The sequence below is a fragment of the Strix uralensis genome, chromosome 21 (assembly GCF_047716275.1).
Source record: "Strix uralensis isolate ZFMK-TIS-50842 chromosome 21, bStrUra1, whole genome shotgun sequence".
Taxonomy (NCBI): Eukaryota; Metazoa; Chordata; class Aves; order Strigiformes; family Strigidae; genus Strix; species Strix uralensis.
Window position 1 is genome coordinate 11,937,424 of NC_133992.1, and position 142,938 is coordinate 12,080,361.

The window sequence follows — 142,938 nt, forward strand, 5'->3', positions numbered from 1 at the left end:
TTATTTCAGCTCAGCTGGGCCAGTGAGTTGAATTTATTTTCCTGGTTGCAGTTCCTGAGTTTCTGAATTTAGAAAGCAATAGGTTGGATGAGCCCTGCACAGGACCTAGCTCCACTGTGATGAAAAAATAAGGATTATCTGAGAAAGCACATAGACTGCATCCAGGCTACCAGGTGGAGCAGGGGACCCACCCTCAGCCTTCTCTGTCGTGCTGGGGAGGGTGGGAGAACAGCTTTGAACCACCCTGAGTAGGTCCTACTTTTAGGTGTTTATCAGAAGAGCCGAGGGGCCGGATCAAGCTCCACAAGGAAACAAACTTCCCATCTCTCCACAGCGTGGCAGAACGCTGCAAGTGGGAAGGGAACTCCTCTGGGTGACACTCCTGGGGTGCCAGTGATTACTGGGTGGTGGGCTTTTCCCTCTCCTCAAACTGTGCTGCAGAATCAGACAGTGAATTCAAGTGCCTTTACCAGAAATAGAGGAAATTAGGATTTGCCAGTCCTGTAGAAACATTTACAGTTGTACTGGGGCTGTCAAGGACAGCAGCTGCTCACCCCTCCACAGCCATGGCATGGATGCTGCTGACTTTCCCCTCAGCGCTCCAGCTGTTTAACTGGTGTTGCTGGGGGTGCCAGGAGCTGCCAAGTCTAGAGACAGGGTGAGAGCTGAGTCTCCGAGTCCAACAGATAATCACACAGTATCATTGCATTATCGTATTTCTTTCATCTGCAGATCTCGGCATGCTTCAAATGTACTAATGAAGACTAACACCATCCTGGGAAGGGGTGAGATAGTATTAACCAAGCTTAGAAATGGGGAAAGTAAGACTCTGAGAGAAGGAATGCATTTAGACACTGGCTCCTGTCTCTGTCAGGTGCCTGCGAGAAGCTGGGCCAAAAAGGATTTGCTTAAAGCCCCAGAGCAAATCGCTGGAGCAGATCTAGGACTCTGTGCCCCAGCCTTTGGCTGCCTTAGCTGCGAAATAGCTCCATCCCCCAGACTGGGAGAGGAGACACTGGGCAAAGAATATCGTCTCCTGAATCACAGGGCTTCTCCAGATTTTGGGGGGGTTTGTAAGGAACAAACCTTTGAAGTACTTTCTTGTAAGTCTTGGCACAGCCCCAGCAGCTGTGGCACAAGCCTCACTCCTGGTACTGTGACAGTCTCTAGCCTGGTCTGAATTTATGTTGGTGCCCGTTGCCTTGATGCTACGCAGAGCCAGGCAGCTCCTGCTGTGCGACTCCGCTCTTCCCCCGGCCTGGCAGAGAAAGGTCTGAGCTGTTCAGTCATCCTTTCTCGAAGCCACTGGCCTAAACCTGAGGAAGCAGACTGGATCCAAAGGGACCACTGAAGAGCAGTAGACAGGATCCTGTGGGATCTGTGCAGACATATTGCCTGAGCAGCTTGTGCAGCTCCCCCCGCTCTGCAGCTAACTGTGTAACAGAAGAATCGAGTGTGAAACAGCTTCCCTGCAGACCCCATTAGCCTGAGCTGGCAATTGCCAACATAAGGCCGGGCCACGCAGCCCTGGAGAGATGCTTGAGCTAGTACAGTGCGTCTTGTCAGAGCTTCCCAAAGCAGGAGGGAGCGGAGAGGCAATGAGCGGACGACTGTCCCTTTTTTGCTTCTTAGGCACAGGGCCACCACTTGCCCATCGCTTGCAAGCAAAGCCCTGCTCCCTGGCCCATGCCAGCGGAGGGGCAGGCTGCACCGAGGGGGTCCTTCTGCCTCTGCTGGGGTGGGGCTTCTCTCTGCCCTAATTTTCTCCCAGATGAATTTCTCGTGTGCCTCTAATTAAGCTTCCCCTTTGGCTTAGGAGTGTGGACAGTCTGAGCATTTGTAAATTACCCCATCCAGCAGACAGGCTTTGTCCAGCTCTCAGACCTCTAATTATTCTGTTCAGCCCCTAGAGACGAGAGATCTGCTGGAGACAGACTGAGCAAAGAATATCAGGTGCGATAGACCCTGCTTGGACAGCAGCCCTGGAAAACATGGCTGCTGCTGCCCAGCACAAAGAGCTGTGGAGATGTAGTCTGAGCCTGACCAAGCAGAGCTCTTCCCTGCTTGCATGGCTGGGCCGGGCTGTGGCCAGCGTCCCTCCCGCCGTGTGTGTCACAGGCTGGTGCCCTCCCAAGGCAAGCGCTGGGTGCAATTTCCTGCCCAAGTGCAGAGTTTATGGCAGGGCTGTGCACAGCCAGCTCTGGGCTGAGGCTCTTCCTCCTTGCCACATGCAGCCCTGTGTTGCTCAGACCCCAGGGAAAGGGGCTGACTGTCCCCACCTGAGGAGGGGCAGCAGCTGGGAGCAGCGAATGGATGGCTCCTGATCACTGTCTCCGTGGCTCCCCAGCAAGTCCTTCAAGGAGCTCTTTGGGTGGGCAGGACAGCACCTTGAATGCAGTGCAGTAGGCCGCTTTGGGCGAATTTAGACATTTATCTAACACGGGGTACCAGATTCAGGTCATCACTTGAAAGAGACCCGTTGCAAGCTCTTCTCTGGAGCTCCTTCCCCAGTGCAGCCCGAGCAGCCTTTGCGTGTGCATGAGTATTTGGATTTGTTTACAGGAAGCATTTGGAGAATGTGGCCATTCTGGGGTTTCTGCTTTCTTATAAACAAACATGCAGGCAAAAGAGTTGGTTTCATCCACTGGGCTGTGCAGGACAAGGAGGAAAGAAACTTGCCCAGCTGGGCTGGACAGGGAATGCCGAGCCCAGTGACCCCTGCTCTGGGAAAGAGCGGTCCAGGCAGGACGCAGGCACAGCATGGGAAGGGTGCAGCTTTGGGGGAAGACGACGCAAGCAGTGTGTTTGCCCTCTCCCCTCCAGGGCAGGGCAGCTGCTGCAAGATCATCCTTTATGCAAAGATTAAAAGAAAAAAATACACCTCTCTGAGCTAGATGCTTTATCTAAGTCTTGAATGATTTTCTGTCACTAGGTATCAAACTGTAGTTGAAAGGATTTCCCGTTGACATTTAGCAGTATTAAATTACAAAATAACCACAAGTCAGCCACTCAGTATGATATAAACAGTGGGATTTGACAGAGCTTTTTCTGGCCTTGGGGACCAATTTACTCATTTTTACAGTCCCAACTCCAGTCATCCGCTGGTAATGCACAGCGCCTTTTGGACATCATCTATTTGGAATTAGAGACACATATGGCAGAGTGTAATTACCTATTTATTCTGCTGCTGAATCAGCAAACTGAGGCTAGTTAACATTACAGCTCATAAGCCCCTTTCATAAACATGGGTCAGTGCTGGAACTGGGCAAAATTAATGCAAAAGAAAGAAAGAATTCCTAATCGAAAGGGGAGCCAAAAAAATCAGATGATTTAACAGGGAAAAAATGGACTCTCAATGCTTTCTGCGAGGAAGAAATCTGAGGAACCACAGCCAGGCTTCTGGGAGGAGGGGCCTGGACCATCGCTTATTCCCACTGGTGTAAATCGGGAGTAGCTGTGGAAATGTCTTGCTGAAAGTCTAGAATAAATGAGAGGGAAATCAGGCACATTGGCCAGAGCTCTGGCTTAGCTCCCCAAGGAAACAGGCAGCTGGTCTCAGCTCAGAGCTCTGCATACTGCCACCCCACGGGGTCCAGCTCAGGCCTGGTTTTATGCTGGCTTTTGGGCTTGGACTGCGAGTCACACTTGTTTGCGCCGAGAATGGATTTAGCCCCTTGTCACCAGCTGCGACGCTGTGGCTGGATGCACACAGGACCGCCTGAACTGGGGCTAAACACACCCCCGGCTTCCTGTCCTATTTTCTGCCACCCCTTGCAGCCCTGCTTGCAGGTTAATAACCAGAGGCAGAAAGTGCTTTGCAACTCTCGACAAAGCTGAAACATTTCCCGGTGAGTAAAGGGCAAAGCAGCCAAGGTGGGGAAAGCTGCTGAGGGAGGAACGCTGCAGAGACGCGTCGCTTGGCTGACACACGGCAGGGGCTTCCCCAGCCAGGCGGAGAGCCCCAGCCCGCGGCACTCGCTGCCCGGGCAGCTGCAGTGCGACAGGAGCTGCCATGCAGGTGAAAGGGTTAACCTCCACCAGCTAACTAACTCCCAGCAAGAAGCAAGGAGCAGTGTCCTGTGCTCTGGGCAGACCAGCTGAGGGGAATCTGTCCAGTGGGCAACTGGATTTCCCAACCCCCAGGGCTGTTACAGCCGAGTTTCTGGGGAACAGGACAGGATTGAGGGTCCCGCCTCGTGCTCCCACCCCTCATCACCTGCCATGGCAGAGCCTGATTCCAGCACATTTCCCTCCACGCAGCCTGCTGTGGGACCATGTACTTCAAATAAATCAGGGTTTTGTGAAAGAAAAAAACCACCACAGAGGAAGGAAACTCTCCACCAGCGAATACAGGATGGGAGGAGGCAGGAGAGGGATTTATGGAAGAGGAGAAGGGTCCGAGTCTCTCCCCCCAGCACCCCAGGCTGGGTGCTGCCATCAGTTGGGGCACCGTGGGCTTCTCCTCAGGAGCTGCCAGGAGCATGGTGCAGACCCAGGCGTGATGCAGAGCGGCCCAGAACTCCAGGGAGGCTTTCCACTGGCCCTGGCTCTGCACATGTGGGGAGCTCTGGGGAATGTCAGCGCCCGCTCTTGACTGCAGGATTTAATGGCTTCTGTCTCAGTCCAGGCACTGGCATGTGGGTGTGGGTGTTGCGTCCTCATTCCCGGGGTTTGCACTTTTACAGTCTCTGGATGTGAAGCACCGTAACAGCACAGCTCTGTGGTGCTGCCCATGAGCAGGCAGGCTTGTGGCCGTGACTGTCACGTAGGAAAAGGCTGTGTGCCCACCAGCCTGGGGTACAGGGGAGGTGTGCTGGGATTAAGTCAAGTTTGCCATGTTGCAGTGTGACACGCATAGGGCTGGTGGCTGGAGAGTGGAGAGGAGGGTGAGACAAGGCTTGTCAAACAGGGCACGGAGTCAGGATCTGCCGCGGGGTCCAGGGCTGGAACGCAGCGCAGGGAAGGGCCGACGGCTCCCAGCACTGCCTGGCAGAGCAGAGGCAATGCTGGGCTGAGGCAGCAGGAAGGGCAGAGCCTTGGGAGGGCAGGGAGGACAGCGGAACGCCACAGACGTGGAGCTGGGGCTCTGCAAGGGCAGGGCTGAAGCCTCGCTTGTTTTTCTGGTTAGTGCAGGGATGTGTGGGGCAGGGCAAGCAGTGCAGTGCTGCAGGCCTGGAGGGGGCTTGCTCTGTGGCAAGGGCTCCACAGCAGCTTGGCTGGTGGAGGCCAGGGGAAGGAGGCAGCTTCCCTTTCTCTCCATATGTAGCAAAGAGGCAAAATAATAGCAGGAACCTAAGCTGCCAGCAGAAAAGCAAGAGACTATTCTGGAAAGCACCAGCTAAAGCTGTAGCAACACGTTTCTCCTCCCACTGACTTTGAAAGCTTTGCAGCGATTAAGCCACACATCCCTGCCAGGACTCCGCAGTAAAGCTGCTATTAGGTGGTTTCCCTGTGGGACAGGGTGAGGTACAGGACTTCACAATGATTTGAAGTGAGACAGAAGAGGTGTTGGTCCCTGTCCCTATCCCCCGTTGGTCCTCACTTGGGTTTCTCCCTTGCGGGGAGGTTTGTGGGCCCTGGTTTGGAAAGCACCTGTGAGCTGTGCTGTACACAGGCCAGGGGGTGGCACATGGCTGAGCCTGCCCTAGTTTGGAGTCTCACCTGGCTCCTGCTAGTCCAGCATGGAAAGGCGGAGTTTTCGTTTCCTCCCTCTATGTAAAATTTGGCACGGTGGCCAGTCACTGCCACAGGCAGGAGGGACCAAGTTTCTTGGCTGAGCTCTGAGAGCTCAAGGGCCGCAGCTGGTGGGGAGGGGGCTGGCACACCAGGGTGGGCACAGCCACCCTGTGTCTTTGCCCTGACAAACCACATGAGCTGGACAAACGAGTTCCCTGCTCCACCCAACACCTCGGCTTCTACACTTATAAAATCGGGATAATAATGATCAGCTTCACTGCAGTGCCACAAAGGCTGAGATTTAAGTCGTGCTTTTAAGCTCTTCAGGAAAGGCATTACTCTGAAGTGAGCATGGCATCCTGGAGCGGGGTCCTGTCCGCCTGCACCGCGGCCGGAGGAGGGAGCAGCCCGCTGTCTCCTACAGGTGCACACACTTGTGCTTGTTCTCTTTTCGTTTTTACTCTTCAAAGGGCTGGGCATCTTGTATGAGGGTGTGCGGGGAGCTGGGATTTGAACTCATTAGCTTTGTGCAGCCTGCACCTGCATCTCACTTATGTCTGCAGCCTGTGGGGAAACAGTTTTGTTTTCTTTTTTTCCTTTTTTTTTTTTTTTTGTTTAAGAGCAGAGGAGAGGGAAGAGAGAAAATGACAAGCGCTCAGGAGGACCAGCTTGGTTTTGGGCCAGGTGCTGCACAGTAGGAGCAACAAAAAATGCCTTAGAGGTAGCTGGTGAAACTGTTCCAGGGAACGTGACTGAAATACCTGTGGCCTCTCGCTGTGCTGAGGCCTCATTTGCCTTGGGACCACATGCAAGAAGGGATCGTGCTGGGGGAGCTTCTCTGTGGCTGACGGCTGGATGACTCCTGCCTAATGTGTCCGCAAGACCAACCCAATTTTAAATCTCCAGTTGTGGATGCGCCTTGTTTGGTACAAGCAGAAAATAACACAAAATTTCTGCCTTTTCACCCCATCCTCCCCGCAGAGGGAATGTGTGGAGCAGGAGGAGGGTTAGACCATAAACCTGGATGGCAGGACTTTTCGGTCCTTATTCTTCCCTCTGCTATTATTCACTCTGCTAGCATGGATTTTTTTACTTGAAGCATTAGTTTCCCCATCCCTAAAACAGAGATGGAAACTAGGAGCCTCACAGGAATATTCTGCTCCCTTCAGATGGAGTTGTCTCATCTGAACTCACATCTACCTGCCTCTTCCCCCCAGCCCTGTATCTTTTTCTTTCTCTGTGATTTCAGATAGACTCCCATAAATCTTGTTCCAGGCCTAAATTAAATGACTGCTTAGAAGTCAAATCCCATCTGTGGCATGCCCTGTGACCTGGCAGTCTTCCTTTCCATCGCTTAAAGCTGGCAATGTCCCAGGGTCTCAGGGAAGTTCTGCAGAAGGATTGTCAGGCTCCTGGGATTTAGATCAGTATTTCCATCCCCAAAACCTGTTTTCGGGGGAAGGGAGAAAAGAAGGCGGTTTGATGCAGAGTTTTAAATTGGCCATGTAAAGTCCATACACTTAAAAGTTAAAATATGAAGCAATCTGTTTTATATCTGAATTTGTTGGATCCTCTTAAAGGCTATGGAAACTTAAATACAAGAAGTCCTGTTTTTCCCACACTTGCTGTTACTTGGTTATGTGCTTTTTCTACTAACCATCTTGCCCCCGAGGGTGCAGCAGTTGGTACCTGCTCTGCTGGCAGAGGCTGGTGAGGGGCTGCCGTTTGCAAATCTTTTGTGGAAAGATTTTTATCTCAAGTGAGCATTTTCGCTTAATTTAATACCAGCACTTTGCAGTGTCTGAGCACTGCACAAAATGTACCTAATGAATGCAGAGGAACAAAAATAATAACAGGAAGCTGTTACAAAAGCAGCAGAAGATGTGATCTGCACCACGGCAGGATCAGGCTCTGGCCCGTCGCGCACGCAGGAAGCGAGCCGCAGACACAGACGGGGTGCCAGCAGCGTCCCCGGGGAGGAGACGGAGTTGGGACCCCCTCCAGAACTTTTCCATGGGAATTCAGCAAGACCTATTTTCTGATGAAGTCGAAGTTGGCAGGACATGTAGCCGAGCCAAGGAGTTCACTCCAGAACATGGAGATTTTTAATAAAGTCACAATTGCTGCTCTGTGCTAAATGAGTCATTTTAAAGTCAGCCCCTCATAAAACAATCCCTTCTCAGATACTGCTTCCTTCCATACATGTTTCACCAGCACAGCATACTTTTATGGCGTAAACACTACCTTAACTTATATTGCTGCTGAACAGTTACTGCTTGTTCTCACAGATTTCTCAACGGCGAAACCCAGGGCCGCGCACAATGCCAGTGAACAACGTGCTTGTAGAAAGGGGCGGCAGAATTTTACATCCAAAGCTGGGTGGCGTGAGCTGCAGTTACGGTGACAAGTGCATTGACGTGTGCATGTGACACAGCCCCTGCTGGGGCGCAACCAGCCCCCCCCTTGTTCGCTGGCTGGACGGGGTAAGGGACCGTGCGGCCCTGGCTGCGCAGGGGCTGGGCAGCGGGACAGGCAGACGTAGCTGTCAGGCTTCTCTCCTCAGCAAGGACGCTCATTTGATCACTTTCTAGTCCACTGGTTTTTCACAAACTTTGTCAAACTGAAATCTGTGTTGGAGCCTCCTTCGACCGCCTGCCAAATTACATAGAATTATTTAAAATTGGCCAGTGAGTTAAAAAGATAGGGGGTGGAGGAGGTGGGAGAAGATGACAGATGGACGGTGTGAATGCAGACGTCTTGCGTCCTTAGGAAACCAGGCTTAAAACAGTCAGAAAACTGAAGAGGTCTCTGATCCATAAACCCCTTTGTTCCAAAGCACTAATCTACCCAAACCAACCAAGCTGTTGACGTGCAGGATGATTCAGTTTACTTGGTTTTGTTTATTTGCTTTTTGAGGACGTGTGGGCCAAAATCATGTCTGAGAATATGGCATGTCTCGCATTATTTGTCTGTGGATCACAACCTTGTAAACCAGCTTTATTCTAAAATATAGTGTGAGTATTTGTAACCTGAATGCAAACTGCCAAACAAACGTTCACAGAACTCTGGTATTTTTGTTTAATATGTATATATTTTCTTTTACAATTTGGACCTAATGAAAAACATGTGGTTTGTGCTGAGTAAAAGGAATAATAGAACTTTGTGACGGCTGTGTCAGTTCCTGACGGGCATTACCGACCGCTTGTACTCTCTTGCTGGCTTGTGACTCCAGATACTGCAGAATAACTTGAACATGTTCCTCATCCCCACCCAAACCTGAACGTTGCGGTTTTCAGAACGCTGTTGTCTTGGCAACCTTCCAGATCCTTTCTGGGCATTTAAAACTCGGCTGAAACTAGTGGAGCAGAAGCCTGTTTCAAGTGTTTTCCCAGGCCTCTAGCACCACACCTGACTGCGACCCTGCTTTCTTCCCGATGCTTGGTCGCTTCACTTGTCTTTGCTCTTATTTCTGACAACAATGGCACCACTGTGGTACCTCCCTGTTTCCTTCCTGTTTAAAAGAAAGCCCCGTATCAGCCCAGCATTTGAACCCAGGGGCACCAAAAGATTTTTGTTCTGTGGTTATTCACAACTGAAAACTGCAAACAGTGAGGACAGAGACGCTTCATGGGCTCTCCAGTGAGCTGAGTCAGCACTTTCAACTTCCTGAGTGGTACAGACGCAAGAAGGCATGAAACTGGGGCTGCTGCTTTAGAAATGGCACCAAAACCCAACAAATGCAGAAAACTGCTCACAGAAATGTAAATTTGAATGAGTGCCATTGAAAACATATAGGAAAATCCTTCATTGTGAATGTAAATTTAAACAAAATCATCTACCTCCTGCCTTCCCACACAAAGGAAACCTGCTGCCTCTTCCCTAGGAGACTGTTTTACCAAGCTCATATGAAACTCTTTTTACAACATCCCTTTGTCTCTCTTGGAATCTGACCAAGAATTATAAGCCTTTAAAGAGAGCTTTTTGCTTGTTCAGGCCCAAAGGGAGTAGCTGGGTATAAATAATAGATTGGCCTCTACTGTTCCCAGTGTTTCTGTTTCACTGCTCCTCGCAGGCACAACCTAGGAAAGGTGTGGCGGCGCCTGTAGCAACAAGAGAGCAGTTATCTGGCCTCCCTCGAAGGAACATGATGATAAAGTGAGGAACAGCTGACAGGACCAGAGCTGGTATGTGCAGCCCAGCGGACGTGACGTTCCAATTTTAGAAAACTACAACTGGGGAGACTGGCTCACTTGCTGGACCTTGCCGCTGTTTTCCATACAGGGAGTCCTGGGAGAGCAACGTCTTATCTGTCCAGCCTACTCAGCAGTAACAGCCCCTTGGCCAGGCAGCTGATGGTGAACAATTAATGCCTTTGGAGCATACACCTAGCTAAGGAAAAATGTTAGGGATTTGCACTATGCAGCCAGGCAACATGAACTCCTTGTTTTTCCAAGGTGAACAGCTCGGCCCTGTCAGCCTGGAAAGCCAGAGTTATCCTTTGTTTATAATTTGCCCATTTTGCATCTTCCATCTCTCACTCACATGAGTATCAGTGTTGCAATCCCAGTGGTCCAAGCAGTCCTGCTTCCCGCCCACCCCGCTCCCAGCCATCCCTGCGCTTCTCCTTTCACCTTGTGCCTTCTAAGCTATTAAAAACCATCTCCCCACCTTTTCTAAAAGATATCCTTAACTGTTCTCTCTTCTCCCCCAGTGTCAAATTCTGCCTTGAATTGTCAAATTTGACACTGGCAATTTGGCAGAATCCCAGTTCCCACCCACCTCTTTCTCCATCGCTGTGGTTTGTAAGGGAGGGAGCTCGGGGCTGCTGCATATTCCGAAAAGGAAAGTCTTGTACTTATCTCTTGGCAAGCAGAATTAGGAACCTGAGCGAGAGCATACAGGCTTTCACTCTCTTCCACTCCTCAGTTACCTTCTTGGTCTCTCTGGGCAGATTAAGGCTTTTGTGCTGTTTTTACCAAGGTCAGCGATCTATTCTTTTGTATTCACTGTACTCCACTCAATTAGTTGAGGGCATTTAACATGGATTTTTCATATTTGCATCACAAATTCTAAATGATCCATGAGAAGCAGCTGTTCAGAAACTTCTGAATTCATTATCCCCAGTGTCTTGGAGTAAAGAAACTTTGCCAGCCATTTGATTGGGGCCCTGTGTAGACAGTATGATGGGAAACTGTCAGTCATTTTTAGTATGCATTGCAGAAATAATGTGATGCTGTGGCATCTGGTTTCCATTTTACATTCCCTACAACCTCTTCTTTACCTCACTTGCTATTTACTAATAGCTGTGTCAACAGATCAGTAGCTGAAGGCCTGCGCAGCAGCATCCCCAAGGACTCCCAGTGTTGGCACGGTCATATGCAGTGGTGTGATGTGCCACAAAACCATTTCAATCTCATTCCTTCTCTCTTCTTTCCTCTAAAGAGAACACACTTTAGATTTGAGCTGGAATTTTTTACTTTGCACACAGCATTCCTTGGTCTTGTTTGCCGGCTCTTTTAGAAAGAGCTAGGACTTTGACAAAACAACATGATGATGTGAATAGAGGACTAAACCAATAAAACCCCTGTGTTTCACAACAGACCTTGATGCCATGGCCCGGAATAATAGGGGTTAGCTTAAACTTGGGGAAGTTTCAGCACAAGGTTTTAAGGATTGCTTTCCAAATCAGAAAGGAACTACAAGAACAGCAGGGGCAATGCAGAACATGGAGAACACAGGTTCCTCTTCCCTAAATAAGCAACAGTGGGCCCTCCAGTGAGTGCTCTGGCCTTTAACTGATTTGGAGCTCAGCTTTCTTCTGGTTTGGAGGTCCAGTAGTTAGCAAAAGGAAAATTCATAATCTTCCAACCTGAGCTGTATTTGTGGTATTAGCTCCCCTAGCGTCGCTTAATCATTGACAAGCTCAGATAGAGGCTATGGAGAAGGACTCCATCACACTGCAGTGAGCCATGGCCAACTTTTTTGCATTGTCACTTTATTTTCTACATCCTTTACTTTGTGTCAATGATTTTTTTTTCCTACAGGCCTTAGCACAACAGGCTCCTGAGATTATTTCTCAGCAGCAGCCTTAATGCTTTCCTGGCCAGGCGTTGCACAGTACACATTTGAGCTCACTAGTCATGCCTGTTCCCTGAACTTGAGCTCCTGCTTCTGCAGCCCTTCTACATCTTACTGCTGGGCATCCACTTGTCCAGCTTAGAGCAGGAGGCAACTCAGGGGGCAGGGGCAGCCCAGCCCACGCCCTCCCCTCAGCTGCCCAGCGCTCCCAGATGCAGGTTTGGACCCTGAGCATAGGATACAGCTCAAGACAACTTTTATGCACTGTGTGATTCTTCTGTTTTACACACACGCGTGCAAACACACCAGCAATCACACACACAGAGCTCTCATCGGCCCTTCTGCATTTTCCAGGCAGTTTCTCAGCGGCCGTTGCATCGTTTGTACAGGAGCAGCGTGGCTCAGAGCCAGAGGCTGGTCTTGCTTTCTCCTCTTGCTTTCCTCAGCTCGCTGGGTGTGACAGTCTGAACGCAGTTGTTTATTGCTTTTGTTTCCCCATATAATCAGATCTCTTTCCCTGACATTATGCAGCTCAGCACAAGCACTCCAGGAGGGATGAATCCAGTTCAGTGCCCTCCTCCCACCCTAGGCTGCTCCTATCGCTAATGAACTGCAAACAACCATGTTCCCCATGTTCAACCTTCACCCTGCCCGATGCATCCATAATCTAAATATAGGCCATAATTATTCCACTGGCGTCTGTAGACCCATTGACAGAACTGACAGTGGCAGAGGTCGGGAGACCCTTTGCACCTTTAATATATTCTCTTAACCATTTCTCTGCCACCGATGGTTACAGTCTCCCTAACATCCAATAAATGTCTGGGATTTGTCCTTTGACTGTTCCAAATCTGTTTGTTCCTTAGTCCGCTCAGTTCCTGCACCACCAAACCGCAGGCTGATTATTTTCTTCCCTCTAATTGGGACACTTCGTTTGTTTATCTGGTTGTGCAATCAAAATGTGAACTCAGAATGCTCTTTTCAAGCCAATGACCTGCATCTCCCTCAGATGCTAATCCCAGTTCCCAAGAAAATGAGTGCAGAAATCGATCTCCTGGCTGTTTCCATGTTGGAATACCCTGGAAGCAGAGGCACTGACTTTCCATATTATTATTTTTATGGCCCTATGGAACAAACAGTTGAATATGGTGCTGTGAGAGTGAATAGTGGAGGGAGAAGCTAATCTGTCCTGTAAGTAATTTGATCGCAAATCATTTAGAGAATGTAAATTGTAGGGGAGAGATGTCACTCCTGGCAGGAGGTCGCCTGTGTCACCTGTCAGACAGTCCCCAGTGGCGATCATGAAAATTTCTTTGCGGGATTATTAATAAATAAACATAATGCTCTGCATTTCTGCAGCACCTTTCACTGGAGGGACAGAAAGCACTTTAACATTAAAAACTATGCTATGCAATTATTTTAACTTCCTTTCAAAATATTATTTTAAAGGTTAAATTTGTCATTTGTTTCTTGGGATCATAAAATGGTATTAAATTTAAACTTCATGATTTCCACCTCCACCTCTGCTCATTTTGAGGTAAGGTATAATCTCCATTTGACATCTTGATAAATTAAATGAAGTGACAAGTCATTAGTTCTGAGATGTATGTTAAGTAATTGCAGTGCTGTAGCTCTTAGAGAGCGTAACAGTGGTCAGGAATCCCTTGTGCTGCCACAACAGACAAAGTTTTTGTCCCACAGAATTTATAGTTTAGTTCAAAACTAAGAAAAGAGAGTAGAAGAGAAAGGAGTAGGTTGGATAAGACCAATCGTGACTGTTTAGACCTCCCGTAAGCGTGCATCACACAGGACATGAAGTTATAATCATAAAATTGTAGTGCTGTCACTCAGCGTGCAGTGATATATTGCTGCACTTCTAAAGAATTGGATCCTGGCTGTGCATCTCGGTATATGCATCGCCGTAACTGTTAATAAGCTAGAGGAATATATGGAAAAGACAAAGAAAAGATGGAAGAAGAGCTGTTGATATTGTACGATCCCTCTGTGTTATGCTAACCAATATTGCCTCATTTTTCATTTGCATTCTTGTGTCTCTCTGTATCCACACTGTTAGTCTGAAACATAAAACTTACCTGCAGGCTTTTTCTGGGCAGGACTCTTCTTTTGTCCTGTACTTTTTGCACACCACCAAGCACGCTTTGGGTCCTGACTCATGAGTAGGACCCAAAAATCCTACAATGTTACTAATCTGTCCTGCTCCCATTGAAATTTATGGCAAAATTCATCCCACGTTCCCTAGCTGAGAAATTACATAGCATTGGTGCTATGAACAGATCTTAGAAGTGAAGAAGAAAGCAAATCGCAAAAGCAAAGTATTACCCAGAATCGATTCTTCAGAAACTATCCCCCGTGCAAGGGGGCTGAGAATGGGAAGGTGCATGCATGCAGCTTCTGGCAGGGTCACACTTGTAACATCTGGCTGTGAAAGCTGGGAAGCTCTGCCAACTCCTCTAGAGTAACAGGCCGTGCTCACGGAGACTGAGCCTAACTGCGCATTCCTGCGAAACTCGCCCAGAACACTTGGAAGGGGTCACGAGGAGGAATGTCAGGGAAAATAGGGGAAGGGCCTAGGACTGTTAAAGCCAGAGCTGCTCAATCTGGCTTCAATTGCTTTTCTCCTTTTCTTCTCTTTTCCTTTTTTTTTTTTTCCTTTTCTTTTCTATTTTCTTTTTTTTCCTTTTTTTCTCTTTTATTCTCTTTTCTCTCTTTACCCTTTCCTTTTCCTTTTTTTCCTTTTCCTTTCCCTTTCACTTTTCCTTTTCCTTTTCCCTTTCTTTTCTTCCTTTTAATCTTCTTTTTTTTTTTTTTTCTTTTCAAGAAATTCACTCATAGAACTGTAAGAAAGCAAATCTATGCCAAAAAAAGAGAGAACTACAGCATGGCTGAGTAAGGGAAGGCATCTGAGTCTCGCTAACGACCAGAGACACTATATAAACAGAGGCCAACTGAAGACAGTTCATTAAGAAAATAGGGGAGACAGAGCAGTAAAAGTTGTGCCTTTGCTAACACAATATGAAGCCATTAGAATGGTGTATCTTTAGCACCAGTTTAACATATGGTTTGAGTTCACACCTGAGCCCAAGCTCTGCACTTGTCCACGCTGCCCGTGTGTCAGGGCGCTCCATGGCTCCAGCCCAGGGAGCCACATCCAAACCCTACCCGGAGAAGCAAGAGGGAGGCAACTAGTTTGAATTAAGGGGCTTCAAACTCCAGTACAAATGGCAGTGGAAGCTGTAACACAAGTAGCATGGCATGCAGCTTAGAGCTCAAACAGCAAGAGAACAGCTCTGCTTCTGATTTTTATTGCTCCATATGTGGTGTGGCCAGTCTTGCTTCTCAGAGCAAGCCTCAGATACCTGCTGACTTAGTACAGACACTTCTGCCAACAAGATGGTTAAGAGAAGAAAACTGGTGCAACAGACAGCACACACCATGGGATGTATCAGAGAACGTACCAAAGCGACACATCTCTGTCGCCCCGAGCTCTGTGCTACACAGCCTGTTTCAGATTTGTGACCCTCTGATCACAGGAGGTTGGATAATTTTCCAATTCCACAAGGCCTCCTACCAACCCTCCAAGTTACTCCTCACCAGACATTTCCTCACTGAGATGTCTGTGGGGCTCCTTCTCCCCATTGCACAGACCCACTCTGGGTCTAGCCACAGCCGGCAGCGGTGGCACAGGACACAGTTTGGGGCTGCTCTCTGGGTTCCTTCCCACCACTGTCCTTCCTTCTCTCTGCCCGGTTGTTGAGTCTCTCAGGGTGGTGGCAGCAACGGCGACCAGCTTCTGCTTTGACCCCTCCTGCATTGCCCTTACACCGACACACAGCCAGCTCCTCCTAGCGCAGCGTGGCTCCCGGGTGTTCAGCCTGGTGCTGAGGTCCCGTCGTACCGGCAAAGGCAGCGTTTCACCAGCAGCTACAACCTTCCAGTGGTGATGAAGGACTTCCGAGGACCAGGCGCTGCAGCTGGGGATGACCTTTCTGTGTGACTTTCTCTTTGAAATCTAACTCAAGGAAACCTTTTACTGCTTGGCATTATTCGTCCTATCTGCTTTCTCCTTCCATATTCTGAAGTTCCCAAAAGGACCGTGGGAGACGCTGGCTGCAGGGGAGATCACAGTGACCACATGCTGTCAGGAGCCGAGCTGCCAGAAAAGCCGGAGAGTTGTGAGCGGGCTGAGGGTGGTGCAGAGTCTGCAGAGACACCAAAAGGGAGGATGTGCTGGCTTTGGAGCAGAGGGGAAGTTACATGAATGGAGCTGCAGAAAGGAAAATGCATGAGTCAATATTCATCCATATATTCATGATCTGTAGGCTTGAGTGCTGTGATGCTCATTATCTAGGCATGACCTTAAAAACTGCAGTTGATTGAGAACACGGCAGCCCATCTGCTTGGCAACACAGGCTGCTGGGGGCCTCGCCCCAGCACTCTGCTCCCTGCACTACTTCTCTGTTCTTTCTTTGAATACAAATCCAAGGGCACAGGCTTCATCTCCAAATCCTTTGCTAGGGGCTGAGACAAGGCATCCACAACTCCTTCTCTCTCAAGTGCACAGTGAGTGAAATCTGTGTGGGCAGGACACACAGCTTACTCTGTGTCCCAGCTCTATACTTCCTCCTCCTCCCTCTCTCCCCAAAATAGTGACCACAAGCCTGTGTGCCTGAAAAACTCCATCTTCCACTTGCCCTTCCACAAAAGCAACAGAACCTGCCGTCCCCCAGCCCCTGCTAGGCCGCACGGAGCTCATGCCGTGAGCTCTCTTTGCAGTCCAGGCGGTGGTAGGTACCACCACGACGGTTACAGTGGGACGGCCCTACTGCCAGCCTGGATGGAACAAGGACAGTGCTATGGCCAATGCTGAGGCACTCCCTCTGCCCCTTAGCTACGTGGAGGGGCTCTGCTGGGGAGGAACAACTCTCCGCGCAGGAGCATGAGCAAATTCATGAATGAAAACTCACAATTTTCTGCCCTACTAGCAGGGGACAACAGGCCTCTTCTATTTTTTCTGTACTGCCTGCCCTGTTTTCAACTGACCAAAGAAATGAATGAGAACTGTCTGCTGCCACTTCATCATTTAAAATACACAATCACCAGAAAAGAGGAAGCAATGTTAAATTTTCTCTCCATGTGAAAAATCCTTCTGCTCCTTCTTCCAGACACCTTCCTGAGCCTGCTTTCTAGCATCCCTTCTTCTTTAAAAGAAAACGTGTCTTTCTTCTAAGCAATTAAACTCCATAAAAAAAGGACATTTTCTCCATCATACTTTCCCATCTCCCCTTTCCTGGATGGCAATCACATACTCCAGATCTCACGCTGTGAAGGATATTCTGCCACTGGTCACATCTGGTTCCCTGATGAGATCCGCAGGCGGCTGAGCTGGAGCGTTTGCTGGGTCACGTGGTGGCTCTAGGTTGCCTTATCTTCCTGAAGACCAGTGCTTTTTAATCTCCTTTGATTCTATTTCTCTCTTTTTGCAGCACTCTTATCAGTTTGAGACTAAACTGCTGCACAAATGCTCATGAGATCAATCTACAGATCTTAAATATGGTAAAAAAGAGGTGTTTCTCTGAGCAATCTGTTGGAGAGATTTTGTACTGACTTTTAGACTAGTTCCACGCTGGTATGCATTCCTTTAGCATTAATGCTTCCTCTGGGACTCGAACCTTACAGAAATATGAGAACCGAGCGTGCAGGCTGCAGACACACTATGAAAGTCAGCCTGCATGTAGTGTGTGTGTGGAGAAGACACGCTGCAGCCATGGCTGTGGAAAGGGACATTCACAGCCTGTCTTCTCTAGCTACTGCTGGAAAACTGACTCTCCTTAAACTCTGTAATTTTCATTTGAGGAAGAAGGGTTTTGTTGTTTTGTTGGGTTTTTTTTCCTGAAAATAACTTCTAGCAGAGTCTCCTCAGTGTATGCTATTAAGAATGGAAAATAACAACTAAGTCAATAGGCATATATTAAGTCAGTAAGGCCAGGATTTTATTGATAATGGACTGAGGATGAAGGATACAGTGACAGTTGCATTTAGTGCTCAGAATAAAGTAAATCAATCAAATTGACTGTATGTTGATTTAAAATCCTTCAAGATTTGGGTCAAGATCATTCTAGTTGTTCTGAAACAGACTTGTTGCCGGGAATCTTCATACTCGCAAGTAATATAGAAATTTTCCTGTTTAATTTTCTCAGCCTCCGCTGATATCAGGTGCTTACTGGCTGTGCTTGGTTCTGCTTGAACAATTAAAGTGGCCTCACTAGCTGTGGGTCAGTCCTAAAACATTTGGGCTGTAAATAACGAGGTGGTGCTTGCTCTACAACCATGCAAGTATTAGCCATAAAAGCTTTAGACACATAAAAGACTATTTCCTCATATTTTAGGTTAAAAATTAAGTTATTTAAAATACTTTTATTTATGTAGATCTCCGTTCCTTACAGTCTGGTCTTCAAGCTTACACTAGCTACTAAGAGTTCCTTCTGACAGTTATCAGTGGGATTTTAAATATTGTAGATTAAAATGTACATCAACCCATCCTTGGACTGTATAAAATAATTAAACTGATTAAATGAAAACGGTTAGCTGAGATCTGTGGATGGTGGAGCCCTCATCTAGATGGATGTGTGTAAAATGCACTTCTTCCACTGCAGGAGAGGCGATCCAGAGCCATACAGCCTCATCTTGCTGTCCTGGGGCACCGAGCGCTGTGTTCGAAGGGAGGTGTCACTGCGCCAGGGATGCGATCGGGCCTGGCCTTACGCACGCCAGGGCGAGCCCGGCCGCAGGATCAATTCCTGGCTCTTCTTACCCAGATCGAAACAAGGAAGAAGTAAAGTAAAAAAACCGTCTTCTGCAAGTTCTCACTTTGGGGGTTGTTTAAAAGAGAATTTCACACAGAACCATAGCATAGACTATGAAAGAGAGTCTATTTCTGTCAAGACTTAATTGAGGAAATTTAATTTTCTTTCCTAACCGAATTGCTGTTGATAATCTAAAGTAATTCTGTCCGGTCTGTCTAATTTCACAATGAAAAACGTGGATCTTGAAGCTGTGCACAAGAATGTAGCAGATTTTTAAAAACAGCTTTTCTGAATAGAAAGACGTTAACTTATGGCAGCGTAACAAAAGATCCTTTTTTGGTCATTGTTTTGATGTAAAACACTGAAGTTCTTGTACCTCAATCCACTGACACTCTCTTTTTAAGAGGAAGAAATGCATTTTTGCAAATGGTATATCGACAGACCTTGGGAAAATTGAGTTTGGGGAAAAAAATTGAATTCATTTTGTTTCTCTAAGCACTTTCCCATGTTTCAGATTTTGTACTGATAGATTGATGATATGATTTGCTTTAAAACCAGGTGGCCTCTTAGTTTCCATCTGTTGTGTCTATTGCTCTGTCTCTAGTGAGAAGCATTGCATAGCTGTGCAGGCATCTGTACCCTTGAGAGAAAACTCTTTACGCTATCAGAAATGCTCAGGGAGAATCTAGTTTTACAGTATCTTAAATGTGAGACGTATCAGAAACTTGAGCCCCTGGAAGGCTCATGTTTATATTCACCCAGACTGAATGCACTGAATTTATATTAGCTTTGTGTAAACAACTTTACAACAAAACCAAAACCTAGTGACGTTTCTGGAAGAAACAGTTCAAATCTTGCAAAACCACCTGAATATCCCATAAACATTTGCTGCGGTTTCTTGTCTCTCTGGATGCCAGAGGTGGCACTGCTTTAGCAAGAATGTTTTCCTAAAAGTAGGAGTTTTGATGGATAAACAGCGCCATTTGAGCAAAGACCTGCCATGATTTTTCAGGTTCTGCAAAACAGAGACTTCCTCTGGAGCTTAAACTGTGTGAGTGGAGTCTGCTGGAAAAAGTGACTTATTTGAACCAAAATGTGTTTGGTAGCAGGTTCCGCACCGCGCTGGTGTAGGTGTAGGTGATGCAATCAGCAGAGAGAGAGGAGAGGCAGCAGGCGAGCGTTACCCTCCACATGGGCTGGACGTTGGTGAACGGACCGCAGAGCCTGCGGATGGGGCCTTGCCCCGCTGCTCCCAGGGAATGCAAACCACAAACCCTCGGGACTGTCGGGACGGGCGTCCCCAGACAGCTCCGAGCAGCACCAGGACACCCGAGGAGTCTGGAAACGCGCCAAGGCCGAGGCACAGGACGAACGGGATGAAACCGCCAGTCGTGTCCCAAAGAATGGGGCTCCCCGCCTGCGGCAGTTTGGTTTGGGTGCCTGAACCCCTCTCCCGGACCTGCCTTCCCATCCCAGCTGCTGCGGGGCTGCGACCGGCTCCGCTCTAACTGCCTACAGTGATTAACTGGGCTTGCTTAGAGGGTTGATTTAAAAATACTAAAAAAAAAAAAAAAAAAAAAAAAAAAAGTATTATTTTTAACTGGCAAAGGGCTGAGTAGAAATGAAGTTAGAGTGGCAAAACGTGCTTTTGCTCGCAGACCTCGTTTCATTTCCTGAACTGCTCGAAGTCGTGCTGGCACAAGCGCTTTCTGCTACGACGACTCTAGGAGTTTCCCAGTTGCACCAGCAAGCACTCTCTGATGGAGCTCAGCCCTGGGTACCAAAGTTGACAAAATACAAGCACTCGCACTTCTCTCACCAGATACGCTGCCACCGCGCACCGTTCGCCCCGCTCAGGCGACGAGATGAGCCGTGCTAGTTTCGTTTTTATTTATTGTGAAGTTTACTTTCAGGTTTTTGTTCATTTGTTGAAAACCCTGTTGAATTTCAAGTTGAAATTTGAAACTTGGATTTCAAGTTGAAATTCAGCTGAGACTAACGTTTTGTCTTCATCCGCACCCCACGGCAGTTTGGGAATTCAGGATTTTCCAGCTGAAATGCTGAATTTGTTTCAGAGCCGGACCCGTCCGGGCCCCCGTTCCTGCGCACACACCAACGCGCTTCCCTTGACGCGTATGGCCGCGGCGGCGAAGCGAACCGCGCGTCCCCCAGATCCCCGCTGGGGAGCGGCGGCAGCTCCGCCGCCGCGCAACCTCCGCGGTCCGCGCAACCGCCGGCGGAAGCGGCTCAGCCCGGGACCGCCCGTCTGCTGCTAAAAACGGGAAACCCCGCGAGCGGGCGCCGGGTCGGTTTGCAGGGTGGTGGTGGGGGGAGCCGCGGGCATTTCTCTCCCCCCCCGCCCTTCCCCCGCGGGGCGCGGGGAACCCGTCGTTTTGCGGGGGGAGGGCTCTGATCACGCGCCGTTCCGCACCGAAACGTGGAAAAAAAACCCCAACCCCCCCCCCAAAACCCCTCACTCCAAGCCCACGGTTCCCGCCCCGCGCGGAGCGGGAGCGGCCCAGGCGCCGCCGGTGCTGGCGGCCCCGCAGGTGGGCCGAGCGCCGCGCGGCCCCGCCCACCCCGCGCGCGCCCCAGGCCCTCCCGGCCTGCGTGGCAGCCGGCGGGGCGCGCGCCCGAGCGGCGGGCGGCGGCGCGTGCGCGGGGCGGTGCGGGGCACGAGCAAGCGAGCGCGCGCGCGCGGGGCGAAGTTGTCTGTGGGACGCGGCGCCGCTTCGCTCGGGTGTGGGGGCCGAGGCCGCCTGAACGCGCCCCCCCCCCTCCCTCACCACACCCCTCCCCTTCTCCCTTCAACCTCCCCCCGTCACACCGCTCCGGGACTGGGGTACCGGCGCTTCTCCGCCGCCTCGCCGGCCGCAGGTGAGCACCACAGGGCCCCGAGGGCCGCGGGCGGGCCGCGCCGCGCTCCGCCGTGCCGGGGGTGTGCCCGCCGCGGGGCCCTGCGCCGCGCGGCCCCTCAGCTGAGGACGCCGCGTTTCCGCCGGCTCCTCGCCCCGGTCCCGCCGGGCCGGGCCGCAGGTCGAGCGAGGGCCCGGGGTGGGGGGGAGCGGGCGGCCGCGATGCCGGGGCCGGCGGGCGGGCCGGCGGCAATCCCGGCGCGGGGTCCGGGCCGCGGCGCCTCGTGTCCTTCCGCCTTACCGGAGCTGCCGTGCCGCCGGCCCCGGGGCCGGCACGTGCCCGGGCGGGAACGGGAAGGGAACGGGAATGGCCCCAAAACTGCGAGGGCTGGCGGGTCGTCACCGGCTGCTGGCGGGGAGGGGCTGTCTGGCAGCGTGAAGGTTTGAGCAAAGTTAAAACTATTACCAGAACACGAGCATTTGTGTGGCTTGGTGTCGGTGCGGAGTTGCTTGGGTTTGGGAGTTTTTTTTGAGGGTTTTCTTGGGGATTTTGCCCACGTTAAAGGCAGCGGTGCTGCCCAGCGCACATGCCCTGCGGAGCGGGTCCCATGCGAGCGCCCCGCGCGTCGCGCTCCCAGTGCCGCCGCCCCCCCGGCGAGCCCGGGCTGTGCTTCTCCCTCCGTCGTCTCCTCTCGGGGAGAGTCCGGGAGGTGGTGGGGAGAGCCCCGGGGCTGCCGGGGGTCCCCGGGCGCCGGGCTGGAGCCTTCGAGCTGCTCCTCCCTCCTGGCCATCCCCTCGCCCCCCCGCAGAGGAGCGTGCTGCTCTGGGGGTGCTCTCTTCAGGGCTATCTCAGAAGAGAGGAACTCTGAGATAAAACCAGCGCTTTAGGGATTACCACGTTGCTTTTGAGAGAGCACATGTTAGAGCTGAACTATGAAATACCATTTTTTTTTTCCCCCAACATGTTATTCCCTCCGAAGTGCGATTTATGCTTTTTTAGAATAATGGTGGATTTCTGAGCTCCATCTGTTTGTCTGTCTGTTCGCACACACGGAATATTTCTGCCAATGGTGATTGCCTATGGCGTTATTGCAGGATAAGTAGTTTGATAGGAAATATTGTAGCAATTAGAAGTCCAGTGATGCAAGTTCCTGACACATTATGACTGCCTTGCTGTCATTTCTGTGTCTCTTTAAAAGTTCCTTTCTGTGAATCATTGTAAGCAACAGTTTAACTTCTGCAACATTTCTACAGTTTTTACATTTTGAGACATCTCTTGACATTGAGTCAAACTCTTTCCACTGTTATTTTTTTCCTGTCGACATTCTTTGTGACAGTCATATTCTTTTAAGCAACAACAGAAAAAAAAAAAAAAGAAAAAAAAAAAGGAACTTCTTTTAGATAAGAGTGTTGCTGCCCCTGTTTCCTATGGCTCTGTGCCTTAGAGACCTAAAAAAAATGGGAACTGGGAGGAACTTTTATTATGGTGGAAAAAGAGCATCTTCTGTGGGAAGTGAGATTTCTAGACGGAGTGTGAGTGACTGCTGTCACCCCAAAGGAATTGTCAGAACAGAATCAACCTTTTGGTTTCTTAACACCTGCGACATATAAAACACTTCTGCTTGTTTCCTTTTCCCTCCTTCCACTGGAATGCTGTTTCTTGACAAATGAATGTTTTATGAGAGAGGGCGGACACATAATTTGAATACGAGTTTTAATATAACTTTTCAAATTCTTCAGTATTCATTTTGTTGTGAGACAAAGCAGGTGGAGATTAATAGCTTGGGCTCCAAGCCCACACTGGGAAACAGATTTTTTTTGAAAGTACTTGCTTTCTGTGATCCTACACAAAAAGTTTTATGTCAGTAATGTACATTGAAAACACTGAGCCTACACTGGCTTTTCTCCTTTCTCTTAATAATTGAGGCTGTACTGGAGAAAATAGTGGGAGATTCTGAGTTTTATGGGGCAGCATGCTTTTTGGCTTTATTCAGAGCTACCTGTTGGTCTCAAGGCCTCTTTCGATGGCTTTAAAGAGTTTTTTGTGTACTGAATGATCTATTAATGATTGTTTACTCAGAGTAAAATGAAGTGAGTTTTTTTGTATGGGGAGAGGAGCCAGAAACACCTGTGTGGGTTTTTCTCCTACTCTACCTCTGCTTTCTTAGCTGTAAAATGGGGGTAGTTACCAACAAATCCACCTCTTGCGCACCTTCACCACACACTTTCTAGATGCGTAGAAGGTGAATTAGTGGACGTACTTGAACATCTTTTCCTACTCTATGTAGTGCCAAATATATTTAAACTCAAGGCTATGAAAAGTGTATACTCAGCAAACAACATGGCAGTACTGAGTAGACCGTGTGAACTGGAGCAGCCAACAAGTGGGGCGGGCAGTAGAAATCAAATGTATTCATTCTGAATTTAAAGCAAGAACATTGACCATATGTTGCTGGAGAAGCAGAGGAAGCAGTAGAGGAAGATTTCAAAAGCAGGATTATGAAAGTGGGCGTCAGTATGGCCTCTGGGACTCTTGCTCTGTCTTCAATGAAAGCCTCGTTGGGATACAGTCCTTACAGAAAATGAGTTTAAAAGCCCAACTTCTGTTTTAGTTCTTGTTACAGAAGAGGTTGTTCGTGGTGATCTCCAACAAATGAGAAAAATAAGTACATGCAACCTCATTTTAGAAGTTGGGCTCATTACCATTGAATGAGCGTGTTGTTAATTGCAACTTCCTCAGTATTGCTACAATTCAACACTCATCAGAGGGTCAGTGGCCATGATGCTCCATATGGTTTGAGCAAAGGATTATGATTAAGGAAGTCATGAATAGCCATTCTACCTGTGACACACGCTCCTGCATTTGTCTTGTAAGCTCACTTAACCAGTCTGTTTTACCTTTTATGGGAATGATGGTGACTAATTCAGTGTACACCTATCCAGGTGCTTGACCGGGTTGTTTGTAGGAAGTTGTGGTATATGTCTTTGTATCCAGTATAAATGCAAGATGCAAGAAAAACATTCTTGCAATGTTGAAAGCAAACACTAAATACTCATGCAGTTGAAAGAGTTCACAATTGCCTTGATACCACTCATCACTGAAGACCCTGAAAACATGGCTTCTGGCAAGAAAATGGTGACAGGCGTGGCGGCAGAGGAAGCTCACGGGTGTCCATGCCACGCTCTGTGGACTGGTCAAAATGGCCTTTCCCAGTATAGAATCATGTGGAAGTTAAAGGTTATCTAAAGTGGACAGAATTAACACTTTGTCCTCTTAAAGGCAGAGGCCTTGAAAATAATTTCATCTGTTACTAAGTCCTGTTAATGCTGTGTTTATTATACTCACCCTTCCCTTTGTAAAGCTTTTAGTACAAGCACATGCATGTACTCAGCAAGTTCCTTGTGCTTTTTCATCAGTAGATCTCTAAGTGCCCTAGAAGATAAGTATGGTTTATCTGAAAGCTGAGGATAACAGAATCAGGAAGATTCAGTGTGTCTCAGTGTCACGCAGAGTCCTTAGATGGCTGAGCTTACACCAGCCAGCTTGGTGCTACGGAAGGGGATGGTTTCCCTTGTGTTCTCTCTTCCCTTGTGCCAGGGCTGGTGTTCTGAATATTGGTGAGTAGGACTGCTGAGTAAATCGGTGTAAAACTAAGGAACCCACAAAGGAGGGGAAAAAAACCCCTAAAAAATGTTTGATTAAATAAGGGAGTTGAACCACGTTACTCTTTGTGGCTGCTGACAGGGCAGTTTGTGTTTTCCATAGCTGTGTCTTTGCCTTTTCCCAGAGGGGAACTGACCCACCAAGGGATCAGCAGAGGGACTGGGCTGAAAGCTGGGGAAAGTGGGCTGGACCCTTCTGGCCTGATGCTTTTAAGGGAGCATTAGCCCGTGGGCTGCAGAGTATGTTGGCCATGATGTGGTGTAACAGGTCTCTTCCATGTTTCCATGTTTCACTGTAGAGCTGTGTCTCTGAAGTTAAAAGGAGGAAAAAAAAAAATAGTATGTGGGAGATAGGAGAAGAATGTGTTCCAACTGAGAGGTAGTGTTGGCCCAGACAATATTTTTCTTTTTGAAGAAAAAAACAGAAGCCAAAAAATTTGCATGCAGAATCTAGATTTAAAACGGACTTTAAAATCATAGTGGTTTTTTTTCCAGCAGGTTGAAATTGCTGCAGAGTGTCTAAATTACATAGAAAATGAAGCTGTATAAAATACTTGTTTAAAAATTTCTTGCACGTTTTGGAGGTGTGTGTGGAGGTGTGTGCATTTGCCAGTTGGAAGCTGCTGTCTTTAGTTGGCTGAGATGTAGGACAGGGAGAACCGAGGTTCTGTGTAAGTGTGTGACAAGGTGGGCAGTTCTGGACATGTAAACTAAGTTTTGTTTAAAAACAGAAAACCACAGGCAGTTATTTTTAATAGTGGCTCAAATGCAGAAGTCTGTAAAGCTGTCAAAACTTTTTATGGGTAGATAGGTCTTTTTCTATCTTGGCTTATTTTTTATACGCATATTGGATTGGATCAAGATTACTTCAAGTTCTAACCTGTGTTAAGTATTTAAACATCTGGACTTGCTGTAAGCGCCATTGCTGTACATGCGTGAGAAGTCTCCGGGATTGTTTTTTAAGATTTTAAAATATTTCAGAAAAAAAAAAAAATTAAATTCAATTAATACAGTATATTTAGCTTCTAGTGTTTAGTCATATGATACAGCTTATTGCATAGCACGATGCAATAAATTGCAAATATTTTTATGGTGTCAGTACAATTAAAGAAATTAAATTTCTAAAGTGTTTACTTCAGCTTGGTGCTACTTTAAGTGTCTGCTATCATAGATTCCAGGCAGTGAACAGCTGTCTGTCACAGATGGGAGAGGAAAAAAAACTTCCCCTTAGCTTCTTACTTCTAAAAAGGTTTCCATATAAAACCAGTAGTAATGTAATACAACCTTTTAGTCAAATTTGAGTTTCCTGTTACATGTTTAAGTGAACCGACAGCAGACTATTTGAAACCAAATGGTGTAAGTGAATGAGACTCTAGGAATTTCATACTCCAAAGCATTCTTGAAACCTCACAAATGCTGTTTAGCAGTCAGAATGCATTATTTATTACACCTCAAAAAAAAAAAAAAGGAAGAAAAAAAAAAAAGACTTGCAGGTAGTTTATTAATTCTTTAGAGTCTGCTGTGTTTCAGTAGGGTAAGGTGGTATTGTCTGTCCTGTTCTTGCATGGTGTTTTACACAACAAAATCGGGTAGATTAGAAACTGTCAAGGGAGTGTGTAGCAAATCCGTATTTTTAATAGAGTCCAAGTGCAGTGAAGTCTGAAAAAGAGCAGGTGTGAAAGGTGTAATGGTTTTTGTTAGAGTGTTTTCTGCTAAGATTTCAAGATGGTAGAAATGGAGTTTGTGCACAGAACTGCATGAATTTAGTTTTAGATTCTAAATTAGATATGCTGTTTTATTGTTCTATGAGCTAGTGCACCATGGCAATTATAAAACTTATTAAAATAGTTACAGCATGTCTGATCACAAAATGCAAAAGATGGTAAGATTGTTCTTATTAAATGAAAAAAAATGCTGCTGCTGCTGGCAAAAAGCTTTTTCCCTTAATGGTTGTTTCCTCACTATTTTTTTTTTTTTTTCCCTCTCTGGACTATTAACAGGTATATTACAATCCCAAGGCACTTCTTAAAGTTTTTGTGTTTATTTGCAGTGAGTACCTTAGGTCTCGGTTCTGGACTGCAGCCTTTGTATGTGCTCCACATGATGAACCAAAGTAGGTGCCAAACGATCCTCTGCCTTTGGACAGACCTTGGGCACCCACCCTGACAGATCAATGCATTTGCTTTTTAGGAAGGCAGTTTATTTTGTCATTTTGACTGGTTTTAGTCATAATTTTCAGGTAGTTCTCATTCTGATTTCCCGTCAGGAGCTGGCAGGTGCAGTGGTCTGTGCATGGTTCAGTTCTCCCTATCTTTAAAATGTGGCTGCACCTCTGGACTGATTTGTCTCAATATAATGTGTAATATGCCTTTTTTAAAAGAAGTTCAGTGCATGGATTGTTTGTGTAACATCATTTGGAAATTGTGTTGAAATGTTGTTTTTCCAAGCATGGAGACGCTGCTGAGACTGTTCCAGAACCCCCTTTTGGAAACGAACCTTCTGGTTAGGGGGAAGAGATGGCTCCAATCTTGTGTTGCCGGTGGCAGAATGATGTGTGGGAGTGCTCCCTGGCACACATTTCGGGCAATGCTAGTTTGGTGAGCTTAAACCTCTTCTAAATCACCCTAACTGAGAAATCGAGGGTAATAAACCCGAGTGTGACAACACTAGAGAAAAGGGCAGAGATTCCCCTTTGAGGAGGGGGGTGATAATGTCTTGCTGCCGCGGCTGTTTACAAAATGAATGGCTGTCAGCAGCCTGGCTGGTGTGTCCCCAGAAATGCATTTCAGCATTACCAGGAGACAGCTGAGGGACCTTCCTGAGGAGGCCACAGTGTCTCGTTTCAACGCAGCATCCCACCTTTTGGGCCCAAAATGTCTTCCGGTCTTTGATCTGGGTGGGATTCCCCCGGACTGGTCACACTGTCCGTTCGGGGGACGCTTTCGCCATCCTGCTCCTCCACGCGCTGTAGCCAAGTGAATCACAGTCACCTCACCTACTGCGCTAGTATTTCAGGGGTCAAAAACCAAACTGATAAGGGCTGTGACCCCGCGCCCAGCCCAGCCTGCTGACGGAGCAGGTGTTCCTCCACACCCTGGGGAGGATTTGCAAGTCTTTCATTTTGCAGAGCTCTGTGACAGATACTGTTCTCCAGTTACTTTTGTCGTTCGGTCTTTGAGAAGGCCACTTGCTACGAGGTGGGAAATATCCACCAGCCCGTTGAAAACTCACGGCGTGCACGAAGTGGAGCTTTAAGTCCATGCTGACAGGAAAAAGGGGTGCCGGATAGTTGGGATTGCTCCCTCTGAGAGCCCGTGTGCTGGGAGGTAGCACAGCCCCGGCTGTTTTGTCCGTACGTGGTGCTCGCTTCCAGGGCAGCCACTGTCTCCTGGCTCAAGTGGTGCAAGTTAATATAAATTCCAATTTTTCTTCTTTCCTTGGAGCCAACTGTCCTCTTTCACTTGGGAGAGTTAACTTTTTTCTTAACCTAGAGATTTTTAAACTGTGGAGTTGGAGATCAAAATTGCTGCAGATGGTGCAATAATTGGGGAATGTTGACCTACAGGATGGATTGTAACTTCACAGTACATTCAATATGATTCCTTTCAGGAATTTCAGTTTAAGTATCTGTTGTGTTCTTGACCTTGTGGACATTTGTCTCTGCTGTCCTGAGAAGGAATGGGGTTTTCTCCTTGTTGGGACATTTTGTTTCTTGCACAGGAACACCCTGAATGTCAAGCCTGTCTTGGAGAGTTTGTGGTGGGTTCTGGTTCTTGGGGCTTATGTGTGTCATTATGGTGAGGAGATGGAGGGAAAAGCCATAGATGTTTTAAGGTTCCTTTCCTCCAAGAGCAGGGACTCAGAGTAGAATAGGTATCAGCAAACATGGACACAAAAATTCCCTCTTTCATTCATGGAAGTTCTGCTTTCATTCTTTCGTGCTGTCAGTATTTCATTAGCTCTTCTGTCAGAGCTGTGCAAAATGGAAGTATCAAAAATGTTAAACTGGAACAAAAAAACCTCCAAGCAACCTTGAAAAGGTTTTTAAAAATATATGAATGTATTCCAAGAAGCAAATAAGTCACAACTGTGTGTGTCTGTATGCTACCCTTTAATCAGTTGAGAAACCTAAGTGGTGACTTTCAGCTGTCACTATATTAAGAACCAGTGCTGCCTTTTGTGGCAGTCTGTATATACTGAACTCAGTACTATGTGGTAAATATTCTTGCTGTGTTTTCATAATCATTCTACTTAGAGTAAGCGCTTCTTGGGTGGGTATTACAAAACTGTTAATCTTTATGGTATTTATAGGGTAATTTTTAACTCTCTTGAGCTCCTTACTTCCTTGCGGGTCAATTACTCAATTTATAACATGATGTCAGTTGTAAGAACTTTACCATCCAAGAGTAAACAGTGTTGGGTACGGTTCTTTACCTGTGTTTGCTCTTAGTTCTTTGTATATTAAGGTATGCAATAACTTACTCTGACTTACTCAGTGGGATTTCTTTTAGTCTCCCTGGGTTGTACTTTAAAGTGACTGTGATGACTTATTTTAGCTTTTGTGCTCATCACTAATGCAGGGAGAGGGGAAACTTGCAGCCGTTCTCTGTGAAGAAAAGACTGTTCATCAAGTTGCAGATACTTAAGGCAAAATTGCTGCAAATAGTGTTAAAATATATTTGATTATTGATGAAACTGCTGTAAGTCAAAGATTTTGTGTTGTGAGCACACGGCACTCTAGGGGAGGATTTGGTTCTGTAGTAGGGAGGGATGGCTGACTTGATTTTATGTTCTCACTGTAGTTGTCCATGTTACAGTGAAAATCTGCTCTGACTCTGGGCCTTCAGTTGGCCTATGGAAAGAGAGAATAGAGTCATCTCCCGGCTCTGGAGTTTTTCTTCTCGAGATTGCCTTTCCCCTTGCTTCTTTTGCTGTCATCAGCACCACCACAGTGGTGCGACCTGATGGTGGTGATCCTGGTGTAGCACAGGGACATGCCCTCTTTCTGTAGCATTCTACCTGTTGAGAACAAGTTTGGAGCTGCAGGGTGGGAGAGAGGTGTGTGTAGTCAAGAAAATTGCTGGTGACTTGGAAATCCTGGATTTGGGGAGCATCTCTCAGTGTTCACGTGGCCACTAAGCTCTTGGAAACAGTAGAATGGTAGGAAATTTTCTGGAAAGCCTAAGGTAGATAAGGCCAGAGTTGCTAAACAGTCTAGTGCTGTAGTCTCTTCCTTTTGTTACCTGTGAATGCTGAAGCGAGATCTACCGGCTTTTCTTCACTTAGGCTTTTCTCTTGTATGTTTTCAAGATGAAGTTTCTGCTGCAAAAGCAGGTTTGAGCATCTACGATGGCTTTTCGAGAATCTAATAAGTCCCCAGAGGAGCCCGTGTTCTAGATGTACTTTTCTTTTTTTCCCAGGGGTAAACCATGATTCATTCTCATGGACAAACAGACCTTGTAGGTTTTTTGGTATAATGTGCTGTAGGTTGTCGCCCTCGGTGAAGTGCGTGTTGTTTTCAAGGATTCAGACAGGGGTTTTTTGGTGTTGGTTGTTTTGTAAGCACATCACACTACGGTGTTCCCAGGTTTTTTTGTGTGGGGTGTTTTTTCCCCATAAAACCCTTCAATATTCTGTTTACTTATGGATTAGAAAAATGTCAAAGGGGTGATGAAGGAAATAAGAACTTTATTTTCAGAATTGGAAGGTCAAATGTTTACTGCCTCAGCATCATTCATTCCGTCAATAACAAGGCAATGAAAAAGAATATTTCAGCACTGCTCAGACCATCCTCTCCTAGTCATCTTATTCACATCTTTTGGAGTATTTGGTTTTAGATTTTCCTAAAGGCAGCTGTGTGGGGGAGCTTTGTGCTGGTATCTTCTCTCCCGCACAGCGTGGCCGTGGCATGGGTCTCTGAGGTGCCCTCCTGCCTTTTGTCAGCTTTATTTCAGAGTTTGTGGACTGGCAGGAGAACCTGGCAGTGTCTTTCCTCTGGCTGGTGTGTTGGTCAGCTAGAAAAGCTTAAGTGAAAGTGAAGCCTGGGTTGGCAGATGAGCATTGTGTGTGTTTTTTAATAATCTGTTTGCATGTGGTGCTCCAGAGGAAGTAAAGTTGGAAATGAATCATTCATCACGAGTCTTATCAGACTTTGCTGAAGTCGCATGTTATCTTTCCTATTGTTCCTCTGAAATTGGGGACAGCTGAGTGCCAGCTTGCTCATTTTTTTTGGTGACATAGATGGCAGTAATGAGTTTGATAAAAGCAGCTAGATGATGTGGGGAATATAGTTTCCCTTTGGAGACTGTCTCTAATTTGTTATACAGGGCCATATTTAAATTTACATCTACTCTTAGGTCATCAGGCAGCAGTAATAACCAGGGTAGTTTCTGTTCATGCATCCAATAAGTGGCATTAATTCCCCTCTGGACTCAGTTGCTGTTGTCCATAGTTTTTCCTTCCTGCTGTTACCGTAGCATGAAACACTGGTGCTTGCAAGTACGTGGCTCTACATTTTGCTGAGAGCACATGGCAGTTATGTTCTTCCAGCGACTAAATACCATTTTACTAGTAGCCTTTTGGCTTGGTTTAGACAGTAAACTCTTCAGGGAGTGAGTTGTCATGCAGTGGAGCCAGGGTCACTACCTGCTGTGCTGAAGCAGCTCTCTTTCCCACCTCCCATGTTTTAAAGATTGGGTTTGACCTCTCAAACTGGATGGGGCAGTCCTGCCTCTGCCTCCCTACGCTGAGGGTTCGCGTTTCTGGGACTTTGGATTCACCTCTCTCTTGCCTTGGTTTGATCTGGAATAGTCCATGTCTGTCAACCACCTGGTCAATGTTGCAAATTCATTAATAACTATTTTCTATTTATTTAAGTGGTTTTCTTCCATGTGTTCCCCTTTTCCACACATTTACTCTTTTAAAACAAGTTGTTATGCAGCTCTTGGTTGTTGTGTAGGAACTCTGTCCACTCACAGGAATGCGTGCTACTGAAATGGCTTTGTTGTTTTTATGGAAACCTTGCCCACACACTCCTTTTGCTTTCCAAATACCTATAAATCCCTGCAGGATCCTGCTGACATCACTGTGGTGGTCCATGCTGATTCTGTGATACTGTCTAGAGGTTAGAGCAAAGTGGAGTGTGGAATCAGGACAGGCATATTTTGGCCTCAGCTTTGACTCCAGTCAAGTCTGGACACTTAATACACTAATTCATGTTATTTCAAAATAAATTGCTACATCACTATTCATTTAGATTTTTCTACTAGCTCTTTAAGCTGGTTTGTTCTACATTAGCTCAGTTTGATCCTTTGCTGTCACTGCTCTTTAATTTTTATTTTTCTGCTTTTGTACTTGCTTTGCTCAGTTGGTTGCTGCTTCACTGGCTGTGTGTGGATTTTGCTGGACTTGAAAAATTTTTGATGAGTAGTAGGGTGTTATTTACAGGTATTAATCAGGTGTCAACATAATGTGCGTTGATATTACTAAACCATATTATAGTTTATTTTGAAATACTGTAAATATTTGTGTTTCTTTTCTGAAACAAACCTTTGCATTTGTGTAAGTATCTGATGGTAAACAGTTGTCTTTGAATGTTGATGAACTGGTCTATTTTAGATATTTTCAGCTGTGTTCTGCATAATTACTCCTAAAAACTGGTTATTTGAGATGGTTGGAAAATTACATTTTACTTAGTGCGTGGATTGCTGAAAGCTGAATTGCATTCTGTGCCTCAGCTGGACTTTTTTGTTTCTTTCTTTTAATTGCATTAGCATTTTAACCTGAAGTACTTCTCGTCATGGCTGTGGCTCATAGGTATCTGGAGGTAGATAGAACAGATGCTGCATTTTGAGAACATAAGGTAAAGGCCTTTGCAAACGTCTGTTAATTCTTTGGTTTCATGCTCTCCGACACAAGTGGGTTTTTTACTATTATCTGAAGGACTGTGTAGTATCTGCAAACCAGCTGTGAGATGAACCTCAGTTTTAGGGGGAAGGAAAGACCAGGGCAGGGCAAGTCTTCGCCACTCTGCCAGTTTCTTGTACCTGTATGGGGAGAAACTGCTCCATCTCTGATCAATATATTACTGTAGAGCTGGGAGTGTCTGGAAGGCACCTTGTGGTATATAGCTGAGATTTTTCAGACAAGAAACTGGAAGGGAAACTGTGGAGCTGTTGTCTTGGTAAGTAAAGCATAGTTTTTCTAGCTCCTCAAATAGGTGAAGGTTCTAACAGCACAGTATTAACCCGAGATCAGTGCGGTGTCTGGGCAGTCAGGGAGGTTGGGAAAGAAATGCAGGGTGGGCAGGATAGAAGATTTTTGTTTGCATGAGTAAGCTTATGGTTTTTAATAATCTGATACTACTGAGTTTATGCTTCAACATTGAAGCTTATTAGAATAATAGAAAATTGTTACAGAGAGGGCAGAATATAGTGTGAAATGTGATTTGTCTCTTATACAGAGCTTGCACGTTTAGTTATAATTTTCTTGAAAGGTTAATTCCCAGTTTCTCTTCAGAACATTCTGTGCAGGCCTTTCTGTAGGAAAAAAAAAAAATCGGACCCAATTTAAATAGACAAGTCTTGTGAATCCTGAAAGAATTTGGGCATTTAGCCCAGGAAAGGGAGAGTTCTCTGCAAGAACTTCATTAACCCTGTCTGTCGTCAAAATAAGTAATAAAAGTAACTACGCAGACATTATAAAGAACAGATCTTTTTTGTTTTACCCCGTAGCATTGATCTGCAAGGCTCTGGTGAATGCATCTCGTTCTTTAAGGAAAACTGTGCTCATGTGGGAATGGAGATGGAGGTGTGTTCTGTACAGTGAAATAGAAGTATGGATATGAACTAAAGAGCTGCATTAATTTTTGAAAAAACTGGTGCCATTAGGTCCAGATACTCAGGAACGTGTAGGGAAGCTGACTGTTTAGAACAGATAAGACAGCTTGTAGCGATATTGATAATACAGTCTTATTTAGAATATTTTGAGGTGGAAAAAATACAAACATATTTCTGACATAGCTATTTTTGTAAGTGGAAAAATGTTAAATCTTTTTATACGGGGAAGAGTTTCTGCTTCCGTTTGGCTGTTGCTTGCAAGATCCAGATGCTGTGAAAGCTCTTCCTGCAATGCTAGCATCTGGCTGCTTGGAAGTTTGCGCAGGGTTTTATGAGGTGGCTTTGAAGTTGCCTTTGGATTTGAATCATATGAATCTTTAGATTGGCTGGGCTGCATAATTCTCGACATCATTTCCTCTTAATTCTGATAATGAGAAATGTAAATACTTCAAGCTGTTGTTCTGATGTTTTAAAGTTGGGTGAGCCTATATCTGTATCTGTCTGTATCTTCCTCCATTCCTTTTCCCTGTATTTGAGGCAGATATGTTGGCTATTAAAGACTCAAATTAATGGCTCTAGAGATAAACTGCATGAACAGTGGTTACAGCAGGTTTCAGGAATTTTTAGCCCATCTGACATGGGCTTACTCTTGTACTTTGGTCTGCCTAAGATTTCCTTAAACATTTGAGAAATTACAGCAATATTTCAGAAGTATTTCTGTGAGGTTTGCTTAATACTTGTCAAGTGCTTGGAAGTGTGCTAATTAAAAGGTATTTATCAGTGCTAAGTGGTGGTGTTTCTAATCACATATGTATATATGTATTTATAGAAGACTGTTAGGATTTAAGGTCATATGTTTGTTAAGCTTTCTGAGAACAGACCATGCTGAACAGTTCCCACATTTGGGTTTTGGGGCTGTAGCAGCAGAGCTTATTTAAAATTTTTGTTGTACTTTGGATGTTTTTGTCTTACTGGCTTAAGATGATCCGTTTGCTTGTGCTCTTGTTTGAGATGGCTAGTTGCTAAGGGTGTCTTGATAGGGACAAGCTGTGTGAGTAGTTTGGATTCTTAGTTGTGTGTGGTAGAAGCTTATTTTAGGGATCGGCTTAAATTGGGTGTTTCTGCCATAGGTTGGGAACAGTTGGTCTTCCCTACTACTTGATTTTTGGCTCTTCTTTTTTACAAGGGCTCTTCAGGTGTTGATCGAGAGTGGAAACTGTTTGCATTTCACAGGTAGATTGTCAACTGGCTGGTAGTACAGTGAGTTTGCTTACTTATGTGCAAATAGCTGATTGTTCCCTTGATGCAGAAGAGAGCCAGTACAGCCAGCATGATAATGAAGTTGACATTACTGGTACAGACAGCGCACGTTTCGTAGCTGTATGTGATGTTAGTTACTTCAGTTATGATTTAATGATGTGAAAATGTCTGGCAGTTTCTGTGAACATATACGTTATGAATATATTTCCAGCCTATATTTAATCTTTCCTTCATCAGAAATGAATGAATTCTGAGAAGGATAACAGAAATGTTCTTAAATAATTTGGCTTCAGGCTTGAAAGCTTTATTGCATTATAAATTAAAAGGTGAGCATGTTGTTGCATGCTTAGTAAGCAATAGAGTAAAATTCCAGGTAGATTTAGTATGTGTTTATTTTTAACATGCGTTTTGTTAGCAGCAGTAGTGGCCTGAGAGGTCTATCTCTAATGTTGCAAAGGTTGTAAAAATGAATATAGTGAATACTTTTGGAAGGCTCAAAATTGCATCTAGAAGAATATAAATTAAGGTATGTTGGTTTCTTTATCAGAAACATGCATAAGTGAAAACTAGTTGGGGGGAAAAATGCAACCTACTATTGCTCTACTGTGTTCACAGTATTACCTCTCTTCAGAGGAACTGTTGTCACTTTAAATGCCATGGACTGCTATCCATCCTCAATTTTGGATGTGAATGTGTATTTGATATTTATCTACATCTTACACAAACGTTGTACATAAATATTTGCATGTGGTGTTGCTCTAGGAAATTCCATGCAGTGAAATAAGGAATACTCCAATGAGGCTGCTGAAAAGGAACATTTACCTTATCACATTGATTAGTTAGTCATAACTATAAATCACCAAGCCTCTTGGCACTGATCCTGGGAATGTTTCATAGGAGCTGTGTGAAACCACCCCTTGTAATGGATGGATTGAGCTACTTAACATCGAAAGTGTATTCAGAAGACTTTTACAAACAATTAAGTCTTTTGATTTGGGACAAAGTTCTAGGGAGCAAATACTGCAATATAGGAAAAAAACAAAACCTAACTCTTAGCTCAGATTAAACCTTTTTAAACCAAAACTAGAAGTAAGATAACTACTTTACTGGTTGGTGGTGAGAACTGATGATAGTAATGGGCATATGAAACTTTCTATCAGAAGTATTGTATAAACTCAAGTAGCATTTTGAAGCATAGTAATACAGCTGAAGATGGGAGAATACTGTGTCAGACCTTGGTATTTTCAAGTCATTTTACTAGATTTGTCCCCAAACTAGAATAGAGAGTATTTGAAATTATAATCTTGCTTGTTTAAAATGAGAATATGGACCTGAGCTGGATGTAGAGAGTGGTTTGAAAGAGAGTGGGGAGTTTGACACAGATACTTAATTATTGGCAGGAAGCATTTGTTTTATTGACATCTACAGCGAGATGGCTCTGAATAGCTTTAAATAGTTGACTTAATGTCATTTTGCTTCTAGGTATGGAACAGTGAATTACAGTGTCTGTCACAGCATTTGTTTAATGAATATCAGTTGTTGACATAGTATGAAAAGGCTCTAGGGCTTTTCAGCCATTTTACTAAAACATTCTCAGTTAGTGGATTTTGGATCTTCGAGAAGCCAGCACTCCACTACTGGCTGTTGAAAATCTACTTTGCACAAAATCTTACCAAAAGGTCTGCACAAAGTCTTAACACAAACCCATCTGCACCTGCTTTCAGGGTAATTCCGACACTTGTAAAATGGAAGGTGCGATTAAAACACCGTTCTTCTGCTCAGTGGTCAGTTTGTTACATCCTCATCTTTTTTAAGGGTTTATAAATTGCAGCTACATTTTCACTGAGGGCTGTGACTTGGTTTCTGCATTTTGATTGGGCAGCAGCTACTTGTAAAATTTTGAATATATAAATGCATAAATATATTTTTGTATTAGTGTGAGGTCAATTCCATAGTTTGAGTATTTGTAACATGTTAATATGAGTTGTTTAAGGTTGGATGAGGATATGCTTCTGAAAGTGTTCAAAGATATCCATCTGTTAAATTGAAATAAAGGTTGAGTTAAAAAACACAGGTGGGGTCCTTAGTACTTGAAAATACTGATAAAGAAAATTTCACTTTGAAACACAACTGTTGTCTTTAGCTGCATTTCGTGACTGATGCTTTTATTATTTTTAGTACTAGATCTAGGGCCTGCCCTTTGAAGTTTCCCTGATATTAAAGGCTGGGAAAGTTGATTTCTGCCAGTTTTCATTTGTCCTTTAGAGCTTATGTCAGTGAGGATAAGTAAAGTTATATTAGATAATATATTAGCACTTTGGTCATGGATGGCATTACTAAATCTAACAAAGTTGTGTAACTGAGCGATCTTAATATATTGCTTTTAAGAGTCTGTTCATGCTTCCATATATTTTATGCTTTCTCGGGCTTTGCAGGTGTACGTAACTCCTGCTGTGTTACATTTACATGTGTACATTTATAGATACAGTTTCATCTTAGTGCTAAGTCTGAAATTTTGAACCTATTTACTGGTGATAAATCTGCACTCTGTTTAACAGTTCTTGCTGGAATGCCCTCATTGCAATCTGGAGCTGTTGGTAAGACAAACCGTACGGTCCTTCCTCTGCAGGGCCACTGGTGTTTGTAGGCAGCCGTGCCGCCGCAGTGCTCCGGCCAGCTGTAGGTTGTGTAGGCAGCTCGTTCTGAACAGTATTTTACTGAATTGTATTATTTAACTCTCTTCTTGCAGCATTCTCTCCTGTCTCATGCATTTCAGTGGCATTCCTCATGTTGTTTCCTTCAACATTCATATTCATAATTTTTTTCAGTGTTGGCAGGTGTGTATTTCACATTAACATGAGGGTTTTTTTGGATGTTAGACTGCTATTTGCTTATGGTAATTTCCAGTCATCATAAGGTGACTGTTGAGAGAGATGAGCAGAGAGGAAAAAATTGTCAAGCATTTACAGTAAATACTCTCTGCTTTTGGAAACGCTGTCAGAAGTTTAATTGTTAGGTTCAAGTAAGTTTGTCATGTGCCAGACAGAATCAGTCTGCTGTAATGAACGGGTTACGCACTTCACCAGCAAAAAGGGAGAGTGAGAAACCAAGGGATGCTCAGGATTTCCTGTCACCTTGCACTGCAGAAGGAATGGGGTAGGCTTTTTAACCTAGTCTGTAATTAGGTTTTGCATGGAAGCATATATTACTGCGCTTGCTTTGCCAGAGCTCTTCAGTATGATGGATGAGATTTAAAGGTTGATCTGACTAAATTGCAATGAGAATACTAACGACAAAGATATTTCTGTTGTGAACTATTCCTACCAGGCATCATAGCTGTGACAGAAATGGTGTAAGATAATGGACAATAAAAGTCACTTGAAAATAATACTCTCCTAGGATTGGGCTGCTTTCCCCACAGCACGTACCCTGAAGCACAGCGATAATGTAATCATAAGCCAAGATCATCATTTAAATATATAGGTAATCTCATATAGTATCCTGACAGATTTATTTTATGAGCAAGCAAGAGAAAGAATATTATTGGGCAGTAGAGAGGAAGAAAGTGTTACTGATGTGGTTGTGTTTATTTTTTAAAATAGTTCATGTTGCTCCAGTCTTTGGGGAGTCTGCAGCGAGCAGCATGCTGATGGCTCCGGGGAGGTGGGAGAGCCGGGGCTCCCCCCGGCCGCTGTGGACAGCGACAGCTGATCTTGGAGCCTGGTTTCTGTGCGCTGGCGGGTTTTATTCACCATTAATCTCAGTTCTTTGTATATGTTAAAAGATGGAAATTTGTGCAGTAGTTTAAGGAATGTACTTGACTGTGTTTAAACAACTTGTGGATTTCTGGAACTATGTAAGACTTGCCTTTTTGATTTGTTTTACACAAGGTACCCAACCAGAGCTGCTTGCCTCCCCCTCCCAAGTCCCCGTGTAGCAAGAGGATATGAGAGGGATATAGTAACTGAGTGGAAAAGCATTTATATATCTCTCACATGATATTTGAGGGCATTAGAGCAGGTCAGAGGTACAAAAAGCCCTGTAACATTTCCAGGGAGGGCACAGCTGCCCCCTCTTCACAGCCAGGAACGCTGAGACTCCTCGAGATGGAGTCGTATTGCTTTTACAGTAGGAAGCGGTGCAAAGGTGGAAAACCTTGTAGTTTATTCTGCAGAATATTTTTTGTGGCAGTACTAGGGAAAGCTGGAATTGCTGTGGCTAGCTCTGCATTTACAGAGCTGTTCACTGTCAGGTCTCCAATACGTATTACAGAAGGAGCTGCTCTGTGCAGTGCCTCCCCTCGCTGCGTCCCTGATGGCCACGGATCGGTTTAGCTGGGGCTGGAGTGTCTGGGTTTGCGGGCAGCAGCAGAGCCGGACCCTGGGCACGTGGAAGCAACTGCTGTGTCTTGCAGGAAGGTGAAGAGTGTTGATACAGAAAACAGTTGTAACACTGAGCACTCAGGCTGCTGCTCTGCTGTCTACTTCCGAGGCACACGGCCCTATTGCGTCGGTTATACATCTGGGAGGAAATAATTTGGCCTGTAGTTGAGTTTGAGGCATCCAGAGACACATGGTGATACCCGATTAGACTGGTCACAGCTGTTTCGCCAAGCCGGTTTAGAGAGGAGCTGCACCCGGGGCAGTAGGGTGTGAGGCTGAACGCCAAGATGCTGATGAGGTTCTGCTCCTTAATGAGCATCTCGTAACTAATGATCTTGGCCTTTGCTACCAAGTGCCCTGGGCTGTTCTGCCCTGAGAATCCCACCTGTCAGGTACCTGCAAGGTACCACAGGGTTCGATGGGGTTTTGTCTTTTGTTTTGCTTTCTCCTGATTCAAGTGTCAGATGGACAGGATGGGTATAACGACAGTTTGGTATCCAAAGAGGCATTGCAACCTGGGACGTGGTCCGGAAGCTGACTGCACGAGAGGGGTTTTATTTTCCCTTGCTTTGTAAAAACTCCAGGTTATCTGTGAACACTGCTACTGTATGCAGCAATAGCTGTACTGCAGAAGGGTGACAGTAACTAGCAGGGTGCTTGAAGACTACGATGCCAGTCGCTTACATTACTGCGTGGATGGGGTCTTTTCTTTTTTAGGTGTGTTGGCATAGTTGGACATACATTTTGTGTTTCTCCTTTTTGCATTTTTCTCCTGTAGAGTGGATGGCACATGGTGACAGACAAACTCAAGTTGCAGTTTGAGAGAATAAGCTGCTCATCCCCTGTGGGCTTTCGTTGTATTCCCTGCTATGTTGTTACATTTATTCTGAATTCTTAGAGTGTAACTGAATTGCCTGCAAGACTATGGAGATATGAACTGGAAGAAAATGAGGTGAAAGTTTTTGGTACCTTGGGTATTTTCAGTGCATTGTTTTCAAAATTTCTCAGCTTATACTGTAAGATCTGTTGGGAGAAGTGAAGCAGGTCTACGCTGAGTTCAGTTATGTTTTCTCAAATATTTATTTATTTTAAGTTGGCCTCTCATTTAATTGGAAATCTTTCACTTCCTTCCATTGTTTTTGGGAACTGTTTCCCCGAGGGGCTCAGGTACAGGCAAGCAATCCTGCACCATTCAGTTATATGGGAGCTGCCATTTTTGTGTGGGGGTCTATGCTGTCATGATGTCTTTCTTGTATTAAAAAGTTAAAAACTTCACCAAGACAACATATGTCTGTATTTATACTATGCACCTAAGTACTGATATTTTAACAGTTGGAAATACAGTGCATTCTCATGAGAGTTCCTGCTGGTTTTGGTATGATAAATGTACTTTTGTGGTTGGTGCAGAGGGAAGTGAGCCTGTGTCCGTTGTTGTAAAATGGAGATGGCACATATGCAAGGTAATTGATTTTGATAATATTGAATGATCATAAACTCTGGTATTTGAAAGTAGCCTGAACTGCTGCTGCTTTTACTGTTGTAAAAGTTACTACGTTGGTTGACAGCCAAGCAAAGTACTTTGGAATTTGCCTGGCTGGTTAAAATTAACCCCAAATACTAAAACAACTGTGATACATCCATAACACGACTTAACTGCAATATCGTGGAATTAATGTTGCATCAACAGAGCTTTGGTGAAATCTTCCTCCCTGCGCTTCATTAACCAGTAGGCACAAACACTGTTATCTGCTCCACTTACCCTTTCCTCTCTCCAGGACTGGAACCCAGTTGCTATCATTGTTTTATTTTTTGGTGTATAGTTCCCAAAGCAGATAATTGCTTTTCTGTAGGTAGAGGTAAATGCTTCAGTTTGGATTAAAACAGGGTGGAAATCTGTCTTCAAAAGCTGGAAAATACTGCAAGAGATTTTATGAACTGTATACAGTCCTTCCTTTTGTGTATGTGGGTTTTTTAGGCATATGTGTTATTGGGGACTTATGTGTATGAGGTACTGGAGTATTTGTAGTAATTCTAGAAAGCTGTTAGATTGTTCCTGTAATGCCTTTTACAGATGATGATCCTGTTCTTTTATCCACTTTCTGGAAAGATATGTGATGCTTCATGCAATTTAAGAATGTTTTAATTTACTGTCATGGTCAAGACCCAGTCTGAAAATGTTTGGCACTGCAAAGCTTCGTAGGAAATTTGGACGCAGGAATAAAAAAGCCTGTCACTTGAGAAGTAAAAGTGCAGAACTAGAACAATGTAAAGTAAAAATGTGCTGGTGTTAAGAGAGCTTATTCCAAGACCTCTTGTCTTATTTCCTACTATTGTCTTTGGCTGTTTAAACAGATTTTAAAAATCCTCAATTATTTGTCTGCAACTGCTCCCCCCATCCGCCCCATTTGATAGTAAGGAAATGAGACCAAATCTGGAGTGTTATTGTCACTGCTTGGTTTTGTCTTGAGTAGCTTTTTTTTATTTCCCTATTTGATTTCTTTGATGTTGTATTGTGTCTGATACTGTTGCTGCTGAGAAGTGACGTGTAAAGTAAATTTGTTGATCTTGGTCCAGTTGTTAGAGTTACATCCTAAAATACACCAGGGCAGTAGATTTATTTTCTCCCACTTGTCATGCGGGTCAAAGATTGAATCAGATGGGGAGACATAACTTTGGTTTAGATATGGTGACCACTGGTTCTAGGTGTTGGTGAATTAAGTGTTGAATTTAAGATTGCTACTTAAAGTTTAAAGGAAAATTAATTGCCTGTTAATATTGTCGTCAGTTAATGAGGCATTACATGCTTTAACTAAGCTGAAATGTTATGTAGTTCAGTCTTTTTACTGCGGTGTGGTTAACATTCACATGGTGCTGTATTTAGAAACAGCTTCTCTTAGCATGAGATACTTCCATCCTAACCCGTATAGCCTGAGATTGGAGATTGTAACTCATTCAAGTAACATTGAGAAGATCATTCCTTTTCAATAGAATGAAGATACGGCTTTTGCTCTGCTCGTTCAAATGCTTATTTTAATTACAAGGAAGGGTTTCATGGTAGCTATTGGATTCTATGAGATAACTAACTTAATGCACAGATTGTGTAGCCTGGATGGAGCGATGGAGTATGGGATGGCTGAACAAGTTTAAACATTTCTTATGTGTTTGTGGTTTTCTTCAGTAGTCTAAAATAATTCCTATCTAACTTGTTGCCACTAATATCCAACCTAACTTCAGGATTAGTAAAATGTAGCTCAAAATGTGGTCACTTCCTCAGGATGGTGCAGGTATCTGGAATGGGGTGAAGGTCACTGGTTTTAAGCAGCTGTATCAGACACTTGTCACGTTCCTTGCTCAACATTTTCATGTTTAAAAATATGACTGTACTATTGGTTCTGTAGTTAGACTTTTAAAAAGAGAGAATCTCAAAAACCCCACAGAATTTTGCAGAATTACAATTCTGTGCATTTTGTGTACCTTTTTTGACATAATAAAGTGCCTTTGTGTTGTTGGCTGCTATTTGAAGACTCTCCATGAAGCCCTTTCCTGGGGATCCCCCTTCCAGCCTACCTATAGCGTGTGCTTGCCCACAGCCCAGAATAGCTGAGCCGACAGCGTCCAGCAGGACACGCTGTCCCGTAGGTGTCATGTGAGCTGTGCCCTATCTCTTTTCAAAGCTGATATTTTGTTCTTACTTCTTCCTTTGCTTCCAGCTGTAGTGCTTTAAACAAACAGTGACCAAACCCAAATACTCTGTCTAATGCATTCCCATAGATGCTCCTGGCAGCCAGGCTGGTCTGAGCTGTTAATTGCCTTCCCCTTGTCTAATCCCTCACAATAAGTGAGTGTACCTTGAGTTTCCTTGTGGCAACTGGAAAGTTGTGGTTCTCTTAGGAGTGTCCTAGATTTGTGACTCAGGTTCTTGTATTCAGAAATAACTCCCTTTTCTCTTTTTGAGCTTTAGTCCTTTCCAAAGGCAGGACACAGTAGATAGGATGTTTGATCAGTGTTAGACTACAGACGTTTCACGTGACGCTGCCTGGACATGCCTTTTATCTCGAGGCTCTAAATGTGAAATTTCTGAATCCTGTAGAGATAAGTGTCCAGAAGCGAGGCTGTCAGTAGCCTGCAGTCCTTAGCAGCGTTTTCTCTGTGCTTGTGGACTTAGAAGAGAAGGAACATGAGTGCATTTGCCCTTCCAGTAAACAGCCTTTCTTCAAATCTTGAATAATAAAATAATTAAGATAGTTCTGGCAGTGTAATGTAAGGTAGAAATTTCATAGGACAGTTTAATGTTGATATTGAGACATATTTTTATTTTTTATGTATTCAGCTCGTTACTAATAAACCTGTAGATGCCTGATACTGAAGGAATCTTAAAATCAAACTTCATGGTAATAGTGATTATCCTTCTCCTGCTGGAGTTTCATAGTACTGACTTTGAAAAACTGTTTTTATTGAGAGCAACCCGTGTTTTAGCCTGTTTATATGCAGCAGGTACTCCAGCTCTCATGGCTCTTTTCTGGTGAGTGTTTGTTAGAGTGAAAGTTCATTTGCTTAAGAAACAAGAAGAGCCTTTTCTCTGCTTTCTTCCCCGATACTATGTTACAGGAAAGATCTGCCAGAGCTAAAGGCTTGTTTTACTGGCAACTGTTAAAAGAACCAAGTGCAACTTGCTACAGAAATTCTTCTCCATCATATTTTCTCCCCCACTCCCCCAAATATTTTAAATACCTTTGTATTTTAAATTAAGAGTTAGTCATTGCCCAAGTGCCAAGCATGCACTATTAATACACTAATGAGGTCAGGTTGTGCTCTTTCACTGAGTGAATACTTGCCAAAACTCTTGAAACAAGTTTCTGCAAATGCTTGTGTTGGCTACTAAATCTTCCCTTGTCACCATTAGGCTTCTAGTCGCTGCTAAGGACAGCAACAGTGCGACTCTAAATGATGTGTTATCTAGAGTGTGTGTGGATAATGAATAACTGGCTATGAATAACATTATTAAATAAGTCAAAAAACCTGCATAGAGTCCTTTGTGGGGAAAGGACATTAGTGTATTTCTTGTGCGTGTTCTGTATATGCTGTGAATGTATTTTGAGGACTGGCTTTGCTCAGGGCCAGAGCCTGACCCCAGAACTGGCATGGAGCAAGGAGCACTGTGATCCGCTCTCAGAGCGTCCCCTGAACAGCCGATAAAATCACCAGGATTTGTCCCAGAGTCAAGCTCAGACTAACCCTTTAAGTATGGTTTTTGTTTCCTAGAAGGGCTAGTAAATATGCCTATGTTCAGTCTGCTACGCTTCTGCAAACAGAAGATGTATCTGGAAGGCTTTCAGCCAAAAGCCCGGAACTGCCCCGTTACTGTTTACTACAGTGTTCCTGGACTCTGTGCACAGCTCTGTGTCGGAGGAGGGTTAGCTGATCTGGGATCACAGTGGTGTTCCAGCACTGCGAATGTCTTAGCTGCCTGATGGGCAGCTCTTCACAACTTCTGCACTTCAGGGTATGGCTTTTGAAGGTGAGCAGGTGATCATTTCAGATTACTGTGTGTTGCTGGCCTAGAAACTGCAGCATCCGAGCCCACCCTCTGCAGGGAGGGACCTTGTGAGAGGGAAGGCGTGGAAACCGCTTAGGTCTCAGTGGGTTGGTGGGCAGGGGGGGCTCGGCCTGACGCTGAGGCCTGGTGGCTGTGCACACACACTCGGAGGAACGCGGTATTTCCCCACAGTGGCGATGAGCAGCTGAGAGCTGTCATACCTGTACTGCCGGGTGTTGGGCTTGGGTGGCATTTCCAAATGTCCAGCAACCTATTTAGATACAAGTCTGGTACATCTAGTTCAGGAAATAAGTTTATTTGCCTCATTCAACCATTGTGGGAATTTAACTTTTCGATTTTTTGCCTTTTTTTTTTTTTTTTTAAAAATTCTAAAAAATCGAAACCAGCTACCACACTTCTAATTCTTTCAAACTGGTTTGTGTTATGGTTGATTATAATCTCTTTTTTGAGCACTCTCACCCAAGTAGTTGTGTCTCTTCTTCCTTCCGGTTACCCACAAGCTTTTGCTTGGTTTTATAATACTACTCAAAATAAAACTAATCTCATCACACTGTGAAATAATTTGATCCATGGTAGACCCAAGATGTGATGTGTAGAAGTTTTGTGTTTCAAGTGCTGGATTTCACAGCTCTTCACCAGCTGTGCTACCAGCATAGATGAAGGTTAAATTTTGGTTTGTGTTGTGACTTAGAACTTCACAAACAAGATCTTTGCACTTAAAAGGAGGGGAGACTGAGTTGGTCTCTATAGGGTAAAGGGTAATTTTAGAATGAAAGTGAAGGGTCATTGCAAACAGAGATGGTGAATTTATTTTTGCCTCCTTACAATAAGCTCCGTATCTGATAACTTGCTAGATTCTCCTCTCCAACACCACATCCTTTTAATTTCAGTAATTTTTGTAGGATATTCTGCTGGACAACTGTGCTTTAGTAATTGCTGCAGGTAAAACTGGAACAAATTCAATCATGGAACTTTCCCTTGTTTGTTCCTAGAATAATACTTTGGATCTAATATGGTTTCTATCTGCTGCTTCCTGTGGCTTACCAACCTGCACAAAAGCTTAATTCGGGGGTTGGGAAGAAAGAATGTGGGTAAAAGTTACACTTTTAGGTGGTCTCTGGCCAAAGAAAGCTGCAACTGTCTGGTGGGACTTTTTGTCAGTTTTGTTTTACAAATGGAAAGGTGCTAACCTTCCCTGAACTGTCCGCTGGGTGTGAGACACCACTGGGGATCATCGGGGCTCAGTAGTTGTAGGGAAAGTAACGCCAGCTGCTCTTAGAATTCACAAAAGCAAGTAAACCCATGTTCTGCTACTTGCTGCTTATGAAATGACACCAGTAATATTTGTGATACTGGTATTTTTGTTTTGTAATCTCGGGAGAGCTTTGACCTGTTGCTGCACCCTTTCAGCTTGCAGGTGTCAGCGGGTGCGTTCGGTCTGTCGGTGACCAGCTGAGCTCCTGTGGGGCTGGTGGTACATAAGGGGTTTCTTTCTGTGCGAGCTGTTTGCGTGAGCGCGAGGGGAGAAAGGGGAGGAATCGTTTCTTGCTGTCCTGATGTACAACCACGTGCAGGCACACCCCTAGAAAGAGTTTCTTGCTTTCAGCGCTGGACAGACAGTGATGAGACTTCTCTCTCCCTCTTTCTTCTAACCCCAGCAGACGTGTGAGGCAGAGTTTGGTATGATACCATGGAAGGGCAGCATAACCACCCACATCATCTAGGGGACCAGAACAACCCTCTCTGCAAGCTGCCGGGGCAGGAATACCAGCATGATCCTCAGGTAAGGGCATGTGTCTCTTTTCATCTTTCTCCTTCTGTGTTTTCTTTTATAGAGGTCTATACAGATTTCTTAGCATTTAGCCTCCCCCCCCCTCCTTTTGTTTATAGCAGTTCTAGGGTATATCCAGTTTGGGATTCTGCCAGCCAGCCAGAGTTTCCTGAATCCAATTTTTTGATAATAAGAGAAAAAGGAAGTAGTTTGCATTTTGCTTAAAGCAAGTATTTTTAAATCATCTTATAAAAATATGTACTGTGTTGGCTTTATCTTCTCTTTGATTCTTTGAAGAAAAGGCCAAAGAAAAGTGGTTGATTGTGTGGTAAATGTATTTTATGTCCTTTTATAGTTTAATAATAAATGCTGAAGAGGTAATTACCAAATACAAGAAAAAGTTAATCCTACATGAAACTGTAGGCTCTCTGACTTCATTTCCTGTGAGTCTCTGGAATCTCTCCTGCAATGTATTTTGTCTATACTATTACCAAGTTTTACTTTAGCAGCTTGTATCTCTCTCTCTTCCCAGCCATTCTGCAGAAGTGGGCTAAAAGTAGGGTTAGACCTGCATTCGAAGGAGTGTTGATACCTTCACTGCAATCATGAAACTTGTATTTTGTGAATTCTGGCTGCTTGCCTTTTTTAGACTGACTGTTTATCAGAGCAATTAAGTTTTACCTATATGTATTTTAAGGACTAAACAAACAGCATCATGGAAAAGCTGTCAGAAAGAAGGCTATTGCAACTGTGGTGTAACGTTACCCTGGGGAGGGGGCTGTGGGTGTTAATTTGTCATTCGCCACGTGCAGTCCAGTGGTGACCCAGGTTCCCCCCCAAGCAGTGGTCGTTAGGAAAGCTGTAGCGAAGCGCAGCGTAGGGTTTGCAAAAGCGGTGAGTTCCCTGCGCGCAGAGTACTGTGATGAGAGTATCTTATGCAGCACTGCTGGGAAAGTAACGCTGTATGGAGCAAAGCCCCCCTCTCCTAATGCAGCAATTTGTCATATTAAGTCATTTAATAATAATTGAATCCCCTTGATTAATCTCCTAGAATTAGCCAGTTGCATTTTGAGCAATTAGGGTTAATTACTGCCTCATTTGGCAGGATAGAGCCCCTGTAATTATTTCATGAACAAGATTAGGAAGTGTTCCTGTGCAGCAGATACATTCATGGCATCTTAGAGCACATGTTAGAATTTGTAATGACATAGTTAAGTGTAATTAGTAGCTAATAATCTATGTTCTGCTGTTATGCTGATGCTGAGTGGGCTCATTTTGCTGTATGGTCATTGTTCAGTGAAACCTCCCCTCAACTATGTTAATATCCAAGTTGTGTTAATGGAGGTCTCAGAGTATATTAACTGTTCTGAGAATGGTCTAGTTTGGATTTGGGATTACAGAAAGACTTCCTTTTGGTTTTGCTGTTAAAATAAATTTTTTTAAAAAAAGCTGAATAACAAAAATATAGTCTTCTAGAGAATTGAAAAAATTGTGTCTCCTCAGCAAACTCAGTTTAGAAATTAACAGAAATTGTGCTATTTCAAGGGCAGGCTACCTTACATTGATGGCATGATATGATTGCTTATTACATACTTCTGATTTTTCATTTTGCAGGAACGTAATTATATATAATTTTCAATTTTCTGGCACCTATTACCTGGAAGAATCCAAAATTACATCATTTCTTTCTTCTGAAGATATAAGTAATGCTGGCATGCTATATAATAGCTTGTGGAAGAGAGAGGTTTGGGAAGGAAAAATTGACCAAACGTGTCTTACAAGAAATGTCATGAATGGCAGGGCTGAAAGCTTAAGCAGAAAAAACAGAACCTGAGCTTTTAGAGTCTTGGATGATGAGGGGTTTTTGTATGGAATGGCCCTCTCTTCCTTCCAGCCATTTCATTCAAAACTACTGTGTCACCCCCAAAAAGACCAGAGCAACAGTGTGCTCCTCTAGCAGAAACTTTTCCTATAACGACGCTGCTTCCTAAGGCTTTTTCTTTTTTTTTTTTTTCCTTCATTCTGACAGAGGTGTTATATCTGTTTTATAACTAGTTAGTACAGAGCTATGAGTAATTTAGTAATTTAGACTTTTCTTTCTGTCTCTAACTGCTATAGTTTAGTAATAAGATGACACTTTTGAGTAATGCTTCATATTTTAAAGTTTTCTAGAGTGAGTGAATATATAAATATAAAAAAGGCACCATAAAACTACAATCTTAGCTTCTGGCTCCCTTACCTGCCCAGCATTACACAGATGAAGTTCATCAGCAAGAGGCAGAACATTTTCTGGTAATGTTCCAGAGTGAAAGTGACAATTATTTAAGTCTCTAGATTAGTTAGTGTTTATAGCAGTAAGCAGTAAAAGTTATTCAGGAGTAAATCAATGATATAAAAATATGAAGCTATAATTCCTTACTTAGTTTTTGTACTAAATAAACACAACTCACTTTTAAACAACCCTTTTATATACTCGCACAGTTTAGCAGCAGAGCTGTTCATGGTAGTTTCATTTTGGCCTGAGAATTGAAGGTAGATTTGAACTGGTCATCTAGCAGCAATTTATCGTTTTCTGAAATGCTTAGAATATTTCTATGTTAATGTTAATTTCTTTGTGAGTATCACCTCAGTCTAGTATTTTCAAGCTGGTATTTCTCTTTCCTTGTCATAAGCTAGTACAAATATCTGCTGATAGGGATGTTAAAACTTTGCTGAAGAACTTGACTTGAATTTCAGACTTTAAATTCTAGGTAACAGGTCAGGTTAAGGATATTTTATGGTGGCTGGTTTTGAAGCTGCAGACTGAAAAACCTAATGTATTCTTCAATAATTACTTGACTACCTGTTTGAAGGGTAATCCATATTTTAAAAGTTTCCTCATCTCTTGTGAGCTTAGAAGTTCTTTTTTTTAAGCAATCTGTTCTAATGCGTTCTCATAAATTCACACTGGAATTTCAACCTCAAAGTATGCAAAATTATTTTCAGGTAGGCATTATTGAATGGAGATGGGTGTATAATTTGGGACATCGTAAAGTGGTTTGAAACACTGATGTTGATAGTAAATCATTGCTTATAATGTATATGTGTTCAACTGGAGGGGCTGAAGCTTCCCCATCTACTATCGCAGATGTCTTTTAAAGGTGAAATTAGTTTACGGTAAATGTCATTCAGATGAAGTATGCGCTTTAGAAGCAAGGAAACCATTCCTTTAAAATTAATGATGCATTGCAAATATCAGAAAAAAACTTATATCCAGCATAAAGATAATTAAAATTCAGGTCAGAAGTGTATGACTTAGTCGGGCTAAATTTTTTAATGAGATTTCAGAAAATTAATTGGGCGAGTATGTTTTTACTCTTCTAACGAATATTTCATTTCATGGCTCTACAGGAAAGATGCTTTTATTGGCATCTAAAGATTGTAGTGTCTGACTTTAACTGTTGGTTAACCAGTCTTTTAACAATTTTTAGGTTGATTACAAATAATCTGAATGTCTTGTGACCTTGTAGGCATTTGTGCAGACTGATGACTAGTGCTGGTTTTCTACATGCCAATCAGCCAGCAGTAAAACAACTGACTTTGTTATTAATTAACATTAGCACTCTGGGTTTATATATTGGGCAATTAGCAGTGAACATTCCCCTCTTTTCAGCTCATTCAGGCTTATTTCTTTCTGTGCCTCTGGGAGAAGCAGTCATACAGGCATTGCTCTGCAGCACATCAGTATTTTACTGATACTTTTGTCTTCAGTCTCTCAGTACTCTCCTTTGCCTGAAAAGTCAGGTTAGAGGCTGCAGGAAAGGCTGCTTGGACAGTTTTCTCAGGACTGTTGACGTTTTCCCCAGCTCTTCAGTAATGACAAAGAGCTAAATTTATTGGCCAAACATTCATTGCTCTGGAGATTGAAAGTCTTTCTACAGGACAGTTTTTTTCTTATTCTTTCTGAGCCCAGAATACAAATTCTGAGCCGTACAACTACTCATTTAAAAAAATACAAAAAATGTGTTCAGGTTATGTAGCTGTCCCACCTGCATGTGGTTATAGCAGTGTAGGAAGGATTTGGAGGAAATTGTATCAAGTCTCCAGTTGTAAATTTTGGCATGTTTCTGTTCTTGCATGCTTGGGGAGTCGCTTGTGGTCAGGCGCCTCTGGTAGCACAGTAACACACACCTCCGAAAATGTGGAAGCGTGAGTAGAAACTACATCCTGACGCCAAGGAGCAAGTCCATAGCAAGGAACTTTCCTCTATATTTGCCTGCGTTGCTTTATAATCTGGTATATAAAGACTTCTATTAATCTATAAGTAAGTTCCTTATCGTTGCAGCATATCTGTTCACGTGCGTGCAAGGGAATAGAGCTGAAATTTTCCTTTAATTGGAATTTTTTAGTATTACAAAACCTTACTAATTCTGTTTTGCAGAAAATCTCATAACACCTCAAAATTTGAGGCAAACGTCTCCTTTAAGCATTGTGACGAGGGCTGGCGTTGCATACCTCTACAACTTGCATCAAAGTTTTGCTCTCGCATCAGTGGTTACATCTAAAAGAGAACATCTATGCCAGAAATGTTGTCCAGAATAGCTTGTTCTTGGAATAATCTCTGTATTTCTTCTTAAAAATGAATAGCCTCTTTATTCAAATGAGGAATTAATTGACTTTAATCTCTGGGGTTTTTTTTAATGGAGTAGTAGAAGAATGAGACTTCATTGTGTGCATAAAGAGAACAGTCTTTGTCTCAAAACCAGTTCTTCCCAGACTGTCCCTTCCTACAGCTGCCCTGGGAACAGAAATGTGCAAACAGCACAATTTTCATAGTGCCTTTAGAGGCCCAGTGGTTGGAGGGTTTGGTTGGTTGGTTCCTTTTTCCTCCCCTTTTTGCTTTTTGTTTGTGGGTTTTTTGTTTGTTTGTTTGTTTTTTTGTTTTTTTAATTCAAGCCTCGGTCACTGACCTTGAAACCCGTTCTGCAGAGGCAGTGGCTTGGTTTTACTGTATTCGTGCAGACCTGAACCCTTTCCTGAGCCTGAACTTGTGCTGAAAATGAGAAAATTGATAAACAGGCTTGAAGATGATGGTGGTATCTAATTTTACACACAATTTGTATCTGCATATGAAAAGTGTGAGATTTGCAGAAATAAGGATGAGGGTTTATTTGAATGAATAGGTATTGGTTCTTTGATAGCTTTATGAAAAATTGTAGTGGTTAAACATGGAAGGACTTGAAAAAAACAGAGTTCCCCTTGTCAAAAATCATGAAATAAGTGAAATGTATACAAGGCCAGACTACAGGGATGGTATTGTGAGGAGGTAGATATTTCTTAGGTATTCTAAATGTGTCCTTGTAACAGAATTTAGAAGTTACCTGGTTACATTTCAGTACGGTAAAGCATAAGAGGAAGTTAATGTTAACTGGCCTGCTGTAATCGATAGGGAGCTTTCCAGTATGGTTTGGTCTAACCTGAGCATGTTCTCTGGTTTATACTGTAATCAAACATCTTCTAGCCTGTGTGAAAGCTCCATTATTTTAATTAGGTCTGATAGGTTGTGATAGCAAATGCAAATCTAGGTCATTGCATATGTAAATGTGCAGCTGTAGTCCTGGAGGATGCCAGAACATATCAGCTAAGGTGTCCAGTCATCACCCGGCATTAACTCCAGCATGGCAAGCAGACTTTATGTGCTAACCATGTGAAAGTGGCTGGGACACACACATACACCCTGTCACTTGCCTAACATTTATTTGTATTTTCAAGGTAAGAAGTTGCTAGATATTTCTTGGCACATGCTTAAAATATTAATTTACACTTAAACACTCTTAGTATAAACACAGAGTTTAATGATTTATGAAGGGCAAATGGGTACCATCCTTGATTGCAGCCTGGATTTCTTTCTTAAAAAGAAAATTTTGTGGTAGTTGCTTCATAAAAATCTCGTTAAAACGGCTACCTTTCCAAGTCAGAAAAGCTTTTACTCCAAGTAAGAAAAGCTTTTGCTCAAACTTTCTTACTACTCAAGGAGATTGAAGCTCAGGAGGCATACGTTCTCACAGTTAAGGAAATGCTTTGACTCCTTTCTATGTTTTAATTAGGAAAAAGGATTTTGTAATTCTGTATACTGACACCTTTGTTTTGGCTGGATAAAGAGATTTGACTGGACAGCTCAATTAATTTGCTTAGTAGCTCATATGTAAAAAAGCTGAGAGATGGAGATGGTCCTGGTTAGTTACTGGTCAAGTTGAACAAATACTTGTGTTCAGACGTCCTCCTGGTGATTTCACCACACAAAAAATGCACCTAAACTAATGTTTCATTAGCACTCCCTGGAATGAGAGGAGTATTCCTGTATTACTGTATATTGATGAGTGTTACTGTTTATCAAATCCCCGCAAAGAGAGATTGCAACCAGTTTAAACCGAGAAAGCTGCAGGGGCTGATTACTTTAAATATTTGCTTGTCCAGTTTCATCCTCTGTTGCCTTACTTTGTTGATAATTTAGTAACTTACAGGGGAATGTGTGTAAATAATAAAGCAGTGTTATCTTAAGGTTCTGCTATTTATCTGATGACCCATAGGCTACCTTCTTCCTCATCAGTGAAAGGATGCTCCCATTTTATTGTGTAGCACACACTGCAAAATGTAGAGAAGTGAATCGTGACTCCTCATTGCTTGTAAACGCAGTGTAACTCCAGCACAGCACAAGCACTCAGAGTAACCTTCCTTTGCTTGTGAACACCAACTGCCTGCAGCCCACGGTGGCTGCATGGTAAGGGGGCTTCTTTCAGAGCTTAGGGGGGACTAAAGGGATCTTAAAAGGGAAACGCTCCCTGAACTGTTTAAAGGAAATACTCTATGAAATTGGCTTCCTATTTCTGTTTGACTTGCCTTCATGAATAATTCAAATTTCTAAATTCTAATGCACCCTTCTTATTTGTGTAGGTTATTGTTCATGAATTAAGTCTTTAGCCTAGAGAAATGAAAACCATTTCTCATAGTATGAGAATACTTAAATGCTCGTGGTGATAGATTGAATAACTTACCTGTGGCCTTGGCATTTCAAAAATAATTACTCAAAGTGTTGTTTCAACTGGAAAGGGGTGAGTTTGCTCTTTTAAGGAACTTAAACTGAGAAGGCTGATGATCATGATGGCCTGGAGTTAAATTTCCGGTTACGTGCCTACTTGAATTAGCAGGCATTGGCTGCGCATTATGGTATTGCGTTTTTGTCTTCTCTGGAGTTCATAACCGCCTAAGCTTTTCAGTTTAGCAACAGTCCTCTCTTCTCATAACTGCAGAGCTTTCCCCTCCCTAAGTTCTCAACGGCTGGCACAGGGCAGTGGTGTGGAAGTGCAGAGCAAGCTCCAGCAGCAAACAGCCTTTCACTGCCAGCGAGATGACTGGGAAGATGACGGCGAAAAGACCTGATAGTCTTTTCACTGTCTGGTTTGTGACTTATATCTGCATCTCTGTATCCCCAGCGTTTGTAAAATGTAATCATTTTTCTTGAGTATGCCTGCTGCAGAGTGGCTTTCGTTGTGGGGATTTCTCCCGCATTTCTTGTGATAAAGATGCTGTAAAGGTGGCAGTTTTCCAAACACCTTGTCTTGGTTGATCGATGCAGTTTGTGGGTCAGAAATTACTATTTAGGGGACTTTATTGGTGAGTTTTCTTAAAAACATTGAATTTTACAACTTTGTTTACAAAACCTCTGCCAAATAACTGTAATTGTAGTTCAGAGTTGCACAGCCAGCTCAAAATCTGGGAGCTTTTTCAAATGTCTGATCTGATATTCTATATTGTTTGTTGAATTGTAGTCATTTTTATTTCTGTTGAAAAGAAGTCCAAACTTAGTTGTTAAAATAAATATACACTGTAAGAGATCCTCACACTCTTGTATGTAGTGCTGGTAAAAGATGCTGGACTGAAAGCTTTACCGGCCTTTTAAATCTTACTTCCAGCCCCACCCCTCTGTGTTAGGAAATGACAGTGGCAGCAGTAGTCATCTCCTTAAAACACGCAGCCCTCCTGGCCCGCTCTCCCTGGACACTTGTGCTGGGATTGCCTACTAAAGATTCAGCTGTAAACCATGGCTGCATCCTTGGGAACCCCCCCCAGCTTTTGGTGTGTACTTGTCTTTTTGTGGTTTTCGGTGGGAACTCTGAAATGGCTCAAGATGCTGAAGCTTAAAAACCTATTCTACTTGGTGTGCATGGCAACTTTAAGTAATTAATTTTCATAATTTCTTTTTTAAACTTTGGTTAGCAGTCACGTTAATTACAGAAGAGACCAGAATGGCTCTAGAGAGCAATTCCTAGTCCGTGGAGTACGTAATCCTCGTTATGCTGTGTCTACCTGCCCGGGTGGGTGTTTACCTGGGACTGCTCAGAAGTAGGTGACAGCATCTCCCAAGTGACACAAGCAGGCGAAGTTGATGAGAGGGTGTGTAACTAGGGAGACAGTAGTTTGAGACTAATTAGTTGCTTACATGGAAGGCAAGACTTTATTTCCTTTTTTAAAAAGTAATTTAACTTAATTCAGCTTATGTTACTAATACGTTTACTAGGAACTAATGAATTTATGGTCAGAATTATCTATAGACTGATCAGCCTAGATGGAATTCTTGACCATCAGCAATGAGAGCAAGAGGCTGTGTACATCTGGTGATCTTCACTCTGTTCTTTACGTTTTTGGTAGCTGTTACTAGTTTTATGCTTTGGTTAACAGTTTTGTGCAAGTCTCTGCAGTTACACGTGTGTGCTTGCGGCTCTGTGCTGTGTGTTTATATTGCAGCTGCTCTGGGACAGTGTTGTCTGAAGTGGGAAAAGACAAGTGAAGGTGGGAAAAGGAAAGACAGACCGCTCCCTTGTCCATTGTACACCAGATCAACACCAAATTTCTTTGTCTTTCTTGCTGAGCAATCCTTACTGTGAGGAATTTATCCTCCTAAATGGGATTAGTCATAGAAACCGCTAGTTGGTGGTCATAAAGAAGACAGCTTGGGAATGCAAATTCATGTTTTTGCTTTGCTTTTTCTAGTTCATTGATACAATTTCTTTTGACTTGAACAGAGACATTTAACGTCGTACCCATATCGCTGCACACTGGCAGATTTTCAGATAGAGAAAAAGATTGGCCGAGGACAATTCAGTGAAGTTTACAAAGCAACTTGTCTTCTGGACAGAAAACCTGTGGCATTAAAGAAAGTTCAGGTGAGCATTTAAGTTTGAAGTCTTACTATTTAGCAAGTAGAATGGGAATGTTTTAAGTGTCTACACAGATTACTTTGAGTGAGATACCTCTTTCAGTATTCTTTTGTCAGCAGTAATAATGCAATAAAATGCTTTAAAAATTAAGAGTTTTAAGGTTTGGGAGCACTGGATGATCTGGTTTGATATTTTTACATTAAAAAACCCAGTACCCCTGCTTTCTTATTTTATTCAGTTGGGTTTTAGAGGGTGTGTTTGGGTTTTTTTACTTTTTTTATTTCAAGATAAGGAATAAAGAGTAATTCTTCTGAAGGTCTCAAAGCAGTTTTACAAATACTGATTAAGTCAGGTTAGTTCCATGGTGCACAGTTTACATCTGGATATGAGGTGAAGTGGCCCCACGGCTCCTGCCTGCCCCTCGGCTGTATCCTCTGCAGCCACCTTCTCCATGTAGCCCCTATATCCCTGTTTCCATTTTGAGTGTTCTGTTTGCACTGCATAGTCTTTATCCCTCGTCATCTTGGAGTGGATTTATGTTTCTAAAACAGAATTGTGTAGCAGTGGTGCAATTTCATATTTATTTTTAATTTCACTTTTTACTTCATGAAAAGGGTTCACTAATTTATAATTAAATGTGTGTGAAAGAACAAGGCCCTGATGGCCGTAGTCGTACAGCTGGGAGACTGCCATCTCGACACAGACGAATCATGAGAACACAAGAGCACGAAAGGGAAAAATGCCTGCACTTGCTAATTTTAGAAGAATTTCTGAAAAACTTCCATGCAAGCAGTATAGAGTTTTAACTTGGCTTAATGTATTGTGCAGTGTTCAGAACAGCATTTTATTTGAAGGAATTTGCCTTTAGTCCTTCAACACGTCCTTTAAACTCTTGTTTCTAGTGACTTGCTCTGATTATTACAGAATGAATATTAATGCTCAGTATTATTTGTTAATTATTACAGAGAAATCAGTGGAAGCTATATCTCTGTTTAAAAGAAAAAAGTAAACATTTTATCTTTACTATGTGAAATTAATAGTAACTAAGCTAACTCTGTTTTGTGAATTTGCTGTCGTGATTTTCAAACTAGTATCTTTATTTCTCATCCTGCTTAGACTATTACCTACAGGTTCTGCAATAAATTTTATCCTATCGCTAGCCCTTTTCAGTGGTTTCAAAATAAGGAAAACATTAGTCTTTCTTTGATCTAGGGATTGTGTGTATACTCATTACAGCTGAGGATACACAAACTGGGAGAGGAAAGATCAATTTCTTGTTAAAATATAAAATTTTTTTGTTGTTGTTGTTTAATTTTCATCTGTACATTTTTGTCTTTTGAAGATTTTTGAAATGATGGATGCCAAGGCTAGGCAAGATTGCATTAAAGAAATTGACCTCTTGAAGGTAAGAATTTTTGTGATTACTTTTACTGGTTTTTGTTTTGAGAAAAAAAAAAAATTGTTTTCAGGTTGGCAACAATCACTTGCCTGTTACGGTAAATAGAGCTTATGTAGCATGCACAGTGGTCTTAATAGACCGTGCTTTCTTTTGCAAGCTATAGAATGCCTACATGATGCAAGAATTTTGTCTTAAAGCTTAATTTTATTGAGTTTTCTGCCTATCATCTAAGGAATCTATTAAAAATCTTTCTTCATAAGAAACCCACAAGTACTCCTCTTTGTGAGGCATGTAAATTCTGCCCTTTATGCATTTTGATTTGTTTGTCACTTTAATGAACTAGCTAAATGGGAAAACAGTTTTGCATGTGCATGTCATGTATCTATATGTACACATATCACACATGAAAAGTAGTAGTTTAGATAAAGGCTCTGACACCAGAGAGTGTTTTTTAAGTAATTAAACCAACTAGTGATTTTTTTTTTTCCTGTCTCAGTAGTTTATTTTAAAATGTTGGTAGAAAATATATATGCATTGCACTTTAAATATCTGTTTTGAGTAAATGCAACAGATTGTAGAAGGCTAAAATTTTAGTTTAGTCAAATTTAATTCTAAAAGTATTAAATAATTCATTTTGTAAATGTGATTTTAGGTATTTCTATTTAAATTGTCGATTTATATTCATGCAGTTGTAGACAAAGCTTGAGTCCTCTAGACTGTAGTGAAGGCATGCAGGATAAACACGAAGATTGCAGTTTGTGTGATCCAGTTGTTTAACAGTCATGGAGAAAAATAATGCCAACATTAAGATTCAGAAAGAGAATTTGTGATATTTTTGGATTCTAGATAATCTACAGCTTTGTCTTGATCTCTGGTTATGGAAGATGTCATAAACTTGCACTGGATTTATTTAGAGCAGAATGTGCAAATTTTTGAGAATTGGAGGAGACTGAAAATGAAATACCCACAAAGACAGGAGATTCTAGAAGGTCAGCTCCCATCCACCTGGGTGGGAAGCCCAGAGGCTCTTAACTTCCTGAGTACAGCTCACCAGGAAGCCAGGCATCGCACCGGGGTTACCGGAGTGGCGAGTTGTGAAAGTGCGTACGATACGCTGAGCCACGCAGGGCTTCCCTATCCACTGCTGGAGTCAGTGAAATTACATCTCACACTCCCCACTCCAACACCATCACCAAAGCTCTCTAGTCTAGCATGGCACTATTGGAAGCCTGACTCAGCTCCTTTTGAAGTCAAAAGCTGTTGTATCTGTCTCTGAGCCAGTGTATTTAAGTTAAAAACCTCTGTTTGTCCGGAATTAAGAACTGTCTGTGTGTATTCTGAAGTCTTCGGTGGTTGTCTTTGGAGCAGAGTAGCATGTTTGCCACACTTACAACCTCTTGTTTATGATTTTTTTTAAATAGTAACTGTAGCTCTCTGGAGGGAGGGAGTTTCCATTATACCAGCAGAGTTCTGCTTTGAAAAATACTGGTTGATAAAATTGTTTTGCACAATATTTTATAGAAGACTAGAAAACATTTCAGTAAATTAGTTTAGTTGGGACTGAAGGGAGGAGCAGGAATAATTATTGACAGTCTACAGAAACATACCAATATGCTGTTTATTATGCAAAACACCACTCTGCTGGTAGCTTAATTATTTATTGTTGAATGTCAATGTATCTTCCTACTTGGACGGTTGTGTAGTACCATCCAAAGAATGTGAAGTTTGAGTATGTTAAAAAGTCAGTTTGATGAATCTTGTTGTATTACAGATGCAAAGGAGATATATTTCTTAGCATTGCTTATAGTTCACTTCTTTCAAATGACTATTAGTTTTCAACTCAGAGCCAACAAAATCCATTGAATTTAGCCAAGATGCATGTAGCTCAGCTTCTGAGAAGATCAGCAGATAATAAGTAAAAGGCTGTCAAAGTTGAAGTTCCCAGTTTTAGAGCCGTGCTGTTGATGCTGTGCGGGTCAGCATGTTTGCTAACCCAGCCCAGGCAGTTACTCAGGTTTGTCTGCAGGCAGGGGAGGATTGCTGTGTCAGCATCAGCGGCGGGCCTACACGTCACTCCGTGTCCTAAGACAAATAACTGATCAGATCGAAATATCTGCAAGTCATCTTTTGCTAATTGATGGCTCCCATGCTGCCTGCTCTCACAGCTTCATGGAAATAACCGAAGGTCTGTGTGTGGATGTGCTGGGACAGTCATGAAAAGTCGTATTTCAAGACTTCAGAGCTGCTTCACCAGAGTAGGACACGGGTCCCTTCTCAGGGCTGGGCAGTAGCTGTCACCATTTGTGCAGCGTGGGACAGAATAGTCCGTGCCTGGGCGTAGGAAAAAGTTTTAAAAATGAGATTTCAGTTCCTGCTGCAGAGTATGTGTGATCTCTGGCCTGGCTTCTGACGAAATTTCATGGGGTTTCTTGTTCTGTTGTGAGGTTTTCACATTTTGGTTTTCTCTAGAATAGTTTCTGTGCAGCTTCAGGAAAGTAGGACAAGTGTATTTTTCTCGAATGAGCTATTCTCAATAATTCTAATTTCAGCATTTTTAGAGTCATTATATGAAAAGTTTAAATACATTTCACTTCCTAAATTTATCAATTAAGGTAGTTGTTCTTGTGTCTAGAAAGCGTGAAGTGTGTAAGGACCCAATTACAGTATTTCAGAGTTGGTTTGAATCTTGCTCAACTTTACTTTTCATCCCTGTTGATGTGGAGTACATGTCTGCCTTGCAGTTGTCTAGTGTCTGGCCATGCAATATGGGATATTCATATTTTTAAAACTTTGATGCTACTTTTAAATTCTGATGTCTAGTACGAAGTATTTATAGATTTACTGAAACAACTTGCTGTAAGAGCTTTTCTTTCTTTGTTGTTTATATTTTTAATGTAGACCATTGAGGAATTTGTTGAAGGAATTACACAGACTTGCTGTAGTCTATCCCTGTCAAAATAATACTTCGTCTTTTTTGATGAAAGACTTTTATGTGACCATGGAAACAAAGGGGTTTTTTGTGATTTGTAAATGACTTATAATTACTCAAAATTTAATAGAAGCCAGACAAAATTGTGCATTACTTTCAGTGTAATTCTGTCTAAAAGGTTTAGGTAAAGCAGCTCAATAATGTGGCTGTAATCAGCATTTGGGCTGCCAGCACCCACACCCTGTCATTTAGAGGTGGCTTACCCTTCCCCATGCCTCTTCCTGACAGTGCTGCTGTGCATACACATCAGGCATTAACTACCATCATACTTCTAGGATGCATTAAAGAAATGGGAAATTTCATTAACCCACAATAAACTGTTTGTAATGTTTTGTGCATTTAAGGATTTGTGAGAATGAATATACTTTCTTTCTGACAAAATTCAGGTAGTCTTTTCCATGACACAGGAGTATACAATAGTTATAAAAAATCCTCAGAGTCAATATATTTATTTAAAATATGTTTGACAAAAGGAAGAGTGGGGAATGGATGTTTGGCTTATCCAGAGTGGTCTACCTGGCTGTTCTGGGAAAACAAGAGTTCAGTGGTCAGTGAATTGTAGAAAAAAATGTGTATTTCTGCATTCACACCTCTAAAAGGTTGTGGGCAGCCTCCTGTGTTTTCCAGGAGAGCAGAGAGCCTAGTGAGGCTCCTTCTAGAGCGCTCATCCCTCTGCTTAGCTTCAGCAAGGAGTGGTGTCAGCTGCTGCTGCTGGAAGGGAGAGTCCTCGGAGATCAGCTCATCAGAAGAGCTACCACAGAAGGGTGTTTTGTTTGTTTGCTTTTAATTTTATACAACTTGATCATAACAGAAGAAATATTCCTCTTTAGATCTAATGAGTTTCTTTAAATCAGTACAAACCATCAGTAAAAAGTGTGTACAGTCTCACAGAACGATTTAAATTCTTTGTATCGGTTAAGCAGTGCTTGGGTCTGAGTAAGCTGAGCTTTGTTATACACAATAAATGCAGTAAAGGCTGGGGTGCAGGATGGGACAAATGTTAGTGTAGTTGCTCTCCCAACAGTGTGTGGTCTTCATTCCCTGTTACAGTTGTAGTATTTTGATGTTGTGTTTTATTGGCACATGGTGCTGCAGCTTAGAAAAAGGCTTGTTCGCTACTTGGACTCCCCAGTGCCACTGGGAACTCAGGAGAGTTCCCACCCGAGCGTCCTCTGGCGAACAGAAAACATCCCTTGAATCGTGGGCTTGACTGCACCCACAAGAGCTGTTGGCCATACCCAGGCATCGGGTCTGCCGTGAGAGACCGTGCCTGAGGTGATGCGGGGGAAGGCGCCCTGATTGCATGAGGTGTTGGGGGCTGTTCTGCTCGTGATTTCAGTGCTTTTTCCGCTGGAAGTTGATCTTTGATCAATGTGCCTGAGAGCAGACATTTACAAAAAATTTCAACAGAAATGGTGGGCTGTGACACTTATTTCTTTATTTAAGGCTTGGGCTTGTGGGAATGTTCTTCTCCTGATGCCTGCACATGGATCCCATTAACGCTAATGTGTGCTAGTGTCAAGGCATTGCAAAGGAGAATCTATCCCCTAATGTGCATGCGGAGAGGAGTGATTAGCATGATGGATCATAACAGTGTTTCTTTTGGCTTTGTAACCCCTGGAATAGACAGATTGAGTCACAGCTGTTTAGTAGATGAAATGCTCACTTTAGTAGTTTCTAAATTTACTGCATTTTTGAGAGCACAAGAGAAAGATAATCTAAAGCAAAATGAGTGAGGGAGAGTGAATAGAGATCTAGATCCTACGTCATCTTCTAAGCGGTTACAGTTTTTCACTTTAAGAAATTCAGATATTAAATATTAAACCAGAAATTTTAATTTGTGGACCCTGTTTCTGAATTTAGCCCTGTGAGTAACGTGTAACAATCTGAGAAGATGCCATTTTTTAAGAAACACGGAAGGAAAAAAAATAATTAAAATATCAGTTGTGAATATAAGGAGCTATACTGAAATGAAAAAAGTAATTAATGAAGATGCAAGCATAAATAATCAGAAAAATAAACTGACGTGTGCAATTTGTGCATTATTTGCCTCCATCAAAGTTTTAATTAATTCTGTTGTGCTTCTGAGAGGCAGAGAGACCTCAAGGAGTGCTGTAATCAACAGTTGGGTTTTTTGTTTATATTTAATGGGGGAAAAAAAATCAGTTACTGCTTAACAAAGCTTCTTTCAGGACATTGCTTTTAAATACTTTGTGAGTTTACAATAGAAGAGGTGGTTTCACACTATTTTGGGCTGTATGGCTCTTTATTCAAGACACCTTTATTATGCTGTGCTTACGATAAATGATATTTCTTACAGGATTTTTGTCTATAGTAACTCAGAGCAGTTTGTAGTTGCACCTATTGTGAACTGTTTTGCATAATGATTACAAAAGTGGTACAGGTGTTGTATCTTGGAGTTGTCGTTACTACAGCATTGTAAATTTTCTTCTTGCCTTCCCTCTGTCTGCAGCAACTGAACCACCCCAATATAATTAAGTATTTGGATTCTTTTATTGAAGACAATGAACTTAACATTGTCCTGGAACTGGCCGACGCTGGTGATCTCTCTCAGATGATTAAGGTAAGGACGTGTCAGTTCTAGAGGTGCTACAAACTTTCAGGATTAGGCAGAGACACGAGGCAGAGGGGGTGAGCACATCTGTGCTAGAAGCACTCTCTCCTTGCAGTTGTGCACACCCACAGGGTGCTTCCAGAGCCCAAACCGAAGTGTCTGGTGGTGTTTTAAATACACGGGGCTATGCCACTTGCTTCTGGTCGCTGCTTTGGAAAGGAGCAAGCCTCTGTCTGTTTGGTGGGACGTCGTCGTTATTTGCGAGGCTGATTTATCCAGTCCGTGATTGATGGGGACGTTTAATTATTGTTAGATTCACGATTCGTATAGCCTGTCTGCCACTCTGAAGACATTCAAGGAAGTGTATTGACTTTCTTTGCAGTGGGGATTTGGGTTTGAGAAAATGTTTCAAGTACTTGTTCTTCTTTTATGTTGCTCTTAGGAATACTTGTATTGCTGCAAACCAGCTTTAGTTAAGCTGTTACCACCTGCTTTTATATTTTCTTTGACATGTTAATCTTTAGACATACATCCCTTGTGAGAACAGATGTGTTATATCATGTTTGTTAGCACTCTCAACCTTCTCTCCATGTTTTACCTGATTTTTGCCATCATTATTCTGTAATTATCATAAATGAATGTTTGGAAAGTTCTCCTCCTCCTTGTTGTCACAGTTAAAATATCTTATTAACAGATTTGTTTTCTTTGCCAGCAGAGCTATGAGGCACTAGGCCAAAGGCTGTCAAACAAGTTATCCATTTAGTCCATAGTCAATGGCTAAATTTACAGTATCCATGAAAATCTGCTCCATCTCACAGGAGAGTCCCCCTGGGCGAGCGAGCTGGGAACAGGCAGTTGGCAGAGCCGCTCCCGGGGAGAGCCCCGGAATTGCAGACACAGCCTCACTCCGCAGCCGCTCCGTAGCAGGAGCGATGGTGGGATCTGCCCCCAGCCCAGGGGACGACGACCCGGCGGGGACCGAAGCCGCACACGCGGGCTGGTGGCTCGTGCCAAAGGTGGCCGCTGGTGTCAGGGTCTCAGTTGTGCTCACCAGGGGTTGTGGAGACAGAGCTTGTCCCTCTGCCTGGGGAGAGCTCGGGCGTATTTTTATCTTTCGCTGTTTTCTTGTGGATTCTTCTATGTTTTGCCCTTTTCCCAACAGATCCTGGGAAACCTGCAGTTTATCTCAGACTTTTTGTAGTTGGAGTTACAGATGAGGAAGAACTGAGAGCAGGAGTTAGGGCTGTGATCATCCTGGGGTGTGCAAGTTTTTTGCTTTGATTTTTAAATCTTAGCTTATAAAAAGTTTTGTCCACATAATTGTGAGATATCATCATATAAAATATTTGCAATTTTTTGTCATTTACAGTTTTTAGTTTAAAACATTCCCTATTGATAAATAGGTTCATTTTATCTATCAGAGTTGGTTATTAATTTTTTAAAATTACTTTTTCTGCCATTATAAATAGGAGTTACATTTCCCAAAACATAATTTGTAGATTCTTAGGTTGATAACTTGAACAGCACTGGAACTTGTGTTCATTCTGCCAGCACTCCCCAGTCTGATCTGTTTTCTCATGTGTTTATCACAGGCATGAAGATGATGCCCTAGGTTTTTTCAAGGTCATATAAATGATGTTTTTCCATTGGTGAAAATCTTGGAATTCCATTTTTTTATTAGAGGAAAAAAACCCCTAAAACCAAGAGGGAACAAAAGTCTCCTCCTAAATATAGCTTTAACTGCAGGAGTGGAGTTTGCCTGCCTGCCCCTCCCTGTCACCCCCACGCCCCACCCACCCCTTGGGAATTTAAGTTTATGTGAGGATTTTCAGTTTCGTGAGGCGGTAGGAACAGCAGTAACAACACTCCGAAGGTGTGAGAGTGATAAAAACAGGGACTGTCTTTGTCACGCCCCTGGTGCCTGCATTATTTATGAGGTATTGTAAAGCTGATGTAAGGGAGTGCTGCAGGATAACCCACTGGAGAGTTGGGACTTTCTTGTAAATGTCAGGCAAATCTTATTGGACATGACATTTAGAAAATTATCACTTGTGGTCTTGCATATCCACTCTTAAATACTTTAATGAGAATTAAATAATTTTATCATGTATATAACACTTTATCCCTCACCCTCTGTAATTCCTCTGTGCTCTCTATCAAGTTTTGGTTTGAAACTGTTGCAATCTGTCAGATTTGCTGCCTGGGGAATTGCACGGTCGTGCCCCTTCGCAGCTGATCTGCAAAAGAAAATTTGCCGTTACTTGAGTCAAACACGAACCAGTAACAGCATTTCACATAAAATATAAAATGTGACAACGGACATCAGATGTCTGTACTGAGAGGAAAAAGCACAAATGCAGAAAGGGGCAACAACCAATTCCCTTTCCTTTATTCTTGCTCTCACACACTGCTGATGGAAATTCTCAGGGGTGCGATGCAAAAGCAATGCCGTTGTAGTGTGCTAGAAGGGTGTACAGTGTTTCAGAGGTAGTCGTTATCCAGTGACACCTTGTATATCAAAGGATGAGGATAAATCTTAAACCTCTGGAAGTGTGTTCTAAGTGTATTTTATTAATGCTGTGGATGAAGAACTGACTCAGTGTCTAGCACAGGAAGAAGCAGTGAGAAGTCAGGCACCACTAATCCAAAGCAGAGCGATATTGGGGCGCTTGGAGGGGGCGGTCCCACGTTGCCTGTCACGTACACGGCTGGTGTGTGTTTCTGACATGGAAAAAGAGTCATTGAGGATAGATAATGTTTAGTCTTCACTGCAGTGTGCAGCTGGTTATTTATTCCTGTAATAAGTTGCTTGGGAAGGATACTTCAGTATTGCAGAGAACCGTCACCATGCTGCACTCCTCCATATTGTGTGTGTTTTGCTTACGATGGTTTTGTTTGAGAGCTATTAGAGGAGGTCCATCGAATCCGGGCTCAGCTATGCTTGGCGCTGCATACATGCACACAAAACGGTCTTTTCCCAGGTCTGGGTGTCTCTTGATCAGTAGTGTCTTTCTGTCTCACTAGAGATAGTTCAGTTAATTTAGTATTCCTATTATGCATGAAATAGAATATCTTATTCTACCTGATTGCAGAAGAAACATGGATACTTCATTGATGTTCTGGCCACCATTTAAAAAGGGGAAACAGATTACCTTATTGTTGTTAGTAGACTGTACGATAATGAATGTTTACAAGATTTTTTTAACGATCTTTTGTTACTTAAGGCAAAATATTTGAGACGTTTGTTGTTTTGAGGCATTAAATATGTTTTGCAAAGTAATTAAGGAGATTAATGCTAATTATAACTGGTGTCCATTCAAAAATGTCAAACCTATTTAAGCATATTTTTCATAATAGTTGTTAATCAGTGAACTGCATTGAAGTTTACATAGAGAGAGAAGGAGTTAAAAGCTAATCAGAAGAAAAGCCATGCTGCTGCAGATCTGGAAGACATGAGCAACCTGCAGCTGACTAACACAAGTCCAGGAACGAGTCAATTATGTTGCTTTTTCACTGATCTTTTATTTATTTCCTCCCACAGTATTTTAAAAAGCAGAAACGGTTAATCCCAGAAAGGACGGTGTGGAAATATTTTGTGCAGTTATGCAGTGCAGTTGAACACATGCACTCCCGCAGGGTGATGCACAGAGGTAACATTAATTCAGTCTCTTTTCACTGAATAATAATATAATGTTCCAATTAGTAAGCGCCTACATTCAAAAACAATTATGCTGATGTTCAGCCAATGCATGTTTAGAGAGGCTGGAGCTTGCAAGATGGATTTCTCCTTCTGTCTCTTTGCCTCATTGTTAAAGGATTCAGTCCGAAGTGAGTGTGGTATTAGGAAGATGAGCTGCTTTGTATTCCAGACACTGATATTAAGTAGAAGTGTCAAACTTGCCATTAGAAAAGTGTCAGAAGTAAAATGCTGAGACTACTGGATACACTGAACTCTAAGAAATAGTCTTCATTATATTAGCTGTGACCTTAGAGAGTTTAGAAGAGGTTTTTTTCTGTCTTGCAAGCTTTTCTGAAATATTAATACAAATATGTCCCACACTCTCATAAGCTGTTCTCTATTTTCATTAATTATTTTTGAATCTCTCGTCTTAGAACTTTTCATAACTTTGAGCTCTGTCCAAAAATTACATTGCTGCTTTCAGCGTAAATGAAATGCTTTGTGAGGGGCTTGACCCAGGAAATGCAAATATCCCAAAAGGCACCAATACCAGTCTCTGCTGCTTGCTGTTTCCTTTCTCCTTTGAAGTAGTGAATTCTTCACTGTTTTTTTTCAGCAACGTGATACCTTTTTTGCTCCTTTATACATCCCCTGATGCAGTTTATCACTTGTACATGAAATAGGTCTGTAATTGGTGGCTGTAATCTGGAGCCTCGCACGTTTAGCCTCGGTAACTCAATCCTGACACGACTGCTTGGGAAACTGGGGTTCTAGTAATTTTTGCACTCCATTGAACAAACTGGGCTGTACAGAGCCCAGAATTTATGTATATGTGGGACAATAATTAGCCCGTGGTGTGAGGGGGCAATGGTGGGCAGTACAGTTTCCAGTAGAAAACAATCATTTCCAGAGAGGAGCAGACATGTTTCTTTGATTTCCATCAGTTAAAGAGGATGCCTCAATTCTGTTGTGCTGTTTCCTACATTTCCCCTCCCTCATTGGTATTTTTTGTGTGCTGGAAAGTATACTCTGATTTTTGTGTATGTGCAGAGCTTGAAGTCTTGGAAGATTCAGCCTATCAAAGCTATAAAGAAACATGGTTCTGCTCGAGCCTCTTTTGTCCAGAGAGCGCTCCAGGCTATGTTTCTACTGCGGTAGTAGAACCAAATAACCTTTTGTGAGTTTGACCTTTTACCTTTTTCTTCTTGCAGACATAAAACCAGCCAACGTGTTTATAACAGCCACGGGGGTGGTGAAGCTGGGAGATCTTGGATTAGGCCGGTTTTTTAGTTCTAAAACCACTGCAGCACATTCCTTAGGTAAGATGGTACTTGTCGACAGTAAGCACGCAGTGCTGTACAGTTGTCAGCTGGGGGGTTCAAAAAAAGTGGTGTCTGTCCTCTTACTATGACAGAAGCTTAATTCAGTGGATGCGAACTATGTTTTCTGTGATAGGCATTTTAAATACTCTTCATATGAAATTAATAGGGGTTTTTTTGTTTTAAAACTCCACTTCATTTTTTTTTTTCTGGAAGGTCTGGCCTGGTAAGTGTGTGATTTATAGCAAATGTAACAAATGCAGCTCTTCCACTCTAAATAGCATGTTTGCCTGCACTCTGCTTACTGGAATTAAATGTTACACCACCACCATTTTTATCAGATGCTGGTCAGCCGACTCACGCTGAGCAGGGGTTGTGACTGTCACCTGAAGCAAGGGAAGTGTTCAAAGCCCTCACGGTTCATCTGTTTCAAAAAAGGGCTTCACTTGAAACTCAGGCTTTAAAAATCCAAGTTTTTGTAATGTCTTCCATGTGTCTCAGGGTTGTTTTCCTGCTCTTCTGTCAGTGCAGCTAATTGTTCTTGTCAAAGTGTAGTACCTTATTTTTATTCTGTACTCTGCTGTGCTTTGGTTCATCCCAGCTTCTTGCTATCCGCAAAGGCAGTAGCGTCGCCACACTCCCCCATGTTAATGTGTTGAACAGAACTAGAGCTACTGGCTGTCTTGCCAGACTTCATGTGAAGTAGCCTTCTACTTTGATGGTGAACTGCTTTTCTGACCAATTTTGCAGCCATTAAGTAGTTTCATTTAGACAGATTTAACAGTTTGCTTATAAGTAAAGTTATATAAGTGTTAAAGTTGTAATTCTTCTGTTGCTTCTGTTTCCCTCCCTCTGAAGCCTCTTACATCATCATTTGTCATCATGTTTACTGGACCAGTCATAATGATTCATTTCTTGGGTTTTTTCTGTGGTTTACAAGTAGCATGATTATACCTCCAGCATTTTTCTGGGAATTGAAATTGAGTTCACTGGTTTAGAGCATCTGGGTTCTTCTCTCCCTCATCTTTACCTTTAGCAAAAATTACAATGCTATAGAAAAGTGTACAGTATATGCCATTCATTCTTTAAGTCTTACAGCATAAAGTATTTCATAATTGTGTCTGTAACCTTTGGAGAGGTGGCTGATTTTCTGTTTTATTAACGAGTCTGGTTTTTGAGTCACAAAGGTGCTTCTGTGTCACAGTAGTGAAGAAACTTTAGCTTTTAGTGCAGTATGGAAGCTCTTTCACATTTAGGTCTCAGTTGACTTTGGAATACACGACATTTGTTTCACTGTTTGTTTTTGTGCAATTTCCTCCACTGAGTGTGAGTCTTGCTCAATTATTTCTTATATGCCTACAAACTTAATTGATAATACTCACCATCAACGCTGGTGCTTCTCAGTGCACAGGCAAAGAAGATAGATACATGTCTTTGTGCTTAAAAAAAAAAAGTAATTTCTAGTTTACTTTCATAAAATATTAGGAGATTTCCCTTTGCATCAAAAGCTATCCTAGGATCCTCTTCAGAGAAAGTTACAATCACATGATCTGAACAGGCAAAAATATGATCATGTCTAATTATATGATCTTATCTAGTTTGACTGCTGCACTTATATTAATAAGAATAAATTGGGGCTTGGAAACTGGCTGCGCATGTAAGCCAAGCTTGTGACCTTTACCAGGGTTGCTCTCTCTTAATTGAGAAAGCTCGTGTAGGAAGACTTAAGCCTCTTCTGCAAGAACCTTACCCTTCCTCAAATCAACAGCATCCTGGAAACGGGTGAATAAGGTGCAGAACACTGAGGGAGCAGCAGTGAATGGTACTGGAGACAGTGCGTTGTGTTGTGGGACACACCACCATGTCCAGTGGTTCTTGTATCCAAGTAAAAAGAACACTTTAACAATCAAAAAAATATGCAGACTTGAAGCTTTTTTTTTTTGGTAATTTGCCAGACATACAGGTTTTGTAGCAGCAGGAAATCTACTGATCTTGGGTTTGGTTTAATTAAGACATTTGTTTAAGTAGGTGTGAGTGATGAACACCCTGCAAACCAGAGTGTGGTACCCGCGCGGACCCAGGCTGTGATGCTGGGCACTTCCCGTAGCCACGTTGCCCCGGCAACCGCCCTGAACCATCATTTCTCTGGCTGCTGACCCATGAATTGAACGTGTGGCTTATGCAAATATATTCATCTAATTTTTTTTTTCTTTCGTTGTATTTGCTAGCATCAGACTGGCATGAAAGGGCATTAGGCAGTACCACGACCCGTCTGACAGGTGTACCACCGGGCTGCGGCGGCGCGGCCGCCGCCGTGTCAGGAATGGGAGCCGTAATTAGAGCAAAGAACAGAATGAACGTCAGATGAATTACCAGGCAGCAGATCATATTTGTCAGGAAGGATTGCATACATAAAAATTAAGTGACAGTACATGCCGGGGTAATGAAAGAAAAATGAAAGATTTGCCCGTACACAGCTCGCGAGATGCTCGGAGCGACGGCGGGATGCCTGACCGGCGGCACGGCCCGGTGGGAGCATCGCCAGGGCAATGGGCGACTGCTGGGCAGGGAAAGCTCCAGCCCCTGGAAAACCTCCACGGGCAGACCTGCACCAGGGGAAACGTGGGCACCTCCTGTCTCCTGGGGTAACAGAACTGCGCTGGGAGAGGCAGCGGTGGGGTGGAGTGGGGGATAAGCACCAGAATCCAGCCAGGCGGCACCACTTCTGCCGCTTTCCCTGTTCCCCGCGTGACTTGTGAGAGAAGGCAGGAGATGCTTTTCCGTAGGGGAGAGCTCTTCATGCACAAGCTTTACCAGAAATCTCCCATGTTTAAAGGTAATGAGTGTAGCCAAGGTGAATTTTACTACTACTTGTTACAACACGGTGGCTTATTCTTCTTCCTTCCCTAATTTAAGCTCCCCTGTAGGAGAAGCTCCAGGATTGAATTTAATGGAGACAGACTCCTGTATTGCAGAAACTTTATTGGGGGGCGTAGGAGGGAAGAGGGGCACAATTCAGCATGAAGTGAGGAGGAATGCTTTTTGCTTTTTTTTTTTTTTTTCATTACTGCTTATGATTTTCTTGAAAAACTTTTATAGCCTGTTCTTTTGCAGTTTATACTACATTCATAGTCTTTTTTTTTCTTTCTTTCATTTGTATGGTTATTTTTTTCCCCCCAGGAGCCATATGATACATGTTTGACAGACTGTTTCACTACAGAAAATTACTATACTGAACCCAGGGCTTTGCACCCAGAAATGATGAAATGACACCTGGATGCTGGAGTTCAGGTGTGCGACACCATGCCCTTTGGGTTGATTTTATAGTACTGGTGTGTGATGTGCTTCCAGGTGTCATCTCTTTCATCCAAGATTTAATAGGACTAGGAGTATTTTTTTGTCTGTTTTTAATGTTTGATTGTGTCCATTATTTATTTTGTTGATCTATGACGTGGGTATCCAGAGGAATATATTGTCAGTTAAGGCTATTCTAATATGCTTGTGGGAAAGTTTAAGTCATTAACTTTGCTAAAAAACCTAATTACTTATAAGACAAAAATTACAAATAGCAGAGCACATTTAAAAACTGCATAGACTTTAGAAAACTGCATAGGCTTTGGAAAACTTAACAGTAAGCAGGTAGACTTCATTTTACTACAAGCTGTAATAAATATAGAGAATTTCCATTAATATTAAAATGGGTAACTTTATTGTGAACTGGTATAATGCCCATTTTTAGCCAAAGCTTCTGACTGGCTTTACATATTGAAGAAAAAAGAGAAAAGTAAAACACAAACCAACCTCAAAACCAAAAAACAATTTTACACAGAATAGCCTTGTTTTGGAGCAGATGATTTATTATTTATTCTTGGGCAAGAGTAAACTTGGAGCAGACTTTCTTTTGGGGGATGCATATAAGTCGAAGCTTCCCAGTTTAGAACATGCAAATAGCAGTGGATTGGAGTACGTGGGGTGTTACACGTTCCTTCTGGTTTCTTTTTGGATACGAGGATCAACAGGGAATAACTGCAGTCATGAGAAGAGCTCTTTTGTGGATGGACAATTTGTCTCTCTTATTTTGCTTGCCAAGCCAGTTTGCCATCTGAAAAAAATCACAGTACTTTAAGGAGCTAGTAAGCAGCACTTGTTAAGAAAAAATGGGCACAAGAAATCTGCTTAAAATTTCAACAGCTGATGTTCTGTGCATTTTGAGAAATTTTGGCCCTTTGGTCTGTGCCTGTAGTATGGTATTTGTGGAAGAAAAGACTGCTGCAGAATTACTGCAGGTATATTATATTACCTACATGTAAAAAAGAAAAAGAAAAAGCTTAGAGCAACAGGTCTTGTAAAAACAGCTGCAATATTATGCAGAAAATATTTATTCTTTTTTATATTTTTTTCTTTTTTTTCCCTCCTTGAAACAATTAGTGGGGGTACCTCACACTGAGATTTGAAGGCATTTAAAGTATCTTTTAGTGCCTTTGATGACTGTTGCACTTCAGCTAATTCCCAAAAGTTGAGCTAATTCCCAAATTATCCTTTTGGGAAAAGACCTCAGCCTTCTTGTTGGAAATACACCCCAAGTAATGCAAACGTTTAGAAACAGAACCTGATGAACTAGACTTCTTTTAAATAATGCTGCAAATTTTTCTTGGTAACCTACAAGAGAATCTTGGAGAGATGAGGCAGGCGGGAGTTGTGGACTTTAATTTTCAAGCAGAATTGCTTCCCTGCTGTGTTTGCACCACTGGACATTACTAAAACATACTAAAGTATTTTTCTCAACTCTGTGTATGTTCATGGAATATGTAATAGTGTGTCTTACATGTTAAAGCTAAGCTAATAGTTCTGGAAATAATTATTATTTTAAAAACTGGGCGATATTTTGTTATTCGTGGATGGCACCTCATGTTTTTGAGCATAGTTCTTTGCCTTTTACATTTGTAATGAGCATGTTTCAAAAATCACAAGTATTTCAAAACATTGCAAAGTTTGTTTTGACAGAAGTGGAACATCTCTAGAATGAAGGAATGCTTTAATCAGTATTACCCCTTTGAGGCCCGCGTTGTGCTCTGATATCTCTTGGTTTGAAACTGGGAATACTCTGTAAAGATACAATAAAGGTCAGAATTTGTTAGGTTCTTTCATATTCAGAACTCTGTTCCCTGCTGTGAGAAAGAAGAGTGGTAGATTCAGAAACACTGTTCAGCTCACTATTAAAGATTAGCTGGAAGGTGCTGGTGAAGGCAGAATAAAAGCTTTCCTTATCACTTGTTCTTGTACTTCACAGCCAAATCTGGCTATGGAGTTTGATTAATTTCAAGAGATGCTTATTTTTTATAGCATTTTAAAAAATCCAACATACAGAGCCTATTAAAATATTTGGAAATATTGTGCATTGATTTCAGTCTGATGACAAATCTGCCTAAAGGTGTGGGAGAGCTGCTGCTGCAAGAGACTTGTCTGTGGTACATTAAATTCAGTGAATGAGACTCTGATAGAGCCTCCTAAAAGTATGAATCGGATTTTCTCTCGTTTCTGCCTACGAGCAGCTAAGGATGAATTTCACAGGAAGCACTGATCCCTGGCTGAACTGTATTTGCACAGGGAGAAGCTCTGTATAGGAGATAACGATCCTGTGTGTGACTGTACTGATAACCCAGCTGCTGTCACCTTCACAACAACAAAACTCCTCTGATTCAAGCTGAAAAATGTTTTCAAAATGGGTGAGCCTGATCTTTCCTGCGTAGTGAAAGACTTGCTGAGTTCAGAAGTAACACAGCTCTTCACCTGGGTGTTTCTGTGGCAGATGTGGGAATTCAGCTCAGAGGGCCTGTGCACACTGGTTGCTGTAGTTGCACGGGTAGGGTTTTTAATTCAGACTATATATGAGAGGAGAGGAATTTGAATTTTATTTTTGAAATAACTTTGCTGCCTTTGCCTGCGTGTTTTTCTGGTGAAACAAGAGACTCTGCTCCTAATCTAACTGGAAATAATTAGCATTTCCCTATCTTGGGTGTTGCAGATATCCCAGAGCTGTTCTGTTCCGTGTGGGTGTTGTAGCTGTGCACACAGACAGTGCTGGGGAGAGTAGGAAGAAACGTTGTTCTGGTATCGCTGAAGTAGGCTGATATTCAAGTGAAGTGTTTCAACTTTCAGGAATAGAATGGGAAGATGCTTACTTAGTCATAATCTTCTCTACAGTTTTGTGACCTTTATAACTTTAAAGGCATTACTTTACCACCTGGTGATTAATACTGAGTCTGAGCAATATTTTGTATTTTCAGCAGGGGAAATGCCAAAGAAAGTTCCTGATTAGTAGTCTCCGATTAGACTATTCTTGTCAAATTGACTAATGTAATGCAATGGTGAGCCCTGACTGATTGCACTGGAAGCCTTGTGCGCTTTTCTAGAAGGTGCTCATTATAGGAGATTCCCACGTAATGTTGGACGGGCCATAAAGAGAATTGGGCTTGTCAGTCTTTTATCATGACAGTTATTTAAAAATTAATGCCTCAGTTTTGAAACGCAGAGACCTGCTTGTTCGTACATTTGCTGACAACACCACAGTAATGATAGGTAAATGTGCAAGGTAGACTTCATAAAATCAGCTCAGGCGTGGACTGCTCCACAGGCCCATTACTATAATGGAACAGACTAATGCACGGAAAATCAAATACGGACGATAACGCACTCATCCATATTATAAACCCCGTCATTCTGCTTTGATCGAAGGTCGTTTTAAGGCATTATGTGAAATGACAGTTTTAGCCTACCAAGCAGAGCCCTGCTAACGTGGAAGGCAAGGCCATAACTTTAGAGCCCACACATTATTATTTGCTCTGAGCTTGTCACGCAGTGACCCAGAATAACTGATCACAAGAACAGCAACGGCCCCTGGCACCAGCACTCCGAAGCACGAAGACTTTGGGGGGCAGGAGTGGGAACGATCTTCCTGTGCTGCTGTCGGCCCGTGCTCAGCTCCTGTAGTTGCTCTCAGTGAAGGGCTGGCACGTCTGCTGCTCAGCTGCTCCGTTAGCTCTCCTGGCAGAGCTGAGAAGAGCAGCAGCACTGAGAAGTTGAAGGTAGGGAAGTGTCTTACACACTGGTGCCCAGTGGGGACTTCCAGAACCATCCTCCAGAACTTCACATAATGAATCACCCTTTCTTTTGCAGCTGCATATTTTTAAGCAGGAAAATGAATCAGTGCTATTCCAACCAAGTCAGAAATCTGGCAAATGTGTGGGGATTACTTGGAGAGCTGTGCTGTCCATCGTGTGCATCTTGCGTGCACGTGGGAGAGATCCATGGAAGCCTTGTTGGGCTCTTTGAATGAGTCCTCTCTGCTCTTGGTGTTCTGTCAAGTTACTCTGTACAATCTGTTAGAAATTAGCAACTATTAACAGAACTCTGGTCTCATCCATATATAGAGGCCTTTCACTGGCAATTAAAACCAGCCAGATCTGGGACAGTGTCAGTCTGGCATGCTCCTAGGCTGGATGTGGTAGTACTGAGCATGGAAGTATAATCATCTCCATGTGTTGTTTTTCCTGTGTTGCAGTTTGTATAGAATTTGCAAAAATGTAACTTCTCATTAGGGTACTCTTCACATTGAAAGTGAAGTAATTTCTTATTTGAATGACCTGCAAGCACAAGCTGAGTTTATCATATAGAGCAGCTGATTACTGAAAGTCCCAGGGGACCAAATAAATGAGCCAGTCAGGGCAGCAGTCCCCTTTCTTGGTTACTTGTTCTATTTTGGTAAGTAGAGTTTTATATATGTATTCCTGTAACGTCTTATGTTTCACACTGATGCCATAGGATTAATTTCACACTATATGCTACATTTCTGAATAGCTCTGAGTAAAAATTGTTGTGGTTCAGTAGACTCAAGGTTTGGGCATATAAATGTGTGACAAAAATGTAGAATAAAGATTGAAGGGTGCTGGTTTCTGGGGGAGGGTTGTTGGTTTTGTTTTGAGGTAAGCTGCCTAGTTTTCACCCCAGAGAAGAAAATGCCTTGGATATTTAAGGTGGAGTGGGTGGTGCAACGTGATCCCAGTTTACCCCACAGAAAACTTAGGGGCTTCAGAATGCTGATGTGGTAGAGACTTCAGTAATGGGATAAACTGGGAGGATCTGGTGCGTATGGCATCCATACTTCCAGCAAGACCTACATGTGGGGGGATGTTGGGGATGCTTTGGAGTAAATTGGGTAATTGCATGCTAGTGCTGACAGTACTAGTTTCAAATCAATGCTCTTTGTTTTGGCTAAATAACTTAAGAGAAGATTTCTGTATTTCTCCAGTTTCCAGCTTCTGTTAGGACGCTAATGTACTGAGAGTGAGTACTGCCCGACTCCTCAGGTGCTGCCCCACGTCCAACTGTTCCTCTGGGTCTTGGTTTTTATAAGTGCTGTGAATTCCTTGGGGCTGTAAACGTCTTTTTGTCCTGTGAGGACAGGCCTTGTACGGTGCCTGTCTCAAAGGGATCCTGGCCTGTGTTTAGTTTTCTGGATGACGGAGGAATGCCGTTCAGCGTTGGACTCACGTGTGTGCTTGGCACGGCATGGTCTGAGCTAGAGGGACCCCGAAGTGATTTTGCTCAGATACAGCACTGATAGCAGCAGCTCTGTGCTGGGTTGTCTGTGCCCTCGGTTGGGGTGGTTTTTTGCCTTTCAGAAAGTTGTTGCTTTCTGCCCCAGAACTCATTTGTTTCCTACAGTGTGCGAACCCCTCCTTAGGAGCATTGCGGGAAGGTGGGGGCTGTTCTTCCCCCTCCACCTCTAACACCATCCTTCATCTGCTTATTAGTCTTCCAGCTGTCTGCAGTCAGCATTTCAAATGGAGAAATTGTAAACTGAATGTTATAGGCAAATTAAACATTTGCCATCTTGTGAGGAAAGGTCTTTAATTAGGAGAAGGATACATTCAAATGCCAAAAGCGAAAAAAAATAAAAATTGACAGGGGACAGGCAAGCAGGGGAAGCAGGAGAAAAGAGAGCATATAAAGTCCTTGGATGTTTTAATAAATGATGTATCTGAGGATTATTTGATGTAGTTGAGACTGCCAGGATGTCTTGTATTTTCAGTACCACAACTGAAACTTATTTAGGATTTAAAAAAGAACCTTTTTGAGGTAAGGAGTTTATTAATAATTTCCTGTAACTTCTGTCCAAAATGCTGGAGTAAATTTCTTCTGATAAAATACAGACTTCTGGAAGTACATAGAAATCCCACAGCTTCTGATGTGACTGCAAGTTGGAGCAGTGTTTTAAAGTTTGGAATTATTATCTTGGTTCTGTCAGAAAGTTTTTGAATACCTGTCTGGTGCTGGGCTTGTTACTTCCATTTCTCTGTTGCGGTAAATGGTCTCCTTAAGAAAGGGTACCCCGCCGTACCTGGAGCCGCTCTGTCATGCCGCTGGCGCAGCGTGGGTGGGGTGAACGCTCAGTGAATGGCTGTCACGGGGGGCTTGTGTTAGCAGAGCACGTTCATGACACCTGACGTGCAGTTCCAGTGCTGTTGAGTGAACCAAAGGAGGATGATCCTTTACGATTTGCTCTGTCCGTCTGAGAGACTCTGAAGGTACTTGGAAGACGGGGGGGGGGGGGGGGGAAGAAAACGTTTCTCAAATTTCAAAAATATAGAAGATATTTTCAGTAATGTTCACCAGTCCTCTAGCTCTATATGTGATGATATATTTGGTTCTACGCCTTCAAAACCATGATGTTTCCAGATTTTTGTGCCAATCTCTTCTAATTAGCTATTTGTGCTAAACCTAATCCTTTAGTGAAGTCGAACTTCTGTATAATACAGGTTTCACAGTCACTTTTTAAGATCATAACTCCTCGTTTGTTTGTTTGTTTTTTACAGTGGGAACTCCATACTATATGTCCCCAGAAAGAATACATGAAAACGGCTATAACTTTAAATCTGATATCTGGTCTTTGGGCTGTTTATTGTATGAGGCAAGTATCTTCTAACGTTTTTTCCCCAGGTTTGTCTTAACCACACAATACGGTAGAGGAATTGAGGAGGTCAGACTTACTTTAGCTTAATTGTTGAGAAACTTTATGAAAAGTTAACTCTTCTTGTGCTCATCATGTGCCTTTTTGCATGAACAACAAAGGGATTGTGTCATACAGCACAGTACTTGCACAAAGTTAAGTCAGTAGGTCACAGTAGATGTTCAGGCTATAGACATAAACAAGCCAGCTCGCTGCATTCTTTCTTCCTACTGTGAGCAGAGCTGCTATTAGGGCAGCATATTCATAGTTTCTCCTCAATACTGCTTTTGTTTTAAAAATATCAGATTCATTTGAATGTAAGCTACTGGTTTGTTAAATTGATTTCTGACCAGTTGGAATATTTTAATTTTGGGAGCTTTCAGTAAAGAAAAATAGAGGTTTTATGTAATGTGAAATCAGTTTCTCTGTTAGGCTATAGCTGGCATTTTTTCTAATTGTACATTGTCTTCTAGCCAAATGCACAGATACAAAGCAGGCACACTCCGTATGAACTACACGCTTAGTGTGCAACTTTTTCTTAAAAGCTGTTCCGTATAATCTGAAAATAAGTGCTAAGATTTTGTAACGGTACTTTGAATTTTGTGATTTCATTTTTGGCAGGGATCAAAGGGTATTGAACAGTCTTGTACTCGTTTATAATCCAATCTTAATCTTCTTTTAGATGTATGCATCTTTGAATTCAAGCGAAAGTGCATGTCAACATTTAGAAGGCTTTTATTACAGCCCAGAGAATTAAAAATCCCTGGGATATTTAGTAGTAAGAATATTGCTCACATCCTCTTTGGATAATAAATTGTGTGAACTGATGACATTTTGCTTCTTGCTACAACTTCTTGTAACCACATGGAATTAGAGAATAAACAGAAATGTAATTTGTTTTGTGAGCACATCAGATATGAAGACTACTATAGTTAAGCACATACATCAGCTAGTTGATTAAACAAACCTCTTAAGACAGTATAAAAGTAAATTTTCCCATAGCATTGGTCTTCCCAGCAGACCTTGTCACTGCTACGTACTTCTGGGAGGAACACTCAGCCCACATGACTAAACGCTTGTTCAGCGAGGTGACCCCCAGTCCTTGGTGTGTTACCAAGCCCCGAGTCGTGCAGCTCGATAGGTGCTGATTTACTGCTGCAGAGTGTGAAAGTGCCATGGGGTGTGTGTCTTCAGTGAGAGAGGTTGGTGCTGGGAACTCGCTGACATAAACCAGTAAACTCCTGCTGAAGGCACTTGGGCAGTCCTGGGGGCTCAACTCCAACAGCTCTTTGCTTCTCGCATGTAAGATGGCAGCACAGCCGGCCCGGATATGTTATGGGCTTGAGTGTGGTCTAAAAAATGCTCTCGGGGGGAAGAAACCCCACAACTGCCCATTCGTTTGATACTCCTATGAGTGTCCATCCAAAGACTGTATCTCCACAGTGCTTCAGGCAGCCTGCTCACAACTGCTGGCTGCTGCACACTTGACGTGGCACAGTTTCATTAAGGAGGAAGCTTTATCGGGGTGTCTGGTGTAAACGCCCCGTAAGTCACCACAAGTGGGGTAGAGTCCCAGTGTTGGCCTTACTAGGGCCAGCAAATGGCCACTAGATCTGCTGAAGGGAAGAGCCACTTTGGTGGAGATGCTGGAGCCCGACGCAGTTGTGTCACTGTTTTATTATTAAAATTCCATGGGATAGGAGGGAGAGAAAGGGTGTCAGACACCCTAGGTACTTGATCAAAAATATTTGGAAAATTGTGAGCTTAAATTGAGCAGCTTTGTGCCTATCCTCAAATTCTTGCTGCCTCTAGTGAAAGAATTCAAGACCTAATAATTCCCAAAGCAGCAGCAACAACATATCATCAAAAACTGGTATGTTTGAATAAAGGATGGTTTTGCTTGTAGTGTTTTAATGAGATACTGAAAACTGGAATGGTGCAGTAGAGCTGTATGTCCCTGGGTCTGCTGGTGGCGCTTGAAAAGGGGTTTGGAGACTCCTCTGTGGGGGCAGGGGGAAGGCAACCTCAGCTCCCCGTAACTCATTATGCTGATGGTTCCAGGTACACTTCATGGGTTGGGCCTGAAGAGGAGTTCTCGGTTTAAGGCTTTGCTGAGTTGGGGACTTCGGCCCTGCCGTGGTGTGTTGGACTTGCCAAGTCTATCGGCAACAGTCAAAGTCGCCCGAGTTGGACACTGCTACTCGTCTGCTGCTGTCGTGTGCAGCTTCTCCGTCAGGCTGCTCGGAGTCAGTTCGGAGGCTGAGCGCTGCTGGAGATGGGATTCCAGATTTATGCAGAGAGAAATATTTAGCGTTGTGCTAAGATAATGTTTTTGTTGCAGGCAATATGGTCCCCTTATGGCACAGTAGTCTTGGTACTCCTTATATTTCAAGAAGCTGACTTAATTGCGCACTAAACATAATTCTCTGGTAGGAGTAGCAGTACTATAGTAACATGTGAAAGATTTGGCATGTGAAGCGTTTTTAAATTTACTTCCTACGTAGGTAAGCCTTAACTTTGTGAACAGGAGCTGTGAGATCTTGCAAATTCCAAGGAGGACTGGACAGTTACCAATTTTGTGTTCAGTAGATAAACAGCTACTTGACTTTTTAAACTTTCTAGAATTTGGAAAAATTAGAAATCAAATTGGTATGTCTTTGAAGGAGCTGTATTTTATCTTCACTAATTTCTTGTAATGAGAATGTTTTTCCATTTGGCTTAGAAGTAAGGAAGCGATGTTTGTTTGGTTATGAGTCACTTCTGATATTTCTCCAGATAGATTGTGTAGATAAGCTGCGGAGAGCTTTAATGTACAAATTGCCTTCAGAGACACGCGTGTCCACTGGAATCCACTTAGGGCACGTTGAGGGGTTTGGGATGTGATGCCACGTAGCACCACTTAACTTTGACATTGATAATCATACAGTGATTTTTATTAAATCTTATCAATATAGTAGTAACTGTCTTCATCCCTCACTTCCTGTAGATATCTTGTCAGCAAGATCACTTGGAGGGGATAAAAATAAGTTGTTAATTCCCAGAATATAGCTACAAGCAGTGACTTTAGCGGTTCTGGCAAGACGATCAATTTAAGCACTAACAGCGATTCCTATATACATATTTTTTAACCAGTCATACTACATGGTGGTCATTTGAAATGGAGATCTAGCTGTCCTGTGGTAATTGCTCTAATCAAAATGTCAGGAGCAAACCCCAGCGTAGCATCACGAAGTGTTGTTAGTGAGGGATTTGGAGCGCCCGTGTCACAGCCCCGCAGACCTCGCTGTTTTAGGCAGAACGTGTGTGCCACCTCTTGCCATTTGAATTTCCTGCATTTACCACCCCAAAACCCCATGGTGTTCCTTTTTTATTGCTCCTCTTTTGCACGTGACTGCTTAACTAGACTTGGAAGGAAAAGTTAATGGGAATTGAGAAATCCTTTTCAACCTTACTGGTGTTATTGACGTGTGTATTGAAGTCTCGGAGACCTTGTTTAACCCTTGATTGCTGTCTGTGCCTTTCCTAATGTGCCCATTAGTGTTTTTCTTGGAACAATCTTGTGTGCTGGGCTCTCCAGTTTTGTTTTAATTGATTGAGAGCAGTTTGCTATCAATCTTTAATTGGAGATTAGAGTCTCTAATTGGAGTCGTAATTTTTTTCCCCCACTGATTAGCCTGTTAGTGTTATGACAGTAATGAAATAATGGTGATACAACTTCACCTTTTACCTTCAAAAACTTCCAAAAGGCCATGAGCATGGGGCTGCCATGAGCCACACGAGCCTGTTCGGTGACTCCTCAACCTCAGGTCTGTAGGGTTATGGGGAATGGCTTGGCAGTGCTACTGGTAGTAGTGATGAAACCAGAGAGGTAACGGTGCCCGTTCCCCAGCCCAGTTTGTGCAGCTGTTAAAGGCCTAATTCCTCTTCTCGCCCAGCCTGCAGCAAAACGTCACTAGCACCAGATATCTCAAGCTACGTTACGTGAAGCATTACAGACACAAAACTGAGCAAGCCTGGGATTTCCTGAGGTGTTTTGGGGAGCTGTGTACTCAGTTCGTTAGGTCCTTCAGTGTAGTTTGGGTGCCTTTGTATATTTGTTATTGTTATTTATAAGCCTCTCTGAGTATCTGATAACTACCTCTGGAAGAACTTCCTGAAAAATACTTTAGTCTGGTGGTATATAAGGAGATAACCTTGGAGATTTGGCCAGAATACATCTTACTACTTCTCGTAATGGCTCAGAACTCATTGCAGAGGGTCTCTTACCCCTGCAGGGCTGTCTTGCACGAGGTGATCCCTGCAGCTGAGGCGTGTTTTCCCTAATTTCACAGAGGAACCAATATGTCTTGCAAATAAGCAAGAAAGAAACATAATGACTTTAAATTATTTAAAAGATAGATTTATGATTTCAACCAAGAGTCGTTTATCTTGATGTGTCCTGCGCTGCTGAACACTTGGACGTGTGTTAATGGCAGGGAGGTTTCGGTGAGACAGCCCCGGCTGCAGGGACGCCTCTGCGCCGGGCCGTGTCCTGCTGCTGGAAATCCAGCCCAGGCGCAGCATTTCCAAACCCTGCCCTAATCAAAACTGCTTGTCTGTCACCAAATCACTAATAATCCATCGATCTTGATTCCTAAACTGCAGGATAATAGAGTGGAGGATCTTGTATTGACTTTTTTTAATTCTGCTGGGAGCTTGCTGTGTGTGTCAGCAACAAGACAGCGTTCTTCAGATGGCTTTCACAGTGCATGGTAATGAGCAAAAGACTAATAATTGTCAAATAACCCCCTATTAAAGCCACAGTGAGAAGCATCAAGTTCAGCTAGCCTCGGTATGAAAAGCTTGCCGATTTGATGCGGCTTGTAGCAAAATGGTTTAAAAAGATCTAAACAGGGTGGATAATATCCACGATTATCCAGTGGTCTTCACGAGAAGGAGGTTTTGCTGGGCTGCACGGGGCGGGCTCTGACAGGCAGCGAGTGATGAGCAGCACTGGAGTGACACCCTGGACGCATGAGCGGGTGGGTCCGCTGGGCTTGGGGGCGAGCCAGGGGGAAGGTGCTCAGGTCCTCGTGGGTGCTTCTCATAGACACGACTTCAGCCCCATTTCCTAAGTTCAAAAATGCCTGCGTGGCTACAGCTGCTTTTCTGAGCCTCGTCACTCAGTGTTCGTTTAGACCTCCTGGTTGAGAACTTGCAGTGTAAATGGTTTTCCATGCACAAAGATGCAGTTTCCTTCCTGAGACTTAAGTGTAATACAAACATGTCTTTGTGAGGAGTCCCCGTGTGCCCTGGAAGGAATTCTTCCCCACCCAGCGCCTTCCGTCGTGCTCTCCGTGCTGTGTGAACAGCCGGTTTATCTCGGACATCAGTCATATTTTTGGAGATGGGAATACTGGATTCATAAAACAGAATTGAAAGAGGAAAAAGACCAGATTGATTAGGAAAAGTTTTGAGTAGTTTGGTTCCCAAGTCTGCCTGGGACACTCTTTTCTAAATAGCAGATTTCCGCAGGAGGGGATGTTTGTTTTAAGGTCATTTTGGGGTTTTTTTAAAGGCTGAAGTACATTGCTCATGCTTATAAGATTCTTTGTACTCTAGGTAGCTAAATGTCCAAAACCAATCCCTTTGTTCTTTGTAGCAGTCTATTAAAAATCTACCAGTTACAGAGAGCAAATGAACTGAACGTGGTCGTAACAGAGGAAGATTGAAACCACGATACGTTACCGAAGACAGAGCTGCTACTTTTTAAAGATGATTGTATTTGTGAGAGGTTTTCATAGTCATCTTCAAGCCAGTTGGTTTCCAATTGCCCTACTGTCAGGGCATCCTATTTATGTTTTGTTTTTTAAAAAAAAGGTACTTTTTTCTGTGTACCTGCAGAATTGCCTGTGTACCCTCAGCGTTCCATATCTGAAATATTTTGGGAATCGGGAATCAGTGTGACAGGAAAGCTCAGACTTTTCCAGGCTGGGTGCTGCCCAGTGGCTGCATGCCGGGGTGGGGGCTGGCCTGGCAGGGCTGCTCTGGGGAGCAGGGGCCTGAGCAGGCACCGCTGGCACTGCCCTGTCTTCCCCAGGGCCGGGGTGCTGTGTGGCAGGAGGAGCTGCGGCCAGGGCTGCGCTGGCTCACGCCTGCGTGCGGGGACGCGGGGGAGCGCGTGTCACACCGGCCGTCCCGGCGTGCAGGACGGCCGCGATCCGGGGGCAGCTGTGGCTGTGGACGGGCTCGGAGAGCAGCAGCACCACTTGCTCCCTGTCAAAGAATAAAATTTGCTCTTGCACATCAGTAGCACTGAGGGCTATTAAATCCTTTGCGTTTCTGAAATATTTTCTGTTTTCTCTCCAGATGGCAGCTCTTCAGAGTCCTTTCTATGGAGATAAGATGAACCTGTTTTCTCTTTGCCAAAAAATAGAGCAATGTGACTACCCACCTCTTCCAGCTGAACATTATTCTGAAAAGGTAAATTGGGAACATTTTTGCAGGGGAATGTGGTGGGGGATGCAGGGAAGTTCCTCCCACACAGGGGAAAGGGAGCCCAGGAGAAGCCCCCCCACATCCAAGGAGGAACAGGAGATGGGCAGAGTGTCCTGGGTACCTCTAGGGCTGGCTAAGGAAATACTGTCGTGATGTCTGAATATTGACAAGCTAAATTAAGATGGAAGAGAAGCTTTCTTAACGTGGGGAATATTTTGAAACCGAAAGTCTGATGCTGGCAAAAACCAACAACAAACCGTGGGAAAGCCCTCTCCTTTGCTTCCTTTCCCTTAAAATAACATACTATAAAACAGTGATTAAATTTTTGTTGATGAAGTCTTCAGTGTGTAACAAGGAGGAAAAGATGCTTTTTAAGAAAAAGAGAGGGAGGAAAGCTATTTTGTTTAATGCAATAAGCATCTATACAGCAGCAGTACGGGGGCTTTTTAAAGTCTGTCTTTTGTGCATATGAAAGCAAGGGATGGAGAGCAGTAGCTAAACTGGAGTATATTAAAAAAAAAAAGTTGTCACTGTGCATGCTTGCTCGGCAATGTTTCACTTCAGCTGCAAAGACGTGTTGTTTTTCCTAATTATTTCTGTTCCCTTACCTAGACAAAACAGCTGTTTTTCCTTACCTCCTCATTCCGTTACAGTTCCCTTCTATTTGAAAGGAAATGGCTAATGTGCTTTTAAATATTCACCATATCCTTTGGGGGCTTTCTTTTGTTTTGTTCTACCTCAGAGTTCTGAGGAGCAAGAGGTAGGATGCAGGGGAAGTACCCTTCGAGGCCAGCAGCAGACGGTCTGGTCTCTACCCTGAGAGACACCCTGCACCACACCTTTTACATTTCACTGAGTTTTTTACCTGCTAAGCAACTCATGCGAGAAGATTATTTGAGAATTCTGCTGGAAAAGTGAATTTTTACTTTTTTTTTTTTTTCCCCCCAAGCTGCCGTAGCAGCGAGTCCCGGCTCTGTGCATTCCCGTTTGCCATGCTGTTGTAGCATGCATTTCAGGATATGCCTGCTGGCAGCAAGAATTAGTGTAAGTTGACAGATGTGTTTCCTGTCTTTACAATTACTGTCTGTTTGCTTCCCTCTGGCAGTGCTAAAGAGTGTGTGTAGTGTGGTGATACAATCCAGGGTGAGAAGGATGGTTTAAAGCTCAAAGGCGCCAGGTCCCAGAGAACTAGACTCCAGATGGTGTTCATACACTATTAACAGAATGCTTGACGAAGTCTGAGGAGGGCTGTGCCTTTGGCTGTAGCTCATCTCGCTGCATTAGCTGCTGCTCCTTACTGGAACTGCACAGAGCTTCACTTCTGTGAATATTAAAACATGACTCCACCGTGAACAATATCGGGTTTAGTACATAATTTTAAAGATGGGATTTTCAGATGCTTTTGGAATGGATAGCCAGAGGGAAAGGTGTGTTGGTGTCTGCAGCAGCCAAGCTAGATAAACCGTGCAGGCAGCAGGATTGGGAACATAGAGGCAGATGCCTGCAGCAGCAGGTTGCACCGGAAAGAATTTGCTCCTGTGGCCAGTGGGTGGGTGGTTACCTCGGTCTGGACGTACACCCTTTCCTTCAAGAGCAGATGTCTCATTGTAGACTGAAAGGGCAGAGTCTTTACGACCACTCTGATACTGTCACTGCTGCAGGTTTGTGAGGGATGTGGAAAGCAGGAGAGCCTTTACCCCCTCCGGCCCGAAGGCAGGGCCGAGCATTAGGCCATGCTGCAGTACCAAGGTTCAGCAATGCTCCGGAGCCATCCGCACACCTTTCCTTCACCGCGGTAACGCGGTCTTGAGGCGAAGCCTCGCCTGTAGGCTGACTGCTGATCACATGAATATTTTAGTTGCTGTGTTGTTGTAGATGAACAAGGCAGAGCATTTATTGAGGAATGTCTGCTTTAATGGTGTTTCCTTTCAGTGACGTGCCTCTTCTCTGTAGCCTTTTGTGGCTAACCAGCCCAAATCCTCCCGTGATGAGCTGGCATGCTGCTTGTAGCAGGAGGAGGAGCTGGGACTCCAGCCAGGATTAGTTTTCTATATTGGGAACAAATTTGCTAGTAATTGGAGATACTGGTTGGCAGTGCTCATCAGGGCTTGGTCCACCAGTTCCCTCTAGATGATGGTGAAAGGCTGGCACTGTCCTGGTCACCCACGAGGACAGAACCCCCAGGGCTGGGTTTAAGTGCTAGACTTAAGTGGGAGCACAGTTACTGGCTGGGCAAACTGTACCAACAGCGCAGGCTCTGGTCAGAGCTTTAGAAGTGTTTTGTCTGTGGGTGTTTTGTGGTGATTGTTCTGAGGGACGTGTTAAACCTTTGGGGTCTCGGGGTTACGAAGGCAGCACCCCCCCTGCCCTCAGACGAGTCACAAAGTCACCGGAGCCGTTCCGAGAGAACGGGGCAGGACGGGGCAGTGGCGCTGGGGTTCCTCCAGAGGTTGCCTAGCTGGGGGTTGTGTTGTGGCCGGTGTTCACACCCGCAGTGCCAGGCAGGGCGCTCGGCAGTGGCTGCGTCACAGCCTGTCCCTGCCGCCACCCCACCTGCACTGCTCGGCTGCCCGGCAGGAATCCCCAGCGAAGCACAGGGCCGTGCTCCGTCCGGAGCCAAAAACCTCACTCCAGTACGTTGGGTAACGCAGCTGAAGCCGTGTGCTTGATAGCTGTATGGTCATGCTTTTAATTACCATTAAAATAATTGGCACTGTGGCTACTGGGAGGATGTGAGAAGATCAGAGGCTCAAGGCTGTTTCTCCCGGTGCCTCGGGGGTACGAGCAGCTTTCAGCGTCTGTATAATTAAAAGCTACAATCTTTCATGTGCACGATAAAGAGGGTTGGGAGGCGGGGAGACTTCAGCCATTCTGCATTTTATTTATTAAACATAATCAATGGCCAGTCTCTCTTCTTTGCAAAGGTTTTTAGGAAACACTGGTGTCTGACAGCTGTACTCCCCTGTCTTAAGATACACAAGTGCTGTTCAGACTTTGTACGTTAAAAAGCTTGAGCTGGCCTGTTGGGAGGGATTGGAGTGGGAAGGGAGGTGCAGTTGTTGTACAAGACACGGTTTTAAACCCCTCCCTCTACCTCCCCCTTGCCTCAGAGTCCATTTGCAATGGCCAGTCCATCCCTGCCTCTCCGCGCTCGGTTGGATTTCTGGCAGTGATTTTCCCTTTCTTTCATCCGTGCCCTGCTCATGCTGCTGGTGCTCCCCCGCCCCACGCTGCTTCCCCAGCCCTGGCCCTTGGTGTCTTCCTGGGGTCCCCTGCGCCGGGCTCCCCTCCCTGCTCCTCTGACCCACCGCCATCTCCTGCTTCACCCTCCTGTTGACCATGAGCTGTGCTGGTCAGCTGATGATACTGGTCATCTCTGCTCGGGTTCTCTGAAGTGAATCAAAAATCCCCCAGGAAAAAAGATTTTTCAGAGGAAAAAAAGAAAAACTCTGAAATTCCCGGTGTCAGGAGTAGCAGGGCAGAGGTGGTGGCTGCATTCTCTGTAGAGCCTCGCTAACCACTGAGTGGGGCAGCCCTCGGCCCGTGTGTGCCAGCAGCATGTTGTAAATGACAATGTAAAATCCACTCGGGGTCGTGTGGAAGAGCTAAATCATCAGTGCTGAAGGTTTGGGTGAAAAAGGTTCTTCCTGGGCCTTTCATAGGGTGGGGGGGGGATGGGATGGACAGCCTGCAGTCTGCCCAGGAGCCTCCGCGGGAGGGAGGTTCCCAGCCCGCCCTGGGCTCCCGTAGCCTGTTCCAGGCAGGAGGGAGCGGCGCTGCGGCTCTGCTCACCTCTGCTGCCTCTTCTCTCTTTCAGCTGCGGGAGCTGGTCAGCATGTGCATATACCCTGATCCAGATCAAAGACCTGACATTGGTTACGTGCACCAAATAGCAAAACAAATGCATGTTTGGACCTCCAGCACATGAACGGCTGCAGATGCTCTCAAGAAGCCAGCACAGCTCAGTCTTACTTGAATTTTTTTTCTCAGACGAAACCGACTGGTGCCCAGTCACACAGCGAGAGGGTTGAGCACTCAGCAAGAGGCTCCATTATTTCTGCAGGTTATTTGACAAGGACTCTTACAAGGTGGTCATGCTTTAAAGTGACGATTCTGTGAGGTATTGCAAGTGATTTTTTTTTTTTTTTTAAGGCCAATAACATGTTACAGATGTAGATCATTTAAGGGTCCTTTCTTAAAACTGTCGTGTGTAATCTAGGATAGATATTAACAAGGGTGTCGGTGCATCTGCCACAGCCCTTCTATCTTAACTGTAATGTGAAATATTGAAATAATTCCTTCAGTGAAATCACTTTATATTAATGTAAGAATTACAGTAGATTTTGTGTAATTTGTGTAACTGCTACTTTGCCTCTTCTGCAAATGGTTAATAGCAAATTCAGTTTTTACTTCGTATATTTTAAAGCAGCCATTTATGTGTTTTTATTAATTCCCTCCTCTTCAGACTTAGGAACTGGGAAGGGTCGGGGGGTGGGAAACACATTTGTTTCAAGATTTCTTTTTTTTTAATTGAAACCTTAGAGTGAGTATTTTGCTGATGCATTTATCTGTAACTTGGCTGAGGCCAATGAGGGGAGTTAAGCATGTACCTGGGGAAAAACATGCCAAACCAACCCAAAACAAGCATTGCTTCTGCAAATAATTTCTCTTTAAACTTATTTTCCCCTTTGCCATGATTCTTTTTAGACTACAGGTTCATGTTTAAAACCAGTGTTTATCTAAGCCAACTCGATTTTGGTGAAGATACTTTGACAGGTTCAGTAGTGCACTAGGTACTCTAGGTAAAACTTAAGCAAAGCAGTGTTTTAAACACTTTGAAAAATTTTGAAAAAGAAAAACATAAAATGCTTTCTGTATCTAATTCTACATGAGGATCAGCCCCTGTCTATTTAACTGTGAAAGCTAATTATTTACAGAATGTGAATTTTTATAAAATCGCAACCTGATTTGAAGGAGTCATCTTCTTTAACTACATGAAAATTTTCAACCAACTAAATTCATTCATTGAATCAATGATTTGTTTCATTACTGTCGATGAGATATTCACTGCTTTAGGAACAAACGTGGATTCACGTTCAAGTGTTTCCATTTCATTTGCCTGTTTGGAGGAACAGGGCTGCACTTAAACCTTCTGGAGGGCTACAGCCGGGCAGTAACCAGGCCTGTTCTGTTACAGCGCTGCGGCCGCTGACGCCGAGTGTAGGTTTGTGTGTGACAGTTCAAACGCAGCCTGTGCCTGCTTGTTTTCTCAAAAGCATACAATCCTTAATTTTTTGGAAATAAGGTTAGGGTTAGAGGGTTACATACATATATATGCTTTTAGTGGATTTTTTTTTTAACCTAATTTGCTCTACTTACAAGGAAAACTGCAGTGCCATCTTCAAGTACTTCCTGTCAAATTTCAAAATATTTATCTAGGGTAGCAAAGAGAAGCTATTAATTGCTGTGAATAATGTTGGTATCATTAATGCAAGGTGCTGTTTTATTGAGTCTTCTCAGCAGAAAGTTGAGCCTGCTGCTCTCATGAGAGATTCAGGAAATTCAAATCAGCATGAGAATGCAGTGGAGGCACCAAATTGCTTCCAACATTCCCATGCTAACTTGTTTAATTTATACCCAGCTTCTTTAGCAATTCTTAGATTTAAGAGTGACGACTGTCACTGGTCTACTGCAGCTTTCCTTCAGCCACGGCGGCGGCACAGTCGGAGGGCCGGGTGTGCTGCGCCTCGCGGTGGCACACGAAGAGGAGCTCGGGCTCTGGGGAAGCTCAGCTTCAACTGGAGTATCTCGAGGAGCCCAGTCACTTTCCTGCTACATAAAATTTAGTAGTGCTTATAAGTAAATGTATTTCAAAAGGTAATTTTTTTGCAATTGTGCCTTTTTAGATAAATAAAAAAAAATTATTTACAAAATAAAAATCTTTGTTTAAAAAAAAAAGTCCCCTATTAAAAAAGAAATATATAAAAATGTAACAAACCACTGAAAACCGGCTTAAATAATGTGTGAAACTCTTCCTGGAGATACTTTTCCAGGAAATGATCTGTAGTGGTTGTCCTGATGGAAAACTGAGTACAAGAGCCTTTACCCTCTGACCCGTGGCACAGCTGAAGCTGTTTTTCCGGACAGTTGTCGCGGGATGCGCAGACACAGTCAACCTTCTGGAGCCGACCATGGATGATGGCCCTTCTCTTTTCACTAAATGAGAAAATAAGTCTGCAAATGGATTTTCTGCTAGATTTTTTTTTTTCCCCCCCCAGGATTATGTGGTAGTGTATGAAACAGTCTGAAATCAGTTAATCATCTCAAACACTACAAGCTCAGGGTTTTAGGACAAAAGAAGTCCAAGTGGAGGCAAGTAACAAGACAGACTCTGAATGACACTGTCTTCAGCCACGTGATTTAGAAATGAAAGTGTGTGGGGGTTGTCTCTACCCCCAGAAAGGAGGCAAGGAGCATAAACAGCCCCTGGTAACCAGAACTCCTTCCCTGCAGTCTGCTGTAGGTCAAGGTCAGCAGCTCAGAACCACCCTGCTCACCACTTTCCTATCATTTCTTGATCAGGTGGGACTCCATCAAGAACAGAACATTATGGTAAATTAAACCCCATCGAATCAGCCTGTGTAAGCCCAGCATTACCTGGGCTGTTCTGTTCCTAGAGTGAAGTAACAAACCAGCTGGTGGTTTTTCCACCCCAGTGCCAGGAGCCTGGTTCTCCTTCCCAGGCAGCCACTGAGGAGAGGGGGAAGAGGCTGCCGTTCTGCTCTGCATGATCCTCACCTTTTCAGCAGTTTAAGGAGGGAAAAGCAGCAGCAATCAGCACCACATAAAAACACTCATTATGGTCAGAACCCTCTTTATTCTGTCCTGGCTGTGTGTTTCTCTGGAAGGTGCCTAAACAGCTCCCGCTGGTCGCCCGTGGCCGTTCAGGACGTGTCCATGGTTTGTACCGTCTCATCCACCACCTCAATTTCCAGCAGTGCCACATTCTCTGTCAGCACAGCAGTTGTTCCTTTTTCACACTTGTACCTACCATACCTGTTAAAGAAATAGGTGAAAATTAAGCTGGAAGATGGTTACATAGGAAAATGCATTTAAAATTTTAGAACTGATCGGCTTTCTCTAGAAGTTTCTTAGGAAAGTCCAGAGTAAAGGAACTGTGCTTACTGCAAAATCTAAACCGATTGCAGTAACTGAGTTTCAGATAAACCAGTGTTTTAGGAAACACACAGTCTTTAAAAAAATAATTCTGAGTAACTGGAAAGGCTCTTCTGTAGAAGGGGGGTCTCATTATCGTGTAGGACAGCGTTGCTCAAAGAACAAGCAATTTATTTATTTGTTGCAATGCTAGAATAATTTTACCTATGTGTTAGCTTTGGAGTTCTGTGCTAAAATTAGCCTACACTTAACACAAAGACTGCCTCGAATAGAGCCATGCTTCCAAAACCTGAACTGCACCTGGCTAAAGGAGTTGTCACCCTTTTCACCCACTTACAGAGAAGAATGCAAATCTCACTTAAAATGTGTAATAAAAACTCGCTGAGCTCCCATAGCCATTTCTGCTCAGAGGGAACTGCACAGGAGGAAATCCAAAATCCTTTACCTGGAGCAGTGGCAATAGCAACTGCCTTAGAAGAAGGGGAAAAGCAAGTTCTTTGCACTCTACTATTTTGGCAGTGGATTGAGAAGTTGCACAACTTGTTACACATAACAGAAAAGTACATATTGCAAAATCCTGTAGCTGCCTTGGGGGCTGTGATTTCACTGATGAGGCAACACGGTTCATCAAACAACAGACCCGAGTGTTCAGAAGTAACGTTTGCCAGCTCCTCTACCACTCGAGTTCCGCTCACTTCAGACTTTCATCACCTCTGGATCCTGAATTTATCAGTAGGACGAGACCACGGGACACGTACTTAAACGTACCCATGTTCCCAGACATGCTTGAACGTTCATGACAAAAAATTTAAGAGGTTCAGAATTACTGTCTTAAGGAAACAAGTGACAGAGTAAATGTCACCTCTGTGAAGCATTAACAATAGTTCCCCAGGCTGTGTAACCCCTCCCTGGGCCTTAAGGAAATGAACACCGAGAATTGCAAAGGGGGGCTGTGCAGAAACCTTTGATGGAACCTGTCAAATGAAAGGGGGAAAAAAGCTCCAGTTTCTACATAGTGGAAATGGTTGAGAGGACTGCTTGATTAGGAAAGCATGAATGCTTACAAGCACTTTTTAGTTTATTTATACATGAAAGGGGACTCATGTTTTGTCCAGCTAAAAAAACCACCTCTTGTGACTGCTGTATTTAGCCATTAGCTGGAAACTGTCCTTTCAACATCACAGTGTATTTTTGGACAATTTTGGGGAAACTGTAGTGATCAAAACCACGCCTGTGTTGTCTTAATCTTGCACAGAGCATGTTTTGCAGTCCCTGGCTAGGAGGGGGCCTCTAGAAATAGAATCAAACACAACCTTGTAGTCCCAGGCTGGGGTCGGGGAGTTTTCTTATGGTTCACTGCGCAGTGGCCCAACAGCACCTTGTCAAATCCCCTGCCGGGATCAGGCAGGACTGCAGAGGGCACCGTGGTGCCGCTCAGCTTTGACACCACAAAATTTCAGCAAGAACACAGGAAACAAGGTGACGTTGCTGCCTGACAGCAAAAGAAACCCAAGTATCTGCCCCGTCACAAGTGTGACGCTGCATTACTCCCTCCCACTGCCTGACACTCCAGAGCAGCCCCTCGGCCTGGTAAAGCAGCCAGGCAATTCCTTTGTTTCCTTCACACAGCAGTGCTTGCCATAGCAGCTCTGCTCAGCTGCAGCTACAGCCACTAGTTTTGTTTTCTTGTTTAGTTGAAATTCAATATACTGACAAAATTTAGTATTATGGAAAATAGGGATTGCTGGGAAGAGCTCAGATAGCACAGAGCTTCAGGAATACCGACCTGTCCCCCTTTCTGTTGGCCACATCGTATGGACGGAGAAAATCCAACTTGTTCTTGCTTATAACACAGATATCGATGTTGCTGCCGGAGCCCAGGTCGTTGTAGATGCCAGCTGCGATGGCATCTCTCACAAGCTGCTTGGCTTCCTCTTCCTGGAAGAGTTAAAAAAGCCGTTGTTGCACACGCGTGGTGTTTCACCGCGAGGGCTGGCCGGGCAGCGGCGGGAGCTGCGATACCCCAGCGCCTCGTTAGTCACCGACATGCTGACGAGCATCGGCAGGGACAACCTCACCCCCTTCACCACCCACCCCCCAGGACGGACCAGACTTGGTGAAGACAGTCAAGGAAGCAAAATTAAGATTTTTTGCCTTAATTAACGGAGAAAATAAATTCTACAAGTTTTATCTTCCAGGCTTTTGTGCACATGTACAAGTTCCCTGTAGTGCCCTCTGTGTAACACCGCATACAAATTAAAGATTCATACTAGTTTAGTTACAAGACTTCCCTAGGTAGGGACTATTTAATCATCCTCTGTAGCACCAAAATGATTTCTGTGATTTTGTACAATAGCCTGGTTTTCAAAATTTATTCATCTCATCTTAATAGTAACTGTGTTGCAAAGCACCCTTGGTCTGCACTGAACCAGGGCTGGCTAATATTTTTAATTCCAGTCCTGAACACAAGTACAGAGAATTTCAAGAAACCTGCTGAAAATACTGGTCAAACTAGGTACCTCTGTCAAAATACTGCAATTTGTAGTTAAGTTCTTACCATTTAAGTGAAAAAATAGAAAATTTGCTATAGTTTCTTTTCTGCTACACACTTCAGAAATTCCATTGGTAATTAAAGTAAAATGTATTTAATATAGTTCATTTAATGCACACAGTATTTGTATATTTCAAAAGCATAATTCTAAATTTTTACAGCTAGTAGAACCATATTTGCAACAGAACTAGAACAGGAAATAAGGCTTTTTATTGCTTCTGAAGCCAGGCACTAATCCTCCAGAAGTTCTGAAGTTTGCTTAGAGGTTTTGTGTATCAACTTCCTTTTAAAAGGGCAAATGTGCAGCTGCTGAGATGCGCATCCTGCACCTAACTGTCCGGAATTTACTGTTTAGAAGTGTCGAAAGAGCCTGAAACACCAAGAGCCTGTGTCACACAAACAGAAGTGACATTCAGATGAGTGTCTCTGACAAGGAAACATTTCAAATGCATCAAACTCTCCATTAAAATATTACAACAGACCCGTAATCACCATCCCCTCCAGTCCAACCCATGACGGGTGTTGATGGGAAGGCTCAGAAAGAGCCGTTTTGCTCTGCCCGATGGCGCTACAAGAGAGGAGAGGCCATCACAGCGGCGCTGGCTCCCTCTACAGATCCCAGGCAGGGCTTCGCTTTATTTCAAAGGCAGCTTACTGAAAAATCACCGCCAGATCCAGTGCCATTAGAAATAATCTGATGCAGCCACTGAACGCTTAGTTTCGCACTGTAACTGAAGATGGTGAGCGTGAAGAAACGTTGCAAAACAACTGTCTTGATCTGTCATTTTCCCTCTTGTAAAAACCAGGTGCAGGCACATTCTCGGTCCCTGCGGCCGAGGGCAGGGAACTGCCCGAGCCCTGCTGGGCCCTGAGGGGCCGAGTCCCTCCTGCCCGCGGTTCCTGGTGTTCTGGAGCCACCCAAGCCTGCGCAGAGCCAGCGCCAGCTCCCACCACCTGCCAAAGGCCTCTGGGTGCAGGAGAAACGGACTGTGTCCACCTACACACACTCCCCTACACACGCCTCGGGCTTTTCAGGAGCCTCTTAAGTGCCCACCAGGGCACCTAAGACCCTTAATTCTTCTCAAAGGTGTATAAGGACCTTCCTTGAAAACTCTGACTAGAGCGTACAGGTTCCAGTAAAGAAAGAAAAAGACTGAACCGTATCTACAAGCACAGAAATTTGGACTGTTTTACCCTCCCGCCATTTCAGGCAATTGCTGCTCAGCCCAACACGATCACAGCCGAGGGCTCGGTTCACCACGATCGCTCATCCCTGCTTTGCTGATATTTCACACCTTTGAATCACCTTCTGCCACTAGATATGGCGAACAAGAGAGCAAATATTCAACGCTAATTTTGATAAATGCAGCTTTTTAAAAATTTGCTGCATTTAAAGGCCTCGGTGTCTGCCCGTATCCTGCCCCATGAAGATGCTGCTGCCGAGATCCACCGCCCGCACCCGGCGCGTCTGAGCGGGGAGCAGCTGCACAGGCCCCAGCGTACAAGTGCGGCTGAAGAGGAGCCCAAAATTAGCTCAGCTATGACCACGTCTGCTCCCAGCACATACTCCGCATTCTCCGATGGCCCTCTAGAAAAGAACTTCTTAATAACAGCAGTCCTGTTCTAACAGCTTAATTAAGGCACTGACCAGGAGGGACACATTTTTTCCTCAGTAAACTATAGAAATAGCATAAATTCTTATTTCACTCCCAGTTTTATCAGTATTACTCTTACCAAAAAAAAAAAAAATAATTACAGTTTCTACCAGGCTGACTAGAACAAAACATCCACGCTGTAAAAATAATTCCTGTACCTTTCTTCAGTGTTTTTGGTAATAAAACTGTGATAAGTGAGTATTTCCTCATTCAACTGATAGAAGACTACTTTCACTGATCTGTTGCATGCTAAGGGTATTTTAGTACTATAGTGACAGTAAATACACTAAAATAAAGAAGTGTGTGTATTTTTTTTTTTTAAATTGTGGTAGCAAACCAGAATAATTTTAAGCTATTACGTGAGTGTTAGTATAAAAAAAGCACCACAGCTTAGGAAAACTAAAGCAGATTGGTGGGGGTTTGTTCCACTCTCCCTTTTAATCTGTTTTAGACAACAATGTAAGTCTCACAGAATCCTCTCACTATTTAAATTTTATTTACATTTTAAAGTGTACTCTATCAACCTACTGTTATCAAAATCACTCTAAAAATACCCAGTGCAGTCAGTAGAGCTCAGCTGTAACTGCACCAAGGCATCCGCTACACTGAGAAAGCCTAAAATGTGACCTCAGCTCTTTCATCCGACACAGCGCAGCCTAGTCCATGAACCTGGAATCATTTTAATTTTAGAAAACACTGCTTCCATGCTGTTTACTCCTCCTCCTCTTCTCATAATTTAGAAAGATGACCAGAATAGCCACAAGAAAGAAAAAAACCTACAGCCTTCCTCGACAGAGATCCTGCACACCAAGTTCTAGCAAGGACTGCTGTTTCACATCAGGAAATAGGGGGTTAGCATGAGAAGTGCTGACACAGGCTTAAGTACAGGGGCACGAATGAGGCACTGTAATAATTAATCTTAAAAAACCCTAAAAGTTCAGAGTATATAAAAGGAGCACTTCCTACTTTATGGTTGCAAAGACCAAGCTAACTGGGAATATCATTCTCTCGGGTCCACACTGCTTCTGAAATGAGATTACAGCGAGAGTGATGCGCTGTACCACAAGTCAGCGGTGACAAGCAGCACTTTATAGAGCTATCTGTTTGTCTCCATCACCGCATCGCACAATGTGTCCCAGGACTCCAATGTGCAACTCCATTTACCACTACATGACAAATGGGCAGCACTTGTAAAAGGCGCAAAGAGGTCCAGATCAGCCGTGTAATGGTCACCACAGATGTACCGCAGTGCTTGAGGGGGGGGAAACAGACCCCCAAGTTCATTAAAGTGACCAGTAATGGATCTTTCAAAACGTGTCTTAGGAATAGTACAGTAAAGGCTAAAATAAATAACTCAGCATGGAAGGCTAATCTGAAATGGTGTTTGATAAATTATTTATAACACAGACAATTGTCTGCATTTAATATTGGCGCTACTGGTAGCATCTTTAAAAGATGATTTATGTGTTGTAATGCCATTAAGCTTTATATGGGCCCACTGCTAGCTATAAAGTCTGCTGAGATTTAGAGAATGAGTTTTAAACTGTCACTGCAACATCATAGTAGATAGAGCCTGTATTAAATCTTTACTTTAAACCTGTTATCTGGAGAGTTGCATTTTGTAGACACTCAGGAACTGATAGATTACCCCTCTCCAGCTGCTATGGTGCAAGTCCCAAACAGCACCAATAAGGAACTTTTACACATTATTCTTGTATATGACTTGAATCAAGTTTCTCTTCTCACTTAAGCAATTTCCAGATTTCAAATGCTACTGAAGGAGAAAGGGAAAGAGACTTTCTTACAGAAGAGTGGCTATTTCTACATCATATTAATACTGTCTTTACTAATAGCTTTTAAACAAGTTTATCACTATGCCTCCAGCAGTAAAGAGAGCAGCCGGAAAGGCTTTGTGAATATTATTTCCTCAACATTTTGCAGCTCTGCAAGCAAGTTAAACAGGAGATGCCCTTTCCAGATTTAAAAACCGTAGAAAGGATTTATTTTTTTTTAATTCTTACCAGAGTGAAATTAATAGCGTCTGCGGGTCGCCAGTATACTGTTAGATATGACACATAGCGCAGTCCTCCAACAGTAAGTCTTGCCAAGAATTTGAAATATAGTGCACAAGGAATATTAGTTTACAATTAATATGATCGTGTGTAACCGTTTTTGTAAATTTAAAAAAATCAAATACTTATCACAACTCTCTTTTACAATAAAATGAAATCTGTTCAAATTATATTGTGTAAAACGTTGATCCTACTTAAAGTGAGAACCCACAAGACTTACATGGAAGGAGAAGGGGAAAAAAAAAATATCAGAAGCTTCAGGAAGCACAATGATAATAAAAAATAAATCTATAAAGGAGTGTTGGGAATTTGGGGCTAGGGAAGTGATACCTCTTGAAGGACATAAGCACCTACAGAAGCATAATTAGACTTTGGAAGAGTAATCAGCAGCCTACAACATGCGAGAGGATGTCTAAGTCTGCCTGTGGGGAGAAGCTGCGGTGGAGATCAATATGTAACTGGAAGCAATGCTAAAATCTGCTGGCTAAGTCCAAAGAGATAACAAAACTGAGAAGGAAAGTACTTTGTGTTTTTCTTGTAAGGGGAGGTTGAAAGACTCCATTAGTGAGAATGAATTTGTTTTGGCCACCTTTTGAAGCTGGAAAGAAGCTGGCACATGGAATTCAAACCACTCAGGCTTAACAAGTCTTCACCAAAAAAAAGCATGCGTTTCAAGTAGTACCTCCTAAGCAGATGAATGACATATCTTGTTTCATAATTTTTAATTCGTTTTTTTTTTTTTTTTTTAAGAGACCTATGCTACAATCAAAATAGTTTGCTTTTCTTTCATCTTTGATCAGGTGAATGAAATTTAGAAGTAGCCAGTCTTTCTGGTTCTTCCCCTTGTCCTTCTTCCTCCACCATCTTTTGTTTGTGCTCTAAGAAGTCACAAAAGAAGTTAGAGGCAGAATGCTGAGATTTAACAGTCCAAACAATGCAAAACAGGCTATTAAAATAGATATATGTGATGAATATGTAGGATCAGGACTCCAAATCACAGAAAACAGCATTAAACTGACATGCCAAATGACTACAGCACAAAAACATCTACAAGATAGAAGTTGCAAGTAGAAAGACTTAAAGCAATGATCACACCAAAGGAAAGGGGTTATGAAAATCAGAATCTGTAAGATTAGCAGCATCTGGGAGACATGGAGCAGTAAAACACAAAGATGGGTCCTGGGAACAACCACCAGTCCATGCACAGAGATGAATGGGCAGAAATTATCCGAATATTGGGACTAAAACCATGCCCTGTACAGGTATAATCCATTCTGCTGAATTTCAACCATACACTATTTCGGAATCACGTATACTTTAAAGAAAAAACTTTAAAGAAAAATATGCCTTCAAGTATTATATACAAGTTTATTTAGCTTTACTGAACAGCTGTTTAAGATGAACAGAAACTCAGTAGTTTCTAAAGCAAAAGGGGGGAGGGAAGCAAAATAACTCTATTACTTTGTCTGTTGCACAGCTAAGTTATTTTAAATCAGGGTAATGTGTATCATGTTATTTTCCAGTTCTGTTTCCACAGTCTTATTTAACAAACTGAAATGCTCCAAATTCTGAAACATTACTTTCATTCACTTGCCTTCCTGCAAGTGAATGACTCAATATTTGCACAACAAACAGCGTCAAGGACTCAAAGACTATTAAATATGATTAGAATTTTCTCTCCAGAATACATCCTGTTCAAACGCTGTGGAACATGCCTTCTGTTTGGAATGGTGACTTCAAATACGTTTGTCTAAATTCTAACTTCTCTGCAAGCTTTCAAAGCTGGACTTCTATTCAGAAGGGGGGTAAAAAAAAAAAGCAGAGGCCAGTATCAGTTACATACATTCCTGTATTTCCCTGCACCACTACTCCCTTCGTCACTGGGCACCTTCTCAAGTGCAAAGTCTACAGAGCCTGTCCGTGCCACCATCACCAAAACAGTACATTAAAAGACAAAACCCCAAGCTGCTTAAATCCCTGGATTATGAACACACCAGGGTTAATGTGCTGCCTACCTTACACAAAAAAACACAGAAAAGTTAGTTTTGTTAGGAAGTAGCAATCTTCAGCACAAATATGGCATGGGCAGGAAATCACGCAAAAAGAAATCAGAGCATAGCACTGACCTAACAGTCTTGTTAAATTTCACGTTTTTACACAATTCACAGCAATTCACGTTTTTACACAAGTGTACCTACAGTCATTCCTTACCAGGTCACAGAATCATAGAGCAGGTAATTCTTCACTGCATTTGATGTCAGTTTTGTTGTGAATAATATATTAGTAAATGTTTATTTTTCTAACTGGTTTCTACGAAGAACTTTTCAAATAAAATGCACCTTAGTCCCTAATTATTATTCTCAGTGATTACAGTTTTTTCATGTTCCAATGGTAGAAGCCTGCAAGCCCAGACTCATCACCACCCTCCCCCTTTCTGATATTGTACACCACACAAGTATAATAAACCATGTTAATATTTCATACCAGTGTGAAATATGCTGGAGTATCAATTCAACATCTGCTGTCTTTAGGGTACTGGCGTCCCGCAGAGACACTTTCAATTTGTAATTGAGTTCTATACTGAATTAATCAGCAGTTTATCTTTTTTAGTAAAATAATGTCTTCCCCACTAACCTGGATTTACATTAACAATTTATGCCAAATTACCTGCCAAGGCAAGAAACTTATATGATTCGGAACTACTATTCAATAACATTAGTTCCTATATGTCATTCCTTACATGCATTTCCAACGGTACAGAACTAAATTACAAGCTCCTCCCACAACTACAGGATTTCTTTTAATACTATTCCCATATTCTGAACTAAGGATGAATATGAAAATTCATTTAATCCATCACTTATGTCTGTGTGAAGTTCATGGGTTTTTTTAAGGAACTGATTCTGAAAATAAAAAGAACTCGCTCAACAGTAACAGAGCTGTAAGTTCTGCCAGGCTGCAAGTTCTACTCTGACACTGCGACATCCTCAATTTTCTGCACAGCCGCATTACTGTACAGTAACATGCTGGACCTTAGCTACCAGGACGTAGCCAGATCTGTAAACCATGCAAAAGATGACAATTAAAATTACTATATAGTACTGCTGCACATCAAAAAACTAATATCCAGCAATAACGTATCTGACTTCAAGTAAAGCAAATCTCCATTCATATGACTGGGACTCTACCGCTGAAAAAAGGATGGAAGGGAATGAAGGTCAACATTTTATTTGGAAAAACAAGTCTTGGGCCCTCGGGTAATTTTTCCTGCCTAATACACCAAAATGCTGCACAAAGCTCCTTGGCTCAGCCAGTGCAGGCTGACTCCCACCCTCTGCCTCGGTCCCAGGCACTGGCCCCACTCAGACAGAAATTGCACTCTGTCTCCACAGCCCTCGCCACAGGAGCAGCACTCGGGCTTCCTGCCATCTGAAATATTTTCCAGTATGTTTTGCTTGTGTTCTGCAGTTATGGGAGATATACAAACCGAAACAATTTAAACTGGAACACCTGCTCCTGAGAAATGCATCAAAAATAATTACCTGTCCTACATCCACCTTGTGCAGTGAAATGATCTCTTAACATGGAGCCCTGCTTCTGACCAGCTTGTCTACATTATTACCTACAAAGTTTAAGTGTTACTTTCATAAAGGTGAAGAAATTGTTGCTCTTTGTCATGCTGGAAGGCCCAATTTAAACCAAGGTAAAATTTACTTTCCTCAACCTAGTTTGTAAACAGGAAACTAGAAGAAGGTGCTACTGGGTATCACTGGTAACTCAGACTGGTATTGTCAGCAGTTTCCCACCTGATTCCTGCACAGAAATCGTGCTCTGCTAGATTCAGAACACACATCTCAAAACACCTCCCCAGTAATCCCAGCCATGCCAGAGCACATCTAGCTAGCATATTTTAAATCGGCTTCTTATTTCCTGCTTAAAGTTAGTTCTGCAAAGGAAATCAATCCAGGGCACAATTCTGTGAAAGATGAGAACAGTACTAACTGCCCGGTGGATCTAGCAGAAACCAGGTTACCACAGAATAATTTTAATATAATCTAAAAATAAGAAACAGCACGCTAAGTCTTTATTTCCTGGATGACTGTCTGCACTAACACCTGATATATACCCATGGAAATTGCAGTCTCTGAAGGAGACAATAATACAGGTATGTAGGGAAAGCATGAAACCTGTACTGCCATGAGCTCCCTCAGAAAAGGCAGTGAAGATATGCCACTAACCATCTCGGTTATTGTCACTGGCTAATGAAATAAACAGATACACAGAGCACATAAATACTAAGTACTTATTTTTGTTCACAGAGTCAGATTTCCAACTCCCCCCCCCCCCCCCCCCCCCATTTACTTAATCTCTGTGTTTGACACCAACAGGGGTTCAAGTATCTCAGGCAGGCTCTCCAGCTTAACTCTGATAGTCTGGCTTGATCTCTATTGTCTGCTGTCTGAGTTCAGCCGACAAACCTCCCAGCAAGTGGTCACCTTCCTATGGAGTCATTAAACCTCCGAATGTCAGCTGGTGGGATTAGCCTGCAGACTCCCACACCTGAGCCCTATGGCGGGGACACAGGCATTTTGATCACCATCACTAATGAATACAGAATTCATATGCAGCTTGTCATTGCTCTTGAGCCTCGAATCACACAGATGCAGGCTAAATAAGACTGATGAGACAACTATTGTTGAAGATTAGAGCATTTTGACAGTTTCCAAAAATAGCTCAGTATTATTGTCAGTAGTTAACAAAAATAATACCACCATATTGAGGGACAGTAGGAAATATGAGTGCAGAAACATTTGAATGATCTGTACTTCAGCTGTTTAAAAATGGAAGAAATTGACATGTTTTCATAGTATTTCGTACTATGCCTCATGTATTTTTAACTGAAATAAGAGGTACACAGTGAAAGTTGCATTTAGACCACTTTTTACTCTGAAACAGCAAAGCCCATCAGCACACATCGAGCATCTGGAGGAAAGCATTCTTTATGCCTCAGCTGCTTCACGCTGGGGACATGGGACTGCTCAAAAAATACCTCAAAAATCAGTGGCAAAAGCAGAAACAAAAAACTCTGGACCAGAAGAGCCTGAGTCTACACATTTTGCAACTTCCAGTCCTCTTCCTTGCTATCATTTCTTTGTGAACACACCTACCCTGACAGCTACAACTATTAACTGAAAAGGTTACTACCTCCAACTCCTCCAGTCTGCTCCTCGTTGCTCCTTTTACAGAGGATTACCCAAATCTGCCAGCTGAATGGCTCCTCAGATTGTTCCCTAACCCATGTTTGTAAAAACCAAACAAGTTAGCAAAAGTAATCACTGCAGAACTAGCACAAAAGCAAACCTGGCCAACAGGTGAAGGAGTGCACATCTCTGGTAGGAGAGCAAGATGCAGTTTTTTGGACAGCAGGGTAAGCACCCACACTCCAAGTGGAATACAACCAGAACAGCCCCCTCTTATTTTTAATCTGTTCTTACCCCTCCAGAGTATTTTTCTTTTCATTCAGTACCACTTGATTTCCTGCTACACTTAAAAAATGGTACAATAAATGACTGTAAATATAATCTCACATTTTGGGGGTGATCTATTTTAGAAATAATTATTAAATATCTGCCAGACTACCTCCTTCCATTTTTTTCCACCTATTCCGTGCCCCTGAACTCATTACACAAAGATTTACTTCCCTTTCCCTGCAATAGTTCTGCTTTCTGTGGCTTCTACTGATTCTCTCCCTTTTGGATCCTCTTTTTATTAAACCTGGCTGTTTTGATGAAATACAGAAAAGAAAAATGAAGTTACAAGCAGCCTGTTTCCTTGCTTAAACATGAAGCTTTTGTTAGAGGGCTAGGACATAGCCTCGCTGTACATCAAGTAATTCTTCTACAGACAAAAGGCTGCTTCTTTTCAAACAACAGAAGTCAAATACTAGATTAAAATGTAATACCTCTACCCCAATCTCCCTCAGAATTCAACAACCACAGTATAAAGCCAGAATTCCAGCATTTAATACTGTAGACATTTTTTTCCCAGATCATGATGGTTTCCATATCCACTGACTCAGAGAATTTCTTTTCTATTGTTTAACACCAGAAGGTATGAATGCATTTGCAAATTCTGACTGTAAGGTTTGAAAACCAGGTGGCTACTCTATTGAAACTCTGTTGAAAGAAAAATTGGCTGCAATGAAAGATCTAAGCTCAAAACACTCCATTAGATGTGCTGTTCTTCCACTTATGTTTTTTAAAGTAGATCTATAGCTGCCCACATGACAGATTAATATTGTTCCACAGTAGTTAGGTGCTTGGCATTACATTTTTGAAGCATCCACAGGCCTTCAGGGCTGAAAGTGTTCACATCTTCAGCAATCTATAATGGTTCCTCTAGAGGCCAGCACTTGCTTCATAATGAAACATGCCTCCATAAATCAGACTGCAGAAGTGGCAGTTGTGTACGTCACCATCTATCTTAGCAGTTTCTCTGAAGGATGTTGGGTAAAGATCATCTCCCGGCATTGCAACCAGGGAAAGGACCATCACAGTTGGCACTGATAAAGCATGTGCTACTTAAATCTGAAGACACACTAAGTCTATGGAAAAAAACACATCCTGCTGGTGTTAGCATGCCTCAGGCGGTGGGAGAAGCTTCAGCAGCTCATCTTCAAAAGGCAGAGAGCCAGGGCTCTAGAAACCTGCAAAAACTGGCTAAGCCTGCAGTCGTCTTTTTTTATTTTTTTTTTAATTTTTTTTTTTTATTTTTTTTAAGTTGAGCATCTTCAAAGTCTACAATTCTAACTGTAGGGCACAGCAGCTGCCACTGCAGATTTGATCCTCTCAGCTTTTGGCAGCTCTCAACTTGAAATTCTAGCAAAAGAATTTTTCAAGTTGCTATTATTGCCTGTCATGGATTTATAAATATTGTGCACTATCTGCTGTGGCATGGCTCTCATGGGACACCAGTGCATGCCAAAAGCATAACAGAATGAAAAACAGTTCCTATTCTTCAAATAAATGCTAATTTTTTTTAACTGTGCTCACACGATGCGTTTGGTGATCAGCTTCAATAGTACAGAATATATATCAGAGGCAAAAAAGCTGATTGTCTTTTCCAGTAGTATTCAGCTGCTACTTTCATTAAGCTTGTTTAATTACATTCCAGATGCTAATTTGCAAGTCGATACCAGAGGGTGCAGGACAGTTTGCCTTTGAATCATTTTTCTGTGATGTGATGGTCTTGAAGCACACCACTACCCTCCAGTAGCCCTAGCAAGATATTCTGACAATTAGTGCAAAAGAAAGCAGCATTGATCTTGACAGAAAAATATTAATCCTCTACCCATTTTATTAAATTAATCTCCAGGAATTTTAAGTTTATCATCATTGCCATTTCATATCAAGTTTTATGTAAAATATAGGTAGCATACTTCTGGTTTAATATGGTTTAATTTCAATAGAAATATCATTTGTTATTTTGTTACTTTAAAGGGAAAACAACAACATCCAACTTTAAAGGTAAGTATTTTAAGCTGGCAAGCCATAACAGAATATGAAGTAGTATTTAAGAGTACAATTGAGCTTTATCACCGGAAACGTGACTGGTTCAGTTAATATGATTACTAAATTGTTATAACAGAATTTCAAGTAAAAACAAAGGGTTAAGGTGCATGCAAGTCTCAAAGATCTAAATATCTATTTCAACAAACTAGTAGGCTGCATTTCTACATGCTTGTTTTAATGGTGAATATCTGCTGCCATTTATGGTTGTGTATGAAGACAATTTAATTAGGGTGACCTTTCTAAATAGGAAAAGTTGGAGATTTACCAATTTTTGGTGCCTTTTTTGGTTGCTCTTACACAAAGAATGACTTAAAATACAAGCTTGAAAACTAGCTGAGAATAAGATGAAATTTTTAGTTTCATAGCACAGCTCTTTGACATTTGTATCTTTGAAAGCAGACTATTATGCTGTAGCTGTTGATTCCAAGGATTTGTAGCCCATGTTTTCAGTATGAATAGCACACATGCCAAGTGCGGTGTCACACAAGAGGCTGGAAAAAGACTCTGTCATTCTTAGAGCGGCATGAGGGGAGAGGGGAAAAAAAAAAAAGAGTCTACCTCTATCTAGTGGTTCTTTCCATCAGTCATCTAGTGTAATACTACTTACAGAAGAAACTTGAGTGCCTATTAAAAAATATTCCAGTATTTCTGATAGCATTTATAAATACACTAGAGGCCAGAAGTCCAGTGTCTTCAGATACTGCCTAACACATAGCAGCAACACAGGAATCCTGATCTTAATGCTTTTTTGTAATTTTGCACACCTACAACTTTTTCGTATATACCGGCAGAAAAAGAAGCCAGTTCCAGGAATAATTGGGAAAATGGTATTACTATATCTTAAGCAGTTTAATGAAAAACTTCTCAAAACAAGTTTGGTAAGTTTGAGGGTTTTTTAAATCAACTGGTATTACACACCACATTTCTTCAGGACATGTAACAGGATACGACACATCACTTTAAATTTTAAATTTAATTCATCAAATTTAGAGGGGAACTCAGTGGACTTATGGGATCATCACCTGAAAATATAGTGCATTTGAAGGGGAGGAAATGACCCACAGCAGTTGCATTACAAAGATGAGGAACATCTGAAGACCTTTTCTGAAGTAAAACAACTTTCCCCTTTTCCACAATATTCAGTGATACTGAATAGCCGTAAGATTTGTTATATCTGCATTTTAGGGTGAAATTATTGCAGCTGTTAGTGTTACAAGTCATTTTTAATGGGTTCAATTTTCAATTTTGTGTTCAATTCTCAGGTTTTTTTCTTTACTGTGAAATTATTAATCAATTGGAATGAGAAGGAGCATTCACAGAAAGTCTGAAGAGATTAATGTGGTTTAAAGAGGGCTTGACATTACTGAGGCATTTTACAAAACACAGTCACAGAAAGCCCTTTAATTGTTTTGGTTTTATTTTCATCAATTATCTGCAGATAACTGGATTTTTCACTGTTTAGTTTAGCAGGCACTGAACATGGTGTAACTGAGGGTAAGGAAATACTATAGAAAATACAAAAATAATGTACTGCATAACTGTGTAACTTACTCTGATCTTAATTATGACACTCCAGCTTTTAGCTCTCCTGAACAATCCTTTATAATGAACAACAAAATATTTTTCAGATTTTCTCAAGATCATCAGCAAAACACAAACAACCCACAACCTTATACATCTTCTGATAATCAGCTTTTAAGTAGGTATTCAAAAAAAAGTGCAGTTACTAGTTCTGAACATACCCCATCAACCAGAAATCTAATTGGTTTCATACACTACTTGAACATTTTTTGTTGATTTTACAATCACAGTCTCTTTTCAAGATTGAGAGAGAGGACTGACTACTGATGGAAAAACAGCAATATTGCCTATGCAGGGGCTGTTAAAATCCTGAAGTCAACTATAATCAGTAAATTGTATGTTTTTAAAGCTTTCACCTACATTCAAATCACACAAGTTTTTCCATATATAAATTTGCAAGAAGCTATATTTCTTTAAATTTATTTTACCCATCAATTTTTACAGCTTTGCAGTAAGCTGACATTAGTGCATTTTAAGTGCAGGAAAACTAGAGGAGATTTAACTTTTTTAAAGCTTCAAACCTCTTAAATTCTTATGATCATAAGGATTATTGAGGCAAGAAACACTGAGGTTTACAAAAAAAAAAAAATTTCTTACCTCCATGTCCGGTTTGTATTTATCTTCGAATACTGCCATAGCTGCTAATGATCCAGAACCTATGGTAACAAAATGAGGACACTTTATTAGCCAGTGTATTTAGATACAGCTTGGGGTTTTTTTAAAGCAAAAAGATAACAAATAGCAGCAGCACAAACCAGACTGAAGTCTACCTTAGCTTACTACACACTCCGAAGTCTCTACCCTCTTTAAGTCCTTTAATTTAAATTTATAGCTACTGTACACAGACTTGTCATGGTCCCAGTTCTGACAGCCTTTTTCTTTTTACTATTTTGAACACTAAAATATGAAAATGAGGTTAGAAAAAGAGAGTTAAGCGAATGCCACAGTTTGTAAATCCTACTTCTCCATCTCTCCTGCCCCACTTTTGTGCCTGGCCACATTAGAGGGTATGTCACTTAATACTAAGCCACTCAGACTGAATAGATTGCTTTAACGAGCTGCCCTGGCACAGTCACCTTTACACATGGGGACCAGTAAACTAGCAATGGTAATAGGGTAGCTGGCTGCTGCCATCAGGTTATTTCCCATATCTACTTTTAAACAGTTTATTATGCATTTACTTTGTGCCATTATTTTTACATTGAACAATAACAGCTGAATAGACAAAATGACAGATAGGAAAACATGGCTTTAACGTTACTTCTCTTAACGGATGCAGTGCAAGCGCAGTAATGGAGCAGAAGCCATCTCTACCCAAAGCACTGGAACTGCAGGTGTTATAAATGTGCTTTCCGTAAATTGATATGAAAAGCAGTATGATCCTATTTGAAACTGTAAACTTGCTTTGTTCAGAAAGAGTGAGTCTTCAGGAAGATACCTCGTCCATCTGTGGCCCTAACCATATTTCAGAGCGCACTACTTTTGGGGAGTGAGTAAAGTTACCTGCAATTTTTTACTCCAATTAGAAGATTTTTTGGCATTTATTACTTTTTAACTTGTTTTGCATACTGCTATCTGTTTAGCTGGGTCACAGAGAAAGCCATATTTTCTATTTAAAATGATTTGTGTATATCGCTTGACCACCTCAATGGTTTAGTGAAAGAAAAAGGCAGCGATTAAACAGTTTCAAATGAGGTGTCCTGCTGATTTTATCAAGTCTGCTGAATGTATAATGAAAAAGGAGAAGCTGACAGTGACACTGTTGAGAAAATACAGACTACCTTATCTGAACCATTTAAGGAGGTCCAATTATAGATCAAATTTAAAGGGTAGAAACGGCAGATTTACAGACACAAATCAATGAACATGGTAATCCCAATGAATATGACAGATATTCCTGTTACAGAATATTGCCGTGGTTGAGGATCATTACCTTTACAGTACCAAATACATCACATCTAAAAGCAGTAGGACACTCTAAGTGTGTACTTGTATTACAGGCAATGACTATTCATTTACACCTTGAAGCAATACATGACTCCATTTTTTAAATGCTGAAACTGGGAATAAAGAAGATTTTTAAGCAACTAAAAGCAGAAATGAACTGCTGATGCAAACAGCTGATATCACAGAACAAATCACGAATAAAAGGAATTTTACTGATCCTTCAAACAAGGTCAAAATGAGGTGTGTTCCAAAACAAATACAGGACTTGAACCGTAAAATAATTCTTCTTGTGGAATGACACAGGAACATTTCTAACAAGGGAAAAAAAAAAAATCTGAGATATGGTCTCAAACGAAGACCACATTCTTACTACACTCAAATGAAGGCCTACCATGTGCACAATGGGAAGCCTCAAAACTAGAAAACAATCTTACCCTTAGGTAATGTTTTTTTGAAAAAAATTAGCATGTAAAGATTAAAAAAAATGTGCAAGAATGGAAGAATAAAAGGTAGCATATCTGAAAGATTACTATATTAGCTACTGAGCTAAGAAAAAGTGGTCTTAATTTCTTAAAACTTCTACTGACAAATAAAAATTATCAATAACACAAATATAGCAGTAGTCTCGTGTGTGGCTCAGACTGGATTCATTCTTCCAGCTCCTTTTTAAAAGAAGTTTCCAAAATAACCTATGGGCAAGAACTCAGCAGGCTTATAAAGAAGAAAAAGGAAAAGGGGGGGGGGGGGGGGGGGAACAACCTTACGTTCTGTTGCATTAAATCCATTATGTAGAAAGGACTATTATTTAATTATTTATCTCACTGTGTTTCCAAGACACAAATAAATGCCAAACCTAATATCAACTTTAAATAAATAAATGCAGACAGCCCTATAATGTAAGTTTTCAAAGAGCTGTTGAAAGCCTTAATTTAATTAAACCTATATGTAGACATTTACATCTGAAAACCAAGATCCCAGGGAGGTTCTAACAGAACAGGAAGTAAAGCTGGAAAAGCTGAATAAACTCGATTGTGGGTTTTTTCCTCTACTGCTTATAAATCCTAAACATAAGCTTTATAAGCTTGCATTTTAAAAAAAGTGCCTCAGCAAAAGTCTCACAGCACAGCTAACCATTCTCTGAAAGAACAGATTTTTGTAATCTTAAATAGCACAATGAAAAGTCTTTATTCTTACTAGCACCAGATGTAAACATTATGTTTTTAGAAACACAAATAGATGTATACTTCTGTATTTCTCCATCAGAACAAATCATCTGCTGCTTGACAACAGCAGCATGAGCTGTTTTGAAAAATACTAATGATGTGCATATAATTCACCTGTAGCACATTAACTAAGAAAAACCCTCCATCTCCCCTTTTGCACTGCTGGGGGATTGAAACCCATCCCTTGACTCTCCACGCAGAAAACCGGCAGCGGACAGTTGCTCGTGAGCACAGTTGTGAACTTCCCTATCCAGTTACACCGACTTCCCTCTACTTGTCAAATTCCACATACGATCCAATCAACCCTACAATGTTCCAAGTAGTTCAACTGACCTGTGAAAGCTATGCATTGTAACAGGAGAGCTGGCAATAAAGTCTGTGAACTTAAGTAAACATTGGGAGTAGGGTTTTCTTATTGCAGTACCTATAAAAGCACAGAAAACTTAGATATTAAGGGTCTATGGAGAACCTGTTTGTATGTAGGGAAACAGCTGTTCTCTTGTCCATGTATTCAGCGCCCACCAATAATTCATTTTTAACAAGCATGCTTTGCCTTTATGTAGAAACAAGCTTAACAATTCCCAAACATAATGTCTGGAGAAAGATAAAAATCCAAACATTGCAAAACACCATCTATTAATTAGGGATAGATGTTCCCACCTCATACTCAAGAATAACTGATTTAAGTCACTACCAGTTAGGATTCAGCATTGCCAAGATGCAGCAGTTCAACCTCAAATCTTAAAAACACTCAAGAAAGCTGCGCGATAACGTGTCATGAAATAGTGTCTTCAACAGAGCTCAGATTCAGAGTAATACCAAACCAGGTATTTATCTTGGATAGACAACTTCAGTCTGAAATCTTAACAACACACAACCAATGCAGAAATAGGAAATTTTCTTTGCTGGAATTTTTTTTAGAAAGTTGGAAGTTTACAACTGTTCGGTGTATGAGCAATAAGGATAATTAAAACAAAGTATAATTGGTAAAGTCATCATGTATTTGTATTATGTAACATTCAGGAAAAAACCTTTCAGCCAGATTTTAAAAACCAGTAACTTATACTTCAACAACCCTGGAAACAATCATCAAGAAAAAAATGCCGTACCAATTCCAAGAACTTGTTTTGCAAACATTTTCAGTAAGCTACATTTTAGAAACCAATATTCAGGAAGTATTAATCTAGCATCTAAATAAAAATACTGATTAACAAACAATTATAAAGAACTACAGAAACTGAGATGCAAAGCTCTATTCCGAGGCAAATGCTTTTCAGTCTGATAATTAGCATGAACCAGGTAAGTTATGTGACCATAACATTTTTTTTTTCTTCTTCTTTAAGAAACATTGGTCATTTCATAAGTTTTCACAACTAAGTTATTTAAGAATTTTCTGGACTCAACTGTAATAACCTCACTTTAAAAATCCCATCTGGTCTACCGCTTCAGTATTGATTTAAAGTGAAAGATGATTATTGATACATAGCAAAAAAAAAATCCAACCAACAGTAATTTCCACCGTGTTTTGCAACTGCCGTAGCTTTTCTAAACAGATGAACTGGATCTTTTTAGCCGAACATTCACTGAAGACAACTTCTTATTGCTAAGCACAGTCCATTTTCATCACCCAAGGACCTGTTTGCTACCTCAGCTTGCCACACTGGAGGATGTACAGAGCCTTGAGAGAGCAACATTTAGCACTTCCTAATCCATCAGTGTCAGGGCTCCCTGACAGGGCATTTATTCACATGCACTCATTGTTATTCAATTTGCTGTTCATTCTAGGTAAAAATTCGGTGATCTCCACAGCCCCATCGATTGGGATCATTTTTCACCCCGGTTCCTGGCTGAGGGGCTGAGTCTCAGCAGTGGTAGTGCTTGCTCTGCAGGACGACATTGCCAATGCATGAAGAGCTGATTTATGAATATGAAGCAACATCGGTACCAGGGGACCAGCTTTAGCCACTAGAGACTACAGGAACATACTTACTGTTTCCGAAAGCTGAACTACAGACTTCAAGTGCTTTAATTTTATGCATGCATTTCATTATAAGTCTTGGCCAGAAGCTTTCCTAGACAAGCCAAGCAATCAGACAATCTTGCATCGTTTGCTGAAATCCAATTTTGTCCTTTGTCAGCATAAACAGTTTAATTTGATGTTTTCACTCCTGAGTAAGCACTGAGTATCTTTTAAATCTCCCCTGCAAGGGAGGACACCACTCTGTCCATCCACAAACACACTCCAGCTAAATAAAAACACACTCCAGCACATTAAAACAAACAAAACCCCAACACCTCAACCACCTTTCCTATTTAACACTGAATTTCCAGAAATTAACTAGCCAAAAATACCAACCCTGACTTAATAAACTGCCCTTAGAACACTGCGGGGGGAAAAAAGCAAATGATAGATTAGTCTAAATTTGAAATGCAATTCCAACTACCTCTGATTTGACCTCTGATACTTTTTCTGTTGTTTCAGTTCTTTCATTTATATGCATAAGCTAATCTTTTTATTAAAATATATTGTAGTCACTCGAGAAAGCAGCAGTGTACCAGGCGTAGAAAGGTGAAGGACATTTACGCCGAGGGCTTTGTCTGACAGCATGACCAAAAGTAAGATGTAATCACCAGACACAGACCTGGTAAAGCCGACAGCAAATCAAAGGTTAAACTACAATAAACTTAATCCATTTATATTCTACTTCCTACTTATTTGAACTTGTTCTGCTACTATTTTATTTTTGTGGAAGGAAAGAGGAGTGGCCAGGATTTTCAGAAATGCCACATTTTAAAGCTTTTAAAACAGGCACGAAAGTAACCATGTACATAACATAAACTGCGTGACTTTTTTCAGGCAATCGACTACCAGCAGCTCAGCTCTCAGTACGGAGTCACTTATAGTGTACTACAATACTGGATATAAGACAACTATAAGAATCAGAAATTTACTTTTTTTATGTATCAAAGGCTGAACAATGACATCACCTGACCGTTCAGTGGATTTTATCTGCCGAGTACTCGGCCGGTTCCTGAGGTAACGGCACCATCTCTTGGTGCGGCACCGCCTCTGCAAGTCAGAAGTTCTTACACGGGTGTAACCAGCTGATCGGGTTAAAAGCTGTACTGCTTCAGCAGTGCAAAGACCCAGAAGAAAAAGAAAAACCTTTCACATTTCCAAGTGTATCGGAAGCAGGTGTTTTATCTAGAGATGTCAACCATGAACAGAAGAAGATTAACTAAAGTTGTGTTTTCCTATCACAGCATAAAAACTGCATCAACACACAGGCTGAATCTGATGTACTAACCTGACACACTTCATTTCCAGATCAATTTTCTTTTCTGATGTATTTGGACTCTACATTACTCTTCCAGAGCTCTACCAAAACCAAGCCTTCACTTAAAATCATCCAAACCTTCAAAATGAAATGCATGTCTGAAATGATACAGTGTCTTCTTGAGTGATCAGAGAGTAAAAATGATAGCAACCCTGGTTACGTTTGGAATTTTACTTTTTCCAGATATGATATTCTCAGTAGGGCATTAACCTTAAAAGCCACAGATGAAACTGCGCAAGAATATTATTAGCTCAGAAAGCTCTAGTTTAATCTTACCAATGTCTCAGTGACATCTCTTACCATTTTTTACCCTCTACTGCCAGATTATTGCCTATTAATCACAAAAGAATTCAGAACTAATCAAACAAGCTGACACTACTATTGAAAATACTCCCTTTGGCAAAGACTGGGCAAGTTCTGTAATATTTCAAGATGTGTGCGTCCTTCCCTTCAACAATGCAGGTGTTATTTCCCTTCTCAAAAAATATGAGGATGATGGTGATCACTAAGGCTCTTCTGCAAGTCGCAAAGCTTATAACAGCTTATTGCTTCAGGATTCTTACCGCAGGAACTCTCCAAGCATCCCTCGCTAATCACAAAACAGAACAAGACATCTAAAGAAACAATTTTATCTAGAGGAGATGGACAAAGAATAGTTAGAAGACATAGGTGGAATGACAAGTTTAATTTACAAATCAAGGTTAGAAATGAATGAAGATTTTGTATTTCATAACACAGTGTTTTCCTAAATATACTCCTAAGAGGCCTCTAATCGGGTTGTTTAGCAAGATCACAGGTAAAAGGGTATACGCTCAAGAGCCACTTCACAACTTTAAAATATTGCTACTGCAAAGCAGCACTGAGGAGTTCAAAAGTTTCGTTCTCTCCTGTAGGTATTCTTCATCATCTTCTGTAGAACTGGGAAGTAACGGAGCAATGTTTCTGCTTTTTAAGCAAGAAAGACAAGACACTCTGGAAAACTACCGATGATTTACATTCTGCTACCACGAAGTACCTATTTCCACATTATCCCATATTCTTGTTTATAGTTGAAATAACAGCAAATAAGAATACATTTACCAAGACTGTATTTTACAATGTATCCTAAACATCGCTTTTGTAATTGGTCTTGACAGTACCTAAATGCCAAAAAAGCATGCTAAAATCTGTGGTTTCAGCTTTCAGTATTATCACAGTCCTGAATTTGAAACTGAGACATACACAGAACTGCACATACCTATAGCTCAAATTACTACTATTACAGAAAACATTACAGACAGAAGAGTTGGGATACTAACACTTAACAACCTGATGGGGGGCTACTAATGTCAAGTTGACCCCAGCAATAGACAGAATTAAACTTCTTTATTGAAAAGCTCCATACAGTAGTTAAGACCAACTATTATACGTAGCAAGTAAACCAGGTGTTGCTTCACTACAATGAAGCACCTCGAGTAAAATACAGCTGCTACTCAGGAAGAAATACATAAATACAACAGTCCCAAAGGAGAGGCAAGGCACATTTTCCTCCTAATGAAACTACAGAAAAAATTAGGCAGAATGTAATACCCCAAGTGAGACTTCATATAAACCATGAGTTAGGACTACCTGCAAATCTAGTCTCTAGGGATTTTTTTTTTTTTTTGCAGCAAGCTTTTGGGAATCCCACATTTCTCTTTCTTTAAGGTATGCTTGGGAATGCACGCAGTAACTCTCTTAATACCAGGTTTTTGGCAGCTTAGATTTAAATAGTATAACAGCCCATGTTTTTGAAGTGTTAGAAAATAAATAGAACACTGCACCTGCCTTACAAATATGGGTACAACTTTATCCTTGAAGTCTGAGGTTTGTACAGCTCCCAGCAAACAACGAAATTTAAGTAAAAACACATTAAATTTGATTTGTTCACCCTTTCTAACAGACAGTTGTGTTACAGTACTAAGGGAGTAGCACTTACCCATGGTCACATAAGGCAGCTTGTCAGTCGATCCATGGGGATATATGCTGTAAAGCTGAGGTCCCGTGACATCTACTCCCCCTAAAACCAAGGCAGCCCCGATGTAGCCTTGATACCTAGGAGCAATGTTTATAAGTGAATCTGAAGGTCCACAATAAAGCTCTGGTTCTTTTTAACACAATCTACGCATTTGAAAATTTTTTCACAATTACACCAGGTACATCTCTGCAATACTTTCTATTGAAAGACTACTTTTACTATCTGTGAGCAATAGTTTAAATTAAAAAGTTGAATAAAATATGGTGTATTTCAGTGTCAAGCAGAACGAACAAGCACTGGACAAGCAAGTAGGCTGGATGACACATCTGTGCTAACAGGGAGAGAATTCCAATCAGTTTTCAACCCTTAAATGAAATTCCTGTATCTGCAATTAAATTTTTATTTAAAGACTTCAAAGAAATTTCTTCATTTCCCCCATGAGATGTTCTTGGCTGCTTTAACTTCTTAATTTATTGTTTTGTGACACTTTAAAAAAGGCAAACTGCCTAGCAATACAGCGTTACGTGACTGAGCTGAATTATTATCATTTATCTCTGTCACTTGGTTGCACAAAGAATTTTCTTTTCATTGTTTTATTTCACCTTCCTAAAGACTTTCCAATAGCTTGAACAATATCTTTAATTGAATACACTTGTTTCTTTCCTTCTCCTTCAACAGCATTTTCTATTTCTGCAAAAGACAGTACTAACCAGTACTGGAATACTTAAAGGTTTGGAGAGTCTGCCCTCACTCTAAGTGCAGGTTCTATGTCAGGCTGCTGGTGAGGAAACTCAACTGCCACTGACTGCCTGTGACCAGTCAAGCACTCAAATCTTAGGATAACTTAGTACAACTTCCAACCAGTTTACTCATTTGTCTCATTATACCACTGGTAGGCCTCTATATTAACAGCTGTGGGCTTCAAATGGTCAAACATTTCATTCCTTTGGAAATAAAATACATTTTGAGGTAGCAATTCTATTACAAGTCATATGAAATTTTCAATTTTACAAGCTTGCACATTACAAGATTATTACTGGTTCAGTCACCTCAGCAGAGATACACGGCAGCTTTCATGGGTGTGATCAACAGTTTATTAAACTACTGTCCTTCTATTTTTGCCATGTAAATACTACTAACACAGTACAACTATAGTATCAATCCTCTAAAACACTGTAGGCTTGATTTCTCTTCCATCTCAGTTCAAAAGCCTATGAAGTAGAGAGCAATTATTAAATCTTTTCTAAAGTCTTGTTATGAATGTTAAGTAGGCTGAGGAAGGATGCTCCTTCACAGAAGCTTAAATGTTATCTAGTGGTTTTAACAGCATTGTTAATAAACAAGAAACCCATTCGGTTACCTGAAAAGCATTTGCTTTAGCATTCGATTAGCTGTGGCAACTCTTGGAAGCCGTCCAGTAGATAGTGAATGGAGCTCCAGATTGGATGAAATCAGCTGAGTTGTCATATCGGTATCTGCAGCAGTTCCAGCACCACAACAACTGAAAAATATTACGAGCAAGTTAGGAAAAGACGGGGAGGACAGAGGAATCAAATAACTCTCTGCTTTATCCAACAAGTAGAAGTTTTCCCATTGTAAAGTTGAGGAAATTAAGTTGTCATACAGTCAATATTTGCAGAGCATGAAACAAGATAGCCTGATGAAGTGTAAATGAAACACCAAAAATCCCCATGCCTTACTAATAAGTTATAATTTCGAAGTACACCTTAATATTTGCTGTTAGCAAAAGACACGGCTAAAAAGCCCAATACTATTACCAACACCATTACACAATAAACGACTTACTAGATATTAGGGGAGATGAAGTGTATTTTTGAACAGTTCTTGTCAGCAACAACCATTCCTTCCGTTGCTCTCGTATCTGCTCCGAGGACGATGCCATCCTACAGAAAGGGAGAATTATTCCCAAGGCCTCCATCTCCAAAGGGCACTTGTCTGGCACCTACGGCGAGACCAGCTGCAAGGCCCAGGGCGGCTCGGGGTAGGGTGGGGGGGCCGCAGGACCTCGCTCCGCACAGGCCGAGATGCGGGGCCGGGGACGCCGAGAATGACTCAGCACGGCGGAACCTCCGCCCCCAGCCGCGCCGGGCCGCCGCGGCGCCGAGCGGCCTTTCCCCGGCCCCAGAGCGAGGGGCGGCAACAGCGGCGGCCCCATTCTGGGCCTGGGGGCGGAGGAGCGGCCCAGAAGCGCCGGAGGGCCGCGCCCAGCGCCCGCCTCACCTTGAAGACGACGCCGGCGATGGTGGTGCCCGTCTTGCGGGCGGCGGGCAGCCGCTGCCCCTTCTGGGTGAGCTCGGCCTCCAGGAGGGAGTTCCTGCAACACAGGGCGGCAAGTGGGGCCGGGCGGGACGCTCCCCCCGGCCCGCTGCCGCCCGGACCCCGGCCCGCCGCCCCGCCCGCGCCGCCCCGCGCCTCACCGAGCACAGTTGTCGAAGCTGAAGCCGCCGCTGGGCGCCTGCAACACGGAGACCGCCGCCATCTTACCGCTGCGGCAGGGACGGGCGAGCCCTGACGACGGCTTCCGGGTCAGCGCCGGGGCGGGGCCTCGCAGGAGCGGGGCCGCCTCTCCCTGCCCGCGGCCCGCGAAATGGCGGCGGCGGCGGGTGCCGGGCGCTGAGGGCAGCGTTGGGATCTTGTCCGCGGGAGGGGCTCTGCGGGGCTGCCGGTCCGGGGGTGTCGGGGAGGGCCCGGCGCTGGGGGCTCGGCTTTGGTTGTGCCCTGGTTTGTGTCTGCACCTTCCCTTCCTGTGTGGGGCCTGCGGGTGTTCTGGTCACGGGCAACTGCAAACCAAACCCTCCGGTTCGTGAGGAGGAAAGCTGCGCAAATCATGAGGGAGGCCGAGCCTGGTAGCAGCAGGTGCTGTGCACACTCGTCTGTCAGACCCACGCAGTTTAGCACAGACCCGCAGACAGGCTGTGGCTGGCAGGTGGGACGGGGCAGGATTTGTCCCTGGTTTGAAGCTGGAGGTGTTTGAGCCTCGGGGAGCGAGTGCTGGTGCTGCTCCTGCTCCAGGCCCATACGAGCAGTGGCCAAGTCTGCACAGACAAACCTCAAATTTACATGTGATTTAGTCTAAGCAGTTGATGCTGGTCTATCCTCTAGCACTAAACTGTGCTCCTCCATCTCCGCATCCGACTGCCCTGACCTGCTGCAGTGATCCTTCGTCGAGAAGGTGCCGTGGTCCCTGGGACAGGACTGGCAGGAGCAGGGAGGGACAAGAACGGAGGAGATGCTCGTCCAGGCTCTGCCCGTGCTCTCATGTGTGAACCTGGGCTGTCTTGTTATTCCTTTGCCTTTGTTTTAAAATGGAAATAAAGCTGTGTTTACTGGGTTGCAGGACTTGTCTAATGGGTTTTGTAAAAAGCTTTGCAACTTTCAAAGAAAATGAAAGGATGGTGAAGGACAAAAAGGGAAAAAAATCCCAAACTTTTATGTTTAGATCTTACAAAGAACCTATAACTGCATGAGAAAATAGAAACCTACCAAAAATTGCTGTGCTGTTAATGTGGTGGTTATATGGTGAAAGAAAAAAGATAAATGCCCCTTTTCAAAATTAGGGAAGTCCTGCTGTATGTCAAAGAGATCAGTAAAATTAATTCAGTACTTGCTGGGTAAACTACGTCCCACCTCCATCTTAACTTTTCCTCCAGCTTACTGACCTGTCAAAGGGAATGCCCTAATGTATCTGTAGAAAGAAGAGCTTGTGGCAACATCTCAAGAAAGGATGCGTTTTAAAGCAAGGCAGCCATGTAGCGAGATCTTTCCAAAGTCTACCTTATATCTAATTTGCTTTCTGGATGTATAAATGCCTGAAATTAAAAATCTTGTTGATTAAAAAAATTAAAATGTTATTTGCTCCAAACATTAAATGTTAATTACTTGAAACTAAAAAAAATTAAAATGTTATTTGCTCCAAACATTAAATGTTAATTACTTGAAACCCTCACTCTTCTAGAACAACACAAGAAGGTAAGTAGTGCACTGGCTTCTTGCCTAAAAGAAACTTTCTCCAAGTATTTTACTGAGTAAAGTGTCTTCTTCCTTCTTGAGGTAGTTAATGCTCAGAACACGACATCGTTAGAGTAGGTGGCGTCGCTGAGAGGAGCAGGTCTGCGTTTCATTCCAAGAGAAACGATGGCTCATACATCAGAAGCAAGCCAGACATCTTGCAGACTCCCTCTGAACGGTACCCAATTAGCAGATGGCCTAAAAGTGAAACTAGGGTCCCATGTGTCCAGAACAAATCTATGTGTCTGCAGTGTCCCTCCTAATTATTTAAAAATGAGTGTTGTCCATCCGTGTGTTATTCAGATGAAAGTATGCAAACAAAAATAGGGTGGGTGGGCAAAGCTATTGTGCGGCGTCTGCTTTTTCCTCCAATGTTCAAAAATACTTGCCAATGGGAGGGAACAAAAAGAGCCACGGGGAAGAAAACCAAACCCCAGCGTCTTTCTTGATTGTGCCAGTCTTGCAGAAAAAAACCACCAGCCATGTTGAGAGTGGAGGAGCTGCAGAGCCAAGCGTGGCACTATCCCCTGCCAGTGAATAGGAAAGTCCTGTCATGAAATATGAAAGCATGAGCTTATGTTAGGGATCGGGAAACGAGAGATCCTCTGATTTACAAGCTCTCACTGAGGACACCTTGCAGATGGCAAACTCTGTGACATGTGCTGACATTGCTCAAAGTTGCTGTGCCGCTGAAGAAGGGGGAAAGGCGCCTGATACCCGAAATCTGGAAAAAGGAACGGATCTGTCTGTTTTCCTAAGTGCCTTTGGTTTCTCTCGACTGCCAGGAAGCTGTGTTGCTCTGTCCCAGACAGCCCGGGGGCTCCCAGGGATACATTACTAAGCTGGTGGAGTTCCAGAGGTCACTTTTTTGGCACAGGCTACATCGGACAGTGTCCTGTGTGTGGATCCGTCGCTGATGTGTCCTGTAGGGCCCAGATGAGGCTGGGCTGCCTCTTGGGGTGGAGCGCAGTATACTGAGAGCATTTGTTCCAACAGACCACGAAAGATCATCTTTAAGATAAGCACACAGAGAATCTGCACTCTCTTCTCTCTCTTCTTTCAACCCTGAGTAATTAAATCCCATTTTCTTGTACACCAGTTAGGCTGGGAAGCTGTCTGAAAGAAAGAATATCCTGCTGCCAGATGCTCTTTTTTTAATTCTAACACAGTTGTTTTTCTCTTCACTTGATAAAGTTAAAATAAACAGTCTCTGGGGTGAATTACAGGCGTCAAAATTGGATTGGCATACAAACTGTAGAGCAGTTGGTGGTTGGGAGTCTGGGGAAAAAGAAACAGCAGGTTTTAGCTAGAGGGGACAACAGCTTTATTTCCCTCTTGGTCCTTGACAACTAAGCAGATGTCCTACAATTATTGTTTTACCTTCTGGTAATATAGTGTCTTTTCCTATCCTCCCAGGTACGCGACTGGCTCTTTTGCAGATGTGCAGGTACATCTCTTCCTTAGTTCAAAGCCATCTTAGTGCACCACTAGCTCCATCTATTGCTGGTTAACAGCTGGCTGAGATTCAGACAAACACTTGCTTCTCCCTCCTAACTTATAGGATACCTATTTCTAGTCCCATATATGTAGATACAACTGATGGTCTTAAGAATAAGACCTTTTCTGAACATCTTACATGGGCTTTTTCACACCCGTTGTATTGCAAACTTTGCTCCTGGGTTGATGCCCTCCACTGTATACACAGATGTTTTGTTCATGTTTTCTACAGCCCTTCAGAGTCCTCCAGTGCAGGTGTCATCAGGACCACTAAACCCTGACAGCTGCCACTGAACAGATGATGGGGTAATGGGTGGCATCACTAGGCATAACCGCTGTCATTGGGCACCCACTGTACTGGGTTGGAAGAGGCATAATGTGATAGTCCTGTTCCAAAGAGCTTGGTAAGTCTAAAAGTGTTTAGAAGAAAGAAGACTCAGGGAAAGAGTGTCAAGGTAAATGATTTTTTGAGGTTCTGGGCCAATATATAAAGGAAGGCTTGCATGGTCTCCTGGCAGACAGCAAATGGTCTGTTCAGCAGTTTCTGTTTAGTGTGAGGAAGATCATCTTTGTACTGTCTGAAATATCCTCTTTGAAAATCTAGGGCTACATACTTCCGGGGCTTACCTTCACCTGGTATGATGAACTGTGCTGACGCCTGAAGAATGCAAACTTTTCTCTTTATTTTTTTTAAGCAGTCCTGAAGTCTGTTTCTAGCCTTAACAAAGCTGCAATCCAGGTTTATCATCCTACAAGACATCTGACAGGGAAGTTAAATAGCACTCCAGAAACGTTTTTGAAAACTTATTTGGGATACAAGGAATGTTAGTGTTTTTCTCAACAGGTGGGCATTCAAGCTGAGGCCTATGTCTTTACAGTATGTGTGTATATATAATGTATAAACTCCCAGGTATTTTGGTGTCTGCATTTATACCCTGCCTGGTTTCCCGGGTTTGTATTCAGTGCTTTCTTTGTGCGTGAGTGCCAAATGACATCTTGAATTCTTGGACCTTATTTAAAGAGACATTGGGTAACTTGGAATGTTTAACAAAATCTTCAGTACAGTTTTACTCTACGAAGCTTGCACCTGCTCTTGCAGTATGAAAGACAAACGTGCTGCTTATTCAGGGTAACAAGTGTAAATCACCAGTGAATTTTTTGCTCTCTAGAATAAGGGAGTTGCAAAAAGTAAAGTCTTGGCAGATGAGGCTTTTGATCCTGTAGAGGCAGGAGTGGTTTTATGTAACAGGATAGAGTGATGGGCAGAGGGTTTCCATTGTTCCAGCACTCTCTGATGGAATAACTTGGCACCTAAACCTGTTTGTTTAAGGGTTTCAAAGGACAGCCAGCCAACCCTGATAGCCACAGTCAGCCCAACAGCTGCACACACGGAGTCTCGAGCGCACAGTGGTGCACCAGTGAAGCCTGCAGCACTGTTAGGTAGAAGTAAGCTAGAATCCCAGTATAGCACTGGTGGGAGTGTGGTGCCCAGTAGCTTGTGGCGATGGGACTGGTGCCTACAACCATTCAAAAGGAAAGGTGACAAATCACCCCTGGCACATGCATGTGAAATGACAGTCAATTAGAGAAACCCAAGAAAAGCTTTCTTGTGCTATGAGTAGCCACACTTACATCTCTGCTGCCTGAAGCGGGGATAACTGAATGGCTGGCTGCCCTTACATTCAACATGTGTCTGCAGAACTCATGGGACAATATACTGGGACCCTGCACCATCCAACCCTGCATGGGACTGGTTTTCATTGGAGCTGGCCAGAGGCAATGCAAATTGCCCAGAAGCTGAAAGCACATCCTGCAGTTGCACCTGATCACCTCGTCATGGCCATGTCTTGTGCGTATTCCAACAAACACTCACTAGTTCCCCAACTAGCCAGCAACTCCTGTAATGTCCCAAGGTGAACTTGTGTTAGGAGTGGAGCCAGGCAGAGAGATAATCACTGAACTGGAGAATAAATGCACCATGTGTCTCTCCTGTTCAAAACCACTCTAATTTCAAACATCTTGCCTCAACAACGATCTGTTAACAAACTGCAGGCCAAGAATCTGTCAGAAGAATTTAAATACAATTCTGACAAGATCAGAACTAGATAGACTAAAACTTTACCAACCTGTGGCTAAAACAATGCTAATCAAGTAAGTGCTTGCCCAGGTCGGGACAGAAGGTGATCTCTTGGGGATCTTCTTTGCTGTGCAACTGTGGCTTCCAAAAGCCGGAGATTTATTTGAGGTGTTTAAACTCATTACAGGAAATAGAGAGTTGACCTGAGTCCAAGAGGGTGTCTTCATTGCTTTGAAAACTGAAAGAAGAGGTTGAAGCTGGGAGCAAGCAAGTGTTGCAGTCAAGGGGATGGTGCACTGAAATGTGAAGCAAGTTCCCAAGGGTTTCCAAAAGAACCATTTTCTGAATGGGAAATAGTTGCTGGCAGAGGTGTAGACCTAAGAAATAGAATATTTCCCTCCAAGGGAGGGGGATAAATGAAGTACACGGGGAGCCCTCTGCTTGCTTTCAGCTAAATGCTGTGGGGCTAGAAACTCAAGAAAACCCAGTGCTGATCTTACGCTATTTCCTAGCATTATGATACTCAAATCATTATGCTACTGTCTATCACTTGTCAATACTGTTTAGGAGAAGTGCCTGAATTTCTGGTGTTCTGTTGACAATTGCAAAAGTCCTTCTGTTAGTAGTGTTGGAATCAAGTTTTCAGCTTTATTTAGGTTCTGGCAGAACAAGCTGGCAAAACTACACAAGTTGAAAGAGGAGGAAGAGAGTTTCAGGTATGAAGAGGTCTCTGTGCCGCTCTCTGAGATGCTGCTGCATGTCATTAAAAGGGATGTGAAGTGGGGAGTCCATCTGGACTGTGAACATGCATTTGAGTTGACTGAACATGACTGCAGAGGTACAGCCGTTTTTAAGACAGGCTATACTTCCAAAAATAGGTGTTGGTAACCTGTCAGCATTCACATTTGCAGAACACATTTGGAGCAGCAGGTAGAGGCTGTATATGCATTATGGCTGTAACCTGCTGTATTGCAGGAAAAGTGTCTCCCATTTGCACTGAGGAATACCACTAAATGGGAGTGAGGTGGGAAGAAAAATACAGTGGGAATACTGAGCAGTGAGGACCCAGTCTTAAACTGGGGTGATGGGGAGCTGGGCTGCCTGGAGCTCCGCAATCCAGCATAGAGAAAACTGCAGGGAAGTGGGGAGCAATGCCTGGCTCTTGAGAAACAACCTGCGGCAGATGCTGCTGTTCTTGCAGGTGTGTGTGGATCACGGCCAACAGCTTCCCTGGCTCTGCTTGCTCCTGTCTGAGAATATTGGTGTCCTCTAGCGGGTTGAGCGCCTTCCAAAGGTTGCAGTCAGGCTCAGCTACACCAGGGATGGCTGGGAAGAGTGGAGGGAGTCTCTTAGAAATGGGCAAGCTGTTAGACTGGGGTCTTCCTAGCTTTGTGGGTGCCTTGTGTGCAGATTGTCCCTTCACCATCTAAGGGTGGGTCTGTACCCAGACTGCTGCGTTTTTTCCTCTCTGCCTGCAGAAAGCACGTGAGTACAGTAAAGTTGACACTGGGCTAGAAAATCTAAAGGATCACCTGGATTGCACCCAAAAGGGATGGAAGGAGGCGAGCATGTGACAGCCTGAATCTGAGCAGTGACTTGTCCTTGAGGGAGCAATTACACGTCCCGTGAATTTTTGGTTCTTTCTGGGCTTTCATTGCCAAGTACTACCGCTTCGTTCCTCAGGCAGGGAAAGCCAAGGCAGTGTTAGAAGAGATGGCTCTCTTCTGTGAGCTTCAAAGCAACATGTGGACCTTCTACTGTAACACCTGAGCATATTTTATAATTCTGTGGTCTATAATTTATAGCCCCAAATATCCACATTTAACCTTTTTTACTGGTGTCTCTGTGCCAGGAATCTCATTTGATGTCCCGATTCTGACAAAGATGGGAAGAGCTGATGAGTAGGGAAGTGTCCAATTGTCTCGTTCAAATGGACAAGTGATGATAAACCTGTGCTACTGCTTTGGAGCTGAGTCTGTATTTCATCCCATGGGCCCCAAATTCCTTTTGTCTTCCCTGGGATCACAACAGGAACCACTGAACATCCTAGAGATAAAACTGAGAGTAGGTCAGATACTGATGGCAGCTGATCAACTGCTGAACTGATCATTCCAGCCTCACAGGATTAATTAGCTGGCACTGGGAAAAAGCTTCGCTCTGTACCTGGTGGAAGCAAAGCTTCACATCCTTTTTAAGCTATAAAAGCCATAATTACTTTTCTTACCGCTCACTGTTGCTTTGTATAAATATCAATAAAGTATTTTAAAGAGTCTTTTGTGTGTGGGTGGATCTGCTTTGCTGGGCAAGAGTGCATACTGCAGGGAGGTGCTGTGACTCCATGGCCACCCCATGGTGGGGCTGCCTGTGCTCCTTGGCAGGATACCTGCCTGTAGGCACAGGTCCCCCAGCACTGGTCACTGGATGCACATATTGATGTCACAGTGTGGGAGAGAGCAGAAATAAGGGGGAACCTCCTTGCAGATGCCTGTGCTAGTCTGACCAAAACACTGCTCCAAAATTGCACCCAGGGCTCGGCCAGACACAACACGCTTCCTCTTTCTCAGCATCTGTATTCCTGTAAGTTGAGGTTGAACTGCTTATGATGGTTGTTTGCAGACCCTCCCTCCTGTCTCGTGACTGACGTGATTAAATCCAGTAAAGAGATGGTTTCTCTATTGCCAGGTTCCTGCAGCGAAAACTTGGGCCATCTGCTTAATGGTCTATTGCGTTTCTGGTCGCATGGTGCTGCAGCACTGGCTGGAGCTCTGCTGTTGTGCAACAGCGACGTATGGAAAGCTTCACCCTTTAATGTGAGAAATGGGAAAGACAGATGCAATCTGGGTCTAATACTGTTCTTGTACTTTTTCCTCTTATCTCTCAGGAGCTCTCTTGCTGCTGCCTTTCCTCACTCTGTGCAAGCACCAGAGCCCCTCTTTTTACCTGATAAAGCAGACACAGAGTCACTGGCCCTGAAGCGAGCTCCCTGCCTCAGGCCTGTTGCTCAGGATCTCCAGAGGGTATAAACCATCTCTTCGTGTTGTTTGTGAATCTGAGCCCGTGCATATCAACTAGCCCCACTGCTTCAGAATGCACCCCACGGGAATAACAGTTTGCAAACTTTTTGCTAGCTGTGATTACAGGTTAAAGCAGATGCACAGTGGGTGTCTGGTTAACCCAGCAAAACCCCCTTTATTAGAAAACTATGAAAAAATATATCAGAGAGATTTAGTGTTTCAAAGAGGATCAGAACCAAATGCCCTGTCTTGCTGGTAGGAGGATGAGAGATTTAGGAGTAGTTAGTAGCTTGAGAAAAAAACAAAGATGAATAATAAAGGCAGGTCCTATTTTTTTTCTTTTAAAAGTTTCTAAGCTACACAGATTTGTTATAAATGATGGCACTAAATAACCAGCCGTGCCCAAGCTCCCCTGAAAGGCTCTCTAATACCAGCAGCTGATGCCCTCCTGCACAGGGACACAATTGGGTCTCTTCCTCCAGACAATACACCTGTCATTGGGAAAGAGAAAGCTGGCAATTAGCAGGGGAGGCTCTGTGTTGCGCTTTCATCCCAGACAATAAGAAGGGCCTGGAAGAGTGAGATTAAGGCTGGCGTGTCCGCAAGAGATTGCTGAACCAAACCTCGCTGCGACTTGGAGGCATTTAAGAAACAAAACCAACAAAATAAAACCCTGGTTAAACCTAACTGTACAAACAAGTCTAGAAAACAAAATACCACTGGAATTGGATTGTTTGCCTTAGAAATATAAGCCTGGAGTTGTGGAGGAAAGACCTTCTTCTCAGCTGAGATGTGTTGTAGCTGTCAGCGGTGTATCACAGGACATAAACACCAAGTGGGGTTCTGTGCACCGAAACTGCGGTGGGAGTTCTGTATTGCTTAGCCAGGACTAGGCCTAAGCACCAGCATCCGTGGAATAGATTTTTTACCCAACTAATGCAAGTTCTAAGCCCTGGGCAATACTCCACCTTGGCATTCTGAGTGTTTAAGTGTCTCCCAAATTACTAACCCTACAAAGGCCCTGAAAGCAATGCAGCAACACAAGGAGTCTCAGCTGCTTCTTGTGACCAGTACTGAAACTGGAAGGGAAGCAGCTGACCACCTCAGCTGTTGCAGAGAGAGCTATTAGAATGAACTAAGTTGGTCAGCAAGTCTCAAACTTTTTTCTGCTGGTGCAGGAGTTGTTCCAACACACAGGCATCAGGAAAGCCACGGAGGTAAATTAGGAAAATCTTTTCCTTGCTATTGGTTTCATCTCCCCAGGCATATAACTTATGATTGCCATATGCCACGAAGTAGTGTCTGCTGTGGGTCTTCAGTGATCGATCCCACACTGGACATTCGGCAGTGCACAAAACAGGGAGAGGAGACACAGATATTCACTGCAGAGCTCTTGCACAGCTCCCTGTTTGCAAGCAGTTGCGGTGTGGCTCGTGTGCTGGAGGCAGGCCACGTTCCTGCTAACGGGGGCATGGTGGGGTGAGGACTGCAGAGTGAATTGCTGTGTGGTACAGACAGGCTCTTCAGACCTACGTGCTTGGGTCACTCTGTCCCCCTGGGGAGGTGTTGCTCTCCCTGCCTGTGAACTTGTGCCCTCCCCTTGGCTTCCTGGGGGACATATCCCTGACGTGCCAGAATCTCGATGTGAAGCATCGGGAAGTTTGGTCAATCCTGATGTGACAGACTTAAAAGGAGAGGGGGAGAGGAAATTGAGAGGACTAGACAAATAATGGCATCACCAAACATGCAGGTGTCTGGCCATAAAAGCAAATCAGCACAGACATTTAGTGTGCAGAATAAGGACGCTTGTTTGGAAACCTGAAGAATTAGCTTGAACACGTGTGCTCTTTGCCTCTCTCCTGCAGAGCTGTGAATGTGAAATTGCATCCACGATCCAAAGTCCAAAGAGCAAATTGTGCACTTGATGACTGCTGCCAGCTAGCTTGGCCAGTCAGTGGTTGCTGTGTAGCTACAGACCAGTCTTCTGGGTAATGGGCATGTGGAGGTTGGGTGGTGATGCCGTGACTTTGTCCAGAGGAGGTGGAAGAGTTCTCTAGATTTTTCCAGGCATTGCTGCTTCTGATCACTTGATCCGTGTGAGAATGAGAACATCTGTTAACAGCTTGCTTGGGGTGACAGGCATGGGATGTCCTGGACGTCTCCCTGTCAGCTGGAACCGCGGGAAGTTGTGCCATGACCGGATCGCTGCAATGGAGTGTTAATTGCTTCCTGAACACTGATGAATCTTCCTTCAGGAGAGCTGACCTGGAGGTCCTGCAGGAGCAGAAGCCAGCAGCCTTTCAGCCAGAGGGAGTTCATGGGACAGAAAGCTCCCGTTTCTCTTCACATGTGGGAATCTCAGGGGTGTGGGAAGGAAAAGGAGAGGAGCTTTAGGTTGTGTTAAATATACAGGCAGAGAACACGCTCAGAAATCCATTAGTCCTGTTCCTGTTTCAGTGGTAGACTGTCCATTCTCGGCCTTAAATCTGCCACAGACTTTTATTTGTGGAAGTCACAAACCGCCCATTTGCAATGCCCTTCTGCAGGGCTGGGGGGCATTTGATGAAAGGCTTTTTGGGGGGAACTGGAAAGCAGAAGTGTTTTGACCCCATAGAGGCAGCTTGAAGTTTTAGTTTCTGCATGTGAGAGATATCTGGGCTCTGTCTGCGCTCATAAAGTGCCTGAATGAGAGGCAGCAGAAGCTCCAGTTCTTACCTGTGCACTCACAAACAGCCCAACTGCCCCTTGTCAAGAACTCAGCATTAGCCAAGAGAGAAGCAGCAACTGCTTCACTCTTCTTTCTGAGTAATAAGTAATTGGACAGTCAAAGATGGTTTATTAGGATGGAGACTCTGTGCTTTCAGTTCCTTCCAAACGCTGCAATAGGAGTATCCCTTGCAGAAGCAAGGAGGAACATCCATATGCAGATAAATAAGGGTACCACAGAGTTTTGAAATGCAGAAGCAGCACTGGTATCTGTGAGGCATCAGCAGCAAACAGCAGCTTGTGAAAGTTTCAGATGTGTGAAAGTGTAAAATAATTGAGATTCGGCAGGCATGTAACATATCTGCACAGCCCCAGGACTGGGGGGAGGGAGGTAAGCCTGCATCTCCTCCACCAATGCCTCCTAAGTCAACACTTGGCAAGCCCTGTCTCAGCTCCAAACCCAATTGAATTCAGACAAAGTTTGGGTGACATTAAACTCCACGAAGAGGAGCTGGGTCAGAGGGAGGAACAGTTTTGTGCAGTAAAAAGTGGGAAAAAACTGGAGTGCAGTAACATCTACAGCTGGGCTAGGGAAATGTTATTTTGAAGGATAACTCTGCAAGGACAGGCTTGCAACACGCCCTAGCGATCTCTGACACACACAGCGCCTTGCTCCAGTTTTCAATGCATCTTGCTTAGACACATGGCTTTCTCCTCCACTTGGCAAATATCTGATTTATAAAGATTAACATGTTGCTAGCCCATGTGCTGGGAAGCTCTTCCAAGGGCTGTGTGAAAGATGTGCCTTGAGGGTGGCAGATGAGGGTTTACTGGCTGGTAAGGATAACGCTTCCTAAAATGCACCTGAGCTGATTTTTTAAATTGACTGCATGTAAACAGAATTGCAACCTATTTAAAAATAAGCTAACCCAGAGTGACAGCATCACCCAAACTGCACAAGACAATTTGCCCTCTGCTCAGCTGCTTATTAGAGAGATTTACAGGCATTAGAAGTACGTTGGGATTTTACCATCTAACTGTCTCAAGTTCATGTCTGCTTGCCAAGGTCTTCTTGCACTGGATGGACACCTCTTAACTCTAAGAACTCTGTTATTTCTGATTTATTTTGAGACGTATGAATGGAGGTTGTCTTCAGGAGCAGCAGTTGCCTTAAGGAGACAGCTGACTGATAGAATATTTACTTTGTGGGAATTAGTGCCGATATCGTGACAAATTACCAGCACTGGTGGCGACGACTGTGCTGCCATGGCGAGGAGCAGACGGGTGGCAGTGCCCGCGTGCGCGTCTGGCTGCCGGAAATCCTCCGCAGAGCTCGAGGTCCAAAGGCAGCGTCCAGCAGGATTGGGCACTGGACCCCGCTTTCCAGACTCGCTCAGCAGCCCGGAACCCTGCGCTCTTTGGGGCCTTTTAGGTGTGATTTTAGGTGGAAGGACAATGAGGTACCAATTATTAGCTTCCACTTGCTGTCTGTGACCTTTCCTTTGAAGCGCCAGCAAAGCGTTCTTGCCAGAGCCTCTAGAGCCGTCCTTGATGCCAGCCAAAGCATCAAATCTTATGTGAAAGTCCAGTGTGTAATTATGGAAGTTAATTCAAATTTAAATCCAGAGAACTTGGTTAGGTGGGGTCAGGCAGCATGCAGTGAGCATGGGAAACTTTTCTTCACACCTCTACATGTGCACAGAGGATGGTTTATGTGTATGGCTGTAGAAAAGAGGAGTGATGCTAGACGCTGTGGGCTGGGTTCTGTTTCTAATGCTACCAGAAAACCGCGTTCAGTGCTATTACAAAAGGTGTTTTGTTCTAAGACACGGGCATAAAGAAAATAGTTTACTGTCTGCTGGGAAACTCTAACTCTGATTAAACCTAATCCACCCATAAGTTTGAAAAGCACTTTGCACTTTTCCTCTGAAGGTCTTTGGTGCAAACTTGAGCTCTGCCTCATGCCATTTACTCCCTCCATCACCGAGGGAAGCAGGAGCCAGTTTTGGCCAAACCGCAGGAGGAGCAGAGCCCCGTCCCAGTGCTGCCTCGCAAGCCTTTGGCGCTCTGTGCCGTGCTGTTGGTGGGTGCCAGGCCGTTTCCCAACTGGCAGCGGTGACTAAGCAGCCTGGAGCAGCTGCCTCCAAGGTCCATTCTTCTGTGAGAGATTTATTGCAGTGAGCAGAGGGCTGGGATGTGATAATTGCCTTCCTTCCCGGACAAAGACCCTGAAGAACAAAAGCCAGTTGCCCGTGAATCCATGGTGTGATTCAAGCATTCACTCGGAGGGGACGAGTGGGAACTGTGTGCCAGCAAAAGTGAGTGGGCATTGACCAAAAAAGCAGCTCTGGGCTGTGGGGCGGGGAGCGCTGCTGGCCCATGGAGGTAGCCTGGGCCTCCCAACCTTTGCGTCCTCCCCGGGGCTGCCGCGGGCCTGGGCTTGGGGAAGCACCAGGATGCTGAAGCTGAGGAAATCGCACTGGGGACACGCTGGAGGTGCCCTGCAGAGCTTCTGCCGGTTTGACTCGGCCTTTCAGCCCTGACCCTGCTCCCTGTATCAGCCCGGGGTTTTTGTTTGCCCTCCTAACCATCCCCTCTAGAGCTGGACGCCCTCACCTGCCCCCCCCCAGCGCGTTGCTATTAGACTCCCGCTACTGTGAGGATCCCTGGGACCCCCCCACTGCCCGATTCTTCTGCAGGACCATGCGCCACATTTCCCGGGAAGCTTTATCGGGGACGTCCATGGAGAAGTGATTGCCTGGGGAGAAGATCCCCCGTGCTGCGAGCGCCGGTTGGGGAGCGGGGAGGACTGTGAGTGCTTTGCTCTTAATGGGGGCGAGGGCGGCGGGAGGGGAGTGTGCTGGAGGGTGGGGGTGCGGGGGGAGTCCCGGAGTGGGGGTACGGGGTGGGGGTGCCCGGGCCCGGCACCGCCCCGGGGGCTCTGTCCCGCCGTTCAGGCGCTGCCCAGCCGAGCCCGGCCCAGCCGAGCCCAGCCCAAGGAACGGCTGCGCCGTTGTACGCGCCGCGCCCGGCGCTGTCGGGGCGGGGGAAGCGCGGAGCGGAGCGGGGCTGCGAGGGCCGAGGTGCCCGGCACGGCGGAGGCTGGGCGGCCGCGGGGTACGGAGCGGGGCGCGGAGGGGGGCGCGGAGCGGGGCGGACCCCCGCGGGACCCCGCCGGGCGTCGGGGCTGGCGCTGCCACCCCCCGAGCTGCCAGCCCGGCTCTGGGGCTTGTACCGGCAGCTGTGCTGGGGGCAGCCCCCCCCCGCCACCCCGGGCTCCCCAGCGCGTTGTCAGCCCCTCGCTGCCGCATCGCTCCCCGCTGCCCAGTTATTTCTGCCAAGACCGTGTCGCAGGTTCCCCGCGGCGGCATCTCCAGGACCCGGCCCGGGGAAGCGAAGGCGCGGGGCTACGGGCAGGGACCGGGCTGCAGGCAGGGACCGGGCAGCGGGCAGGAACCGGGCAGCGGGCAGGGACCGGGCTGCAGGCAGGGACCGGGCAGCGGGGACTGCCGGTGCCCGCCCGGCGCTGGGCTCTGCCGGCAGCTGCCCGGGACCCCCCGACGCTCAGAGAGCGCAGAGCCCAACACGCTTCTGCCGGGGGCTTGGAGCTGGGGGGTTGCTTATCAAGTCCCTGCTGAACTTTGGAAGAGTGTTGGTGAAGGTGTTTCGAGTCGGGGCTTCTCCTCAGTCCCTTAGCAGCAAAGTGCGTCAGTGGGTGCTGTCGCTGTGCACACAGGAGAGGCCGCGGGGAGCAGAGGGATCACCCTCAGCTGGCAGTGGCAGAGCCCGGGGACGGCTTCAGGCCTTGTTTGTCCTGGAGATCCCATTGCCACTTTCCGTGTTTGCATCTTTACATACCCGTGTCTGCGACTTTACTGGCTTTCATCCGGCCAGGCACCCGGAATTTCCCTCCACCGGAGCAGAGGTGGTGTGGCGGAGCCTCGCCGGCGGAGTCCTGGCGTTGGGCACCTCTCCGGGGCGGCTCTGTGGTCCCGAGCTGCGTGTCCAGGCGCTGCTCAGGGAGCCCGGGTTTACTGCTCTGCTGGGTCTGCTCTGGTGCTCTATTCCTGCCGGCTTTAAAAGAAATGAGAAAAGCTGCCAGTGATGTGACACTGTTTAACAGTGCAATTTATGATGGCTTTTTTATTTAGTTAATGCAGATAAAAAGGCTCTGCTAACTTGCCTATTAATACTGCACATCTGTATATGTTTTATCATTAATTATTCTGTATCCTGGAAACAAATGTTAAACTGAGGCCTTAAGTTCTTTAAGAAGAAGTGAGAATTATTTTGATAGGGTACTACCCAGGACAGGTATTTCAGAGAGAGTCGTTTTCTCTTTTTTGATTCAAGACTCTCTGAGGAAAGCAGCCTTGTCTGAGAACGAGCTTTCTGCAGAATGCTTCTGTCTCTGCAATACATCTCTAATAATATTTTGTTTATTCTAGCAAAGGGTGAAAGCTTTCCAGCTGGTCAGCATGTTTAGGAGAGACTTGAGACCTGATTCTTTGCTCTTCAGCTTTCTGGTGAGTTTTACAGAAATTTTTATAATTTGAATATTTGAGAGAATATTAATGCTTTATATGAATGGTACAACACATCCTCTCCAACAGATCGGTAGTCTGTCCAGGAGTCTCTTTGCCTTTGCAGCCCTTGCCAAGAATCAGACTTCTAAAGGTTAGTGTTTTTATCAGCACTTCTGTAGGTTTTTACATGCAATATTTAGCACAGAGAACTGATGCATAAAAAGGTGTCCAGTGGCAGAAACGAAGGTAAAGAAACTTCTTCTGATACTCTGTTTTGTGCCTGAAATTATATTTGCATAGCTAAGTATTTGCTTGGCTAACTATGAAATTACTGTCTAAAATCAGGTAAGTACAGCTCAGCTGCTAGTCTCTGTGCCGCTGTAACTGCAAACAAAACAGATTTATTTTGTGCTTGCAAATTGCACCTGCAAATGCAGAGGCTGGTAGGAGCTGGGAGGTGGGGATAAAATGAGACAATTTGTTTGTACATAAGTGCTTTGAACAAGCACCCCAGAGGGCAATCCCTGGGGGTACCAGTGAGCTTTTTCTTTGGGCTGTGCCCAGCATGGTTTTGAGTGTCCCACACAAGCGTGCCCAGCTCTAGCCCTAGGCCAGCGATTCAGCTGGTGAGCAGACTCACAGATGTCCCTCCTTTTAAGTTCAATATAGTCTAGACTTTTCTGTCACGCTGACCCCACTGAACATCCCGAGGGCTGGGTACAGAAATGAGCCTTCAGCTCCTCCGGGGTGCACCAGGCAGTCTTGGTAACTGCTCGGGGATGCTGCGAGAGACTCACCCTGTAGCATACGTGGCATGAAAGTGAGTTGGAGAGGCTTTCTTTTTCTCCCCCTTGTGTGTGTCTCTCTCCAGGTTTTGCTCCTGTCACGATTGAGACCTCAAGACACATGTATGAATATGTGGCCACTGCTTTGGACTGGTGGCACGCAGACAGATACTGTGAGCAACGCTTTGCTCAGTTGCTTTTTGAACCCCAGGACGGGGAGCAAGCTTCCTTCAGCAGACTGCTGCAGTCCCACCACATCCGAGGTTCTCTCTGGCTACATGAAAGGGATGGTGTCCTGCACAAACCAAAATGGAGACGTGAGTATAAGTGGGCTTGGAATATTTGGAGACATGTTTATCGCTGGAGCTTTTTCATTCTGAAAAATTAATCTGACTGGAAAAGTTGCCACTCGTTTGTTACTATCACTGTGGTAACACCTAGGACCTCTAGTCACAAGCTGGAACTGGCAGTGTGAACAACACTGATCCCAGCACGTCAGCTGGGCACTGTCAGGGTTTTTTAACGCTTTGCAACAGGAAGGAGCTGCAAAGGGGCTCCTCTGCTCTGCCCTCCTGTACCATCTCTGGGTAAGGCAGGTCTGGCTTTGCTCAGCCTCGCCATTGACCCGCGGGTCCTGCAGAGCGATGATGTTAGAGACAGATGCTGCAAAGGTCTTATTTGACTATGCTCTTGGTTGCTATAGCATGGGATGCTTGGAAACATGCTGTTCCTTCCATATTCATTGCTTGCAATCCTATTTGCTATAAAACTAAGTTTCTGGAAATTACACTTGCTGAAATGATGCGGTCTCAGCTTGCTTGCCCTCCTGATCCCCTCAGGCACAGGGGAAGCAGAAGCCTTGCTGCCTGCTTGCAGGATGCCCTTGCCTGCAGGGTCCATCAGTTCTTAGCTTGAATAGGAGGCAAATGAAAAGGATGGTTTCATCCCAGTGGAAGATGAGCAGGGTTTGGCCCATGCTTCTTCCTTTATGCTGGCTGAAATTTCTCCTTCTAGGGGACCACATTGTACCAGTCCTGGTGTTCAGAGAAAAAACAGACACAAAATACGTGAAGGTGCTTTCTGACTTCCCAGCACTGCCTGCTGTCACAGCCTGCGCCCACCTCCAGTGGGACACCAGGACCCAGGAGATTGCTACCGTCTTCTCTTATGCTGTGCCGGCTTTTATTAACGAGTTCCAGCTCCGTGGCTTTGTCGACGAGGAAGGCTTTGTTCGATTCGCTCTCATAGTCCACGGGCACCATTCCCCATACCTGCCCGTGTTCCGTGCTGATGGACAGTGGCATCACTTCTGCGTGACCTGGCAGCAGGAAAACGGGACCTGGGCCATCTATGCCGATGGGAAAAGGAGAGCGTCTGCCAGCGGCTTGTGTGCTGTGGGGCCCTCTGCCCCCCAGGCCATCTATGGCCAGGGGACTTTCATAATTGGGCAGGATCAAGATTCCCTGGGGGGCACCTTCAAGGAGAAAGAGTCCTTCAGTGGGAACATCACGGATTTGCACGTCTGGCAGAAAGTCCTCGGCGCCGAGCAGATTGAGAAAGTTCGGTCGTGCTGGGTGGTGGAGCAAGACCTTGTATTTGGGTGGAGCTCAAAGGCTCTGGAGGTTGAAAGCACTGTTGAGGAAGTGAGAGCACAGTTTCTCTGCCCAGGTGAGTCTCTCCGGCCTCGCTGCTTCGGCTCCCTTCTGCAGTGGGGGGTCAGCACACAGGGACAGCCGGAGAAGCCAGTCCCATCCTTAGGGAATTTGGTACAGTTTGTGGAATGATGTTTCTCCTTCAGGAAGGAAGTTCAGAGCTGGGCTGGGCAGTTTACGAATCGTACTTAAAGGCACAGTCATCACTAAACCCCTGCAATGACCCCAGCAAAGGCAGCTGCTCAGACATCCTGGGCTAATTACAGCCCTTCTCTTCTAACGAGAGGAATGGCTTGCTTGTCAGTGATGCTGTTTCCTGGGGTTTGCACAGCCGGTGCTTCGACGCTGTGCTGGGAGGAGGGATTCAGTCTCTGAGCCAGACTGGTGTGACATTGCTGATAAATCATGATCTCGGGACCTGGCACTGTCGCCTCCCCCGAGCTGCGTCTGGGGAGGATTTGCCAGGCAGGTCGGGAGCAGTTTCTGAGCCCAGTCCCTGCTCTGCTCTGGCTCTGGGGCTGCTGAAGGAGCAGTCCACAGCTTTTGTCTTTGGCTGGGTTTGTGTATCGCTTGTGGGAAACGCGATAGCTGCTGGGGGTGGCGTGTCTCTGGGGGACCTGGGCCTTCTGTTTGTGTGTGTTTCCACAGGGCCTGTTGAGGAATGCCGAGTTTTTGAAGTTGGCAGCAGTGGATTCAGTTACGCATCCTGTTCGCAGTCTTTGCCTTTTATCTGTTGCTACAGAAAGGGTACAGCAGCTGTTATTTATTTATTCATTACTTCCACGGCTTTCACTCCTGGAGGTCCTAGCTAGGATGATGGCCAGTGATGGGGAGGCCTCGTGTCTGCTCTGAAGAGTTCACATGTAAACCTGCTGTAGCCATGACTTTGCTTCAGTTGCATGCACTCTGACAGATTATTTTGCTGTTCTCCAGCTAAGCAGTGATTGTACACGTTACATGGCTTCTGGAGGCGATGCTGTAGAGTGCCTCCCAATCCAGGCACCTCCAGACTCATTGGCCAGGGGGACGTGGGAAGGGGACAGAAAAAAAGTGTTAGACCATCTCTCCAGGTGGGACCTTGTACTAGAAATCAAATACAGCTGTGAAGTCTCCTTGTCCTGACTGTCCTACAAACTTACCCACTGTCTGAGGACTGTTCCCCAGGCTTTGAACATGGCATGTGTTAACCACGCTGCTCAACACCACAGCGATGGTTATGCCTTTGTTTTATTCTCAGATGCATACTGGCAGCTGAAGAAAGCTCAGCTGGAATCCAGCCATTCGCTTGTGGGCCGTGTGAACACGCTTGCAGGGAGGACTGTGGTGAGTCCTGCAGCCCTGGCAGCTGGCACTGGGAGCAGGCAGGAGCTGTTGGGGTGGACTTGCTGGCATGTACTGGTGTTTGAGGTCACTTTGCCAGCAGTTATGCCTGTGGCCTTTTCTGAGCTGCTCTTGGAGAGTGTGGCCAATACAGCTGTAACTCGTGCTGTGATCAAACAGGCAAAGTGTTGCTTCAGGTTGACTCGTCTCACTGAGTTTGAGAGGCTGGACCAGAAAGTTTAAAATGTCGAGGCAGATCTCCTTCCCCTGAGATATGCCTGGTTGGCCAGGCAGGTGTCCTCACACCAGCGAGGGCATGCAGGGCATTGCCAAGGCATAGCTGATGATCAGACAGAATTAGGGCTTCGCGCTGAACTAAAACATCTTTTCCATGGCAGTTTCCTGAGAACGTCTTCGCAAGTGATGTCCAAGACATGAATCTCTCTGTTGCTCTTGGTGCTCTTGATGTCTTGGCAACTGTTCTGAGGGAAGGAGAGACACCCGTGCTGGAGTCGTCTGACCTCCTTGCAGTGCTTCAATTACTAAAGCAGGTTTCTGATGTGGAAGTCCAGGAGGCAGAGGAGCTGGAGATGTTGGAGCAGTTGGGCCAGTATTACGTGGAAGTGACTGAGTTAATCTTGGAAGAGCAGAATATTGAAACGTGGTCATCAGTCAGCCAGGTAACAGTGTCACCAGCAGCCTGGCCGCTGTGTGCCACCTCTCTTCATCCTGTTGTGTGTGCAGCTCCTTGGCCTGCTGTATGACCACAGGCTGAGGACCTGTCCCATGTCACGTGTAGCCTTTCTGTCCGCATTCTGGAGCTTGTGAAACTGCTGCAAGCGTGGGCATGGAGCCTCTTTGCCAGCTCAGATAAGGGCCAGCTGCCTTACTGTTGCCTCGTCTGTTGGAGGTGCAAACAAGTTCTTCTGCAAACAAGTGCAGTCAAGTGGTGCCTTCCCTGCAAACCCCTCCAGTGGTTGTCTCCACTCTCTTCAAGCTTCTCCACTCTGTCAGCCAGGATTTACAGGATTACACACCATTTGTGGATTCCTGGTGCTTTCTAGATTCCTCGCTCCCCCATCCTGCTGTCTCTGGCAGGGCAATGCCCTTTGCTTTGTAGTTTGTGTTATTTTCCATGAGTGGGCTGCCAAGGAGCTCTCTGTCATCAGCCCCCACGCTGTTCAAAACACCGTCAGGCTTTGTGTGAGGGATTTCCATCATCCCACCCCCGTTAGGATTTTCTCCATTAGCTTCTTCCCTTCTCACGTGGGTCTTTTGTGTCTGTTGTACAGTCTGCGCTCTCCACCTGTCTCTGGGAAATGTGTGACAGTGTCTGGCCTGACCAGTGCTCCAGGAACCAAGCCAGGGACCTCCAGAGACGAAAAGATGCTGAATAGTTCCGAGTTTACCTCATTGCTTAGAGTTGCTTAGGTCTCTGTGGCCACAGTTACTCACAGCTTCTCAATAGTGGCACAAAACCAGCTCTGGCCCAGTGTAGCTGGTGCAGCAGATATATCTGCTGAAGGAGAAGGGGGTTGAGTTTGTGTACTACAGGGGTGGCACTTGTGCTGCCCAACACACACAGGACCTCGAGTAATGGGGCCAGTCACCTTGCAGTGGTGGAGTCTATCTCTGGGTGCATCCTTTTCCGGGAAGAGAGAATGGTTGTTTTACAGCTTTGCAAAAATCAGGAGTCAGGTCTAAAAATCTACTTTCTTTCCAGAGCTTATTTAGTTATTTATTTCCATGCTGGTTTAATGGATTTTTATAAAGACCAGCAAGTTTCCCTCACTCTCAGTCTCGTTTCCTTGCTGAAGAAACACCCTTTAGTGAAGAAATCAAACAAAAACAAAGCAAAAGCCTTGAATCCCAACATCTCTTTTTCTGCCGAGGACCAAGCATTTAAGAAAACTTGTGAGCTGTGGGAAGTGTGAGCTGGCGGTGCAGGCACTGATTCCCATTGCTCTCTCTGTGTTTGCAGGTTATCAGAGGGCCCATGGCTGTTGTTGAGCTCTGTGACAGAATGGTGTCACATTTAGCCCCGCTGCTGACCGCAGGGAGAACAAAGATCACAATCCAGCATGGGAACGTTGGTGAGTGGCACTGGCAGAGCTGGGGGAGGGCATCTCACCGGGACCCAGCTTAGTCACCCCGTCTGGTTCCCAGTCCAAGCCTACTCCTGGCACCTCTCCCCGTCTGGGTCGACCCTGCAGCCTTCTTCCTGTTTCCTCCATGCAGAAGTGTCACAGCGTGGGGGCACCTCTCACACTGAGGATTGTAAGAAACCTTTGGGCACCGGAGACAATCTGAGCCCAGATGCACGTGGTTTGCACTGAAAGGGATCTGTCTGCTGCTGCTGTGGGTCTTGGCTGGGGTTATAATGTCCTTGTGGTACTTTGCTGTAGCAGTAGCTCTGGAGGAAGGCTGAACCCTGGCTCAGTACCTGATTTTACCCTTCCACAGGGATGGAGGTCAGGAAGCTGGAGCTGAGCAGGCAGGAGCTGAGCAGTGAGGCGTACCTGGTCCAGAGCCCTGAGAAAGGCAGGCATGACCTCATTGAGGTTCCCGCAGAAGAAATGCAAAGACTGGAAGCCAGAGGTAGGTTATGACACTTGTGCTTCCCCGGGTCTCCCCTCGGCACTTCTGTAGCATCTTCCTTAATGGCACAGACTCTTTACCCTGCACACATACAGTATGGAGAAGTGTGGGGAGGAGGTGCCTTTGGTGAAAGGGAGATGGGCTGTGGGGGAGAGATTATCTACAGCCTCTTTACAGACACAGCTTGGAGCTGTGGGTGCCCTGGACCCCCGGTATCACACCCCCAGATCAGGGCAGCGGTGCTGAAGCATGGGCTGCTCAGAGCTGCCCTGTGTGCTCGCACCCATCCCGCAGTGCTCTGTCCCTCCAGGTCTCCGCAGAGTCACAGTGAAAAACATGTGGTTTGGCTACGGGTCCCTGCAGCGCTGCCTGTCCGGTGCTGGCAGCAGGGCTGTCTTCCAGGACATGGCTGCCTCTGATGGAGGACAGAAGTGAGTGAAACAGAAACCCCCCCCGCACCCCAAGGCTGCACTCTTAGCACCACTGGAAAATTAATTTCCAAGTCTACGTTGAGTCTCTCAGTGGCTCTATTTTGGGGTCACCTCCACCCCGCTCCACCCCGCCCCATCCCATCCCATCCCATCCCATCCCATCCCATCCCATCCCATCCCATCCCATCCCATCCCATTTGTCCTCGTCCCCGCGTTCTCTGATATGTGTGTGGAGACCAGACAAGGGGAAGGGGGTCCCTGGGCAGTGCTGTGGTGGCAGAGGCCCTTGGCACACCTCGACCTGAGCTGTGCCGTGGGGCTGCCCGCGTTGTCGCGGTGCCCCGCGATGCCTCTCCTGCGTGTTCCTGGTTCCCCTGGGTTATCAGCTCTGCCGGGGGTGGGCTGGGGCTGGGGATGGAGCCTGCGGGGCTGCTGTGGGACCCCCGGCTGGGGCAGAGGCTGCTGGAGCCGGGCTGGCTGCCGGAGCAGGGTGGGAGGCAGAGCCCTCTGCTCTCCGGGAGCTGAACACTAGATGGGGATGGCAGCCCGCACAGCCCTGCGCACACACTGCTCCAGCTCTGGGCCTCCCCTGTGCTGCTCAGCTGCCAACCACGTAGGATGCTCCAGGGTCTCACCTATACGGCCACGTCCTGCAGTTACAGGGGGTGGGGGTGGTTTGTGGGTGCCGGGTTATCGGAGGTTCTCTCAGCCCCGTGCCCAGGCCCTTTGCTGGTGCCACTGAAACACTCCAGAGGTGGCTCGGGATCTCTCCAGCTGCCTTGTAGAACGCGAGATCCTGTTTTCCGAGCACCCCCGTGGCTGCTGTGCCTGTGAGCAGCACCCTTTCCCTGGCAGGTACCTCCGCACCATGGTGGGCACCGCTGTGATCTCATCGGCTCTGCTCAGCGACTACCAGGAGATCAGCACGTCTGTGCGCTACCGCCTGCAGCACCGTGTCCAGGTACCCCGAGGAGGGGCTGTGCTTCCCCCCACCTCCCCCGCCAGCAGCATCGCACAGCCTGGCCCGGCCGCCTGCGCCCAGCCTTGGCTCAAGGCCCCCAGAGCTCTCGGATTTCGGGGTGTCCCATGCCCAGGTCTCTCACCTCGACTCCTGTTTCCCTGGGGAGGTGTTTGTCCTGTGCTGACAGACCCTGTCACATCAGTCTGCGTACGGTATGTGCGTGGCTGTGTAATCTCTTCTTCTCCCTCTTGCCTGCAGGACCTGCCCGATAAGCTGGTGGGACCCATCTGTGCTTTCTGGAACTTCAGCCTCAGGTGCCTTGTTTCCGTTCGGGTGCCCAGATTTATGAGCTTTTATTTGCACTGGAAAACCAAACATAACAGTATAAATGTAATGGTAAGAGTAGGGATCTGTAATTCTTTGCCTGCTTTGCGTGCTGGCATCCTCTCTCTGCTGGAGTAGAATGCTCTCCTGGGAAGATTTCCTTTGGAAAAGTCATCCACAAAAAAGTGACCTTTAATGAGGTATACACAACTAAAATGGAAAGCCCTAGTTAATTATGATTGTTGCCTGCAACAAAGAAGGGTTGGTCCAAGATATATAGCCCGGCAGACATGCTGGACTCCCAGCCTCATAAATACTGCTTGGCATTGAGATGTGTTTTTGCTGAATGTCACCAAAGTGAGAGCACAGAGACTGTGATATATTATGGTTTGGTAATTAAGTCATTCAAGAGCAAAAAAACTCCTTAGGGTCCCTGTTTTGTGACAGACGTGGATCAGTTTGGGGAAGGTGGGAAGAGGGTGTTTTGGGGAGCAGACGGTTGCTGCACAAACAGCTCCACTAACCCTGCTCTGAGTTGGAACTTCCCTCGGTACTGGGGCGGGCTCAGAGGGGCAGTGCTGCCGGTGAGGACGGAGCTGACCCGGTGCAGCCGTGGTCTCTGTGCAGGGAATGCGGAGAGCAGCTGGCTTGTCCCGAGAGGATGAGACATGGTTGCTCCAGGGGTGCTCTGGGTGAATGTGCTGTGGACGGAGCAGTTCCCAGAGCCATGCAGTTACTGAGTTTTGTTTAAAGCAGTGATGGCTGAATCGTGCTTTTTAATACACACGTTGACACTAGACCCGTTTTCTTGTGCGTGCCTGACGGATAAGGCAAATCTGCTGAGACACAGGATGAGCCAAAGGGGAGTCCATGTGGAGACGTCTCTGAGATCCTCTTCCTCATTTCAACTCTGCTTCTTCAGAGAGAATGACCACCTTGGCTTTCTGTTGAAGTGGATGGTAATTTCCATGTGTGTTCTCTGGTTTTTGCTGCATGTTAGCCCAGATGCTGGCGGGATGTGGTCCACAGCCGGCTGCTCTGTGGTGACACCTCTCCCGGACTCCACTACCTGTTTTTGCAACCACACCACGAATTTTGCTGTGCTGCTGCAGGTGTACGAGATGCAGGTAAGCGAGGAGCCCTTCTCTGCTGCTCTGTGGGCGCATGCCAGGACTGCCAGCAGTCTGTGCCCATTTGTGGGGGGGTTTGTGTCATCTGTTGTTTCATGGTTGGAGCAGAGGACCGCCAAGGAGGAGCTCACACTGCAGACCTTGACTTTTATTGGATGTGGAGTTTCCTTCTGTGCCTTGATTGTTACCTTCATTTTATTCTTGGCAGTTGGGTAAGAAAAGTCCAGACTC

General features: G+C 44.0%; 3 protein-coding genes across 4 annotated transcripts in view; 2 read left to right on the top strand and 1 right to left on the bottom strand.

Moving 5' to 3' along the window:
- The first annotated feature begins 21,253 nt into the window (after positions 1 to 21,253).
- Positions 21,254 to 90,486, top strand: NEK6 (NIMA related kinase 6). 2 transcript variants are annotated; one of them, XM_074891576.1, is made up of 10 exons: positions 21,254 to 21,455; positions 46,791 to 46,915; positions 55,966 to 56,106; positions 57,443 to 57,505; positions 62,962 to 63,072; positions 66,605 to 66,713; positions 67,954 to 68,061; positions 77,937 to 78,031; positions 84,419 to 84,532; positions 88,365 to 90,486. In XM_074891576.1, exons 2-10 carry the CDS (start codon positions 46,823 to 46,825, stop codon positions 88,473 to 88,475), a joined length of 945 nt encoding a protein of 314 aa, XP_074747677.1. In that variant the 5' UTR covers positions 21,254 to 21,455; positions 46,791 to 46,822; the 3' UTR covers positions 88,476 to 90,486. The 2 variants fall into 2 exon arrangements, with proteins under 2 accessions (XP_074747677.1, XP_074747676.1); XM_074891575.1 differs by having other exon boundaries at positions 46,794 to 46,915.
- A 918-nt stretch (positions 90,487 to 91,404) lies between these two features.
- PSMB7 (proteasome 20S subunit beta 7) lies at positions 91,405 to 118,221 on the bottom strand. The gene is made up of 8 exons (XM_074891577.1): positions 118,096 to 118,221; positions 117,899 to 117,992; positions 117,464 to 117,561; positions 117,018 to 117,158; positions 115,619 to 115,734; positions 107,751 to 107,809; positions 93,510 to 93,661; positions 91,405 to 91,603 (listed from the first exon to the last, which is right to left on the bottom strand). The coding sequence occupies exons 1-8, from the start codon at positions 118,155 to 118,157 to the stop codon at positions 91,492 to 91,494; spliced, it is 834 nt and encodes a 277-aa protein (XP_074747678.1). The 5' UTR covers positions 118,158 to 118,221; the 3' UTR covers positions 91,405 to 91,491.
- A 15,237-nt stretch (positions 118,222 to 133,458) lies between these two features.
- Positions 133,459 to 142,938, top strand: part of ADGRD2 (adhesion G protein-coupled receptor D2) — a 24,361-nt gene continuing 14,881 nt past the window's right edge. Inside the window, exons 1-14 of the mRNA XM_074891188.1 lie at positions 133,459 to 133,506; positions 133,594 to 133,657; positions 134,378 to 134,608; positions 135,306 to 135,959; positions 136,592 to 136,690; positions 137,181 to 137,266; positions 137,662 to 137,943; positions 139,245 to 139,356; positions 139,727 to 139,861; positions 140,172 to 140,292; positions 141,148 to 141,253; positions 141,512 to 141,567; positions 142,578 to 142,704; positions 142,816 to 142,919. Of these exons, the coding sequence (XP_074747289.1) occupies positions 133,459 to 133,506; positions 133,594 to 133,657; positions 134,378 to 134,608; positions 135,306 to 135,959; positions 136,592 to 136,690; positions 137,181 to 137,266; positions 137,662 to 137,943; positions 139,245 to 139,356; positions 139,727 to 139,861; positions 140,172 to 140,292; positions 141,148 to 141,253; positions 141,512 to 141,567; positions 142,578 to 142,704; positions 142,816 to 142,919 (2,225 nt within the window). The remainder of the gene's footprint in view (positions 133,507 to 133,593; positions 133,658 to 134,377; positions 134,609 to 135,305; positions 135,960 to 136,591; positions 136,691 to 137,180; positions 137,267 to 137,661; positions 137,944 to 139,244; positions 139,357 to 139,726; positions 139,862 to 140,171; positions 140,293 to 141,147; positions 141,254 to 141,511; positions 141,568 to 142,577; positions 142,705 to 142,815; positions 142,920 to 142,938) is intronic.

Bases quoted from the DNA above. Each gene is read 5' to 3' on its own strand.
- NEK6 (XM_074891576.1), top strand. From the start codon at position 46,823: ATGGAAGGGCAGCATAACCACCCACATCATCTAGGGGACCAGAACAAC. The intron at 46,916-55,965 runs GTAAGGGCATGT...TGACTTGAACAG, and splicing joins AATACCAGCATGATCCTCAG to AGACATTTAACGTCGTACCC. The intron at 63,073-66,604 runs GTAAGGACGTGT...TTCCTCCCACAG, and splicing joins ATCTCTCTCAGATGATTAAG to TATTTTAAAAAGCAGAAACG.
- PSMB7 (XM_074891577.1), bottom strand. From the start codon at position 118,157: ATGGCGGCGGTCTCCGTGTTGCAGGCGCCCAGCGGCGGCTTCAGCTTC. The intron at 117,993-118,095 runs GTGAGGCGCGGG...CCTGTGTTGCAG, and splicing joins AGCTTCGACAACTGTGCTCG to GAACTCCCTCCTGGAGGCCG. The intron at 93,662-107,750 runs GTAAGAAATTTT...TAACTCTTCCAG, and splicing joins AATACAAACCGGACATGGAG to GAAGAGGAAGCCAAGCAGCT.